Source organism: Dermacentor andersoni, chromosome 6, assembly GCF_023375885.2.
Source record: "Dermacentor andersoni chromosome 6, qqDerAnde1_hic_scaffold, whole genome shotgun sequence".
Classification (NCBI taxonomy): Eukaryota; Metazoa; Arthropoda; class Arachnida; order Ixodida; family Ixodidae; genus Dermacentor; species Dermacentor andersoni.
Window position 1 is genome coordinate 69,908,386 of NC_092819.1, and position 128,317 is coordinate 70,036,702.

The 128,317-nt window shown below is 44.8% G+C and overlaps 2 protein-coding genes, 1 long non-coding RNA gene and 1 pseudogene across 4 annotated transcripts; 3 read left to right on the forward strand and 1 right to left on the reverse strand.

Moving 5' to 3' along the window:
• The first annotated feature begins 225 nt into the window (after nt 1-225).
• Nucleotides 226-29,340, forward strand: LOC126522367 (derlin-1-like). Its single transcript, XM_050171107.3, has 8 exons — nt 226-516; nt 5,100-5,199; nt 9,252-9,316; nt 11,424-11,450; nt 13,009-13,104; nt 15,088-15,140; nt 21,061-21,171; nt 28,226-29,340. Exons 1-8 carry the CDS (start codon nt 364-366, stop codon nt 28,371-28,373), a joined length of 753 nt encoding a protein of 250 aa, XP_050027064.1. The 5' UTR covers nt 226-363; the 3' UTR covers nt 28,374-29,340.
• LOC140218972 (uncharacterized) lies at nt 28,829-36,768 on the reverse strand. Its single transcript, XR_011895196.1, has 2 exons — nt 36,131-36,768; nt 28,829-35,067 (listed from the first exon to the last, which is right to left on the reverse strand). It is a non-coding gene; the product is annotated as an uncharacterized lncRNA (long non-coding RNA).
• Nucleotides 36,769-47,593: 10,825 nt separating this feature from the next.
• On the forward strand, nt 47,594-105,768 carry LOC126522368 (uncharacterized). Of its 2 annotated transcripts, XR_008610502.2 has the most exons (6): nt 47,594-48,019; nt 64,285-64,404; nt 92,587-92,695; nt 98,224-98,311; nt 102,740-102,872; nt 105,521-105,768. XR_008610502.2 is itself a non-coding variant. In XM_050171108.3 (5 exons), exons 1-5 carry the CDS (start codon nt 47,867-47,869, stop codon nt 105,663-105,665), a joined length of 660 nt encoding a protein of 219 aa, XP_050027065.1. In that variant the 5' UTR covers nt 47,616-47,866; the 3' UTR covers nt 105,666-105,768. The 2 variants fall into 2 exon arrangements, 1 of the variants encoding a protein (XP_050027065.1); XM_050171108.3 differs by lacking the exon at nt 98,224-98,311 and having other exon boundaries at nt 47,616-48,019.
• LOC129382441 (tigger transposable element-derived protein 6-like) lies at nt 96,420-97,867 on the forward strand (annotated as a pseudogene).
• Nucleotides 105,769-128,317: the final 22,549 nt, after the last annotated feature.

Below are 128,317 nucleotides of genomic sequence, written 5' to 3' on the forward strand. Positions count from 1 at the left end.
ACACAAACGACTACAAAAGTCAATACGCGTCACGGTCGCCACGTTCTGAGCAACACCACTACTACTACTACTACGTCCGACTACTACGTGTGAGTCGCTTCGCTGGGCTGTAGTAGTTGCCATCACAATTAAGTGGACTTTCTGCGACGTTTTTCTCAATTCATGTTACTCTATGGAATGAGCCGACGCTCCTTCGTAACTCATCGCCAGGGCCACAACGCCAAAGACATCGACATTTTCGATGGCCGCACGCGCGGCGCTCCGGGCGCTCGAAAGTACACGTCGTTCTAGGTTGTAGCACCGAGTTCTGAAAAATTCGAGGTGTGATAAGCGCGGTGTGTGGACTCCGACCCCGCAACAGCAATGACGGAGATTGCCGACTGGTTCCGCAGTTTGCCCGTCTTCACACGCTATTGGTTCGGCTTGTCCGTGCTGTTCCCTATCCTTGGCCGCTTTAGGCTGGTCAACCCGCAGCATTTAGTGCTCAGTTACGACCACTTTATCAAAGGCTTTCAGGTGAGTAGCTGCCCACTCGAATTAACGCGATTCGCTGCGCGCGTTATTGTTTCGCTTTTCAAACAATTTCCGCATAAGTCTCGAGTCGGTAATCTTGAGGCCATCGCGCGACGGTACGTCACCGTGACGCACAGATGTATCGCGTCATGGCCCGCGCGGTCGTTGTGTGGTGAAACAGAGGCAGCAAATTGCAGTAGACAAGTTATTTGCAGTGCGGCTCGAGCTTGTGCTCCGTGTTGTGCAGGCTCACGTGTGGTAAGCGTCGTACGTACCGGAGGTACTAGCGAAATGACAAACGAGAAACGGGTACGGTCACCGTGAAATAACCGGAAACTCGCTGCACACGATCGTACGAGAGAGACCTTACGAGGACGTTGTTTCCGTAAACATAAGCGCGGAATATACGGTTCTCCTTGAGAGGGTCTACTTTTCCGCCGCGCCATCAGCTGCTTTATTTAGTGGTTGCGCATTGCCCTGTGATATAGCTGCATTCAGTAGATTGACGTCGCAAAGTCTTCTCGCCGCCGGCATTTAACATTCGGATGAAGGCAGACGTCACCACGCTCTTTCGATTCGCGTCTTGAGCCATCTCGCGACATCACTAAAAGGAGCGCGAGGCAGTGTCACGTGCGATAGTCACCGCGAAAGGGACTTCGGGTGTCGGCGTCACCTGTACCGCACGCTTTGTCACATTTTTATTTTACTTATCTTCTGTTGACGGTTTTCGAGGTAGAAAGGGCCTTAACCAATAGCCGACTCACAAGCCTTACAGGTGTGGTTACGTTTATCATTTGTTTGTTTTTCATGTTAATGCGCTTGTTGATTAGTAGACAGTTTCAGAAAAAACACTGCTTTATTAGCACTCCCTGAGCTTAATCGGCGCAGAAGTATGAATGGATGAATAATACAAATAGCTCGCGAGTGCTTGGGTAGTAGCTGTATAATGACAAATGGATGCATAGTACAACTACCCCATCAGTCACTTTAAGAATTATTCGTGTTTGTACAGGAAACACAGCAAGGAATTGTAATATGTTTAACAGTGTGGTATTGCGAAAATGCCTTGGCCATTAGATTGCCAACAGCTCCACCAGGGTAAGAACATCAGATCATGCAGGTCAGGCTTTGGCACCCATCCTGTCATATGTGTTCTCTGGCCTCGTATAGTTTTCACTATAAGTTCTCTTGAATATGACTCACGAACTAGCTTGAACAAAGATTCTGTTATGTTACCGTTGTTAGCATTAACTGAGAAGGGATTTTTTTTTCTTTATTTGATTCTCAGACAAGGCCTAAGCGGAGGCAGGGGCTAAAGACAATAATTTGCCTGGCTAGTCCACAGCATTATTTACACAATGCATATGACATCGAAACATATTCTTTTTGTCAGTTCACACTGCTGTAGACACATCCGTACATGTCCAGGACAAGAATTCAAAAGGAAAAATGCAAAGTATCTGATTGGCCTAACGTATAACAAAGCTCATGTACATCAATTTGCAAGTACAAAATATCAGTTATAATAAGACAGTAACAAATCTCTGAGAAATGCAACACAAATTAAAGGTATGCACGGCATAACGAGGTGATAATTCAAATATTTCTCACTATGCAGTGACGATGCAATACAAAGAATAAGTACAGTCAACAATTGGTTGTCTCTTCATCAAAATAGAAAAGTGGATAAGTTCGTGTAGGTTGACCACTCAACTGTAGCACAAAAGTTAGAGCACAAGAGGAGGAGGAAGAGTCCCCATCGGGTATTTTAACGGCACAATTAATTTTTTGCACATTGTAAAGAATGTCTCCTTGATAAGCAAAATGCAGGCATGCAGTAACAACTTCACGCAAACCTTTTCCTTCCGTGGCTGAAGTGTTTAATGCCCCTTCTCTTATCGGTAGTGTTAAATGGTGCGAAGGCAGCAGTAGCCATCAGTGCCAAGGCTATTGAATGATGTTTATTGCCCCTGTCACTCATACAGTATCAATATCCATTGAACGTTCAAGGGCCGTTGAGATGTACGGCTGTCCTATCGTGCACTTCCATGGTGATTGAGAAATGTGCAGGTGTTTTGGAGGATGCCTGTGCATGGTAACTACAGGAAACTACAATTTAGAAAAAAACATGTAAAGCTGAAAAGAAAATCACTGGCATTCATTGCACAGGGGAACACCGCAGAACTGTATGCAGGGGTGGGATTCCTGCGCCAATGGCACCATTTTGATACAAACACAAATTCCTGCACCATACATGGAAAATTGACAAAAATTTCTGCACGCTGTGCCAGAACGGCTTCGTCCTGTGTGCCCCAATAGTGGCTGCAAACAGCAAGCACATTCGTTCTTCTAAAAAGAGTGCAGCTATTCACATTCTGGCACCTCCTGCAGTTTGTTGTAATTTTCGTGCTTATAGCACTGCACTTTTTGGCACTTCCAGCAAGTGGCCGGTGCACCCGGCTGTCGTCGGCTGCTGTCGGAACAGCCAGGGCAGCTGTGTTTAGACTGTACCAGTTAGCCGAGCAGTGCAGCGCTCCCTAGAGGAGGCCTAAAACAACAAAAAGTAGGCTGAGGTTGCAGCGAGCGAATTAGATATAAGGGACGGGCATGCTGTAGTGGGTTCAGCTGGTGGGCATCTTTGTTCCCAAGGCCACTATCATGTAAAACTATTATAATCTGTTCTTGTACCCATGTGGGCAAGGCCTGAGCCATTTTGACCTATCAAGAAGCCGGATTGGTGGATTTGGAATAAAAACAGTGTGCAATAGTTTTACATTATACAAGCCCAGGGTTGATTGTGGCTCTCTGGGTCTGCAGGGACATATGGCGACCCAGAAATTGTGCTACCGCATCAATTGCACCACATAATATGAGAACATTTTCTGCTGTCATCATTAGCGTCGACATGGGAATGTATAGTTCAATCGTAGTTGCACTGATGTTTCCAGCTTTACAGGAAAGCATGCCCCATACCACCGTTTGACCCACTCTTCCATATTCCAGTACGCTATTGCTACAAAGCGCGCTTCTACCACCCTGCATTCTGATTGGATTGCAGCAAGTCCAAACTATTTCTATTAGGTAGAAATGGCTTTCAATAAGCCACAGTAGTTCTGGCTTCTCCATACAGTCTGTTGGTGAAGTGCATTTCAGGGCACTTTGCCCGCACTGTCGAAACATTAAAGAAAAATGTGTTTATAAAAGATATTGTGCACTACATTTTGAAATTTCGTACTCACTACTGCAGGATGCATGTTTTTTTTTTTATTGCTACTACTAATTAAATATCTACATGCACTATTACGAAAATTTGCAAGTGCTAGGTTGTTTGAGTATGAGGGTAATCTGCTTTGAAATTCAGCTTAAGATGTTGCTTAAGACAGTTGCAGTGCAGCGCTCGTGTTGGTTTATTCTGTGTTCCATCGTGGTTTCGTTAGTGCGCTGCCATATTCCATTATTCCACCGAAATTGACATCGGCCTGCTCCAAATTGCTTCAAAATGAAATTTTATCTGCTCGAAATTGCTCCCAAAATTCTATTTAATCTGCTCCAAGCCACTCCAAAATGCAATTTTACTTGCTCCGAAAATTGCTCGACAGTGACTTTGGGCAGTCCCACTGCCGTGTATACCATGCTCCGGTGCACAAACCCAGTCAAGCCTTTCGAGGCTCTTTGTCCATGCTCGAAACATCTGACAGATGTTGAATAAACCTGAACTGAATTGAGCTGAAGCCTGATGGATGAAAAGAGGCAAAAGAAAGGCATACTGAACACTGAAACATGGCTAACCGACAAGCCCAATAGGAAATGCGGTTCATTGTAACAATTATTAAACCTTATGAATCACTTGTGAATGTTACTTCAGTTATACTAATCTTCCGTTCACTGTGCACCACACGTTTAAGGCAGCATCAAACGACCCTATGCTTTTGGCATTTATAGGGAAAGTCAACCACTGCAATTGTACTCTGAATGGGTCGCCTTTCCATTGACCAAGACCACCAGGCTGCTGCTTCTGCAACTTGGAGCTGTGTTCCTATGGTGCCGCATGAGCAAATTGAGTTTTCACAGGAAAAGCTGCATTATCATGATGTGCAAAACGTGCCAAACCAATATGCACCAACATCAAAATGTGAGAAAGCCTCGTTTACATCTGCTAATCTGCGGAAACTGGATCTTCTGACAGAAAACAAATGGTTCCCTCCAAACTTAGTAGTGTCAAAGGTTGGGCTTGTTCCCTTCGAGTGTTCTGCCAAAAAACATCTTTTACGGAATAAAAAGGAAATTTATGTGTTGAAATTTCAAAACTGTATTTATTGAAGTGTTCATAACATGTGAGACTGCTCTTAAGCATTCCTTTAGTTCTTGGTTCTCTTCTGCAAAGTGGCATCAATTTATTGGTCACTGGAAATGACCGTATGTCCATGTTAGAACCCTGTTGACATCCCTTGCTATCATCCACAAATGCTATCATCCACGAAAAAGCACATAAGACAGGAGTGCAAGACGTGAATTGCTGCTGTCATTCAGCATAATTGCAATTGTCCCGAGCACTGTTGAACTACATAGTTGGTTTGCCACTGCAGATATGGCGGCCAATCACGTCTGTGTTCTTCTACCCAATGGGTTTCCACTACCTGGTGAACCTTTACTTCCTCTACACATACTCCATACGCCTGGAAACAGGTGAGTGGGTTTTTTTTTTTTTTTTTATTCTCTCTGTTTTATTTCAGATGGTCTGCTAAACATGTTGGCCGAGAGCATGCTTCTGTTGCTTATTCTGCCGTCGCACCATTTCCTTTGTTACAGCTGCATTTGGCAGATGAGACTATGCCTGTCTGAGGTTCATTACTTGTATGCTCTGCAATTAAATGAGCGCTGGTGCATTTGAAGCAATTCCATAAACACGACAGTTAGGTTGTCTTGTTATATTGGAAGCTGGTACATGCAAATGTTTAGCCCACAAAACTGAATGAACAGCTATGAAGCTATGAATGCTGAGGAAACCTATATCTGCAGTGAGTGGATTGACTTCTGTGGCCTACTCAGTGATGTGTATGCAAGTACAGCAGAGTATTGGCTACAGAAAATGACCAGTTTCTCCGTTTACACTTTTACGTCTTGTGAACATGGTAAAGCTTTAGTGACGAACTGCAAACACACACAAAAAAAAATTGTGCACCCTTTAGGATGCAGATTTGTTGCCCAACAGTGGTCATCATCAGCCTTGTGTGAGTTTTGTTAATGTTGTGTGTCCCCATGGCATTACTTTCAGGATAGTATCAGGCACACAGCGTCAAAGAAAAGTGTGCATGAGATTAGTGGCGATCATTGCGTTACTAAGCTGCATTCCTCAGCCAATTTTGCCGTGAAATTTTGTTGCTTCTGACCAAGGCATGTTGCGCGGGAAAAAAGCATTCTGCCAAGAAAATGATACCACAGCTTGTAAAGCACTATGCAAATTATTATAACGCTGCTGCATTACCTTTGAAATCTCTGGCATAACGCATTGCTTCATAACGGAGATATCGGAGGCCCAGTTCTGCTTGGTTGTGAGGCACGATTAGCTTGCTAGATTTGAGAGCCATGCTTCACATGAGGTGGCCATGTGCAACAGCACTCACTACTACCACTTTTAAAATATCTTGTAATAGTTAACAAATTGACCAACCACATTTGAGAAAATGTGAGAGACAGACGCTGTTCACTTTATGAGGTGTGGATTCTGCTAAATGTTTGCCCAGATCTGGGGAAATGGGTTCTGTAATACTTGCAAATGTTTCTCGCACTTGCTAGCACATAGGACAGTTGTTGCACTTGAACACAAAGAAAGACAAAAACAAGGCCAAAGCTATTGGCAACAATGAAAAGTTTTTGTGACTATTGTTGTCTTTCTTTGGCAGACCAATTCGGGCTTGAGCAATGGCCCTGTTCGCAGAGCTGCTGATAAAACAAAGTTCTGGCCTTCTTTAGTGCAATAGCAAGTAATATATGGACACATGAGGCATGTTCAATCCTTGAGCCATCATGGCTAGCTCCATCGTGGTATCTCAGGCACGGCTGTACATGCACAGCTGCACCCATGTGACTGAGCACATGCGTACTTAGTGTTTGGGGTGAAGTGTTCTGCTGTGAGTGCCAGGGCGAGCTGAGAAGGCTGGTGCCTTGATGCGTGCTCAGTGTTGGAAGTCACTTGATCTGGTGAGTTTCAGAAGCATGACACGGTGAAATGGTGAAAGAAATGGCAGCGCAGAACTTTTTTTTTTTTTTTTGCACTCAGCTGGCACTTTTCATCACGCCAGTGTTGTGAAGATAAGTGCTCGTGGTCATTGAGAGTGAGCTCTGTTCCTGTGCGTATGTATGTGCATGGCACCACATGTGTTTAGTTAGTAAGTGAACAGTTTACTGCAATTTGCAGCACCTATAAAACTACACACGTTACTTCGTGTAACATTTTGACACATTGCTATCGCTGATAAATGCTTTGCTATTTGGGAAGAAGTGCAGCATTTATCTCACTTTCTTTTCTTTTATTGCAGTGGAGAACTGTCATTAAAATAAAGGAAATTTCGTAACTTAAATATGAAATACTATAAATGTTCAGAGAAAAGCAAGCACCACAAGCAGTATTCAAATTGGTATCATTTCCTAAGAAGAATGATACTACAGCTCACTGCACCACGGAAATAGTTGATGAAGCTGGAACACAAATACAGCAGTGACTCATGTAGGCAGTGCCTCCTTATAATGAAGTAGAAGGGGAAGCCAAAATTACTTATTTGTATCAATTCTTAGCATTTACTGTAGCATATGGTCACTGCGCCTGCCTGCACAGCACACCATGCAGAAGTGAGTATGCTAATGTTTTGCACTGCCGCATGTAGCCGTGTTGCGGCTCGTGTGCAGCTATGTGCGGCGGTGAGAAAGACCAGTGTTGCTCGAGGACGTATTTGACGCGGGGTCGCTGGAGTTTTGAATTTCCGCACGAACGAGTGCCAAACCCTGAGGGAAAAAAGATGCTCGGCATGAAATGGTGGGACATTTTTTTTGGTTTTGGAAGCGAATTTAGTTTGTTGTATTTGTTGGCAGAACAATTTCAGTTCATTAAAACGAGGTTTTAAGGAAATTGATTTCCATGGGAATGTCAAGAAGAATTTCGTCTACTTCATTCCATTCATTACTTGTCATATCCCGTTTCGTTGTACAAGGTTCAAGTGTATTATTTCCTGTGTGCATGAGACAGTCTCATGCCAGAAAGGCAATGATGGTTTCACCATCGATGCGGAGATCGTTGATTTCAAACTGCACAGGGCGTGAGTGCCATTTGCCCGCTACTATCATTGTTTTTTAAGTGATACCCAGGCGCACTTAAATTAATCTACTTGGTTCAGTTACATTGTCATTACAAGGACAGTAAGTCAGCAAGAAGTTGGCGAGGCCTGCCCACATTTTATTAAGATATTACATCATCTATAGTAATAAAGTTTACTATATTTTCACCTGGTAACAGTAAAGAACCAGACGGCAGCACAACTGTGAATTGCGAAAACTAAATCTTTATTGGGCGAACTTTGCCTAGAAAAGCAAGTAACACTCAACCAAAATGCTAATGATGCGCACAGTTGTTCGTCATTGAATATAGGTCAGGCGCGTCGGCTGTTTATATGTAACTCATCGTACATTCTAACGTAATCGCTGGTGCTTGCGTACATTCTGGAAGGTATACCATTTTTCGCATTGCATAAGCTATGTGATTAGAGAAATTTCCCACGGCAACAACGTTCACGAAAGTTCTTGCGTCGAGCGATGGCTTGGGAACTGTGGTTACAAAAGACGATCAGCGAAAAAACATAGACAATTTTTTAATGCCCCCCTCTTCCAAAGCTACGACCTGATGCTGCAAACAGAATATGAAAGAGAACTAACAAGGCAAGTAAGAATTTAAGGGCCTTCACAGTTCGTTAGCGCGCATGAAACAGCTTGAGGCTGGGTGCCCTACATGGACCACTTCAAGTCGTGCATGGCTCCACTGTGATTGCATAACACTGTTCAGCATGGCCTCATCGTTCACTGCACCAAGACATCAAAGTATTTTGTAGGGTCCAAGATAGCATCGCTGAAGTCTTTCACCCAAGTCCCTGTCTGCATATCAGCAACCGAACCCAAACATGGTCACTCGGCTGGCATTACAGAGAGCATCGTCAAAGATTCTAGGGTCAGCTGTCTGTCCTTTGTTAGTTTTTGATGCGCAAGCAGGTGTATTGTCATGCTTATTCATAGTGCATTGGAGATAAGCTTCTAGTCCGATCTTGAAATGCAATCTTGAATTGCAATATTGAAATCTGGAGGTAGTAGCGGTGATTGGCCAGTGAAAAACGATCACCGAAAAACAAGCAATTTGTATGCTTGTCAATATTCAGGCTTCGACTTAAGTGTTCTTACAATTCCAAAAGTGCATTTATTAGAGCACCTGCAACAATAATGTGCCACTCTTGGTACTCCTTAAATCGAAATATAAACTGGTCATATACAAAAGCAGCAGGGATTAATTTACTTGTTACTTGCTTATACAAATGAGGTTTGTTAGAACAATTACTGGATAAGTATCCAGTTGTTATGCTAAAGGAAACAGTGGCTCTTTATGATTTTTTGTTGGCAATCTTGCTTATGGGGCCTGGACTCGTCTTAGTATACGCATTTCTACAGCGCATGCCTCCTGTGTTCTTTTTTTTTCCCAGGTCTCTTTGATGGGCACCCGGCCAATTACCTCTTCATGCTGCTTTTCAACTGGATCTGCATAGTTGTATCCTTCTGTGTTGGCAGTCGTTTGAGATCAGGCTCACTGACATGCATACTACATATATTCCATTGCCTGAGACGATCACAATTACTGCAGTAATGTCTGTACTGGATCTTGTTGCTACAGCTTCTTGACAGAAAAACAGTGTGGAAGCAGCACAGGGATTGAACGGATCGCAGTGTTGCATACCAGAAAAAGTGTGTTAAAGCAGCGTGTAACATAAAGCATGGAAACAAGACTATTTTACTGGTTGTGTATGTAAAACCACTAGGCGTAGACAGCTCTTCTAGCTAAGCTGCTTGCTCATGTTAAAATGCAAAGCTTGACTCATTTAAAATAAATAGAGGAATGCATCATCTACGGTGGTACTAGGCATCTGGAAAAGCTGTCATCACGGTGGGGGGGGGGCGTGAAAGAAGTGTGCTGTTATGCAGGATGGTATCAGACGCTAACTTATAATGCATGAATATCTTAGGAAGATCCCCCTTGCTGCTGAAGCTGGTCTCATATTTTTCACAATTATTCACATTCTCATGTCATGCAAATACAGAAAGCAAACTATGAGAACACGCTCTAGATACAGTACTTGTCAGCATATAATTTGTCTTAAAAAAAGTTTACTAGTGCATTAAATTGTATCGCTGCAGTAATTGTGGCGATGATAAAGTTTAAGTTTGCCTTGGTGTTGAGAAAAGACGCGTGGCGCCTGACTGGACGGTCAGCATCTTACCTTTTCCTCCGCTGTCAATTTGTCCTCTCTGCAGTGATTTGCAGCTTTCTAAACTATGTAGGTTATTAAGATAAAAACTGAGCCACCTATAAGCTCGGGAATATTGAAAACAACTGGCAGACTGGAACTGAAAGTAAAATTAATAGCGCTTAATAGATAATGGTAAGAAATTAATAGATAAAGAAGGGCTATTTTTGGCACTGTTTTGCCTGTGTTGCTGTTGTGCCAGTTAACTCCAAACACACACATTAACGACCGTACTAGACAACTAGAAACTCAAGCTCGTTTTACATAGATTTAAGAAAAGCCTGCGTGCAAGATGATTTTGAGTGCCATTTGGGATGTAGATTGTGTACCAACGGACACAGCACTAAGGAAGCCCGTGCCGAGGTTAACGTGATGCTGCTGATTGATGCAGCGCTTGAGAAGACTCATGTTATGACTTCCTTAAGTGTTCAGTATATACATATATTGACACGAGCGCACCATCTTTTATATGGAATGAAAAACAGTGGTAACGAATGTCGAAGCAGTCAATGAAAACATCTAGTGGTGAGTCGCACGCTTGTTAAGGCGAAATGACGAGGAACAAGCTTCAAACAGATTTTCAGCATGGGCACCAGGTGGCGTCCTTGTGGCAGCATCCAAAACGCCACGACACTAGGTCATGCTCTCTCAGAGCTTAAGTCTGCCCATGCCAGATTCCAGTGTGTGGTTCAAGAAGCACGAGGAAAGTGGCGAAAATGGCTACGAGGTGGCGCCAGAGTAGCATGCGCCATCCGTATGGAAACAAAGCGCTACACGAATGGGGGCTCATCTGCGGCGGCAGTTGTCGATCGCGCCCACGCATCACCCACGCGCTGCCTCTTGCAGTCTCCAGTAGCAAGGCGGTTATGCCACACCTCGCCCTCTTTGTAATGCGCCGCACGAGACAGATTGTCCGCATCAGCCTATGTGTCACAAATTGAAAACACGTATAGAGCTGCGCTCGAATTTTGCACTCCGGAGTATTGTGATCGCCGGCGAATTTTTTTCAAGTTTCATTTGTCCGTGACTGCACGCTATGCTTCCAAAGTGAAAACAACAAAAAGACAATGAGTTTCTATTTCTCTTATCAAAAGTGCAGCTCAACTGAAGTGCGCTACAGCTAAAGAAAGCTAAACAGACTTCTTCTCTATGTTTTTGCCAGGAAACGTGGCATAGCAAGCCAGCTATTAAAAGGGAGAGTGCTGTAAGATAGCATTGCTCATTTTGCAAGCTTTACGTGCTTCGCAGCTCGGTTGTTGCAGATTTACTGCCACCTTGCCACTTTAGCGCCCTCTTTCGTAAAAGCGCCCTCTTTGGTAAAATTCCTGATAAACCTTGACTATCTGAATCCAGATTGTCGCCCTCTTGTCAGACCTCATGGTGAGTGTGTGCATTCTCATGGTGTGTGTGTGTGTCTTGGGGCCTTTCATCGATGATGCAAGATTGAGAAATATAAAAGTAGTGGAAAGGAACAACCACGAAAGAAAAAACAAAGATACGTGCAAGCAGACCAACGTGGTCAAGCTCCAATTTTTAATCAGCAGGAGATGAAGTTACTAATATGCACGAGGTATAGGCTATCGCAAACAACTAAAGGCCAGCTGCCCATTCCTGGGTCTTTTCTGTTTCACAAATTTCGACTTATTGCAAAATTGGTGAGAATTAAGGTCTTGGCGCTTAACTCCTTCTTGCGTGAATTTCTATTTTCTTCTAAAAAAATAAAAAAATCTTTGTTTAGACTAGATATGCCTAAACCAACCTCACTTTTCTAAAGTGCTTGGTCGCAAATTTATGAGCAACAGTTTTCGCATATCATTTATGGCACACCATGCAGTGACAGGTATATTTTTTGACCATGTGAAAGAATATTTGAATTTGCAGAAAACTTGCAAAAATATCAGAACCATTGAAAAGAACTTGACACATTGCTTTAAAAGGTGGAACATATTTCTTATAGCTTCAGCTAGTACAAGCTTCATTAAAATTTGACAAAGTCATCCTTGATTGAATGATTCATACCTTTAATATCTAGGCCAGGTCATTTATAGACCTTGACTTTGTTAATTTTCGCATTGCATCACAAGCCGAAAGAAAACCTTCCTCTTCTTGCGGGAGTTATTTGTTGCAGGTATTGTTATTAGCTCCTGCAGCATGGAATACCCCACGCTATCTTCATCATGAACACTGCTGGGATTTTCAGTTTCTCACCTATCCTGCACCAGTAATTGTTCTAAGAAAAAGTACAGCTCATGCAAACAATAAATTACGCTACCAAACTCGTTCTTTCACAGGGAAACATATCTCTACTGTCTTCCACAAAAAAACCCATTACTTCAGCACTAAAGCGCCAAACAGACAGAAGAAGAGACACAGACGAGCGCTGCCGTGTCTCTTCTTATGTCATCTGTTTGGGACATTAGTACTTCAGTAACATGCACCAACTAGCCCACCAAAAAGTTCTGCTTGAATATCATTACTTCATGCTGTGTCATTATGGTACAGCAATTAATGCTTGCCTCACAGAACCACCCGATCGTATTTCTCAGTGGAAACATCACAGTTTGCTAATAGAAGGGCCCTGATATTTCTTGTGCGCTGATTTCAAGTCTATAAATTGTAGAAATAACCTGTTTATTTATAAACTTCTTGTGCATTGTGTGATGTGCTTCAACCATACATCTTTAACGGAAGAATGAATGAAACACTATTTCCACTGTTAAAATCGCCATTTGTTTCATTGCTAGAGAGGACATAGATTCTGGGTAAATATGTAGGATTTTCTTTCTTTTTGATTCTGTTATGCTCAAAGTAGCTCTGTGTGTATCATCCATGATGCACCACACAGTGGAGGTTGAAAAAGTGCTTTGCAGTGTATCACTTAGCTAGCTAATCACTGAGAAACTTTGCTTCAAATTTGTGCATCGTTGCTGTACAACAGCTCCTCATGGACCCCTTGGTGCTGAGTGTCCTCTACGTTTGGTGTCAGCTCAACAAGGACGTCATTGTAACCTTCTGGTTTGGCACACAATTCAAGGTGAGAGTGCATGGAATCGCTTTGTATTTCAAGGTATGTAAGGAGTCAACTTTATAACTTTCCAAAACATATCCTACATGGCAACAGCCAAAGTGCACAAAACTGCAAACATATCACTGACGCCATAATTATGTCGTTGGCACCGCACTTTAGAGTATGACTTAGTATTTAGGACATAACATTTCAAATAGGGGAAAAAGTTAATTGTAGGTTCAACTTTCTGGTGTGCCATGGTTTTCTCATGGTAGCAAAACATGTCAGGAAGCATGCTCTGTATATTAAGTGCTGTCTAACTAACGTTATTGGAACAAATTTCTGCACGTGGAAGTCTAGCATCACTCCCAAGTTTGCAATGTTCCACTGGTATTGTTTAATAAGCTTGTTCGTGATCATTTCACAGTTCCCTTGGTCTGCTCCTGAGGCATTGCTAAAAAAAATATTCACATTTCGTTGGCTGCAGTGTCTTCAGAAATTTGTAAGCCATAGGCCATGTCATGCCAGAATTGCAATCTTCGTCAGATTTCCAAAGCTAAGCATTACTGTGCTTACTCAGTATATTTAGGAGGGAGGCCATTGGAAGTTCGGAGTGGTGACGGCCTCCCTGTGGCCACAGAAGACTATCTCAACCCTTTAGCAAGACAGTTATGACATTCATACTAGATGTCCCAATTGTCCGAGTCTCAAGAAGCACTTTTGTAAATCGTTAGTAAATTTCTGAGCTGGGGAAAGGAAATGAATTATGTTTCCAATGTTCACTGCTGCCATCCTGATATGCATGGAAACTTTTCTTAAAGGGACACCAAAGGCAAATATTAAGTCAACAAGGGCTGTTAAAATACCATTCTAGAAACCTCGCAGTGCTTGTTTTGTGCTAAGACTTAGTTTAAGAGAAAACCCTGTCTGCGGGGTATACCCTAGCACAATTCAAGACGCCCGCCCCCAAGTGGGAAGTGGTGACCTTGCAAACATCATCAGTGCCAGACAGATGGTGCTATGGTTTTTGGCGCAAAACCAAACGTGCGGCCATGGTGAAACCGAGCCAAGACCGAGCGTCGCATTCGCCCCTGCAGCTGCACTTCGTCAAGAGGCATGAACCGTTTGGGTATCCTGCGAACTATCATGGACGTGGAATTCTCTTGTATGTGCAGTTTGCGAGTTTTGCGAGCCAGCAAAACCAGCCCAGCACTGTGCTATAACGAAACTACTGAAACGTGAATGCAGCAGGCGGTGCACAGTTGAGTGAAAACAAAACCTTTCGACCGCTCACATTGTTATAAATCAGTGAGTTTTTTTCTAAAAATCTGATAGAACTGGACAACTAGCTCTTCCTTCTGTCTTATAGTGCAAGGCAATTATCTTGTTATTACGAGTTCTTGAGTACTTGTGACAGAATTAAAATTAGGAGTGCCAACGCCATCAGGCTAGTACTTGAATGTGCCGGTTGAGTTGCAAATCGTGTCCTGCATTTACCCCAATTTCTCTATTACTAAAGCTTTGTTGACTACAATGTTGATGCCTTAGGCATTCTCAAGCAATAATCTATCGCCTTAGCTTGACTTAGTATTTGCCTTTGGAGTCCTTTTAAAGCAGCTTGGTCATTGTGGCATGCAGCGTATTAGTGTGGACTGAAAGTCCACTGAAGTGGCCGCCTGAGCCATGTGATGATTACTGTTGCTGCAGACCAACATCAGCTTTACTGGACCACATACATATAGTACAAGGAATAGTAGTGCCACTGATCATGAGCCTAAAAAGAAAAGCAAGAGGAGAACAATATAAACTACTCATGCATTTGTCAAACCGAACATATGCTCTGATTGACACGTCGCCGTTTCATAGTTTTCGTACTTGCATCCGTTTATTTTTTTTAATTTTTGTCCAAGTTTGTGTGTCGTACTATGAAAACAGAGCACCGCAGACACAGCCAAGCTTTCTTTCTTTACTCATTGCTGTAATCTGTTAAACACATGCCTTCTTGTCCAGGCCATCTACCTTCCCTGGGTCCTGCTTGCATTCAACATGATAATCAGTGGCGGGTGAGTTGACCAGTTCATGCCATTTCTCCATCTGATAAGACCTCCCTTTAGCTCTTGGGCCTTTTGAGCATGTGAAAGTGGGTAGAGAGCACGTTCCGGTGGCTTCCATAAGAGATATATACAAAGGTGTCATAGCGCTGAAACAATCGACGATGACTAAACAACAGACAAAACATGTTGTCAGCATGTGTCCTTCCTGTCTATGTCCATTTAAGGAGATAGACTGGCAAGATGCGGCAGTAGCGGCGGCACCACTGTCACATCTTTTTGTAGGGCTCACACACAGGACAGCACTCATATGAATGGGCTTATATTTAGCCCGATCTCTGCTACTGCTACATGTGTCCTGGCTGCCGGCTTGGTTCCTGATGGAATTGCTTGGTGAAACAACAGACGGTACCTAAATATCCTCAGTTCAACAAATGCACGCCTTCAAGCACACAGTTTCTTTAAAAAAAGCAAACCAGCAAGCAAAAAAAGCTTGCTGAGTAAGGCCCACCTTACTCGGCAAGCTTCTTGCTGAGTAAGGTGGGCCGGTCTTGGAGATAGCGCAATATCCAGGAGCCGGTATGATGAAAAGTTTGCCAATTCTGGAAACAGTGTAATCTGCAGTTACGTGTATAACAAAGGTCACATGGCGTGGGTTTCCATATCTTGCTGATTCGCCAGGCAGGGATGTAATCGCTATGCTCTAAGATTTGTTGCAGAAGATTATTAATAGTCTTGCAGGGTTAATTAAGCGCTTCATGTATATTCTAAAATGTGCATTGTAGCTGCACAATTTTTATGGTAGCGCAGTCGAACCCACTTATAATGATATTCAGGTGCCATGAAAATTCCATTGTTATAAACGATAATTGTTATAACCGGGTAAAATCAAAATCGCAGGATGGCAGAGCTGTTGTGAGAAAACTATAATGGCAGGGAGGCCAGTGGCCCTCCCCACCACCTTCCTCCACCCGGCTGCTGATTGTGTTCACTCGTTTAACTGATTCCTGGGCGCTCCGATCGTGTGTAACAAGCCGCGGCTCTCGGCGTTGAAGAATGGCACTGCTATAACAACAGCAAAGAGGTGTCACGGGTGGCAAGTAATATGCGAGTGCCGCCGAGGCATCGCTTTGGTGGCCATAAAAGGGGCTTTTTAAAAATTGCTAGAATGCTGCCATGGCAACCTGTCAGCTTGAGAAATCCAGAAGAAACGTTAAGGTTGGATCGCCACAAGCATCTCGACATATACTTCTCAATGGCTTGCACGAGAAAACCCTATGTCCCTCAGCCTTGCATGCTTTACGGGAAGCTTGCTGACATCCTTCCCCAAGGCCTCCAGGTGCTCTATGTAGTGCAGTGAAAGGTTCCTCATGAAAACGAAGTCCCGGTGCAACTGAATCATCTGCCGGGCCTCCTCTGAGGACAATGTTGAGGAAGCCTGCCCTACCACGTCGTCGCTGCCGTCGTCGCCGTCGCTATCTGATGTAAGCACGGTCGCGACGATTGCCTCATCGGTTAGAAGCACTTCGTTTCTAAATCTACAGCCGTGTGCTTTCTTTTCACCGGCAACGTCATGCATTGCTGATGATTAGCGGGCGGATCAGCCATCTTCTGTTTCGGCAGTGAGAAACCGTGTGGCCAGGAATGATTTCGACGCAAACAACGAAGACCAACGTGAGTGATAAGCTGTTTGCAGAACTGCACTGAATGAGGAGCCAGCGAGCAACATGCAAGCAACCTGCGAGCAGCGCAGTTGGTTCGGTCTATTCGTGTTTTGGAGGGTGGGGCGGCTTAGAGCTGCGGGTGCAGTCGAGCTGTGCGCACAGCCCATTTGTATTTGGAGGGGGGAAGGGTGACGGGTGCCGAAGGGTGGCGGAGCTGGCTAGAACATGAGCATGCGGTGGCTGTTGCAGTAGCAGCCCATCGTGCAGTGGCTCGAATTCATCGTTTTCTTTTATTTTCAAGGATTTCGTGTTTCACTACCGTTCGGCTCGGACACCCAGCAGCTAAACTTGATCGTTATAACCGATATGCGGCATCTGGGCAATGTAGTAAGCGGGTTATTTCACCATGGAAAACATACAAAAGTTGACTGTGCACCGCATTGTTATAACCGATACAGTCGCCAACCGTTTATTCGGACCTCACGGGGACTGCGGAAATGTCTGAATAAACAGGTGTCCGAAAAAGCAGATTAGGAAAAAGAAGAAGAAATCCTTTATTTACATGCACTTATTCGGGCTCGGCAGTAGGCTTGAAGAAATCGTGAATGCACCGTTGCACAATGCTCCGTTTACGCGCAATCAGATAAGCCTGAATCTCAGAGAGGGTCGTACGGTCACTATAGGCAGCTGAAAACACAGTCACTGCTTGTACACACTCCGCATGCGACGGCAGCGTAGCACATGGTGCGTCATTTTCCGAATCGGCGTCATCGTCCAGCGGTGCAGCAGAAACCTGATGAATAATCTCGCCGTCGTCGAGTTCTGCGCATGTCAGTACAGCAGTGTCAGCACCTGTGAAACTGTCAAATGAGACGGTGTCCGGAATCGCAATGCAACTACTGCGCAGGTCTCGGCAGAACATTTTCACCGTCAGTAGGGAGCACATCGGAAGGCGACAAATCCTAGGCCTCCCAGCACCCACTTGCCGGCATTCCCCAGCGCAGTCTGCACGGGTACTGTCAGTGCCATTAGACACTCGACGCAATGTTTCCGTATGCCGTGTTAAATCACCGCAACCTCAACACAGCACACAATGCAAACTTCACCGCGCCGTCACGCCGACACCAGTCGCACAAACGAAAAACGTGGCCTACTCGCAGCGTCGTGCACAAAGAAACAAATCAGCTGCTGGATTGTCTTGACATGGCTTACTAAGCTGAGACCGGAACTGCTGTAGCCACGAACCAGGCAGAAATGACGATGGTGAGCGGCAATTTTTAGTAGTGACACTTCGTGGTGCAGAAAGGAGGCTTCGTTCAAAACAAAAATGGCGTTCAGCAAGTTGAACCATACACCGGTCAGAGTCGGTGCATGGTGCTGTCGATCGAGTTGGCTCAAGGAGTGTCCGAAAAATCAGACAAGAGGTTGCAACATGTCCGAACTTTCGCCAGTTGTTATACATTATGGTATATGGGGAGAATGGTGGTGCCGTGAAGCAGATTGAATAATAGAGCATGTCCGAATTTTCGGAGTCCGAAAAATCAGTCGGCGACTGTAATTTGCAACTGCAGCTTGTTAAAGAAATCGGTCCGTATGTGTCTATGTGCAACCTATTGCCACCTTTGTGAATCGGGATTACTTTTGCGACGAGCCAGTCTGAAGATAATGCAGCTGCTTGAAGTGACGCCGTAAAAATCCTGTTTAAGAACGGAGCTAGTTGGGCAACAAATCATTTTAGTAACGTAGTGGAAATATTATCGGGGCCAGGCGTTTTTTTTTTTTTTTTTTTTTTTGGTCAATGTTCAAGAGCAGGTTCAGTATGCCTGGCTCAGTTATAACTACGTCAGGCATTGCTGAATCACATGCAAACGAAACATCACTTGCGCGGGGAGAGCGTGTGAACACAGATCGGAAATGGGCATTAAAAGCGTTAGCAATAGTGTGTGCATCATGGGTAAGAGATCCTTCAATTTCAATTTGCACTATTGGGTTTTCAGGTTTTGACAGATAGTGACAGAATTTGTGCAGCTGACTGTGCGTGAAGTTCGTCAGAGTATTAGAGAAAAAGTTATCTCTCGCGTTTTTTAATTCAAACTTCAATGCAGCCGAAAGATGCGCGATTTCCAGTGGGTTTTGTTTTTTCCTGCACATCCTTCGCAATTTTCTTTTCAAGTGGATGATACCGTGGGTAATCCAGGGTGTTCTTCTATTTGTTCGTTTACGTATTGTGGGGATAAAATTTTCTTCACAATGTTTTATGGCACCCTTCAATTTCGACCACAATCTATCAACATCATATAAAGGCAGTGTTGTGAAATCCTCAAACACAGTTTCTAAATAATCTATGATGCTGACGTCATCTGCTCTTCTAGAATCTTTAAAATCAATGTAAGGATGATCTTGGTGACCCGCCTGTGACGTTCATTGATGCACTCGCTCATTACGCGAGTGCGATCATTATGCTAGTAAATACAGTAAACCGTTCATAGCCTGTTCGATTCTACTGATACAAAGCATGCTCATTTCATTTCCACCAACTTGATCTGCGGGTTGTCGATACCTTTAAGCGCTGTGGTACCCACGTCAAATCAAATTGCCCAAAAGTGTGTTCTCTGTAATATAAGCAAGCAACAACAAAAAGAAAATGCTGCAGCACTGCCATCACATTAAAATGGCCACCTCGTACGTGCTTCAAGCCTAGCTGCCCTAGCTTTCTCCATGTGTTATAGCATGTGTGCTTAGACAATGCTTCTTTTGGCTTAGGTTAGTGCACCGTCTGTCTTCCAGTCTGTCTTCCATGCTGATAAAGCCTTTGCTTTATATCAGCATGGAAGTACCGACTGTAAGGACATGCCGAGTTCATCACGATGCTGCCATTAACAGGAAGGCGATCACATGTTTGGAGATGGAAGGAAATCGGGCCGCATCACGGGTGCTCGGAGTTCCCGAAGTGGGATTGGCGCAAACAGGAGAGGCGTTTTACACCGGCAGCTGCTACATACGACGCAGCCGCACGACTCCTAACTTGAAAGCGATCTGTGACGGTGGCAAGAGCCTGCGCATCTAGGTGCACCGCGCTGTGTTCTCGTAGCTTAGGTTGCATCGAAACAAGAGGCCACACAAAGGCTTCGAAGCAAGAGGCCACACAAAGGTCAATTCCTTCGCTCCTGCCACCGTGCTTCCTCACTCCAGCGTTTAAAGAGTTTCCGCGGTCGTTGAGTGAGACGTGTTCACGTTTGCTTACATGTGCATGACACCATGCTTGTTAAAGGGACACTAAAGGCAAATACTATGTCAAGCTAAAGGGATAGATTAATGCTCGATTAGTGCTATCGTAATCTATGCTTCGCCTTTTGGGTGAAACTGCAACTTTCTTTATTTATTGCAACTTTTGTGCATTGGGAGTAAATCTAGTTTTTTTCCAAACAAGCGAAAATTGTATTTCTGTATGAAAGAATGAGGTGAGCGGTACTGTAAAGGACTTTTTTTTTGTCACGAAAAATGGATGCGCATTACAATCAAGGGCGCGTTGGAATTGAGTAAATACAGTAAGCAGAGGAACAGCCATTGAGAAACACAGACATTTGTCTAGATCAAGAGATTATGAGCAACATTGAGCACTCTACTAAAGTCTTAAATATGTAGACAGTAATTTTGTTCCTAGTGATTGCTAAGGCCAGGTCATGTGTAAATTCAACTAATTGCGTTGTGCAAGAAAGCCCCTTCCTAAATCCATGCTGACTAAAATGAAGGAGGTTATTGTGTCCACGATGAGGACATGATGCAACAAAAATCACGTGTTCCGTAACCTTGCACGTAATGCTGGTTAAGGACACCAGTCCGTTCTTCTCATCTCTGTTTCTCTGCCCACTTTTATGCACTCGTATATGCGGGCCAGTTTCCAATCACCAGGCAGAAAACACTCATTTGCCATTGCATGCTTCACATCACAAGCCACTGTAGCCATGGTCATCCTCAATAAACAGCACTCAAGAGTGGCGCTCACACAACCCCTGGATGCTGCCTTTGGACGCCTTTGGCAAGTTTTCTACTTGAACAGTGATGTATATATAGGTAGCAAATGAAATAGCTCCGCCTGAACATAATGCATGGGGAGTAACTGAAGTGGCTAAAATAAGGAAATTTAGCTCCCATGACTTGTGTCCTTGTCAGTATGTGTTGAGTGTTAACAAAGTACCACAGCTTTCGTTAAAATTGTTCATGTATTGTTTGCCCTCCTCCTATCCCTCTGTTTTCATCTTTTTCAGGGGCCTGTATGAGCTTATCGGCATCCTGGTGGGACACCTCTACTTCTTCCTCATGTTCAAGTACCCACAGGAGTTTGGTGGCCGCAACCTTCTCCAAGTGCCCTCCATCTTGTGAGTGGGAACGCCTGTGCCAGTGCGGGCTCACTGTAGAGCCCATTGGGGCGGGTTGCCATTACTGACTCGCATAGGAGTCATCTTGCGAAAGAGGGGGGCCGGCAAAACATTTTTCAAGGCATACTAAAGATAAAAGATATTGATCGGCACTAGTAAATTACCCATCTACGATATTTGCAATATCTGCTGTTACCATGATGGAGACTTTGCAAGGTTGGAAAGGCACAAAAACTGAAGATGAGTGTCACCTTGGTGTTCCCGTACCAGTCTGCCGTGACATTGTGCATCTGGACACCATCTGCTCATGCCTAGACAATTCTGTGTTAGTAAATATGGGCTACGTAATATTATCAGAAGAGGGAACGTAGGAAGTTTCAAGAACCTTTACTGAGCCACTAGGGCCTTAGTACTAAAAATTACTTTGAAATCCATGACGTCGGACTGATATACCTGAGCTGGTGTTCCAGCATGAAATTCAATAACTGGAACTTTGGCCTTCATGTTCTGCTTCGGTAATTAATTATTTTCCTTGAGACGAAAGAAGCACAGTGAAAGAAGCTTCATTAGTCAGAACTGACGTAGTGTTCCTCTTTAGCGGCACTTTAAGACTAAATTAATGTTGTGAAACACCGGCACTAAGGAAGGTGAAGGGTGTGCAAAGGAACAAACACAAGCGTGAGCATCATGCCGTTAGCGCTCCTCCTATCATTTTGTTCACTGCTGACCTTGTCTGTATTGGTGCTGCATTGCAAGATCACAGAACCAGTTTGTCTGTCTTTTGGTTTCATGATATCGTCTTCAGTCACGAATTATGTACTGTTTATAAATGTGTCAAAGTTACATAATTTTATTCCAAAGTGCCACAGACTTCATTGGAAAGAAAGTCAAGGTGGTAGGCTGATGCTTTGTTCGTATGTATTCAGTGTCCTTGTAATTACGGAATAATGAAATATTGATTTATTAAACATATGTCACCTTTTCTTTCGTGCAACAATTCAATCAGTGGCTCGAAGTTCATGCACTATTTGATTATTGGCTGCAAGCAATACAAGAAAGGAGAAGTTATTCATTTATGATTTCTGGCAATATGCAGCATGCCAAATATCCTGTCAAACGTGGTAGTAATGTGTTCAGCAAAGTGGAAGTTACTGCACATAACAACACTCACAATCTTTACAAAGAGTTGACAGTCGCTTTAGCATAGACTAAAGATGCTGAGAGAGAGAGAGCCTGCACACTAATGAGACATTAATTAAATTATTGACATTCTGATTCGAATATGGTGTGACTTCCTATTACTTATTTTCTCCCACCAAAGGTTGTGGGTTCGAGTGTCTTAAAGGGGTGGAGACATCAAAATTTTCGTTCATGCGTTTGTTGATTCAAACGTTGCGTCATGCTTCAGGGAGCACTACACACAGCGGGATTCATATATATCGGATAAATAATTTAATGATAGCATTATTATACCGAGCGATTTCGGTTTCGGTTTCTGGGCTCCGGGGGATGCTATGACGTCACAGAGGAGGAAACGCAACATGGCTTGGTCACGTGGGCCACAAAAAATAGTGATGTAAAACTATGCTGCGTCGTCTGCTCGCGCATACGCGTGTTCTGCCAGCAGAGGTCAACAACTGGCAATTCGAAGTGCATGTCGCGATTATTATAATTATTGCGAAGAGCGACAGCAACGGTAAGAAAATATTGCGGCTTGTGAGAGTCGGTGATTCTGAGAGTCGGTGAAGCGCCGTAAGCTTTAGCTTTGAAGTGAACCGGAAAAGGCCTAGCGACGATATCGGCGGCGCCGAACGATCAGAGGCGGTGAAGCTGCCGTCGGTGCCAGAGTGACCACTCCTCGGTCGCTGATTGGCCGCTTCGCCGTACGGCTGCCGCACAAATGGGTCCTGTGCCCGTCCTCTCTACGGCAAGAAAATCTCGCCGTTCGCGAGCAAAACCGCCGTTGCACGGGGGCCCACGAACGGCAAACGGCGAGTTTCCGTGCCGGTAACGTGGACGGGCCCTCACATTGAGAAAGGCCAAGCGAACGAGAGACCGCTCCGAGCTGGCGAGCTATGCGACTATGCGAGGAGAGAAGCGGACAACATGAACGCCGCATATCCCGGTCCCTTTCGGAGTCGGCCGGCTACTGTTTGAAACGTGTAAAGGCCCGTCTGCACGGCAACTCGCCGCACCCAGTTTGCCGTTCGCGGGCCGCCGTGCGGCGTTCGTGTTGTCCACTTCTCTCCTCTTGTGTCTGTGTCTGTACGCCTTACCCCTTCTTTGCATTAAGAAAGGATTTCTATATGCCTGTAGCTCGGTCATAGTGGAGGCTATGCTCGGTCGCTCGGCTGAGCAGGCTCCGTAATCGGCATTTCATCGCTACTCATCATACGTCATGTTTTTGTGCTAGTGTGCTATGACGTCAATATATTCGTTCCTCCTCTGTGACGTAGTAACTGCCGCGCTAGCGATGGGTCTCGACTACGAGAAGGGGTTTTTAATGACTTTTTGGAACTGAATTAAAATAATTTTGAAATGTTTGCAGTGTCCAATACCTCGTTCTGGGGGTCCTTGCATACGGAAGCAGCCTACAACATGCTTTTTATAGCCTGAAAATTTGGTGTCCCAACCCCTTTAATTAAGTTCGCCTTAACACCAAAGGTTGTGGGTACAAGTCCCACCAATATTCGTGGGTTTGACCGTCAGTGGTGGCATCATCATTTTTGGTGCCATTGAATTTTGGTCCCACCAAGAGTCATGGGTTCAACTACAACCTGTGGTCATGGGTTCAACTCCCACCACAGGTTGTGGGTTGCACCATCAATTTTGGCACCATTGAATTTTCGTGCCGTAACACCAGACGGTCAAATTTTCTGTAATGCCGGACAACGGATTTTTCGACCCATTAGGCACCTGAGGCTTTCGCCTTGGAACATCTCCGTTCAAGGATGCACGGCTCGTCCACATCATAGCTTTGGGCTGCAGCTTTGTTCCCCCCTCTTTTCAGCGCTGCTGATACAGTCAAACCTTGTTAATTTGGATTTCATGCAGCCAAAGAAAATGTCTGAATTAACAGAATGTTGAATTACCAAGAGTGTCAACAAAGCAATAAACATATGCTTACTGCATCAACATGCTTTTATTTTCTAAATGCATCAGCAAATCCTGTTTCTATATTGTACAAAATCAGTGCAGAAGCAGCAATTCTCATCATCTAGAGACTAATTAGCGCTCGCAGCAGTGAAGGCCTCACGACTTCCTTCGCAGTGCAGCCGCGGCACACATCGTCATCTGAGACACACTTTTGACTGCTGTGCGCACATCCCAATTATTTTTTCACCATTATTTTAATTATTTTTTCATCATTAAAGCTGGATGCCAACAGATCGTTGGTCCATCACGATCTAGCTGGTGCTCTTCATATCCTCCAGAGCTTCGCACTGAGTCCCTACAAAAGTACTGTTTACCGTAATCGCTGCGGAAGAAACTGCGATCGCCATCGATGCGATCATTGGTGGCGACTACGCAATTATGAAGGCACATGGCTGACACTGTCTTATGCACAGTGGTAAACACCTGAATAAAGGCTTTAAAGGCATAGATAGGCACGAAGCGTCCTGGCGTTGCTGTCATTGGTGTACAATTTCCGCTGATGACTATGGCGATCTGGACTCCACCGTTTTAGTTGGATGCTAGCACCATTTGCAGCGCTCCGCACAAACTGAGCTGAAAAAGTTATCTGAATGAAGCGATGTACGACCAAATATGTTTGAATTAATGACAGTCTGATTGCATTAAAAAATTCACCAAGGATTGCGATACTCCCTAGTATGAAATTTGAATGCAGCTGTATATGTGTTTTCATTTCGCGATATATTGGTAGGCACGGACAGCCTTATCTCATGCGGCACATTGCAAACGAGGGAAGTGTGGCATGACTGCCTCGCTAATCGAGAAAATGCGAGAGGCAACGTGCCGGTGACGCGTGGGCACAACTCAATGTAGCCGCCACAGACAGGCCTCCATTCATGCAACGCGTTGCTTTGACACACTCGCCGCATGTCTTATTGATGGCATCACTGTGGAGCGAGTGTCGCTGCAGAAAGCCCTGTACACACAAGCGGCAAAATGTGCATGACGTGCCGCTGGCGTAAAAACACGGTTATGGCAGTCGCGTGACAACTTGAAAATCTCGCCTCCTTTCTGTAGGTGCGAGATGTCACATTCCTTTTCTTTCGTCTGCTGACTGTTCGGTGCTGTGTTTGCGTTCTTCATCCTTTGTTCTTAGCGTGAGTCATGTCTTGCGAAGATGACATTGTTGCCACTGATCATAATTATGTTGGTGTGCTCTCTTCTGTTACGGCGTCTCCACGTTCCAAAGTCAAGGAGGATGAGGCACTGTGTTTTGCCTCCGCATCCTTGTTCAGAGTCTGTTTTGTACAGAATGTGATATGGTACACCATCTCCAAAATATTTTCCATCAGTATATCTCTGTTTAGACTCATCGTAAAAAACAATCTCAAACAATAACAATCGAAACAAGTGCAAGCTAGACCATACCAAGCAAACCAAACAAGCGAGAGCTGACAAGAGCAAACGATAGTACGAAATGAGCGGTTCGGCTGAGTCCAGATGCGAGTACGCATCGAGTGGTCAGGTAGGTCGGCATGACACCAGTTTCCCGCACACGCCAAGTTAATTCTTTCCTTGCCCTGCTTTCGACCCTTGACCGCGGTGTCCTTCGCTGCGAACGTTTTTGTGGGCAGCATCTTGTAAAAAAGGGCTGCCTCGTCAAGTTTGTACACATTGTCTGCACCGTACTCGCTAAGCAACGGAGCCAACGTGCGTTTCTTCCAGTCGTCGACGACGCTCTCATTTGCGCTGCCGCTCTCGCCACAGACTGCTACGAAGGTCAAATTATTGCGCTCTTTAAAACTTCTGAACCATCCATTGCTACACTTCAACTATTTGTGCCCAGGTTGTAGAGCTAAGTCGTTGGCCTTCTCTCGTAGTATTGTTCCATTGATGGGAAGGTGGGCTGCATTTGGTTTCTGCAGCCAGTGAAGTGAAGCTGATTCTACATCTTGGTAAGTGGGAGCCCGTACTCGCGACCGCTTCAAAGAATATGTCTTGCTGTAGGCTTCCAGTACCTTCGGCTTGTTATTCAATATTGTGGTCAATGTCGAGAGGGGCACACTGTGCCTTTCAGCCAGCTCGGTTTTGGAACACGTGTTCTTACCCGCTTCTTGGATCAAGCAGAACTTCTGCTGCAGAGTTAAAGTCTTATACTTTGGCATCTTCACTCCCTGGCACCTCTGCACAGTTCAGGAAAAAAAGAAACACTAGCTGCAACACCCCTAACCACAGCACGCAATGAAATGGCGCAGACTGGCATTGCGCATACACACGTCGCTGCAGGCGGAGAGAGAATGGGCGAATGGCAGCCAGTAGCAGCGGCACGGAACACGCGCTGACACTGCGACTGCGAGGAGCACGCGGAGTGGGAGATGAGAGCACATGACAAAAACCAGTATGCCTGCTGCATTGCAGTGAAGCACGTCTTCTCTGCACGCACGCGTTTCGGCACTGCACGGGGCGTACCGTGGACTGATTTTTGTGCTAGCAGTACTACGGGTCAGGCGCTTTGTCTATAAATAATCGCGATTGCTATGTGATGTCCGAATGGCCGTCGTTTCGTCGGGTTTGCAGTGAAATGGGGGTTGGGAATTGCCGCATAGCACCCCAAATCTTCAAGTTAACCGGGTGGCCTAGGCCGCCGCTTCGAATTATCTGGTCAAATTTACATTGGAAAGTACAGGACCGCAAAAAACCTTCTACGTAATTATTCGGGATTTCGAATTAACCAAGTTCTAATTAACGGGGTTTTACTGTATATGTGGTATACATACAAAGTGGAGGTGACATCCCAGAAAAAGTGACGCTGGAAGTGCTGTCTTGCCTTGGGCATCAAAGTAGCTGCAGCTGAGGCTCTCAGGAAGTGTGCAGTCCATACTTCGCTTAGAATTGACACATTGTGGATGAAATCACACGAGTATCTCACTTTCCGGACGTTCACTTGTGCTTTCATGATTCACCAGCACCGCGCTTTCGGGGATAGGCCCTTAGTGGCCCCCTCCTCTCCGTTATTTTGATAGAGGTGTACTGCAAGAATGCTTGTTTACTTTGGATGCATGCTAATGAGCCCTGGATAGTCAAAATTGTTTCGAAGATTCACATTACAAAATATTTCAGAACCCTTGTCTTGCTTTGAAACTTTGTGAATACTGTATGTGGATAAATCCAGCGACTTGCATGAGAAAGCTGCATGTAGTGTGAGAACAGTATGACATTGTACTGTCATTCAGATAAACTGACCACTGGCAAACATGAGCCTGCAGATGTCAAATGCTTTCATTATGGAGTGAGCGGGACCTGGTTATACAGGTGACTTCGTTATAAGGTTTTGTCATTTATAGCTTTAAATAAGGCAGGATGAAACAAATCAGTTTATTCTGACTAGGCTGAGAGCTTGACCTTCAATAAATCACGACAGGTGCCAGCAGCAGAAGCTAGTTACCTGTCTTACGGTTTACACTCACAGAATTTCACAGCTTTGCACTTTAAAGCAAAAGTGCAGAGAATTCTTCAGCCTGTTATTTCGGCAATGACTGTACTTGAATGTAGCCACATGTCTCAGTTTTCTTTGTGTGTCTCTGTTTGCACTTCAGTAGCATAAATTTCAGTTTGCCAGTGCAAGATATTGGTCTGGCTGTGTGCCTTGGCAGAACCTCATTATTAACGACAAAAATGTGACGAGGGACCTATAGATTTTTGTTTAAGATGAAAATTTGTTGTCAAATTCTTCATTATAATCGCGCTCACAGTAGATGCTCAAGATAGGAAGCTGGCTAGACCATATTGTTCCCTTTGTTATGCAAGTCATTTCGTAGTAAAAGCGTTTGTTCAACTGAATTGGTGGTGTTGGCATAGTGAGAATTACGTTGAGATTGTTCTCTTGGCAGCGGGCCCATTGCTTTCCCTTGTTGTGCAGGTATCGCTACTTCCCAGACCGCGTTGGTGGTGTGAGCGGCTTTGGCCAGGCTCCGGCGCCAAGGAGACCAGCAGATGGTGGCAACAATGACCCCAATGCAGGAGGTGGCTGGCACAACTGGGGAAGGGGCCAAGTACTCGGGAACTAGGGTCCAGACGGCATCGCTCCGGACGCGCCCTTCTGGAGCTACCTGCAATGGGGCACAACCACTTTCCTGAGGAGGGGGAGCATGGGCAAGAACCTCGAGTTCGCCACGCGAGTGTGGTGGCAGTCACGTCAAAAGTGCATGGCGCTGAACACCATTCCTTCCTTGTCGTGGTGTAACCCCTCTCCCCCCACTCTTTCCTGACTTATGTGACCCCAGTCTCTTCCCTCATTTCCTTTTTCGTGCTGGGCACGAGTTGGTGATAAACTTCAGCTTTAACCCCATAATGCTAGGGGAAGAGGCAAGATGTTCAAAAACAGAAAAGTAGCACAAGCATTCTTGCGACGAGTCGGGCCAGTATTGTTCGAAACGTGTGTCGCACAAGAGACTGTCATAATCAGAGCCAAGCCTTAGATATAAATTATTCTTTTTCCAGTGTGTTGCTCGATTTTCCTGTCTTTCATGTGAGCGCCATGCTTAACAATTCTCTGGAGCGACGTCAGTTGACGTAACAGTTTCCGGATGCTGTGGATCAGCTGTTTCGATCATGCTCTCAGGCCAGAAAATGTTAAATAAAATTTGCACTTCTTTTTCTTTAAGTGAAGCCCATTGGTTGATCTATGTGTAGGTGTTGCTGCAAAGCAATGTTAGTTAGCACTGATGATTGTGTTTTCTAACCTTGGCAGCTGCTGATGTTAGAGCGCTTGGAGAATTGCTGAAAGCTTGCAGAGTTTTTGTTTGTTGAGCACGGACTGAATCGCACATGCTAGGCTGATAAAATGTGTTGTGGTTGAGCTTGCCGTCACTCCATTTTCTTTCTGTCACAGACGCCCATTTCTGCAGATTACAACAGCTGCATTAGGCTTCTTTGCTTCGCAGCTGAGCTTTACTTGCTTTAATTGATCTGAGAATGGGAGCAGATCTTTGTTGGGATATGTATTGAAATAAAGCAGTTTTTTATTTCATGGAAGAGGAGAGTGTATGTTTGTGTGTATGTGCAAAATGACGTAGTCAATTGCAGCCATATTTTATTGAAGTAATACCTTTGCCTTGCCTAGTTTTTGTGGTTGGTATGTGCCTCATAGCACCACGCCAGCACATCGAGAGTGCGAGAAGCATTACCGTACCAAGTAGAGACAGCACCTACTCTGGACACACCTTGAATGTTATTGTTTAAGCAGAGCGGTTCACCCTGTGCAGAACAAGATGTAGAAATACTGTAAGATGTTTTTTTTACATCAGAATGTGCAACAGATGGCCAGCACCACGCGATACACTGGAAGTGAGCTTCACCCCAAGCCTCGGATATGGGGTGAAGCATGCCTATGGATTTGTATGTTATCGTCTGGTCTGAAACAAAGGTGTGCATTGCATTCGCTCTACATTACATTACCTGTGTGATACCACTACAACCGGATTACTCTCACCCCTTGTCCCTTGACCTTTGCTTTCAAAAGTTGGCTGGCCAGAGCAAGTAGTGTGCAAACTGCTACTTCTTAGTCCTCGGTTCTTGCTCTAACCAACAAATGATGCTTGCTGCCTGCCATTCAGTGGCAGCCGAAGGTGTTGGGCGGAAACTCTACATAGAAGTGAAACTCCGCAACATAAAAATATTTTTCTGGTATGTCGCCTGCAAACAATGCTCGGGCATGAAAAGGGTGAAATTGCAGCCGAGTGCATCTCCGCTGCAGCGCGACTAGGGGAGAAGGGGGGACAACTTTGAAGCTGATTATTTCCTAAACATTGGCTGGCACCCACTGTTGGAAGGTGCTGTTCTCACCCCATGGCCCAATTCCCCGACTGCAAGGCCTGCAGCAAGGGCCTTGGTGGAGTTCTGCATGATACTCTGGCTGGACACATGGCATTAGCAGAGCTGCTATGTAACGTGCATCCACGCCTTCGTCATCGTCACGGTACCTTAGCTCCCCTTTGTTCTTCCACATTGCAGGGTAGCAGGCTAGGGCATACCTACTGAAGTGAAACCTTTTTTTATTTTCTCTAGATAAAAATTAATCTCAGTTACAATGCGCTAATTGACTAGAGTACATGTAGCGTACTAGTGTAACGTGCACTGCTGCACAAAAAGTTGTCCAAGCACACGATGCAAGCTTGCGTGATGTTACCCTTTTTGTGGACAGAAAGGATTGCATTGTGTCGAAAGCATCGCGAGAATTGTTCACAAAAGGTCAAATGTGAAAGCTGAGAAACAGTTTTAATAAGAAGCCCCCTAGGCTATTTTACTCGAGCAGTGCACATGTATCCTTGCCCTGCTTCCACCGCCCGCCTGCAAAATAACATGCACAAGAATCTACGAACGTCCAGCATTACAAAAAGGAAATTGGTCTATTCTTGTCCAGCAGGAAGGAGGAAAAATTCAGTACATTCGGCCATCCTGACTGGGTCAAGTCTGGATGGGCACTGGACATTTGCAAGACTCCCCCAAAATGCTTCACAGTTGGCAAACCTTGTTAGGGCTGTCCAATACGACAGTTGTTGGAATATACACCTTCGAAACATTCCTCAAAGCCTCTAAATCTGTGCATTTGTTATATTAGCAATGGGATGTGTCAGTGAGACAAAAAGTGTAAAATAATATTGGTAGGACTGGGTATCGCTGATTGAAATGGTAGTGTCACCGTAATCAGAAAAGCAGCATAGCTGTTATAAATACACTACTCTGGTCATTTCAGTGAGCATATAGTAGTAAGGCAAATGGGCTACGAAAATTTTTTCAGACAAAGCCTAGAAACAGCCACACAGAAAACCTAAATCGTACTTATGTTTCATTGCTATAGGAAAGTGAAGTTGCCCTGAGAAGTGAGACAGGTATGTTCCACTGTCTACAAAAGGGTTCACCCACTGTGGACCAGTGTGTGTGTGTTGGAGCCCATGTAGTTGCTCATCTCGGTAGTAGATCAAGGCATCGTACCGAAGGCGTACTTACAATTGCTAGCAGGTACAGCGGAGGCGGATTTACAATTGCTGGTAGGTACAGCGGAGTGTAGCACTTGCGGAGGCAAGTGCTACACCGCTGTACCTACTAGCAATTGTAAATACGCGTACCGAAGACATTTTATTTACGGGGAAGGCAGAGAGGTTGACCTGAGCTGATGCACTTAGACTGCTGCTATGCACTGGGAGAGAGCAAAGGGGAGTGAAAGTATTAGGCTGGATGAGGAGGAGAAGCGGTAAGTGCTTGCGTATGTATTTATGTATCTATGCTTATGTATGTATTTGACAACGGCCTTACTAAATGCTTTAAATGTTATGTTCTAATGTGCTTAAAATCTGACGAGAAACATTAGAAAACAGGTGCCATGCAACTAGCGAAGCACACTCGAGCTGCGTGTGTTATGTGCCATACTTGCAAAAATATGTGATCACAAATATAAACCTGGCAACTAAAAATAGTTGCAATTGAGGAAGTTCAAGCTTGCAATGCGCACAGCATCGGTCTCATTAGGTTTAGACTTGGGTCTTTTTAAACCTGGCGTAATGAATATGGAAGCTTGCACGAGAAGTGCATTTATTTGCATAGTTGTCAATCTAACTTCAAGCACATTGACGGTTGCTATATATTCAGTGTCCCTGTGCTTCAATTTGTTGACTAATTTGGTCTCGTTGTGCAAATTGCTAGCCTACTGGTTAGGTCAGGTGCTTCAAGTAATTGCCTAGGAACGGCATTGTACCGGGTTAAATCCCTATGCTAGGCCAAATTTTTCTCCAAATATGAAACCTCCGAGAAAAACCATGCTCTTCTCGTGGACGACAGCTATTCTCTTTCGTGAAATGTCCTCGACCTTGCAGACTTTCACAGAACTGATGTGTTACTTGCATTTGCGACGCAGCCATAACCTCTTCAGATCCTGTGTCCATCCCTGTTTACAACAGCTGCCATCATTTTGAAACTTAAACCACAAATAAGCTAAGCCAGAATAATCGGGTGTAACATAAAGCTAGATGCAGGCGACATCGTACGTCAAGTGCGTAATAATTTTGTTCACACATTGTTTACGAGAAATTTGATACTTTTTGTAAAATGCACCCCTGCATTGTCACCAATGGCAATAAATTAATGTGTACGGACATTTCAAATGCCACCAGATAACGCAGCAGTCCTAGTTGAAAAGTGGACGTGAGGAACCGCCGTGCAATATGTCAAACCTGCATTTACGTTTAGGAAACCAAGGAAAGTTTAGGAAAACTGCGTTTATCTGAACGAACTATCTGCTGCGGTGGCTTAGTGGCTGTGGCATTGTGCTGCTAAGTACGAGGTTGCGAATATGATTCCCAGTATAGGTGGCGATATTTTGGTGGATGCGAAAATTCAAAAAAGCACCTGTACGTGTTCTTAGGTTTAGGTGCATTTTAAGGAGCTCCAGGTGGTCAAAATTAATCTAGAGTCCCCCACTATGGCTGGCCTCATAATCAGACCACGGTTTTGGCAAGTAAAAAGCCCACGATTTATAATTTAATCTTTTTGATGGCCTCTCTACATATATGAAGGTCCTGATGTGAGCATGTGTTCATGCAATCTGATCAAGCAAGTACTTTTTCAGAATCGTAACGGACCAGTTGACAGCAAGAACTGACTGGTCACTAGGATATTTTCAGGCCTGAGGTGGGTATAAAAGACATGAAGCTCCAACCACTGGCTAAGGGGCGTCATTGTGAGGGGTCCCAAGTGTCCCGTGGTTGCGTAAAACATGGACAAGTTTTCTCCCTACTCAACACACATTAGTCTTTTAGCTGTATACATTTCCTGAAAATCAGCAAAACGTCTTGGCAAGCATTTTAAAACGTGTATAAGATGTCTTCTATATGTTCACACGAGATATTTAAAGCATCTTGTAGCTGTTTTAGTGCAACTTTGGCGGATGTCGTAAGGCGTCTTGTAGCTGCCATGAAGACCGTCTAATGCACCGCCAAATAAGAAATATAAGTCGTCTTGTATCCATTATAAAAATGGCTATAGAAATGCTGCGAGCCGTTTTGTAGTTGTGTAAACATTCTAGACCAAAGTATGGCACTTTCTAGTCTGCATTTACATAATGTAGCCCTACATCTCGTTGCGTAAAAGAGCATTTGTTAATTGGGCGTTGGAGTACTTGCAAGGATGAAAAGATTGATCAAACCTCTCTGTTCAGAGAGGGAAGACTATTGTCAGGGGAAGCACTAGCACAAAAATGACGACATTTTAAATAGTCTGTATATGGCAAAAATTCAGTCTCATCATTGCAGTCCAGGTGGTCTGTCGCCTTCCAATATCAACTGTCCAATGAAATGCTGCTTAGCTTCAGTTATCTGGCTAGACCAGCATACACTGCGTATTTGCGATGGTCTATGAAGAACTAAGGTCATTTTACTTGCCTTGTTAACACTGATCAATGTATTTGCAGATGGAATAACATAAAGGACTCACGCACGTGCACTATCACAGACGTTTTTCATTCTTGCATGGATGTTTGACATAAACACAAGAGTTTAGAAACACAAAACACCCTTTCATTATTACATTAATTATAAAGAGATTGGGTGTATCCTGCAACCTGTTAATGGGCAAATGAACGGGAAGGTTCTGTAATCTTGCCAATATTGAAGAAAAGCTTAGCCGTACCGATAGCACCAATGCATATGGCCAATTTCTTACCACCCACCAATCAATGAAATATTGGCAAGGCCAGAAAAGTGATAACAGCTAGGTGTTCCATGCTTAACATAAAGCATGATTAACCATACAAATGAAGGGCTAAAGTGGCCAAAGGCTTTAAAGAATTTTTAATAAAACAAGGCAACACCACGCCACTACATAAGCAAAATGTTTCTAATGCACCTTCTCGCGAGTTTCCCTTCGTAGTGTTACAATCGGCCAGAAGTGACTTTCTGGCCTCTCCTGCCCTATTGACTCGGATCGCTTCGAGAAGCTAGCAATGCGTTCCCTCGGACAGACCAGTGGCGACGCCAAGGTGAGATGCATCTCATGAATAGGGTGTCGATGGATGGAACACTGCCGCTGTCCCCGACGATGGGAGCAAGAAACTCCTGGAAAAGGGTGTTCTACGCCGTTTGCTCACAGCCACTGCTACCCACTAAGGTCGTTTGACAGACGTTCCAGCTGATTGCTGGGTCATCCCAGGAACCAAGACACACCAGTTTAAGTCAAATGTGACAGTCCCTGTCTGCAAAACCCCCCTCCTTTCTGTGTGTTTGGTGAACAGAGGTGCCCGAGTGTTTGTGCGCACCCTCGCGCTCAACGCGGATCCTTCAGCGACTTTGGACGCTCAGATTGGACGAAAGCGTGATGGTAGATTTCCCTGGCCTAGGGATCTAGGGAGGACAGGGGATTTAAGCAGACTTTTTCGTCTCCTCAGCAGTTGCTTCAATTCAGTCATGCTGGACTGTTGCGACATAACGTTCTCTACTCCTCATGCAGATATTGTAAATAAACCCAGTACTCCTTGTTCTCACTGAGAATCTGTTTGAATTCCTTCAACAACATCCTTAGCGTGAATGAGTCGGATGACGGCATGGGCCAGCTGCCCCTTTTTACATGCCTGACCCCAACTCTTAATACAGTGGCTGTCTGTTATCATGGTCACTCCACGACTCAGGAAGCTGGCTTTGACAGTTCCACAGGCTGATGCACCCACAGAAAATTCAGCTTGTTCGTAATGATGCTTGGCTTCAGTTTTGGCACCTGTTAATGGAAGGTAAGACAAAATTATAATAACAAATATGTCTTACTGAATCATCGTTATAGGAAACGGAATATAGCGAAGTGAAATTCCCATTGAAAACCCCATATAATACATCCATGTAGATCCAAAACCTTGTTTTAACAAAGTAAAGTTATCGTGCCAATAGATCTGAACTAGATTTGTCCCTGAAACAAAAACAAAAAACAAACACGTGACCCTTGCAGGGCCAGTATATCGTTTCCCACTGGGTTGGCACACATTCGGTGCCGAAGTTCAACTTGGATCCTTGCGTTGGATGTGCCGTCAAACACTGCCCTTCATGCCACTGCGTGTAGCCAGCGGCTCGTTATTGTCGATCATCACACTTTCACCGCGGCGCCGCGCAGGCTGGTGCACCTAGGTGCTACCTCGGAGATTGCAGCGGTGCAATCACAGAGGCCGCGCCTCCCTGTGTGTGCCACGTACCGAGCTCGTTCCGGTGGTTTCATACACGCGGCCATATCTTGCCCGCTTCGACCCGTTAGCCCTTGAGCCTATATAATCCAAGGGCAGTCCACTTCTCGGTTACTGTGAGGACGCCAGCCGCACGGACATTCTTGGCTAGATACAGATCTGTGTTTGTCGCTCTTTAGGGGATGAGAATGCACACAGCCAATTTGTAGCAATATTTGTAGCACATGAAATATCATTCTAAAGCAGACCGGAGCAAACAAACTCTTATTTGGGAGCAGTCTGCAGCACATATGTCTTACTATTGGAACAGTTTGGAGTATGTAAATTTTTGTTCAGAGCATTGCAATAATCAAGTAGAGTAACATACACGAAGCCTTGCATTCTGAAGCGTTAAATACATTTTCAAGAGAAGTCTAAAAGCATTTTGCATACTATTTTTGTATTAAGTGCAGATGAAGAGACTGGACGTTATTTCCAACAGACGTTGCGAAGAAGCTAGGGTTAATCATCACCACTGTGATTCTATTCGAAGACATTTCTAGGAAGGTGAATGTGAAAATTTGCTCAAACCAAGTCTCCGCACATGACTGACTTCGCTTTACTACTCACTAGAAACACCTGGACATTCGGAGTGCACATTGACTCATTGGGTGTAAAGCTCCCTCGACGAGCTAAAGGAAGCGACATTCCTCCTCTCTTGGCCTCTCCTTTTCCGAGTCCCGTCGCTGCACAAGCCTTCCCTCGCCACTAGCCGTCTTCAGTTGGAGCGATCGCGCTGCGCAGAAGTGCGATCGACGAGACGTCAGGGTTTGCGATCGAGACGAACTTTGATGGTGCCGGCGCGACAAAAGAAAAGAAACGGAAAAAAAGCAAGAAAACGAAAGGCGCTGCCAGGAGCGCGCTGTATAGCTGGCGCCCGTTTACGCGGAAACAGCGCCAGCACAACCACGTAACTCCGATTCGCCGACAGTGAGGCAGGGGTAAGCTGTAGGCCTGCTCACCTGCCCTCGCTAGCCGGCTTGGACGGCAAGCTAAAAAAAAAAAAAATGTCGCTTCTGTTAGATTTATTCATGGAGCTTAATTGGGTGCAAACATCACCTAAAGCGTGTACATAGACAGGAACCAAAAGAACGACGAAGACAAGCGCTGACTTCCAAATGATTTTTATTTTGAGTGACACGCATATAAACCGAGACACCAAGACAAAAGCGCCCCCTCCCCCGAACATAGAACTGCCATGAGGTCGCACGTGCGCTCTCGTACATCTTAAGGCGGCGATCATGGTTTCTTTGATTTTTGAATGCATACTCACGTCGGTTTTATGCTTTGTGGGGGGGGGCAGGGGCGCTTCTGTCTTGGTGTCTCGGTGTATTTGCGTGTTACTCAACATAAAAATCAGTTGGAAGTCAGCGCTTGTCTTCGTCGTTCTTTTGGTCCCCGTCTATATGCACGCGCTACAAGTGATGTTTGCAATAGAATACCAACTAGCCCGTACCCGAACCCTGCTTCATTAATTGCGTCATATAGAGTTAATACGACTTGGGTGCGACTGTTTGCGCCCACTTGTGGCCAGAATACGAAAGTTGCTTACAGACGCGCTCCGACACGGACACGAAGCACTGCACCATGGCGGCGATGGTTCGCCGAGGCCTGCCAAATCTGAAGTTCTTCTGGCGCAGCGGGGCGCAATTTCGGTCATTTTGTTCCCCGCTTTCCGCACAATTCGGCCCAGGGATTCGATTGAATATTAAAACGGTGTAAATGGCGCGCTATCCTCGCCCCTGCTCTTCCCATTGAATTTTTTGCTGATAAATGAGCAGAATAAAGAGGAAGTACACGTTTGTCAGATGGTTGCACGGCCGCCATACGTGGCCGTACTCTTGCGCACACATGCCAGCAATTTCATCTCGCTTTCGAATATCGAAGAAACGTTGCTACGTACACTGTACTCTAGCACGGTACGTATAGGACATTCCCACCAATAGCGCGGACCCAATATCCTGGACTTCTAATTCGAGGATATCGGTGGGAATGTTAACGTAGATACACTGGCCTGCCGATTTTCGGAATTCTGTCACGCACTGCAGCTGTGGGGGACCAGGAAGAGGAGTCCCGCTGGTACACGCCTCACACATGTCACGCTCCGACGTTGGCAATGAGTTGTGTCTCTACATTGCTTCAATGCTAACACACGCCCGCTCAGTCATCATGAGATAGCTCCCGCCGCAATTCCTTTCATGATTATATTGGTGTAATTCGGCATAAAAAAAATTCATCTGGGAGCAGTCTCAAAAGAAAACCTGTGAAATTTTATGCCAAAGCTCGCAATGATCACAACTTACGCGGGAGATTATTGGAGCTGGTCTCATAGCTGGCGCAGCGCGTGTGTTAGCGCGCCATCTTCGTCCCTATCCGCTAAGCCACCGCGCCATGTCAGGTTCGCCCAATAAAAATTTACTTCCGTGATTCACAGTTTTGCCACTGCAACGTGACAGTATTGCCTATTTAGGCTAACGCATCACCGCCGACAGCCACCGTGAGATGGGTTCTGCGGCAGTTTCACTCATACTTAGTTACACCACCTGTTTTCATCTGGGAATCTTATGAGAACCTATAGCAAAACTAGCAACAGAAAATGGACCTGGCAAGACCCTAATGGTGAAACAAGAAATGAAATTGATTTCATACTTTCTGCCGATCCCAGTATAGTGCAGGATGTAGAAGTGATAGGTAGGGTAAAGTGTAGTGATCATATAGGTTAGTGCATACGGGCTAGGATTCACCTCAATTTGGAGAGAGAAAGAGCAAAATTGGTCGAGAAGAAACAGGTCAACCTATAGAGGCAGTTAGGGTAAAAGCAGACAAATTCAGGCTGGTACTTGCAAACAAATATGCAGCCTTAGAACAGAGAGATGATGATGACATAGAGCTAATGAATGAAACCGTAACTAGGTTGGCTTCGGACGCAGCAATTGAAATGGGAGGCAGGGCACCAAGGCAAGCAGCAGGCAAGCTCTCCTAAGTAACAAAGGACCTAATAAAGAAACGACAAAAAATGAAAGTGTCCAACTCAAGAGATAAGATAACATTCGTGGAACTGTCGAACTGATCAGCAAGGCGAAAATAAGTTATATTCGAAACTATAACGTGAGAAAGACTGAAGAAGCCGTAAAAAAGGACGCAGCCTGAAATCAGTGAGAAAGAAACTTGACATATAGGACAAACCAAGATGCATGCACTAGAAGATAAGCAGGGTAATATCATCAGTAATCTCGAAGATATAGAAAAAGTAGCGGAAGAATTCTATACTGACCTGTACCCAGAGGAGTCAGGATACCTCAATTGGAAACAGTAATGAACAGGATACATGAAACTCCTCCTGTAACTAGCGATGAGGTCAGAAGGGCCTTGCAGCAGTGCGGCAGGAGAAGATGGAATAAGAGTCGATTTAATCAAAGATGGGGGAGACCTAATGCTTGGAAAAGTGGCGGCTCTTTATACGAAATGTCTATCGACTGCAATTAAGGGTCCCAGAAAAATGGAAGAATGCAAACATTATACTAATCCACAAAAAGGGAGACGTTAGAGAATTGAAAAATTATAGGCCAATTAGCTTATATAATAATAGGCACGCTTCGGCCTCTGCGGCCCCAACCCACGGGCCGCCCGGCTTCCAGCTTTGATCCCCCCGCTACCGCTTGGGTGCCCCGGAGATCCTGCGCCGCCTGCTTTAATATAACCTCAGGTGCTCTCCTGAGGCCTCCGTTTGCCGGTTACATGTGCCCTCCTGGAGCAGTGCTTGTAAAAAATCCGATCTATCGTCGCGACGAAAAATTCGACCCGCGACTTATAAAACACCGGTCAGAACATTGTCCCTTCAGACACAGCGATCACCAAGCGGCGTCCACTGCCTCACCGCGCGGGCAGCCAGCGGCGGAGCGTATAAACCAACTCGACCGAACTCCGCAATGCCGGCATGTCAGGGGACAAACGAATACAACGCAATCTAAGAAACCTCCTCCGTAGTGCCTAGGCTGAGTCATATATTCAAGGAGCAAAAGCCCCCAGATTTTCTCTCTCGCGCCCGCTCTTACTCGCGCCTGCGCAGAAACGTCGAGCTCCGTCAAAAGTGGCACGCCCCGCTGTATCTACGAGCAATTCTAAATACGCGTCCCGGACTAGGGACCTCCCCCTAGACTTTGTAAGGGCTGGGCCCTTAGGGATCAGCTCACACCTCTCTAAATAGAAGAAATAAAGTTTATCACCACCACCACTGAGGATATTTCGCTTTCTTCAAGCTGGGGCCTTATTACCCGCCGTGGTTGCTCAGTGGCTATGGTACTGTTGGGCTGCTGAGCACGAGGTCGCGGGATCGAATCCCGGCCGCGGCGGCCGCATTTCGATGGGGGCGAAATGCGAAAACACCCGTATACTTAGATTTAGGTGCACGTTAAAGAACCCCAGGTGGTCGAAATTTCCGGAGTCCTCCACTACGGCGTGCCTCGTAATCAGAAAGTGGTTTTGGCACGTTAAACCCCACAATTTAATTTTTTAAGCTGGGGCCTTATTCATGCAACACAAATGACGCCCTCGTGAAGAGGCGCGTCACGGTCGACAGCAGCAGGCTGGCAATCGCAAGGGCGGCCGTCTGCATCGCAAAGGCAAGTCGATTAAGTGGCTGCGCTGTGGTGCAGCCACCGAGCCCACAAGTTCGAGAGTACGCTGCGTGTCCACCGTCGCAGTTGGGATAGCGGAGCCTGCCACTACAGTTGTTGGGTGCGTGTGTGTCTTCGCCATATTTCGCACGGGTCAGTCGGCCTCGGCAGCTTTGCGAACCACGGCCATATCTCTGACACTTGAAGCATCTTTGGAGATTTGGTATGTAAGGTCTGACTGGGAATTTTGGTGTATCCTGTTTCTAGGGTTTCCGGTAGCACACCCGAAGCAAAGGTGAGAATCAGATTTTAGCTGGAATATCCTGGTTATCTCGTTTGATCTTTATTCTTCGCACTTTGATCACACTGTGTTCTTTCCAGCCCTCCAGGAGCTCTTCCTCGCTTAGGCTCAAGAGATCGTCATCTAAGATGACTTCTTTACTTGTGTTGAATGATCGATGTGGGGTCGCAGTTATTGACACAGTACCGATATGCTAAGAGCTTCGCGTGTTTGCTGTGTTGTTAAGTGTTGCGCACCCCAAGGTGGAGGTCGCCGCTGCTCATTTTTGACACTTTGTAGCCAGCACCTAGTTTTTTGGCGAGACATTTAGCCACATTGAAATGGTTCGGACGGTCTCTTCATGATCTCGAGAATGTAGAACATGGAAGCGTGGGAATGTTTCTTTGCACTGGCTGAACAGCTAAACATTGTTTTGGATGCGTCTTCTTTTGGAAAGAGGACAATCTGGAAGTGGGGTGAACGATGTCTTAGCCATACAGAATTTATTTGATTTCAGCAGCTACGCCAGCTGCCCTCCATCTAGCCCAACAAGAGGACGCTACGAGTTACGAAGAAAACGAAGACGCCAGCTGTACGTAGCTAGCATATTTAGTCGAATGTAAGGCGGCCACGATGGTAACGCGAGGGTCGACTTTCCCGTCAAGCGAAATAATAAAATAAACCGCAAATGTAACGCGAGACGAAATGAAGAAGAAATGGTGCCTTTAATCACAATTCGAAAATAAGTTCTCTTGGACGGTCCCTTTCAGAGGTCGTTTAGGTTAAGTGAAATTTCGCGTGATTTGGCACCAAAAGCGTGCCCGACAGGTGTTTCTGGCGCTTGGCCGAGGTCGCTATCAGTACCAAGAGCGCTGTCAGCCGTGTACTTCGAGGGGTTCGTTGGCGGGACGAGCCAAGCCTCGCGAAAGCGAAAATATCTCCGAAGCTTCGAGCTTGTTTGAGATTCTTAAGGGGCCGCAAAACCATCTCATTTGGAGACCAGGGCCCTAAAAGCTTCACAGAGCCCTTCCTACCGGCCTCGGATTGAAAGAGGGCCGCCCATTGGGTTTGCCATCCGCGAATCGTTGACTCGTTGACGGCGAGCCACATCCTCTCGGCCATCAAAATTGCTCGTCTCTCGAATTGGTCGGCATACCGAATGCTCTACGTTGCCAAATTAACGTCCCGAATAAACGGAGTCGAAGCGCGAAAGGCCACAGGGTGCTGCAGCACCGTAACTGTAACACTAGTCCAAGCACAGCGAAAAATGGCGTCGATTACAACAAAAACAAAGTTTTGGCTTCAATCAACTTCTTTATAGATTGGATCAATTGACATGTATGTCGTCAACATGACGATAAAAAAAAACCGCAATATTTAGGATATTTGTATTAAAACGGTCGATTTTGCCGTTATTCGAATGTAACGCGAGGGTCGAGTTCAAGCAACGAAAATCATCAGAAAACCTCGCGTTACAATCGAGTAAATACGGTACTATAACCTAATTATAACATACCCAAGGTTGGATAGATTACACCAGGCTAACCCTTCCCACGAAACACAGAACCTCTTAAAAACTTCTTGAAACGGCTACAAACGGCTATAGACGTCTTGGTCTATGACAAGACTGAAGATAGAATTTCTTCTAAACATAACCTCCGCACTTGGAATATGCTAGTATATATTCTATCTGCGGCAAAACCCACTACTGGTGTCACTAGAGTGTGTTTTGGTAAACACATTCAGAATGTCTAACTCAAGAACTTTTCTAGATCTTTTTGTCTAAAAGTGCATAAAATGCCAAACGACGTGTTAAAAGTGCGGTTACCGTCGGCCGTCGGCGTTAGCGAATAAAACACGCCACAGACAAATCGAACTCGTTGGAAGCAACGTAAGTTAATTGGCTTTGATATTAAATAATTTCACATCAGAACTTCAACAATCAAGGGCGTGTTATTGTTTTCCATACGGGGCGTGCACACGACGCCAGGAAGCCATTCTATGCTCGCGCAGCAGGTATACTGATAGCAGCAGGAGCGAAACGCCGGCGTTGCACAGCTGTGTCACAGAGCCACCGCGCTGCGATCACTTCGGCGACACAATCCAAATTTGTCGGACATCTGATTCTGTGCTGGAAACACTGGGAGGCAGGAAGTTTGAAAAAACGGCCACTGCCGCCCCCAATGTCTCGGTCGTGGGTTCGTTATGCCACTTGTGCGTCATTCAAAGCCGTTCTGTACATTTATACTGGATATTAATTGGAGTCATTTAGCTGTGCTGATTCTGCTTGCCGTGTGTTTTGCATCAGTGCTTCGTGACATCGGCTGTATTGCGCGTTTGCGCCGACGGCTTACTACCACAATGGCGTGATCTGCGTTCGCCGCCTTCGTGTCTCGGTGCGTCTTTGTATACGTCGCACGTTCGGACAACACTTTTTCCGGTAAGTGAAATACATTGCACTTTGTTTTTCGTCAACAATGTGAATATTTTTAGGTGTTACCCGCGACAATTCTTGATATATGGGCTCTTCTGCCCTGCGAGTTTTCGTCATTACTTATTGGTTCTTCTTGTGTTCAGCCGTTCAGCACTACCGCGCTCCACGACTTTCGCAACACCAGTCAGAACTTTGCCCTGCTTGTTAGTCTTTGTGGTTAACGTAGCACGAACCAACCGAAAGGAGTGCATTCGAAGACGACGCGCTGGCTGTAATGCTGAACCAGACTGAACTCGCCCTATTTTGTGTCCTTTTGTTCTTGCGTGTGCGCGCGTGTGTGTCAGTGACTATGCAGTTTGTAGCGTTCCCACTTTATAGCAAAACAAAAATATAACTGCAATGTTTACTTCATCTATAAAATTCCAAATTAAATCGTCTGCTGATGTACAAATTTCACTTGTGTTCTAAATAAGCAGCAAAACCTTTAACCTAGTAGGTGCTTCATCTGGGAGTGAGAACACGACAGCTTGGCATTTATTAATGAATGACTGTGACTGGGTCACTTTATTTGTAATTGCAAATCTGCCTTTCAACTGACTTGATGCTATCTTATTTTGTTCCTTTCACTCTATAGACGGCTGGACATCCTTCTTGTACCTTGGCGCTAGCTGGATGACGGGACCTCATCATGATAAGCCAATGTACTGTACCCTCTCTGGTCCTCCCAGTGCTTTTTATATGGGTTAAGGCCAGGTAGCGCTTCGTGGTAAAATAGCTAGTTGGTGTCTCACAAACGGGCATTTTTTTTTTTGCATTGGTCCATTATAAACTGCCACTATTATAACCAATTTCTCAGTGCCAGTGTACATACGCAGTTCTAGTAATAATTAGTTTCCCTAAGCCTTACAAAATGTACCTGTAGGTAGTCATTGCTATGTAAGAACTCAAAAATTAAGTCTGCTGTGTCATACAAGTATACCATACATAAGTAAAAATTTGCTACAGTAGTGTACATTACACCTTGCTTCCCTAATGCACAAATGTATTCAAGCCAGTATTTGATTAGATTGGTATTCTAAATGTTTTCTGTGTGACTTAGTTTCTTTACGGGAATTTACTGTACAGCATCAGCAAGCAGTCTAATTTAAGATTTGTGTGTGCTGTAAAAGGTGTGCTTTGCCGCTAGAATTGATAAAACATGGGCCGAGGCTTCCATACAAGGACAAACTTCAATTTCGCTCTACCACCATCAGCACTTGGCTGGCGCTTGCAAAATGAATCACATCAGGTAGCTTGTGCCAGACTGTTTTTAACCTTATTGTGAGGAGATCACAAAGTGATGTGTGGAGGCGCCTGCGTCTGAGATGTAGATTGCGCTGCAACATATGTGCATGTAGAACAGGCATGATGCTGAGGGTTCCAGCAGTTTGCTGAGGTGCTTTTAAAATTTTTTCATAACTGCAATTTTACCTGTGCTGTTTTTTATCACCTATTTCAATAATATCATTGGAGGTGTTATCAGAATTTAGCAATCTATTTGCCCTAGCCCATTAGCCTGCCACATTTGCCTTTTCACTAGGTGGGAAATTATTCAGCATGGACCATTACTTGAATACACCTTTTTGTGTGCAGTGGCTTCTCAATTGCGAGTCAACATAGATTCTCAGAATTACCTGAGGCTATAGATGCACTGATGAATTTGCTACCTATATGAATAACTTTACACTTTCTTGCGCAAACAGCATGTTAACACTTCCAAGACAGTGGGCAATGTTATCGTTTGATCACATCATGAGATACTTTCAATTTTGTATGACGCATCATCCAAGGTGTTGCATCATTTGTGTGAGGTATTGCCCTAATCCAATTAGGGTCACATGAAAATATATCAACAAAAGTGATTGATCCAGCTAGGAGTGTTGCTTTGGAACAATACTTTATCACCAGTCCTCCTTTGCATGCTACCTGCTTACTGTGTACTGTGTCATGTTTAAGTTTGAAAGAAAGGCAACAGCTAGGCAGCGCAAAATGCCAAACTTGCTTTTAGTTCAACAATTTAAAACGCTATTTAACTTTTTAATTAAGTTAGTACATCATTTACCTGCAGAGTGAATTACTGTTTTAAACTGATTATATTTTGCAGGAAGCTTCTCAGAATTGTGTGACAGGTTGATGAGTGGCTTTTTAGCCACAAAACACCATAAAATAATTTAAAGGCTCACTCTGCTATGCAACTTAATGACTATATGCCAGGAACAAGGTCTCCGAGTTGTGGCGCTGGCTGACATTCCCAGGGTTCTACTAGAACACATAAATACCCAAGAAAGTGGATGGGAAAACGACGCCGCTGTAGCTCAATTGGTAGAGCATAGCACGCGAAATGCGAAGTTTGTGGGTTCGGTTACCACCTGCGGCAAGGTGTTTTTTCATCCACTTTAGTTTTCATTAATTTATCGTTTCTTTATTTCATTTATTAAGCACAAGTAATTTCCCCTATGTTGTCCTTGGTGTCAGTGTTTGTTGGCTTCTTATGATAGGAAATATACTTGTCATTTTAAACATCATCGCATACATACCTTAAGATACCCGTAATTTAAGAGAAAGGAGTGCTTAAATTTATTTTTATTGTGAGCCAAACTTCTTACTTAGCACATATTACTAATTGAAGTTCCAATTTCAATATTCCCATTTCCTCCCTCACCTTTTTTCCCCTCTTCTGTGCAGGTGTTGCTTGCCTATGTCTACAAGAACCGTCACGCGTGGCCTGTGACAGCAAGCTTTTGTGGGCAGCAAGTGCTCTCCTACGAAGGCTGGCCTACTCTGGCAGCGGCGGCAATCATCTTCAAGATTTATCCATGATCACCTTTGCCACTCTTTTGTCACTCTTGTTGATTACACTTTCTGCATCTTTTCTAATTTATTAGGTAATAAAGTATGAGTATGTGACATGGTGTGAAGTTGATGTCTTGCTGCATTTTCGCGTGCAATCATCATTTATGCATGAAAAGCTCATCATACAGTTTATGAAAAAAAATAACAGCATATTATGATTTATCTTTCAGTTCTGGTAACATGCAATGTACAAGGAATTCACTAATGGATGGTATGCCGAAGAACGGGCCATTATTTCTGCGTGATGCTGTGCAAGCATGTGGCGTTACTTACAAGAGGCACCCACAAAGTAAGTTACAATTTACTTTTAAATGAAGCATGGACATCAGAAAAAATATATTTATATTGCTAGTTAGAGTGGTTCGCAGAGTGTTTTTCCAGATGTGTACTATCCATTATTTTTTAACTCATTGCAGCACAGTGTTCTGTTTCGTATACTGGTGTAAGGCTATTGTGTAGCTGAAACCAGGATGTAATTTTTGCCTGAACTGCAGCATCACTGACAAAATTTTTCTTTGCTAGAACCTATTTCAATTTGGTGGAGACCCAGCAGGGCGAAGTTTTGTCAATAATGACGTGTTTCACGCAGAGATGTTCTTGTTTAGGTCAATGGGTGAACATCGGAATGATATCAGCATACAATACAGATCTTGTTTTATTTGCAAAATAATTCTGACAGGCGGCATTCAATTGATTGGTCTAATTAAAAAGCACTAATTGACCAATGAGACTGTACTACACCATTCCCATGGTTCACATCTGGAAAAACTACCTGTGCATCACTCTATCCGACAACATACTTTTTTTCTGATGTCCATGCCTCGTTTAAAATAAATTGTAACTGTGGGCAAACGTCGTGCTACTGTAACAGCTGCCGCAAAAATTTGAGGGAATGTCTAATAAAAGTCTTCAGTTGTTCTTGCCAAGCTGTCCATTAGCCAACTTTTAGCGTAACGTTAGCAGGGCTTACTGAAGTACTTCTAGACGTCCATGGCTACAAAATGTCTTGATCAAGACAGCTACTAGGCTTTTGAATTAGCCGTTCAAGACATCTTTTAGACATCAAATAGCTGCTTGAGTGTTTCGTGGGTTGCTGCCTGGGAAATCGGAAGTAAACAAATAGAAGACAGGAAAGACTGAACTAAGAGTCCTGTGTCTTGTCTGCACGCCTCATGCTTTTTGCATAATGAATCGTTACCAACTAGCTCAGCATTCTGTCGTTCTAAGAGAGAAAGGTGAAGTTTTGTGAGGAGGACAGGAATATGCAACAACCTATTTTCCCCGGTTACGTAATACTCAATTGTGGTGCCACCGGCCGGACTGCGTAATTCATTTTGCAGGGCAGCAGGGCCCTCGACAGCGGCCACAGAACACCTACATGCTGTGGCGCCGCACCTCTGGGCACTTTTGTCCCTAAGAATGCCATTTGCCTAGGTACTAACCAAGGAGGTACTAACGCAGGAAACGCCCCTAGATCCATTCGTCCCTAGGCAACGCTGTCTGCGCAACTTAAAACACGCACCCTGCTACATCTGCTGCTCTGCCGTACTCAGCGGTAATAAATCGTATTTTCTCTGTCACGATAAGGGAATATAAAAATCGACGTGCCGCCATGGTTCACGTTCTCCTGGGCGGCCGTGCTACCAGTTTGTTCTGTGGTGCTACAGTCGAAGGCCCTGCTGCCCTAGAGAAATAATTAGCGGGTGAGCGCCGTCCTGCTCGCTCAACCTATTTGTAGTACACTATAGTTAAAATTACATAACGGTGCAGTAAAAAAAAAAATGACAGCTCTGGCACATATGATATGCATTTACAGGTATATGTATATTATAGGAGTACTGCAGTTGCCGCCTGACAGCTGCTAAAAGCCGCATCGCCATTGTTATCTTAATGGTATGGCGGTAGTTTTTAAGATCGCAGCTCGTGCTGCGTGAACAGCGTTTACTTTAGTTTTCTTCCTTGTTTTTGACATTCCATGTGTTCGTTTGGTCATAGGGAGGTCTTATCAATCGCATTTTTCGTAGCCTACGAAGAGCGACGCGAAGGTTCGTTAAAAGAATACCTATAACAACCTGACAGCTGGCATGGCGACGAGCGGCGCGAGCGCTGACGGCAGTTTGACGCGAACGACGGCGGAGGAAACGGAGGCATATTTTGCTTGGGTTGAATACGTGCAGTCTGTCGCAGAATCGGCAGATATGGAGGAAAAGGTACGAAGCGCCGTGGACAAAACTAAGGTGAGCATCACCCTTTGGGTCAGCGTGCGTTCGTGTTCAGCGTTGTTTCGAGTGCGTACTTTGCACATTGTGACTGGATTTGTCTGTCGCGGTCTGTGGCCCTATTTGGTGCATACTTCGCGTAGTAAAGAATCACAAAGAGGCACCACAGCAGAAATTGACAGGTGTGCGTGCGCGCACTCTCCTACTACGTCACGTACGCATCAACTAGGCCTGCTGCAAATCCTTTGAAGTCATTCCTAATTTTGGAGACTGTGGAGAGGCCGACCTAATTCTTTGCCCCCGTGGCACTTCGGAGTGGGAACTCGCTAGAAAGCCAAAGGGGCCTGTTTTGGGGACAAATTAAGCGCCTGCCAGAGGCTGTCTGCTAACGCTGTAATCCTCCTACTCACGATTTGTGCCCCCTTTCAGTTATGAATTATGATGGGCTGCCTGTAATTAATAAATGTGTTGATGTTGCGTAATGTTATTCCCTTGTGCTGCGGACTTTATTGAAAGAAAGTCAAGGCACTAGGATGGTTATTTGTGCATTTTCCATGGAGTCTCCAAAAATTACTCTGTAATTACATTGATTCACTGCATAGCCATTCATGTCATGTTTTTCATAAAGAGGGTTGAATGATTCACTCGAAGCACTGGCACCAGTTAATTATTCGCTGCAGCCATTAGGAGGAAGGAGAAACGTTTCCTTTACCACTGGCCGAAGAAATGCGGCCTGTTGAAAAATGCTGTCAGACAAGGCAGTACCTTCATTAAAGGTGTTGTGTTAGCAATACTCCATTTTGGATGTAAGGTAGCGCACATAAAAACCAGGACGCACAGGAAGGAATACCGACACACCACTAGCACAGAATTCCAAGCTGAAGTACTTGTTGATACCATATACATATATGCTGAAACAAGCTGAAATACAAACGTGGCCTGAATTGCCAAGGTCTTCTGATTCAGTTAATGTAAAGAAAATTGCTTCCACAGAAACAGCATTTCCTTGTCATGCAAACTGACTGATGTCCAGCTAACAGTTTTCCTTTTTTTTTGTAAATGTGATATGCTTCAACCACTTCTCGGGAAGTCTGATATTTGTGTTTTAACAACTGCACGATAAGCAGCACAGGGATAGACTGCTGGAAGCTGCATTGCTGACAGACGCACTGTGCTCCTAACTGTACATTAGTGTTCTGCCTGTTCCATGGAAGTTTTACCACACGATGAGGACATTTTATAAACCATGCCACTATAACGGGGTACCAACTTTAGTGTATGTTTGAAACCACATTTGTCTTGAGATGCCTCATGCTGTTTAGTAGTCCAGTTGTTGACAAGAGCGCAATTCAGTCGCAGCCTATTCCTCGCAAAAAAGATGATGTTGATGGCATATCGCTTTCCGACGTTCCTGGACCCATGCACTAACTTGTGCTGACATCCGTGAGTGCTGCTGGTCAGCTGTTTGGTTTTTGTGTCCTGTTTTATATTCAAAATGAAGCATTACCGACTCACCACAGTCTGTTTCATTGTAGCTACACTGTGCACATTCCAGTGAAACGGGGCCTTGTTGGGCAAACAGAAGGTTCAATTTATCCATAGCTTGGTGTCCATGCTCTTTTTCTCACCACTACTATTAGACAAAAGTGGCAGAAACATTTCATGTGCACAGATGTCTACACTGTGACTGAAACAGATTGACTGTCTCAGTGTGGTCATCAAAGAGATTGGATTGAGAAATTTCAATGTCCCACAGGAGTACACAGGTTACTGTAGACACCGTAGTGTGTTGTTCCAGATTTACATTGAACACCTTGGGTTCTTTGACGTTCATCGAAAATACACTACAGCTTACCCGTGAGACCTTTAGATTCTCTATTTCTCTGTCTTTCTTTTGAGACTCGCTGCTAAGCTCAATATCATTGGTCTGATCACAGCAGCAAGGGCTGAATTTTGATGTGAGCGAAATGCAAGTCATCTACTTAGATTTAGGTGCACATTCAAGAACCCCAGGTGGTCAAAACTAACTCGGAGTCCCTCACTGTGGTGTGCCCCATAATGAGAGCATGGTTTTCATACGTAAAACCCCAGAATTTAAATGATTTAATCTGAAATTTGTTGAACCTGCAGTTGTCTTGTCCATTCGTTAAAAAGCACAAAATGTGGCTTGTACCGCACACTTGGCTTCATTAGACTTTCGCTAGCTGTGTAGTTTATTTCCAAAAGATGCTTGTGAAAATTAAAGCGCTGATACTGCTTATACTGTCAAAGCAGCAAGTGCACTGTTGTTCTACAGTGTGTGTAGAATGAAAATTCTACAGAAATGATAGAACCGAAAAATTGTGAAAGTGTTGAAATTGCCTCTTGCAGAGGCTAAAAAAAGAAAAGAAAAGGAAGCACTGTGGTTTGACTGCAGAGTGCTACTTTCATTGAGACAGGTAGGGTTTTGTCCACAGTTGCTATAGTGCTGAAACAAGCGCCAATGTGGAAGAAAGAAAAGATACAGTCCCCGAGGCAGTACCTTCCTGAAGCAGTGGTATATGAAGTATGATATACACTGTTTTGTGCTGCCTTTCCTCACCAACACTTCTTGTCACGTGTGTGTGTAGGGCATTGACGCTGTATTACTAAGCGGCGCCTTCATGGACTGTGTGACAGTGCCCACACAGGCAATATTCCTTCTTTCCCTCTCATCCTTTGTACCCCTTATCCAATACAGGGTGACCGACCGAAGATACCCTGCTTTTCAAAGACCAGCTGCCGTGAAATTTTGCGCCTTCTATTACGGTTGATTTCACATAGCGCAGCTTTATATGTGAAATACGAGTAGATGCGTCATGAAATGCTGGAGAAAATAGCTGTTACTGATACTTAAACTGAAAATAAAAAGAAACGCTACTATTACCGCTTGCCCGTAGTGGCGCATGACTTATAATGTGCAGCTCTTTGGCATGACTTCCAAGATTATGCAGCACCTACAGCTGCCTGTGGCACACTGAAAAATCTTGGAGGCGACTTGCTGGGACTTGTGCCGCGTGTACTCACCACTAGCTGCACGGGTCGTTCACATAGGTGCTATTTAAATGCTTCTAATAACTTGCAAGAAAATGAGACAATTTCTAGCCCTGCAATACTGACAAGATTCAACAGCATATATATATTTACTCAATTCTGAGCACCCCCTTTTTTCACGATCGCGATGCTCAAAGTGAGGGGGGGTGCTTAGATTCGAAAAATCTAGAGTGACCCTCCCGCCCTCTTTTTGCAGCAACATCACGACGAGACGGGTGCGAGAAATACCATTTTATTTTGCAAACATTCAAAAGAAAAATCAGTGCAGACAGTGAACCCACCGCTTGTGTAGGACGCTCAGTCACCATCACTGTCACTCGAGTTCGTCGCACTGCTTGAACTGCTGCCATTGGTATCCCACAGCAGGTCGTCTTCCGTTCCGTCGAAGTTATTTGTGATGAGCACTTCTTAAATGATTTGACCACAAGGTCCACTTGGACCCTCTTCCACGCGTCTGAAATCCACTTTGCGATGGTTGATGGAGACGCTTTCTGCAGCTTTCCCGTCGGCGTCTTCTTCCGGTCAGGGTTTCACACCCACTATTCGTACTCCGGCCGGAGATTGGCTTTGAAGGGCTTGTTGACTGAAATGTCGAGGGGTTGCAGCACTGGCGTCATGCCACCCGGGATCACAACCAAGTCGCTATTGATGTTCCGAAGCTTTGTCTTTACCTCCGGGGTCAGATGGCCGCGAAATGCGTCCAACAGAAGCATTGACTGCGTGCCTGCAGGTCCGTCGAGCAATGATTCCAGAGTGAGCAAGTGCGTTTGGCGGCCTTGGCTACGCGCTTTTCCTAACAAATAGGGGGGTGCTTAGATTCGCATGCAAACTTTTTTCCAAACTTTTTCACGAAAATAGAGGGACGGTGCTTAGAATCGCGAAAATACGGTACTAGTCATTTATTACCAATTTAACAAAAGTGAAATTTTGTTGCAGTTGGCCTTTAGTTTCCTTGTGTTTTCTTTGTTTTTATATGTCTCTCTCTTGTCATGAGCTTGCAACCACTTCAGTTGGTTCCACGCATTTTCAACTGCCGTGGTTGGCCCGCATTAAGTGCACAAAGAACAAAAATGTAGGAGCCATGAAATCCAGGAAAAACATGGGGAAGGCGGGAGATGGAAATTCAAGGCAATGAGGAAAACGAGAACAAGGTAGAAGTGGGAGCGAGTGTTTCGACAAGTGGACTTGTTTTTCAAGGCCTTGAAAAAGAAAAGTCTACTTGTCGAAACGTTGGCTCCTGCTTTTACCTTGTTCTCGTTTTGCTCAGGAATAACGAAAGAGACACGGACAGAGCGCGCTCTCCACACATTCATAGGATGCCAAAATAATAAAGCCAACAGGAACCAAACAAACAATGCATGCAACGGCACATGTACAAAAAGTATGACGCCTAATTTTGCGTAACGTCCCCTTGTGATCGTGGAAGAATTGCCAGCTCCTTGTAGCGGTGCACTGACGCCATGCGTGTCAAGTCATTCAAGTCATGCAGTTGTGCTCTCTACCCTGCCTCAGTAATTTCTCAAAAAGACATTAGGTGACGTTGCATTTTGTTTCTTTGTACTTGTCACGTTACATATTCTTCATGTGTATTTGTTCTGTTTGGTTCTCACTGACTTTTGTTTGTGATGTCCCATGAAGTATATACGATGTTCCAAGTAGCATGGAGCTAAAAAAAAAAATGTAACCCTTTGGTGTGGAAACCAAGTGCATGTTATTAGCGTGCTCCTAGCAAATCCTCTAGTATACCTTGGTCTTATTCATTCATTGGCGCCTGTGAATTGCTCTCTTTAATTAACATGTACAGCCAGAATATCAATACAATGTTTGCGGAGCACATTTGAAAACAATACTTGTAGTTGTTCTCGACATGCAACCATTTAATGTTTTTTTTTTCTGCATTTAAAACAAAGGTGGTGAAATATTTGAAGAGATGCCACAACTCTCCGCTTGCGTGTGTTTGAGAGCAACGCTGCTGTAGCATGCAAACATTGGCATTGGCAAACATTGGCATTGGCTATTTGTAAAGCTTTGTAAAATTTCTTTTTCACTCTCAGGGGGCAAGGTTAGGTATAATCAAATCTGCCGTTCATGACCTAGGCAGTATGTAGTGGTGCTTTCGGTACTAGCACTGTCCAACCGGGGTTACAAGTTTTGCTCCAGCCCAAAAGAATGTATGAGACCATGATGTTTCCTACTTAAGTTCTACTTACCCAGCACATTTACAAACTGCATGCTTTGCCCTGAAATGCAGCAATGGTATTTCAAACCAGCTATACCTTTAAAATGTGCCTGGCTGAAGAAGCAATACCCCTAATCTGCTCAATCATGTGGAATGCATGTTAACAAACACTTCAGATGCGCTTTTTATTTCAACAATGACGAATACTGCAGGCACTTTGTCAATGGCTGATGAGTACATGTCATAACGGTGTGTGCAAAATACCAATGTTATCACAAAGGATGTAGGAAATTATCGCTAGGTTGTACCACAAAATAGTAATGCGGAGGGAGCAGTGTAATGTAGCACGGGACGTTGATGCGTCCGGAGGTTGGACAAAACATATTTGCTTCAAATTTCCTGTAATTTATCATTTGCACAGCACAGCACTACACGCAGATACGACTCACCGTGAGGGCACTTTTGTTCAACCTTGTTCTTCAACACAGGTCATTGACACAGGTGTTGAATTTGTACTTTGCAGATACATAGATATTTTTACTGGTGATGAACACTACACAAATCCACACTGAGACCTGGGCTTGATAAATGAATATTAACCAAGCAACGGAAATGATGGCTATAGTCATGCAGCAACAATCTAGCAAAGTAAGTTCAATGCGACTGACGTCGAGCATGTGGTACTCTCCAGTCAGAAAATGCAAGACAAAAAAAGAAGAAAGGCACGGCAGCGTATATATCCAAAGATTAAATAGTATGTGCAGCCATGAACAGACTCAATCCTTGGACACTGATGCACTATCAAAATAGTGCACGTTTTCTTCATGACAAACAACAAACCCATATGCAGACACTTTGGTAGAACTTTCTGAAATACAGCCAGCAAGGAACACTTGTAGAGACACTGTCTTTACAACAATGAATCATTCCGGGCTCACTTCTCGCAATTCACTGAAGTTCGATAGACTCTTGGGTCAGCACAGTGGTAGGCAGAAATGCAACACGCAAAAAAAAAAGCTGCTCACAATTGATAATCGTTTGCTTTGGTTGTGCCCTTCTCGTTGCCATTATTTTGTCTTATTTGCACAATTAGACCATTTGCATTATTGATAGAAAAGTTCTCTTTCCCGATGCTGACAACTCTGGGACTTCAGTTTGCTCATTCTGCTACCAGCGCTTCAAACAATTCATCAGCCATAGCATGTCTCGTCAGTGGCTGTAGTTTGTCGTCAGGCATTGAGAAAGTGAACGATTGGCTGCTACTCTCGCATGGTTACGATGGTGACAAAAACAGTCCAATGGTGGGCAGGTGTTCTCTGGGCATGCATTTGACGACCTCTCCCCTCGCCATTTGCCTGCTCTTTCAAAAGAAGTGGGAAGGGAAAAGCGGCACAAAGCAATGCTTATCATCAACCATCATGTTTTTGCTTGTTATGAGTAGAGTGGCATAGCCAAGTGCAGCTGTTTCAATGAATGCTGCCCAATGGCTGTGGTAGGAAACTGCTTTTGTTGTGTGGCACCCGTGTATGATGTTAATAAAGAATATGAGCAGGCTTTCTTATTACTAGAAGTGTGCTCCTAATGTTTCTTTCTTAGCTTTAGCTCATATGCCTAACACTGGCTTCTTGTACATTTTGTACAGGCGCCTTCATTTTTTGCCCGTATATCTGCTGTAAAGAAGTTTACAAGTAATTAATTGGCCTGTTTTGAAGTCACTACATTTGATAAAGGTTATAAACAGTGATAAGGTACCTCGGAAAGGATGGCCAACGTTTCAATAGGACCTACCTTCTTCAAAGGCGGTCTCGTCATCCTCGGCAGCTTAGTTTTAACGGGTTAGTGGAGTGACGTCACGTGCGGTCGTCGTCAGTGGCAGCAGACTGGAAGGGAAAATGAACGACGTTGTTTGACGGCTTTAGGCGCGGTTTCTAAGATGAGGGGACAAGGGCGAGAGAGTGGGAAGGCGGCAGAAAAAGAAGAAAAAATAGAGAGAGAAAAGGACATAGGATGGGGGGGTGTTGGGGGAGCGAGATTTTAGGGAGCCTTGAGAGGTGTTATAGGCGGCAATGTGCGAGTAACAAAAAAGATGCGAGTTTGAAGAATGACTTGAGTAGCGTAGCAGCAGTGTGTTGGGCAAGTTTGAAGGTGTTAAAAGGCAACTCCGGCCATTTTTCGATGCCTGCGGATGTCAATGAAATTCGCTGAGTATGTCCCTCTACACAATCTTGTCATGTCCTCAAAAAACAAGTTTCAGAGTTGCACAAGGTTTTTACAAATGAATTTAATAAATTGCCTCGAACAACCCAACTTACCTGCTCCTCAGTTAATGTCAACATTGTGTATGACTAGAACTTGTTGCTGGGGGAGTTGGTTGGGATCTAATGAATACATTGTGCCAAAAAGGACAATAAAGACTTAGGAGGGAGAGTATGAAACGACAGATCGAGCGCTCGATCTGTCGTTTCATACTCTCCCTCCTAAGTCTTTATTGTCCTTTTTGGCACAACAATGTATTCATTAGATATTGTGTATGGCGCAGGCACATACCCAGGGGGGGGGGGGCTCGACCCTTCCCCCTCCGAAATTAAGCGGCATACCCCCCCCCCCCCCTCCGCCACCACTCCTTTAACACATTCCACAATCACCGTGAAATCAATGTTGAGACTTGACAGCTATTCAGTGGTCAACATTTTGCTGCCTTTTTCTCTCCTTTTGGATGGCGGTAGTTATCGGCAGCTCCTGGGGTGTGAAGCCCAGTTTTCTCATTGATTCGGTGCCCGTGCGATTAACTCGGGATGTGTTCAGTTGTCACCACTTAGTCAACGGTCACGTACATCGCTGTTGCTTCGTTAGTTCAACCTTCTTTGTTTAGACTGATCCAGGGACCAGGAAAGGTATTCGGTTCATAGTGAGCTGGTCTGTATGCTAGAGGAACAAGTTGCGGCCAGATAAAACGCCAGTTGCGTTTAACTTTTCCTTTTGCTTCATTATTCCCTCGAGTAATGGCTTGCCACGGTGCTGGCAGATCCTTGGAACCATATTCCCGCGATATGAGTTAGATAAGGTGGAAAATTAAATAATGCATAACAGCATCCATCATCAAACCCTGCAATAACCCTTACACCCATAAGCAATATGACTGTCACGCATTACCTTTTCTTGTATTTCCCTAACTGTACAGCACTTTTCGTGCAAAATTGGCAACTGGAAACAAGAGTTGCAAGGAGTTGAGAAATTAAGTGATATACTAAGGGAGAGAGCCATGGCAACAGCCAAACGGGAAGGAAAAGCGAAAATTAAAAAATTTAACCATTGTTTATGAAAATATTTACGGATCAACATCTTTTTATTTAAAAAGTAGAGAAAACACCACTGGAAGTGAAGAACAATTCCGTGTATTTGGAATAACACTTCTACAGTTATCCGTCGAGTCACCTGACGCAGCCACTTCTCTGCTGTGCTTATCTAGGTGTTTTTCTAACCTTCCGCAGTGGCCGCAGTATGTCTAGAACCACAGCGTCCTGCGCTCTACGCGGTTGTATGGGACAGGCAACCACACAATGGCGCTCTTTGGCCATACCTGGCCCTTGCGCCACTTAACAATACACATTCATCCAGGCAACCACGCATTGTTATGCAACTTCCCAAATAACAATACGAGTCGTAGGTATACTTTGTGGCACAAAATACATTTCTGGAAAAGGGACAGAAGAAAGGGAGACAAAGTATACCTAGGAAATCTAAGCACCAACTTGCCCAAGAAGAAGTCCTTTTGGAATACGAGTCGATTTTGGCACTTGATAGAGCAGTAAACGAGGGATCCAAAAGAATTGTGATTGTTCCACAAATATGTATTTCTCTATAATTCTTCCAGAGCTAATTCAAAGAAACACTACTATAGTCAGATACAACTTAAGTCTGCAGTAAAGCCCCACCCATGCCCTCATAGCCGCCAGCCACTGTTCTTCCGCGAGGCTGCAAATAATTCGTACTTCAAACTCTTCCTGTTACCCATATAAGGTGGTAACCACAAAAATAAAATTATTAGCACGTAATTTTATACATTTTCCCTCACCTAATAAAGGCGAATGGTGGAAGCCTAATTCTTTATAAAAATAAAGTGCTTGCTTCGCTGCACAAATGTATTGTCAAGTTTAAGTTCAGTTAAACTGAACTTAAACTTGACGATAAATAGTTGCAGCGAAGCAAGCATTAAATAGGCTCAGCAGTGAAGTGAATGGTACCGCAGACTTTCGAAGATTTAATCAATTTGGACTATGTGGGGTTCTTTAATGTGTACCTAAATATAAGTACGTGGGTGTTTTCACATTTCGCCCCCGTAGAAAATGTGGCCGCCATGGCCAGGATTCGATCCTGCAATCTCTTGCTTAGCAGCCCAACACCGTAGCCACTAAGTAACCATGACGGGTAGGCTTTTGAAGAGTGAAATGCTCAGACTCCGTACACTTTGTCCATGTGTGTTGCACACCTCATTGCTTCAGTTGATGAAAAGACTCAAGAACAGCAGACGATTTGGAGGTATCGGGTACAAATGCCATTTTGAAAAGGCTGCATGGTGACGATTTTGTTTGCTTCTGTGATTGGCTGGCGGAGTAACACAACTCCGCGCGGTCCGTGTGCCTCGGTTGCCAACTGCTGTTTTTTTTTAAGTTGTATGCTACTATAGAAATCTTTATTTTACACTTTCACTGGTTTACTTGTTCTTGGCAGTGTCCTTTTGTCAGTCCGTTTGATGTGGTTCCTTATTTGCCAAGTAAAGGAGAGGTGTATCTCACAGGTGTACCTATGAGATACACCTTATTTCACTTCTATTTTGTGGGTTTATGTGTCTCTATGGCGAATGGTGGGCGTTATTCACATGTGTACTAGTAAAGGCACCCCTACCCCTTATTTGCATAGAAAAGTTACTTTGGGTTGGCCCCCCCCCAAAAAAAATCCTAGGTACGTGCCTGGTATGACATCAGGGGAGCCCCACTCATAGCATGCCGGGATGTGTATTTGCAATTGCTAGTAGGTGCAGCGGAGTGTAGCACTTGCGGAGACACCGGATGTTTGCGCGTATGCGGGAGTAAGAGCAGGTGCGAGAGAGGAAATGTCGGGACTTTTGCACCTTAAAGATATGGCTCTATTTCCCCTTCAGACACAGCGATCACCAAATGGGGCTTTCGTGTTCACTGCCTCACTGTGCAGGCAGCTAGCAGCGCAGCATAAACAAACTCGACCACACTCCGCAATGCCGGCATGTCTAGGGGACAAATGCATACAACACGCGCTAAGAAACCTCCTCCGTAGTGCCTAGGCAGAGTCACATATTCAAGGAGCAAAGGCCCCCAGATTTTCTCTCTTGCACCCACTCTTACTCACGCCTCCGCAGAAACGTTGAGCACCGCGAGAAACACCACATCCTACTGTACCTACTAGGTATTGTAAAAATGATAGAAAATCTGGGGGCCTTTGCTCCTTGAATACATGCTCCCCGGTGGAGACACCCGTGACATCACTCGAAGAGGTTTGCTCGGCTGCTTAGTCAGGTATCAGTTTCATTTTTGCGCTTTTTTGCTTACTTAAAATTTTTTTTCGAATTTGCAAAACAATTTTACTATCAGACACGTGACAGGAGGGTCTCGGGAACCTAAATATTCTATTACCTTGATATAGTCAAAAAATCACCTGAGTTGCACTTTAAGATGGCGACACGAAGTCTGGGGGAAATGGATAGGATAGTTGCAAGGCAGCGGATTGGTCTTCCGAGGGACGTTAGCCTAATTATTTCGGCGTAGGATTCGTCGCGGTGGCATACAGAAGTGGGGGGACCGTGTGTTGTTGAGGCACCAAGAAAGGTATCCTGGCGTCTGGTGCTTTGGAATGTGTCTATGTTGGCCTTTAAAGGAAAAAACAAGTGAAAAAAAAAGAAAACCAGGAGGAAAAAAAAGGAAGAACAAATATAAGGGTGACAGCAGTAAAAACGGGAAGGGGCAGGTGTACATTGGAAAATTGCTCGTATGGTTGATATATGCGTAAAAGTGTGGAAGAGAATAATAAATTGAGTGTTAGGCGGGAGGCAGGAAAGAACTGGAAATGGAGGAATAGGTGAGATTGAGAATCGAGGTTAGCTGGTGGCATAACATCTTTTGGGCCTTTGTTAATGATATTATAGTTTATGGTTCAAGTTACAGCTTTTAGCAATTTTAAGTTACCACGTGCCAAATTGATCCTTGTCAGGTGTAGGCATATAAATCTGTGTATGAGGTATGATTCTGTATGTTTCCTCTCATGTGGTGAACGGAAACTTGTTTGTAGTAATATAGAGTCTTGATTTATTGAATATATGGCCATGTTCATTGAAGTGGCTGGCTACTGCTTTGGGTAAGTTGTGTTTCGTATCTGCGTGATGGCCGTTGAGTCTTGTATGAATTTGTTGTCCAGTCTCACCTATGTATTGTTTGTTATAAGTAATTCTAGACAGTAGATTACATTGCTTGACGTGCAGGTGAAACTCGAAGTCGCCTTGTGAAGGTAATCTGACGCTGTATGTTTTACTATAGTAGTAGATTGAATATGTTTGCATGTAGAGCACCTAGGGTGGCCACAGGGACCAGATGCTGTCTTTGTCTTTAGCTTGGAATGTACAAGAATGTCCTTGAAGTTAGTGTTGCATCCATAGACTACTCTGGAAACCCGCTTTCCGCGAGCGAACTTGGTCCTATGCGGAGGCTTTAATTATCCGGATATAGACTGGGAACTGTTGTCAGCATCTTCTCGTCAGTCGAAGAAATTTATTGACTTAATTCTCACCTTTAATCTGTTCCAGTCTGTTAGAATCCCAACCCGTGGTACCAACATCCTTGATCTAGTATTTGTCTCAAAGCCTGAGTTAAGTCAGTCTCTCTCGTGTACTAGTAGTTGCCTTAGTGATCACAAACTACTATTTTTTAATTTGGCTATTCCCATTCCCACCCGCAAGCCATCTTTAAAATATATTCGCGACTATAACAAAGCCGACTATGCGCAAATTAACCTTGAACTGAAGGCCTTTCTTTATCACTTTAGTAAAACTGCTCACAACCGAACCGTTAATAGTAACTGGTTACTTTGCAAGCAAAAAATACTTTCGCTCATGGAAACATATGTCCCGCTGATCTGTATTCGCGGAGATGCTGATAAGCACTGGTTTTCTAATGGCCTTCAACGGTTGTTAAGAAAAAAAAAACGACTTTTCCGAGCTGCCAAAAATTCTGCCTCTGCTTCAAAATGGGATAAGTACTTTGAATGCCTCCGGGGTTATACAAATCTTTTGAGGCATTCCAAAAAGAAATTTTTCCATAAAGACTTGCATAACATCATTCGGAATAACCCTAAAACGTTCTGGAATATCCTGTTGCCAAACCGAAACTCGCCTCAAAATATAATCTTGCACGACCAAGATGGCTCGCACGTCGCCGCAGATCACTGCGCAGATGTCATGAACACTTACTTTTCTTCAGTTTTTACTCGGGAACCAGTGCTAAACGTACCCCGCTATCCCAGTCATAATTTCAGCCAGATGCCTCCAATTTCCATTTCAGTCGCAGGCATAGCTAAACTCATTGATAACTTGAAGCCATCAAGCGCTCCCGGGCCGGATGACATAACTACCAAGATACTAAAAGGTACAAGAGATATTTCATGCCAGATATTACAAATAATTTTTAGTCAATCACTTTCAAGTTCAGCAATTCCAAATGACTGGACATTAAGTAAGGTTGTCCCGGTTTTCAAGGCTGGTGACCGCTCTGATCCATCAAACTATCGACCAATTTCATTAACATGTATTGCTTGTAAAATGCTGGAACACATCATATACTTGCAAGTCTGCTCTCACCTGGACAGGAACTCCTTCCTTTTTACCAAACAACATGGATTCCGCTCTGGATTTTCGTGCGATACCCAGCTTTTCGAGTTTACTACCGACCTTCACCTGAACTTAGATTCATCTTTTCAAACTGATATCTACCTGGATTTCTCTAAGGCCTTTGACCGGGTTCCACATCAACGTCTTATGGCTAAACTCTCCTCTCTCTCTAGATCCCTTAATATTGTCATGGATTTCTTGTTTCCTCTCAGACCGCACCCAGTTTACTGTTATCGGCAACCACCGCTCCAAAACCTCCAAAGTCATTTCAGGCGTATCCCAAGGCTCTGTCCTTGGACCCCTCTTATTTTTAGTCTTTATCAACGACCTTCCTGCAAATATCTCCTCCACAATTCGCCTTTTCGCTGACGATTGCGTTCTTTATCGTTGCATAACTACCACCTCTGACCAGAGACTCCTCCAGAAAGACCTTGATATAATAGAAACTTGGTGCACCACCTGGCTGATGAATCTAAACATATCCAAATGCAAGAGCATGCAAGTATCTCGAAAGCTTTCCACCTTTAACTTTTCATACTCGTTAAACTCCACTGCCACATCACGTGTTGAATCGTACCGATACTTAGGTGTTGCTATCACCGACAAACTCAACTGGTCTGAACACATCACGAAATTAGTGGCAGAGACATCCAAAACACTTGGTTTCATTAAGCGTGCCCTTTCTTTATCCCCCAGTTATATAAGAAAACTCGCCTATGAGGCGTACGTTAGGCCGAAACTTGAATATGCCAGCGCAATATGGAGTCCTCACCAGCAATATCTAATTGAATCACTTGAAAGCATTCAGAATCGGGCGGCTCGCTTCGTTTCCGAATATAATAGATGGGTTAGCATTAGTGCCATTAAATCATCCATTAATCTTGAATCGTTAGCTCATCGAAGGAAGATTTCACGGCTATGCCTGTTTCAAAATCTATACTATAATCGCCCTGACCTGAGAACCTCCCTTTTAGTGCCACCTGTACGAGCATCACGTCGTCTTTTCAATTCTGTGAGTGTACAACGCATAACTGGTTCGACAAACACATTTAATAAGTCTTTCTTACCATTGGCGATTGAAGAATAGAACTCGATTCCAGAACCATTAGTCAATGAACGTGACAACTCAAAATTCAGGCAGCTAATATCGGCTCACTTTGCCAAGTAATCTCGTAATCGGTAAAATTTCCTGCTTTTCTCATATATCCAACGCGTATTTCACTTTGTGGCTCTTCCCTAAGATGGGACATAACATATATGTCACATTTTCTGCTTTGACTTGTGTGTATATATATGTGTATTGAATTGTATTTTTGTATTGAATTGAATGTTCTATTGAATTGAATTTTATATTGAATTGTAACCTTTTTATTCAATTGCAAACATATGCGGAGATCAACTCCATGGGTGTTATTTTCTTCTTTTGTTTTTTCCGTCTTTGCCTTCAACCATGGTTCCATAACAATGTATAACGTTACTTTGCCTGTCTGCCTTTTTATTTCGCTTTATAATTATATGACCATGTGAATACTTCTCTTGTTAACCCCCCCCCCCTATGTAATGCCCAATCCAGGGCCCTTAAGGGATAATAAATGATGATGATGATAGGCTACTCTGGGCTACCACGCCTAGAGCTATCAAACGACATCGCTCATTTTCCCTTTACAGTCAGCCACCACCGACAATGATCGCACGTGACGTCACTCCACTAACTCTTAAATTTAACCCTCCGAGGATGACGAGACTGCCTTTGAAGAAGATAGGTCCTCCTATCGAAATGTTGGCCAGCCTTTCTGAGGCACCTTATCCCTATTTATAACCTTTATACCACATGTGCTACTCCGTATGTCTACCCCCTTTTGACTTTACATTTGATGGTAGTGTGGTATGTATTCTGCATTGTGGACTCAAGTGAGTCGTTAGACAAGACTCAATATCTGAATTCAGTGGGAGTAGACGACAGCGACACAAACATTCCGGCTCTCTTCAATCATACAGCAGCACCCTCTTTTTTTGGCAATTTTGAAGTAGGTCTATAGGGAAATAGTACTGGCCAGGAGGTGTTGCAGCAGTACGATTGTCCTACTAAAATGTGTTGACGCCATACAGTAGGAAGTTCACCAAAATGGCACAATATCTTAAACAATCACAAACATGACCCTGTATTAAAAAGCTCGCTAATGCCTGATGCGTCCAGCCAAGCTCTGTCCATAGGAACGCGCTTTCCAAGGAGCATATCTGCTCCCACGTTCTAGCATGTCAGCGAGTCAGGTCAGACCTCAAGGATGCCTCAAGGTACGTGTGCCTCAAAATGAGCGGTGAACTTGCTAACATGAAATTGCAGCATGCCCTACGAAAAGCTGTTTTGTTTGACTTGTAGACTGTGTTACGGCGCTGCTGTCCGCACGCAAAGTTTCAGCTCTGCTTCTCCATAGCCGACTACACATTGTAAAAATACTATACCTATTGTTGCACTAAGTGCAAGCAAATAAACTATGAAAACGAAGTTGTGCAGCTTCACTGTGGTACACTGTACTGCTGTGGCACCTCTGTCGTCATAATGCGTACAGCTGCTATCGCAGTGGCCCAGTGGCTATGGTGTTCTGGTGCACAGCACAACATTGTGGGTTTGATTCCCGGCGTCTGCAGTGGCCACCACGTTTTGATAAAAGCCGGATGCAAAAATGCTGATGTACTTAAATTTATGTGTCTATTAAAGAACACCAGGTGGTGGAAATAATCTATTACAGGATCTCATATAGCCCAGTATTCCTGTGGAATATTAAACCCCATCACTCACCCACTCAATCAATCAATCAATCAATCAATCAATCAATCAATCAATCAATCAATCAATCAATCAATCAATCAATCAATCAATCAATCAATCAATCAATCAATCAATCAATCAGTCATGTGTACAGCATATTGTCTTTACCTGCAGTACGCTGTCTTCGCATCTGTCTTTGTTGTCACCTATGAGAATGGCTACTCCATTCAACCCTAGAAATGTAATTGTGGCAGAATGCTTTTGAACTTTTAAAATTATTTCAACTGTAGCACTTGACGACCCTGCTTCAGGCAATGCATTTATCAGTGATTGTATTCTCTGAATTACAGGCTTGTAGGCGCAAGTACACCTGCGAAATAGCCGAGGCTTTAAAGGAGGAGAAGCGCCTGAAAGCTCAAATCGCCTACTCTAAGGTAGTTGCGACAAACAAAGACAACCTGGCGACACTGGTATGTACCCTCTCTGCCAGAATGGCGTAACTCTGGTTGCCTTGACCCTTAGCTCACTTATGCCTAATGTAACATTAAGCTTTGGGCTGTTTGGTGTTTACCATTTTTAGTTACTTAGCACCGCAACACTGACAAACAACTGTGAACAGAAGCATAAGTGCTACTTTTGACAGTTCTATGGGTGAGAAGAACTAAAATAGTGAACCATTGCTCGTTACACAAACACTTTCACTGTCTGGTGGGTCATGGTAGTTATTCACCCTGTGTGGCTATGTGCGGTTTTCCTGCAGTGTGCAACCGAATTTTTTCGCTCGACATCAGTGGATAAGAAAGATACTTGTTGTTTCTGATTTGACTCATCATGGAGCCACCTCACTGCACATTCAAGAAGTAAGGAGCAAAACTCTCCGTTGACACACGTAAATGCAAACAGAATGAACCGTATAACCGGCCCTTCAGTATTGCTGAGTTGAGAGCTGCCTTGAACACATGCAAGAGCTCTGCACTGGGACCTGACAGTGTCACGCATGACATGATCAGAAACTTACATACTGACACACAAGGTTCACTACTCGCAATTTTCAACACTATTTTGGCTGCGGGATACCTTCCACCCATATGGAAAGAAGCGCTTGTGGTCCGTGTTCTGAAGCAGGGTAAAGACCCTTCCTTCGTGGCAAGTTACCGCCCGATAGCTCTTACAAATTGTCTGTGTAAGCTTTATGAAAAAAATGATTAATCGTAGACTCATACATTTCCTTGAACTGAACAATATGCTAGATCCCTATCAGAGTGGCTTCAGAGAAGGGCGGTCGACAACCAATCATCTTGTACGCATTGAAGGACATATCCGCGATGCATTTTTACACAGACAGTTTTTCCTATTGATATTCCTCGATATGAAGAAGGCGTATGACGCAACATGGCGTTACGGGATCTTGCGAGACTTGTCGGCAATGGGCATCTGTGGAAATATGCTGAAAATAATTGAAAGCTATTTTTCGAATCGTATCTTCCATGGGAAAATTGGCAACATATTATCCCAACCTTTTATACAAGAAACTGGTGTACCCCAGAAAGGCGTACTCAGTTGCACACTCTTTATCGCTAAGCTGAACACACTTCGTGCTTCTCTACCACCGGCCATCTTTTATTCTGTCTACGTAGACGATATACAAATAGGTTTCAAATCGTGCAACCTTACAGTGTGTGAGAGACAGGTACAGCAAGGCTTAAATAAGGTGTCCAAGTGAGCAGACCAAAATGAATTTAAAATCAACCCCCCAAAAAGCTCTTGTGTTCTCTTTACAAGAAAGAGAAGCTTGGTTCCTGATCCTTGTGTAGAACTTTGTGGACAACAAATCCCTTTCAACAAAGAGCACAAATTTCTAGGTGTTATACTTGACTCTAGGCTTACTTTCATTTCACACATAAAATGTCTTAAAAAAATGTCTAAAAACAATGAATTTACTTAAAATCCTATCCCACACAATGTGGGGTAGCGACAGGAAGTGTTTACTGAATCTTTATAGGAGCCTAGTTCGATCACGACTGGATTATGGTGCCGTGGTTTATCACTCTGCCGCTCTGAGCGCGCGAAAGATGTTAGATCCCATCCACCACCTGGGTATCCGCCTGGCCACTGGCGCCTTTAGAACAAGTTTTGTCGAAAGTCTGTATGTAGAGTCAGATGAGCGGTCACTCCATTTTCAGAGCACATAAATCAGCTTCAGCTGTTTTCTCAAAGTGCACTCTAATAAAGAACATCTATGTTTCACAGCCGTTAACGACGTGACGTGTGAAACACTTTTTTGTAATAGACCCTCTATGAGACTTCCTTTGTCACTGCGTGTAAGAGAGCATAGCGGAGAAATGGATGTCCCAGTTCTCGAACACTGCCTAATGCCTCCAGCTAAGCTATTACTGCCCTGGGAGTGGCAGGTAATAGACTGTGATGTATCCTTTATAGAGGTCACAAAGCACGCTCCTGACCTCGAAATCGCTATGCATTACCGTGAACTTCAATCGAAGTACTCCTGCTCCGAATTCTACACAGACGCGTCAAAATCACATGCTGGGGCATCTTATGCTGCTATTGGTCCCTCTTTTTTTAAATCTGACATATTGAACCCACTAACAAGCATCTTCACTGCCGAAGCCTATGCAGTACTAGCTGCAGTAAAACATATAATTAAACTAAAACTTGACAGAGCAATTATATTCACCGACTCGTTAGGCCTTGTAAAAGCACTCATCTCTTTACAAAAGCATACAAATTCTGTTGTCATTGAACTTTACTCGCTCTTATGCAATATTTATCTATCACATAAACATGTAGTGATATGCTGGGTACCTGGCCATAGAGGCATCGAAGGTAATGTACTAACTGATAAAACGGCCTCATCACTCTCATCACTAACCATTATTCCTATGGCTGTGGTCCCTGTCACAGATCTTGAGCCTTTTTTACGAAAGGAACTGCGAAAACACTGGCAATGCATGTGGAATGCAGAAATAAATAATAAACTGCACATTATAAAGCCACAGTTAGGTTTATGGCCCTCCCCAACAAAATCACGGCGAACAGGTGTCTTATTCTGTCGTCTCAGAATAGGGCACACATTTGGTACCCATAATTTTCTGCTCACTGGAAATGAACCTCTAACCTGTAGTCCATGTGGAGAGAGGCTGACCGTCCTCCACGTCCTCTTGGAATGTCGGAAAGCTGAATGTGAGAGAAAGAAACATTTTCCTCTTGCATATCATTATTGCGTCCCTCTTCACCCAGCTATGTTTCTTGGTAAAGAACCGGTTTTTAACACCAAAGCAGTCCTCAATTATTTAATAGATGTTGTCCAACATGTTATTAGCGCATTAAATTCGTAGCGCATCCTCTTTCCAGAGGATGCGCTGTGATAGTTGATTTGTATAGCACATGCCTCCAGGCCCTTGTGTCTCAAGGGCTGTAATGAGGCAATGGTGCCCTAGTGAATTTCAGCATCTTACATATTACGATATTATCGGTAGATACCCAAGAGACGAGCCGCCGCAAGAACGACGACGAAGTGGGTCGGTGCCCTTGGCTCGAGTGAATGTTGGCCTGGTGCTCTGGCTCCAGTCCAGTGTAAATAGCCTGTAAATAGCCTCTTTCGTCTGTGTCTTCCTACACGTAACATTCTGGTGGAGGTCAGCGATCCTCGAGCTTGTCACCATGCCTCCCGGTGACGAGCCCGCCTCTGCAACGGCTTCGACTGGTTCGACTTCTCCAATTGTCACGGTTGCCCAACATTGCGACCCTGGTGTGTTCTCTGGCCTGGAGGGACGGGACGTTGACGAATGGATCAAGCTATATGAACATGCCAGCGCTAATAACAGGTGGGACCCAACAATTATGCTCGCCAATGTCATCTTTTATCTTGGCGGCATCCCATGCGTGTGGTACCAGACGCATTAAGACGAGATAAGCAGTTGGGACACTTCAAAAGAAAAGCTACGGGAACTGTTCGGCGACCCCATTGGCCGCAAGGTTGCCGCGAGAAAGGCTCTTGCGTCTCGTGTTCAGACATCTACAGAGCCGTACGTTTCATACATGTTCGACGTCTTGGCTCTATGTCGCAAAGCTGACAATGCTATGTCTGAATCAGATAAACTGTTCTATGTTCTAAAAGGCATCGCCGACGACGCTTTCAATTTGCTTGTTTTCGGCAACGTCTCGACAATCGACGCCATCATTAAAGAATGCCGTCGCCTTGAACAAGCCAAGAGCCGCCGTATCACGCACCACATCACGCGGCTACCCAACACCGCTGCTACGTCGACATGTGAGGGTCCACCACGTCAGGCCACCACCTGTGACGACGTCACCCGTATTGTTCGCCGCGAGCTCGAGGCCACCTGTTCGCCAACTTTCTCCACGACGCCTCCCGATCTGCCAGCAACTACAGTTGCCATGATTCAGGCCATAGTCAGGCAGGAATTTGAGAACATGGGTTTGAACTCCGTGTGTTCAACATCTACACCCAGCGTTCCCCAGTTCTCTACCGGCCCTCCTCGTCCCCGACCGTCCTTTTCTGCCACATCTCGCCGCAGCCTGTCCGAATGGCGTACCCCTGATGGCAGGCCGATCTGCTTCCACTGCTGTCGCATCGGCCACGTCGCTCGTCACTGCTGCAACCGATGGCCACCGCCTCCTTGGACATATGCCGCCACTTATTCCCGCACCTTTGGACCTTCTGTTCCCTATGCCACCCGCCATGAACCCACTGCTGCTGATGCCCCTGCTCCGAACCTCCGCTACAGCCGCTCGCCCTCACCTCGACGGCGTCAGTCTCGTTCGCCCCAACCCCGCCGCTTCTCTTCGCCGCCTATCGCCTCCCGGGCCCAGCTGGAAAACTAGGCACTGCAGCTTCTGGGGGTGAAGCTGCGTTGTCGGCACTGCCCTCAAATCCTCTGCTCACATTAAACACGAACCAAAACCTTCTTGACTTTGACGTTGATGGCAATCCTGTCACGGCACTCATCGATACAGGGGCACATCTTTCTATTATGAGTGCTGCCTTCCGACGACGACTGAACAAGCCCCTCACACCAGCGTCGGCACGCGTCGTCCGCGTTGCGGATGGCGGTACTGTGCCTATCATCGGCATGTGTATGGCACGTGTTAGCATCGCCGGCCGCCACACTCCTGTCCTCTTCACCGTGATTGCTCATTGTCCTCACGACCTCATTCTCAGCCTCGATTTTCTCTCCGTGCATTCTGCTCTTATTGACTGCTCTGCCAGTACCCTTCGCTTTGAGTTGCCCATTCTCACAGAACCTTCTGACGCACCCCAATTCCTGCCACCAAAATCAATAGCCTATATTGAACTCTTGTCTTCCCCACCAGTCCCTGATGGCGAGTACCTCGTCACTCCTCTGCCCGACATTCCACTACAGTATGACGTTACCGTGCCTCACAGTATACTTACTATTACTGCGAACCGCACTCGCATACCTATCTTTAACTTTGGATTGGCAAAGCAAATTCTACCGCAAGGTATTTGCCTTGCCAACGTTGATTGTCTCGGCGACCATCACGTGGCAGCGTTATCAACCGATGCTTTTTGAGAGCTTAGCAGGCCCATCGTGCCAGCCTCGGCCGCTGATCCCAAAGTACAGAAAATGGTTGCGACGGACCTGTCTTCTGCGCAGGCTGAAGACCTTTACCAAGTATTATCATCCTACAGAGATATTTTCGACTTCGACGATGGCCCTTTAGGCCAGACGCTCGCGGTCAAGCATCAGATTCTTACTGGCGATGCTACTCCTATTCACCGATGACCGTATCGAGTTTCTGCGTCGGAACGCCGAGTAATTCAAAGCGAAGTCAACAAAATGCTAGACAAAAACGTCATTGAGCCTTCTTCGAGTCCCTGGGCGTCACCTGTAGTGTTGGTTAAGAAGAAGGATGGCACGTGGCGCTTCTGTGTAGACTACCGCCATCTGAACAATATTACTAAGAAGGACATCTACCCGCTCCCACGTATAGACGACGCCCTTGACTGCCTCCACGGTTCCAGCTATTTCTCTTCTATCGATCTTCGTTCTGGATACTGGCAGATTGCTGTTGACGATATGGACAGAGAAAAAACCGCGTTCATCACACCTGATGGCCTATACCAATTTAAAGTAATGCCATTTGGATTATGCAACGCCCCTGCCACCTTTGAGCGTATGATGGACTCCTTGCTCCGTGGTTTCAAATGGTCCACTTGTCTCTGCTACCTCGACGACGTCATCGTCTTCTTGCCCACGTTCGACACTCGCCTTGAGCGTCTAACAGCTATACTTGATGTATTTCGAAAGGCAAAGCTGCAACTTAACTCGTCGAAATGTCGTTTCGGCCACCGCCAAATTACTGTTCTGGGCCACCTCGTTGATGCTTCCAGAGTGCAGCCTGATCCCGACAAAACTCGCGCTGTCCGAGACTTTCCGGTCCGAAGACAGCTGCAGACGTTCGAAGTTTTGTCGGGCTGTGCTCGTACTTTCGTCGTTTTGTTCAAGATTTTGCGGCAATTGCTAGACCCCTCACTAATCTTTTGAAGAAAGGCGTACAATTCTCGTGGGGTACTGCAGAAGCCGCCGCCTTCTCTCGTCTCGTCACTCTTCTCTCCTCACCACCCATTCTCGCCCACTTCGACCCTGATGGATGGATGGATGAAAAAGTTTATTAGGGTCCTTTATTAGTCCCTGATGGCCCTACAGAATTGCGTACAGATGCCAGCAGTCATGGCGTAGGTGCTGTCTTAGCCCAGCGTCAGCGTGGCCAGGATCGCATTATTGCTTATGCAAGCCGCCTCCTCACACCATCGGAGCGCAACTATGTATTCCATTACGGAACAAGAATGCCTTGCTGTAGTGTGGGCGGTTGCGAAGTTCCGTCCTTACCTCTACGGTCGCCCTTTTTCCGTAGTCACTGACCATCATGCTCTCTGCTGGCTCTCATCCCTAACAGATCCTACAGGCTGGCTTGGTCGATGGGCTTTGAGACTACAAGAATTTTCGTATTCTGTGGTCTACAAGTCTGGCCGCCTGCACCAAGACGCTGACAGCGTGTTGCGTTACCCTGTTGACGACCCTGACTCCTCCAATATTTCCAGTGCTGCTTGTGTATTCTCTGTGTCGCAGCTGCTTCATTTCGCGGACGAGCAACGTTGTGACGCCAACATCAGAGGACTCATCGACCGTTTTGAACACTCTCCGGCCGACGCCACTCTGCGCCTCTTCGTCCTCCACGACGCAATTCTGTACCGTCGTAACCTTCATCCGGACGGCTCTGAGTTCCTACTTGTCATACCTAAACACCTCCGCTCAACCGTTCTAGAAGAGCTCCACGACGCACCTACGGCAGGACACCTTGGCGTATCTCGAACCTATGACCAAGTATGTCGCCGTTTTTTCTGACTGGGCCTTGCCCGTTCCGTACGACATTACGTCGCCGCTTGTGAACTTTGCCAACAATGCAAGAAGCCTTCCCAGCCCCCCGCTGGTTACCTGCAGCCGCTCGACATCCCTGCCGAGCCCTTCCATCGTGTTGGCTTAGACTTTCTCGGCCCATTTCCGGAATCTACATTCAGGAAACAAGTGGGTTGCAGTCGCGGCTGACTACACGACCCGCCACGCCGTAACCCGCACTCTTCCGACCAGTTGCGCAACTGACGTTGTGGACTTCCTTCTACATGATATCATTTTGATGCATGGTGCTCCGTGTCAATTGCTAACAGACCGTGGCCGTACGTTTTTGGCGAAAGTCATTGACGACATCATGCAGGCCTGCTCCATTCAGCATAAATTTACTTCCTCCTACCACCCTCAAACGAAACGCCTCACTGAGCATTTGAACCGCACCCTTACAGACATGCTATCCAAATACGTTTCAGACGACCACCGTGACTGGTACCGGGCTCTTCCCTACATTACCTTTGCATACAACTCTTCCTGTCTCAAAACTGCCGGCTTTTCCCCCTTTTACCTCTTGTATGGCCACGAACCGACGCTACTACTAGACACTGTGCTTCCGTCCACCACAGCTTCAACTAGCGCTTATGCCCGTGATGCAATCGCCCGTGCTGACCATGCTCGTCAACTTGCGCACGTTCGTCTACAAGTCTCTCAAGACAAACAGAAGCGACGCTACGACCTCCGTCACCGTGATGTCCATTTTGCACCCGGCACCCTCGTGTTGCTTTGGTCACCATCGCGTAAAGTTGGCCTTTGTGAGAAACTGCTTTCCTGTTAAACTGGCCCATATCGCGTGCTCCGCCAAGTGACCTATGTCACCTATGAAATTGTTCTAGCCACGCCCACTACGTCCTCCGGTGTGACAACCAGTGACATTGTCCACGTCACCCGACTCAAGCTGTATCGTATCACTTGCAATACACCTTTATGCTCATAGTACACATCATTTGTCATCGCCATAATCTTATTACATGTACATTTTACGCACTATTTTTAGGACCCTTTACAGCCACATCACATCAACTTTATAGAATCCATCACTCCACTGCAAAATCACTAACACTTGCGTGGCGCTCTTTGGCCATACCTGGCCCTTATGCCAATAAAAACCACACATTCATTCATTCTTGTTTCCTTTTCTGTAGCCCTTATATTATGTTGGATGGACCAATCAGTTAACTCCAGATAAAGCAAAGGATGCAGCAAAAAGAGTGCTTGAGCATTCTGAGAGTGCTACAGTAACCCACTGCAGGACATTCGAACCACTTAAGCTTAGGTGCCACAGCAGCCATCTTGCGAGTACAGATTCCACCACCAGGTGACGTCACTCACTCAGGACCGAAGAAAAAAATGCTGTGCCAATTCATATAGATGTGACGGTGGATCTGCTTTGGTTGAGAAAAGTGTTTTCCCCCTACCCCTATGCTTCGTGGGCGATGAGTGCTGCCTTGGTGCATCATCATCGATTTGTTGCTGCGTGCAGTGTCGACAGGAATACAACGTATTGAACAATGGCATGAATAGTTCTTTCTCACAGTGAAGCACACTACTGGTTGCCTTTGTCGATTAGTGTCTATGTTGTAGTAAGAGTAACCTGAAGGAACAAAATAAAAAAAAAGAACTTTCATCCATCCACCCAGAGTGCATCCATGACAATCGAAGATGCTGATAGTAGACCAACGTGTTTGTCTCCTCCTGCCCACATCTTTAGGCTCGCATTCCTGACCATCAGACGCACCTGCCACAAGTAAAACATGAGCAAATGATTTTGTTTGTGATTGTGACAACTGTCAAGGTTACACTGATTTATTTTTAAAAGCTGTTCATGCTAACACTGTCACTGTTAAGTGCAAGAAGAAATTTAAATTTCCACATAATCCTTGGGTGACTAATTGTGAGCGTGAGGAAAAAAGAAAACATGTATAGGAAGACTAAAAGACAGCCTTTCAATGTTAGTTTAGTGTTACGCTATAAGAAATATTGCAGCATGTTGAGTAATTTATTGAAAAAATCAAAAAGGCAATATTTGATTGGCAAAAATGATTTCATGCAAAATAAGTTTCATCCAAAAAAACAAAGGCAACTTATCAACAAGCTTTTGAATGTACCGCATTCTGGCAGTTCGATTGAAAAAGTAATTTACAATAATGTAACTATCACTGACCCGCCTAGCATTGCTCGTGCATTCAGTAATCACTGTTATAAAATTTATAATACTACCCATGCTCCTTCTGTTTGTCATACGACCGATGCAACCAATCTTTCTTTTTGTTCCCTGTAACATCTGAAGAAATCCTTATTGAGATTTACAATTTAAAAAACACAAGTCCTGGTCTTGATGGAATTTCCACATTTCATTTAAAGCTTGTTGCTCCGAATATTTTTGATGTTCCTTGTAACTTAATTAACCTTCTAACGGCAATTATACCGGTTCAAAACTGGTATATTTCCTAGAAGTATAAAAAAAGCTAAAGTAATTCCTGTTCATAAAAAGGATGACAAAGCTCAAGTCGGTAGCTATCGTCCTATGTGTATTTTACCTTCAATTAGTAAAGTTGTTGAAAAGGTAATACTTCGTCATATTAACAGCTACCTTAACAAATTTAGCTTGCTGAAACCTTGTCAGTTCGGTTTTTGTTCAGGAAGCTCGACCAACTTGTCTTTGTGAACATTAACTGATTATATTCGACATTCACTTGATCTCGGATACTTTGTTGGCTCGGTCTTTTTAGAATTTACTAAAATCTTTGATACAATAAACCACCAAGTTTTGTTTACTAAACTGGAGTCTATTGGGATTTCTGGTTCAGCTCTTAATATATTAAAAGATTATCTATTTAATTGTGAATTAACAGTGTACGCAGGCGGGGCTTTCTCTGAAAGCAAAATTATTAACCAAGGAGTGCCTCAGGGCTTGATATTAGGTCCACTATTATTTTGCATTTATATGAATTATTTACGTGACTGCCTTAATTATACACTCCCAATATTATCCCCTTCAGTCACGAATTACGATCGACTGTCGATAAATTTGTGAAACTTACCTAATTTTATGCCAAGGCGCTGGAGAATGCATAGAAAGCAAGTCAAGGTGGGATGAGAATGACTCTGTGCATATTATAGAGACCCATGATAATTGCATAGTACTTAAATATTCATTTATTATGCAGTCAGTCATGCTACATTTCTTCATTAGAAATATTGAATCATCTGCTCGAATTACATGGGCAGGTTAATTATTGGGTGCAAGTTTTACAACAATGGAAAAAAAAAATTATTTCGCAGTTACTACCGAAACGCCGAACTTGAAACGTCCCGTCAAACAGGTAGTGCCTTCACCGAAGTGGTCGTCTGAACCAATATATTTCACTCAGAAGTGAAATGGGTGTACTTCAGCAAAGTAGAATGTTCAACTTACTCAAAGCTTAATGTTCGTTGTCTATTCCTTGCAACCACTGCACAGTAATGGCAAAAATAAGTCGCATCCATAAATGTGAATGCCGTGACTGAAGGGGCTATACGCAGATGATACGACTGTTGCCCTCTCAGATAAATCAGTTTTTAATCTAAACAGTGATCTGTCTAAAATTACCGATTGGTGTAACGCCAATTTTCTGATGATAAACCCTACGAAAATGCAATTCATGATATTTAAGTCATTGCAGAGACATTTATTTATTCATTCATTCATTCATTTTTATTTCCTTAAAGACCCCCGAGGGGTATTACATAAGGGGTGGGGTCTTTTACTAGACAGAATATTGTTGATAACCATCAGTTCGATGTTATATTTGATATGCTATGCATGAAGCTTGATGGGCAGGTGATAATGGCGATGCTGCGAGAAAGGCCGTTCCAGTCTTTTGCTGCCCTGGGAAAAAATGAAGCAGAAAATGTTTTAGTGCGGGCACGTGGGTGAGAAACTTGCAACGAATGACCATTGCGGTGAGATATGTGAGCTGCAGGGATAATGTAAGGATCGCAATTAAGTGGCGAGTGAAAGAACTTGTGAAATAGAGAGAGGGTTGCAATGCGTCGGCGACAGGACAAAGGTGATAAGTTACACTCGGCTTTGAGGGATGAAGCACTGATTTCATATGAATACGAAGCATGAATGAATCTAGCAGCATAATTTTGAACGGATTCTAGGGTATTAGTGAGACCTACTTCGGGTGGGTTCCAGATGGGAGATGCGTACTCCAACTTAGCCCTCACTAATGATCTATAAGCAAGTAGTTTTACGTGTCTCGGAGCGTTACGTAAATGACGTTTTAAGAAACCCAAAGTTCTGTTAGCTGATGACGTGACTAGCAATGTGCGTGTTCCAAGACATATTGTTAGATAAGGTAACTCCAAGGTATTTATAAGTGGTTACTTATTCAACAGGGATGTTAGCTATGTTATAAGTGAAGTGAAGGGGAATTTTACGACGAGTGAAGGGAATGAGCTTGCATTTAGTAGGGTTTAGGGACATTAGCCAGTCATTACACCATTGTAGTATGTGGTCGAGATCTTGTTGTAGAATCATATGGTCAGATGGGCTAGTAATGGTTCGGTAGATAACGCAGTCATCAGCAAACATGCGGATATTAGAAGAGACATGCAAAGGCAGGTCGTTAATGTATATTAGGAACAGAAGAGGGCCGAGGACAGAGCCTTGAGGCACCCCCGATGACACTGGAAGTGGGCTGGATAATTTGTTATTTGTAAGCACTACTTGTGAACCGTTAGTCAAGAATTCTTTAATCCGATTCAGTACATTCGGGTGCAAGTTTAAGAAGGATAACTTTAAAATTAGGCGTTTATGGGGTACTTTATCAAAAGCTTTCGCGAAGTCAAGAAATAAAGAGTCAGTTTGTACGTTAACATCAAGGTTAGCATGAAGGTCATGAACAAAGATGGCAAGCTGGGTTTCGCAAGAGAAACCCTTACGAAACCCATGTTGAGAATGGTGAAAGAAGTTATGAGAGTCAAGGAAATTCATGATGTCAGAGTAAATGACGTGTTCCATGAGTTTGCAAGGTACGCTGGTCTAGGAAATTGGTCGGTAGTTCAGAGGTGAGTTTTTGTTACCGGATTTGAAGATGGGAACGACCTTTCCCACTTTCCAGTCATCTGGAATGATACCTGTTGAAAGAGATTGCAAAAATAATAAGACAAGATAAGCGGAAGCAATGTGACCTATATTTTTTAACACTTTAGCGTTAATGTCGTCCAGTCCAGATGCCAATGATAACTTGGTCTTTTCGATGAGGGATGAGATACCATCAACAGAAAAGCTGATTTCAGGCATGGAAGACGTGATACGACATGAAAACATGGGTAAGGAAATGTCAATTTCTTTAGTAAAGACAGATGAAAAGGCCTTGTTAAAAGCATCGGCACATTCAGCTTCTGAAATAACCTCTCCAGAGTCGTTAGTAAGAGTGGTAGAAGCTACTGCTTGGGGGTTAATAATCTGCCAAAACTTGTGGGGGTTATTAGTTAACATATTAGGCAAATCGTTGTTAAAGAAAGTGAATTTGGCGTTACGGATTCCTGTGAGATAAGCTTTTTCTGCTACATAATACTTCTCCCAGTTTTGGGCGCCCTCTTTAAGTTTGGCATTCCGGAATAAACGTTTTTTCTTGTTATCTAGGCGGTGCAAAATTTTGTTAAACCATGGCTTTTGGCTGTTTACACGGATAGTAGTGTTAGGGATGAACAGGTGTATTAGCTCGGTTAGTTTCTGCTTAAAAGTAAGCCAGTTTTCCTGAACGGTACAATGGTAAAAATTGGCCTCATATGTCGGAAAAAAGGTGCTAAGTTCGTTATTTATGGCCTCATAATTTCCCCTATTGTATAATGTTATAGTTTTCTTGTGCGAGGGATTGGCAGTAGGGCAAAAACTGAAATCTACGTGAATAACTTTATGGTCACTAACTTCATGCAGATAGTTAATCGAAGACAGGCTATTTGGATGGGTCGTCAGTATTAAATCCAAAATGTTAGAGGAATCGCAAGTGACACGCGTTGGCTGAGTTATTAACTGCGTTAGGTTATAATCAAGGCAAACATCAAGAAAATCTCTAGCTTCAGCTGTGTTAGCCGTTGCAGTTTCTTCGCTCCAATTAATACCAGGAAAATTAAAATCACCAAAAAGAATGAGATCGGCTTTAGGATATGTCAAGGTAAGCTGGTTTAGATTATTATTAAGTGTGCAGGAAAAGTTAGGATTGTTATATGGGGGCCTATAGCAAACACCCAATAATACAGATTGTGGTAAAGCTTGGAATAATACCCATAAAATTTCCAAGTCTGAGTCAATGTTAACTTCAGAACTTGCTCTCTGACCATAACTCTCAATGAGCATGACATTCCTGCTTCTGCCGCGCTTGTGTTTCTTTCCTCGACATCAAATTAGATCCTCACCTTAATAAAAGCTTACTAACCACACCACACACATCAGACAAAAAACAGCATTTGGCATTAGAGCACTACTCAAATCATGTGAATTTTTTTTCCAAAGACGCATTATTATAGTTATACTTCGCTTTCATTCATAGTCATATCATTTATGGTATCGCTTCTTGGGGTAATATTTATCATTGTCATCTTTCCTCTATTCAGCACATTCAAAATCAGGCTATCCGCATTATAATGCGAAGCTATTTTTTTTCTAACGTCTCTTCACAACTACGTACATACTGCATTCTTCAAGCTACTGATTTGTTTAACTATCATTCAGCAATATAATTTTTCAAATTAGTAACTCAACAAGTTTCTTACAACTACGTCAGTTCTGATCTCCTTTTTAATCCTAATAACACAAGGTTTGCAGCACAAGGAAATCTCCTGTGGCCTTTGTCATACTAATTACAGAAAGATGGCTTCCTCTTTTTGCACGCCTAAACTTTGGAACAATCTACCATATTCCATTAGGTTGTCATCTACCTTGTACTCTTTTGAATACGAACTCAATAATTTTTTGCTGTCTGATTAATTTTCTATAAAGTTATTTCGCTAATTAGTAACTGTGTAATTAGATATGATTGTGCATCTTTCTTCTTACTTTTGTTCTTTATGTGTGTCATCACTCAGTTTCGTGCATATATTTTGCTTATGCCATATTTTGTTTCTATGCTCTGTATTCCGCTTTAATTTTATATATAACTTCTAATCCAAGGATCCCGGTGCAGTCCCTGACTTTGGGACCCTTGTCTGTATACCATTTCTTGTAACCAATTGTTATGAACGAATAATAAACAAACTGAAGGTGTTTATTGAAAGCGTATGCAAGGAGGGAGAGGTCGAACTCTGTATGCAGGTTTCACCTTGCGAGCAGCCAGAACCGGTCCCGTGCGTAGACGCTGGTGATGCGCCTGACTGACTGACACTCTTTCTTTGTTGTATTTAATGCGCTGGAGATGCACCTGGCTGACCGGTGGTTCTCCTTCGTTGCACAACAAAAAAATTGCGGCAGAACCCATCTCACGATGACTGTGGACAGTAATGGCTTAGCATTGAATCAGTATAATGACACAACGTATTGCCACCATTGAAACGATTTATGTATGAGGCATGTACTGCAGCGGGATTACTCTCTTGTGCTTCCCTAAGAACACTCAGTGTCATCTAGAGCTGCCACCGGGAAGCCTGTGCATGGACTCTGAAATGCATCGTGCGCCGGTGCATCAGAACGCTGAGAAACGCGTCATATGGCAACCAGACTCCTCTCTCGCACTTCTTTCTGGACATGCTGCACCAGCTAGTGGCAATGCCGAGAGGTCTGTGCCTGGCTTGGCTGTCAAGATGAGAAGCGGGGTGTGCCGGTGACTGCGAATGCTGAGAAGTGTTCCTTTGTTTGGCTGCGCACTCAGCGGTACGTTAACGGAGCCGCTTGCTAAATAAAGCATTGACGTGAAAGGCGTTCATTGAAAAGCAGCATATACCGCGTGCATTTGTGACAGTCTGCTAATGTGGCAGGTTGCTGTCCTTGAGGAACGCTTGTAATGTGGGTTCGATTCTGCTCAGCATCATAGAAATTTAAGGGATCTTTTATTTCATCATTGTAGAGCGGCACAATCCCAGTGGTGCATACCTAGTTACCCAAGCTGGTGTCTAGGATGGTCATTGGAGAGTCGCACACACCTATTGGCACATACCCAGTTACCCAAGTTGGCATCAAATCAAATCAAGTAGACCGAATAGCACATATTCACTACTCCAAGTTGGCGTCAAAGAGTTTCTTCGAACTTTGGTGCCTACCATTCTCGAATCTACCGTGAGCAATATCGGCATAAGAGAGGTTCGTTGAAGAGCAGCATGTATGTTCACACTGCCGCATACTCAGTGACCTAAGTTGGTCTGATGCGTGGTTTTGAACCCTGTTACCTCAGCACAGCAGCCCAATGATACCTATTTGATCACTGACTACCCAGTGACACAGGTAGGTGGGAAAACGGTTAGAGACAAACATACAAATATACAAACAAGCATAGATATATAGCTCCCGAAACGTGTGCGAAGTACCCAAAAAAACTAACGCATTAACAACAGACGGTTCTACTCATCAGATCATAACTGCCTTGCGGACAGCTAACAGCCGAGCATCAGCCAGCAGGGAGATAGGGTAAACAGCTGTGGACAGGCTAGGAGGAAGCATAGAGATGCAGAATGAGGGAGAAGAACAAAGAGAGGAGTAAAGGGGCTATTTACAGTTTCTTTTACTATTCATAAATGATGGGGAAAGCTCCACGCTGCAGTGCTGCCTGGCCCGAGCTACATACGTAGGTGCAGCTGGGTATTTTCATTTTATTTCCTTAAAAACGCCTTGCGAGGTATTACATAAGGCATGGGAATACAAGAAACCAAGAAGGTTGTGCACAATATTATTTACAAAGGATTTGTTATTGTCTATGAAGGCAGATGACGTGGTAATGGCAGTAATGTGGTGGGGAAGGCCATTCCAATATGCTGCTGCTTGAGGGAAGAATGATGACAAGGAGGCATCAGTATGTGCACATGGGTGAGCAACATTTAATGGATAGTCTGTGCGCAGCGATATGCACAAATGCGGTAGAATGTAAGGCACGCAGGGAAGTGTACTGGTGTAGAACTTGTGAAATAATCATAAGCTCGCGATACGCAACGATGGAATATGGTGTCCAAACCCAATTCTGCTTTTAATGATGCCATGGTGATGTCATACGAGTTTGTCGAATGAATGAACCTTGTGGCTTGATCGTGTGTGGATTCTAGTGCATTGGTGAGGTAAATCTGGTGAGGATTCCATATGGGTGGTGCATATTCGAGTTTTGGCCTTAACAGTGCTTTATATGCTAGTAATTGAACATGTCGAGGAGCATTGTGAAGGTTACAATTTAGAAATCTGAAGGTTTTATTGGCATATGATGTGGTGTTAGCTACATGCGAGCACCAGTTTAGGTTGCGCGTGATAGTGACGCCTAGATACTTAAACATGTTCACAATGTTCGTCAGGGTGTTAGTAATTGTGTATGAAAAGCAGGAGCCATTTTGACTATGGGAAAGTGACTTTGATTTAGATTTAGCAGGGTTAAGGACCATTAATCAGTGATCACACCAGTCACTAATGCTGTTTAGGTCTTCTTGCAGCAAAATGTGGTCATTAACGTTAGTGACAGATTGTTAGATAACGCAGTCGTAAGTGAACATTCGAATGTGAGACATGCCAAGGAATGGTAGATTGTTAGTGTATATTAAGAACAGGAGGGGACCTAACGCCGAACGTTGAAAAGTGCCAGATGTAACGGGAAGAAAGTCTGAAGTATTGCTGTCAATACTGACGATATGTGAGCAGTTACTAAGAAATTCCTCTATCCAGGTTAAGGCATCAGGGTACAAGTTCAACCAAGAAAGCTTAAATATTAAGCATTGATGAGATACTTAATCAAGAAATCAAGAAAATTGATATCCATTCGAATGTTAATATCAAGGTTTGAATTATGGTATTAAATGTAGGTAAGTGTTGCATGACAGAAACCGTGTTGTGCTGGATGGAAAAAGTTATTGCTTTCTAGAAAATTCATTGTTTGGGTATATGACATGTCCCATGATATTGCAGGAGACACTAGTTATGGAAATGGGACAATAGTGTAAGGTTGATCCACGATTACCTGGTTTGTAGACTGTAATGACTTTGTCAATTTTTCACATCTCTGGTAGGGTGCCTGATAGTGGTAGTAATCGTGAAAACAGTATGGTGAGATACATCACGGAGATAGATTTTGTTTTTAAAAAGCTTTGAGGTAATTTTGCTGACACCCGCTGATTAGGATAGCTTGAGGTTATCAATCGGCGCAGATATTCCAGCTGGTGATTCCAGCATTGAATACAGGGTATGAACACAAAGTGTGAAGAGGCATGTGTGGTTCACTGGTGAATACAGACAAAAATGCACCGTTGAACATAGCGGCACAGTGAAGGTCGGACAAAGTTCTACTGTCATTGGAAATTCTGTAGCAGGGAATGACTTAGTGCTGACTACTTGGGAGAATTTTTTTGTTATCGGTTATGCGTGGCAAGTCGAAATGAAAAAAAAAAAAAAAAACGAGTGCTTCTGTTGCTGGATAGCAGCCAAGCAGGTGCATTCTGCTTCATAGTATTTTTCCCACTAGCTAGAGCTTGGCTTTAGTTTAGCAGAGTGGAACAGGTGTTTCCGTTCGTTATCTAATTTTTTAAGTGCATTCGTGAACCATGGTCTATTGTGATTAGCACAAAGTGAGATTGTTGGAATAAACTGTGCAATGAAGTCATTCATTTTATTTTGGAAAAGCAACTAGTTTTCTTGTATCGAGCGATTTTCAAAGCCCGATTCAAATGTGTGATAGAATGCGACTAATTCGTCGTTGATCGTTGCATAATTTCCTTTCTTGTTTTCCCTTTTTTTCCTTTTTTCTGATCTCAGGGGTGTACTGTATGTGAAAGAGAGAAAACAGCATGAATTATTTTATGGTCGCCTATTTCACACATGTAGCTAAGAGAGGACATGCTTTCAGGATGGCTGGTCAGTATGAGGTTGAGAGTACTAACAGTTTCCTAGGTTACATGCATTGGTTCGGTTATCATCTGTGAAAGGCTATAACTAAGGCAAACATCTAATAATTCTGTAGTTCCTGTATGACTTGTACCAACTCAAGTATGATGTGACCAGTCAAAAGGTGTACCGTAAAAGCCCGTGTATAATATGAAATTTTTGGGACAGGAAATGGAAAAAAGTTTTATCCGCATATAATACAAGTTAGGAAAACTCGAGGAAAACATTTATTTAAAGGGAAGCTGAAAGGTTTTCCAGAAAAAATGAGTGAACATCTGTACATGATGGTTTTCAACCCTCGGAATTCGAATATCGTATCGAAATTGAGCGAAAGAAAGCGCAAATATATTTTATTTCGACGAAAAGTGCAGCAGCGGACACGCCCAGCTCGCGCGTCTCGTTTCCGCCTGTGATTGGTCGGGCGCCTCGTGACGTCAACTCTAGTAACCGACCGCTGCCGCTACACATGAAGCGCGGTGCCAGGTAGTTTGGTGCTGTTTTTCTGAGACGGTAATGGAAAATTTAGAGAGACTGTGTTTTTCTGAGGAGTTCGGCGTTACTCCCTACATGTACGAGCCGATTGCGAAGAGCCGGCCTCTCAAAGAAGCAAACGATGCTGGTGCGAGCAGTGCTTTCGACGCGAACGAAAGCAAAGTCTTGGGATCTCCTCGTGTTGGAAATGCTCTTTGTGAGTATGTTTTTTGCAAAGCGATCTGATCTCGCCGATTTTTTGCCGATCTAGTGAGCTCGTTTCCGGTCAAACAACTGTAGTGTTGTGTTCCTGCATGCCTCCTCGTGGAACGTAAGCGGGGATGCGATCGTCGGCATTTGTGCGCTGTCCAAAGCTGTCGGCAATCTACAAAGACGGTTTAAACGCGTGAAAAGCTTCCTGGTTCATGCAGTACGTGTAGTGACCTTCATCTGTTGACTACCACGTTGACTACCACTCACGTTGATTACCACTCACGTTGACTACCACGCACGTTGACTACCACTCTACATACATACACGCAGACGCACCAACAAAGGAATGCAGGGTCGATCGAAGCAGATTACGATGGCACGCACGCAGAAACAAGCGCGGTCAGGCACGGTCGCGGACGCTGCGAAGGAACGAAACACTAGAGTTGACGTCGCAACACTGCGGTTTCTAGTCTTCGCTCGCATCGTCAGCGTCAGCAGCAGCGCGCGGCATTCGACGGGGGGCGGAGCTACAGCACAATTTCAACCGACGATTATGTCGCTCCTAATTGAAAAAAAACCCCAAAATTTTACCTACATGGTTTATAAGGTTCCCGCATCCGTATATGAGCGTCTTATTGAATTCGACAGACTCTTCAGCATCCCTTTAAATTGCACTCCGCACTTCAATCGCTGTCTTCCTCAGCTGCGCTCTCTTGGGATAGTTCCTTGTCGGACATATCTTCCCAGAGATACTCATCCTCTGTGCCATCGAGCTCGTTCGAGATGCCGCACTTCTTGAATGTGCAATGCACAAGGTCCTATGGTATGCTGGCCCATGCGTCCACAATCTGCTTGCATAGCGTGGCTGGCGAAGCCCGCTTCAGCTGCCCGGTCGCATCTGTACAATTGCTAGTAGGCACAGTGGGGCGGGGCGCTTTTCACGGCGCTCCACATTTCTGCGCAGGCGCGAGTATGAGCAGGCACGAGAGAGAAAATGTGGGGGCCTTTGCTCCTTGAATATGTTATTCTGCCTAAGCACTACGGAGGAGGTTTCTTAGCAAAATCTGGGGGCCTTTGCTCCTTGAATATGTTACTCTGCCTAGGTACTACAGAGGAGATTTCTTCGCGCGTGTTGCATGCGTTTGTCCCCTAGACATGCCAGCATTGCGGAGTGGTGTCGAGCTTGTTTACGCTCTGCCACTGGCTGCCCGTGCGGTGAGGCAGTGGGCACGGACGCCCCATTTGGTGATCGCTGTGTCTGAAGGGGCAAGGTTCTGACTAGTGTTGTCTAAGTTACGGGTCGCTTTTTTGCCCCGACAATAGATTGGATTTTTTACAAGCACTGCTCCAGGAAGGCACATGTAACTGGCAAACGGAGGCCTCAGGAGAGGACCTGATGTTATAATAAAGCAGGTGGCGCAGGATCTCCGGGGCACCCAAAGGGTAGCGGGGGGGATCAAAGCTGGAAGCAGGGTGGCCCGTGAGTAGGGGCTGCGGAGGCCGAAGTGGGCCAGGTAGGGAATGATCCCACATCTTCGCATTACACGTGCGATGCTCTACCAATTGAGCTACCGCATGGGCACTTCAAGTCGCCATAAAGGAAAATGCATGCATTCCGAAACATTTTTGTTAATTGGTTCAATGTGTTGTTAAGATCGGGAGGAAAATCAGTATTACTGTTTGGAGGACAATAGTAGATGGTGAGTATAAGTAGCTGCGGTTCAGCACGGCAGTTAATCCATAGAATTTTGAGGTTGGTAGCCACCGGAATCATGGAACACCTCAGCTGCTTTTTCACTGCAGTAAGCCCCTAGCCCCTAGTACCCTGCCTCTCTTTACGAAAAACATCAAAGTTTGGCAGATTGCTCTTCACTGTCAGCGATGTCACTCGTAAGCCATGTCTAGTTTAGTACAAGCAAGTCATTGCCAGATGAAGATACGTCCAAGGTTTGATACCTGCTCACACTTCGGAAGAAAGCTTCTTATGTTAGTAAAAACAACAGAGATTGAAAAAGTGGGTTCAGTGGCTCATGCAGCATTGCGGCACGAGCCGCAATGCCAAGGGCATCGTGGTAGTTATTGATAAGGCGTTCACGAATTGCCATGATTCATCAATAACATAGCGTGTAGGTACATGATGAACAGTGCTTCAAGACAAACAGAAAAAGGAACAGATTTACTTCTTGCGAAAGGAATGAGATGCTTACATGCATTCTGCACTTGTTTAGAAAAAATGCTCGCTTATGCTGTAGGTAGAACCTCTAAGCTTGCGGCTATGTGACACGGTCGCTTCTTTTGTTTTGAAGAAGGAAAGCTTAACGATGATGGGCCAGTTGCGATCAGAACTGTATCGTCTGAGGCAATGCGCTTGCTCGGTTTCTTTTACATTGAGAATGAAATTCAAGTGGTCAGAACAGTGTCAAATGGCCAGTTCCCCTGAGCGAGCAAAAGGTTTAGTAGGGTAACTATCATTAATGCCATAAAAGATCAAGTTATTGCGCAACGAGCAGTTTTCGGAGTCATCAAGGCGAGTTTAAAGATTACAAACCTGACGGACCATTTGAGCGGCGTGGGTTCGCATGGTTCCGAGCTGCTGCCTCAAGGGTTAGATTTGCTGACAGTTTGTTTCAACTAGTTATGTGTTTACCAGACAGGGCGTTATTAGTTGTGAGAAGCTGATTTTTCTCTTGGATTTATGAGAGAAGTTTGGTCTGCCCTACGGATAGTTTCTTTCAGTTCTGCCAGCAAGATCGCCATATCAGGTCCAGGGTTGATCTCGATATCGCCCGACAGCAGCAGTAGGGAATGTACCACAGCAATGCACTCACAAGCAACTGAATATAAATGCTGCAGGCTTGACAGCTGCACCAACAAGTAAACACTCGATCTTTTAGCAAGTAAACTACACGATGAACGAATCTGCATGGTGAAGTGGTTAGTGGGCATTTATGCACTGACTGCTTCAGCAAGTTGCACAGTAATGACCTTCACAGATGAGTTGATGCCGTATAGTGACTGCATTAAGGCCAGTAAAAACATGCAGTTACTAGAGACGTCTTTTGTTAGTGTAACAAATACAGTGGCTTGCGCTGTCACACACATGGGGCATTGACATGCAGAGGCCATAGATGGAGGACATAGCAGGGACCCAAAGCACAGAGCTGCCATGACAGCTGCACTAACGCACTTTACTGCACTATTAAAACCTGGTTGTAGTAATGTATCTTCATTGGCTACTATAGGGCAGCTATGTGGCATAAACCAAATTTTCTGCACTAAAGTAAACCTCTGCTACACCTCTGAAAAGGGTCTTTGAAAGCAATCGATGCTAAGAATGCGATTAAACAGAAATGCACAAAATGCAGCACTACCTACCGAAGGTTTACTTTGTGCAGGCGACTTCTAAACCGAAGAAAATGAGGGAAAATAAAAGTGATACTAATACCGAGCAGGCAAAGTTCGATGTAAAGCGCATGCCTTAATAGCACAGGTAAGCTATTTCTCTATCGCTTCCCCCAACCAGTGGGACACTGACACATGATGCCGCTCTATGATGAATGGAAAAGGCTTTGAAGATTTTCCTGGCTCGTTGCTGGCAATAAGTCCTCAGGATGAGCGCAGTTTGAAAAGTTGGTTCACACATGCACTTAGCGCGGTGGATGGCCAACGCACAGCATGCCAATGCTCTTTGAGCAAAAACAGGCATCAATATGGCCGTCCACCATGCTGAGTGACGGTGTGAACCAACTTATGAAAGTGAGCGCATCCTCAGGACATATTGTCGGCAACGAGCAAGGGAAATATTCAACGCCTTTGCCATTCATCGCAGCATGACGTCGTGCGTCAGTGTCCCACCTGTTGGGTTACAGGGCAACTCCGGCATTTTTTTAGTCGTATTAGGATATTGTCCTTTTCAAATGGCATTGACAGTCCTGTCACCAGTAGGGTGGCTCAATTTGCTTAGAAATTCATCAATAATATTAAAGAACCAATGAACGAGCTGCTGAAACCGAAACGGGTGACGTCACGATGAGTAGATGACGTCAGATCCTACGTTGCCATAATGTGGATATGCATAATGTGGGCTAAACATGCAGTACACGTGGCGCTAACGCTAAATAAGCGAAGCTGATGATGTCTCCTGATGACACAGGGAGCTTTTACAGATCTTCCAAACTAGACAGCGGCGATTGCAGCAACATTGGCGGTGTAGTCTCTGATGTAACAAACAGGGTGGCGAGTAAAAAGTTATGAGTTGGGAATGCAACCAATTTTGAAATTCATTTTTGGGAAAACTAAATGACTTGCAGCCATATTGTTTGGCACAGATAATAAAGAGTGCAAAAGAGAACCTATATTCAAAATTTATTAAGCCCAGTGGATATAGAAAAATTGCTGAAGTTGCCCTTTAAGCGATAGAAAAACCTGTGCTATTAAGGCACGCATTCTACATTGAAATTGGCTTGCTTAGTATTAGTTCCTAGCCTGATTTCGTGATTTTTAGTTTTGTTTCATGATTATATGTTTTTTATATTATATATTATTATATTATATGTTTCTTTTTTCTCTTTTCCACCTTTGCGAAGGTTGAAAGGCCGCCTTGTGTGAAATGAGCCTTCAATTGGTAGTCAGCGCTCTGACTTGTCTTTCTGTTTAGACCCATTTTTAGCCCTGTTTGCTTTCGAAGTCCTGTACCAACTAGTTCACCAACGTGCATTATTTAGAAAGGTCCACTCTCTCGAAGAAACTCCATTGTATAGCATAAACTTCTACTCCGAGTGCACCGCACTTAGTTGAAAAATGCAGCAGGCAGGGCTGTGAAAGCCACATGTCCAGCACTCCTGCAATGCATTCGTATATTTATTTATTTATTTATTTATACAATACTGCGGACAAGAAGTCCAAGCAGGGTGAGCAAAATACAAAGACGATATACACAGAAGAACAAGATGAAACAAGTGTGTAACACGTTTTTCACACAAATTGTTTGGTCGTAAGGTATACGATTAAGAAAGATTTTAACTTGATTACAATACTACAACTATAATCAATACACGAAATAACAAGATTATTTACACAATTATATACAGCTCATGGGCGTGGGGGATATGCTTCAGTTAGTTTATTCCAGTTATCTATTGTTTGTGGGAAAAAAGAGTGCCGAAAGGTGTCAGTCCTTGCGAAAATAGGTGTTAGAGAATGAGGGCAGTGGTGTCAAGTGGGTCTGCTTATCAAGGGGGATACATATTTTGCGGTGTCTAAGGCCATCCTATGATTAAGTTTGAAAGAAACTCTAGTCGACTTTTCTTTCTTCAAATTTGTAATAGTTCAATACCGTTATCTGTTAGTAATGCAGTGGGGGAGTCAGTAGCCTTAAATTTACTGTAAATAAATCGTACTGCTTTTCTTTGAATTCTTTCTAGGTTCTTAATGTTAATTTTTGTGTGAGGGTCCCAAACTATGGACAGTATAGGAAAAGACACTGTCAGTACATCAATGGGTCTCCAGGCTAAGACTTGCATTGATGTGAAGCTGCACTGTGGATCAGTTACAGTGGTGGATCGAGCAGTAACCCATCTTTGAAAAATTTTTTCTTTGCCTGAGAAAATAATTTCAATGAACTCTCTTGAAGTTATTATGGGTCCTGCTGTCTAATGAACTATCATTGATATTTTTAGATGGCCTGCAACAATGTGACATTTGTAGCAGAACACATGGCAAAAGTGCCATTTTCTCAAGTTCTGCACCATTTCCACCTTCGTATTGTTTGTTGCATGACAAAGCACATTTGTTCAATTGTTTATGTCCAAGACTGCCATGCCAGAACCAGTTAATAATAATATGATGGGGAACTACACTAAAGGTTCATAATATTCAGACCTTCCCTAAGTTGCACTTCTTGATTCAGCATTAAATGTGGCAAAAATAAATGATGGCCAATAATAGGGGGCATATATCATAGCACAATTTTTCTAAATTACCCACGAAATGTTTCTATACTCGTGAAATTAGGCGTAATATTTAAAAATGTTTCTTGTGCACCATATGTCGTCTTGCATTGTGAAATTTTAGCAGCAAGCAAGTAAACATTTTTTTTCTGCCAGAGATACTTTGGGAAGGCACCTGATTGAGTGTAGTAGTTACCCGCAAGTTTTTAAATGATTAAAATATGAATCAGAAGAGGTCAACTTCATGGCTGGTGCATTTGGCTTGAAATAACAATTTTTCACTGGTTGCTAACATTTTTTGGAGAAGCCCTCTTGCATAAATTTAATTGATATTTTTTCTTGATGACTGCTCTTTGTTTACAGGCGCAGTATTATTTGGATTTATCATGGCATGATCACACGCCCATACAGCCTGTGCATAACAGTGGCTGAAATTTCGGATGCCCTCGAAGGTTTTACTTGATGTAAAACATAGCGTGGGGCTAGTTGGTGCATAGCTTTCAATAGATGAAGCATCAATAGTGACAGCACACAGGAAGGAATACAGACTCGACAAGGCGCTTTCTGTCTGCATTCCTTCCTGTGTGCCGTCACTATTGCCGCTTCATCTATTGAAAAAATTTCACTTGATCTCGTTGGATGCCATCTGGTCGTATGGTCTTCGAAGTGGTGTTCATATGGTTTTCGAAGGCATGTGTGTGCTGGCCAGGCAAGCTGGAATTATCTGGGGAAGGCCAATTTTAGGGTCAAAATATGGAAAGTTTGCTCCCACAGAAATGTATTTGCGCCGACCAGAATCTTTGGCCAGGATTGAATTAACTAGTCCCGAATTTACTGAAGTCTACTGTACTTTGAGTTTTCCTGCTGCCAGTGTGAGCTGAAAATTTCCACCAAAGCTTTATTTCTTCTGGCTTGTGCAATTTTTTGGACATTAGAAAAATTCTGTTGAAAGAAATGGTTGCCGTCTTCTGATTTTTTTGGGGTCCTAAAATTTTTACTGTGAAAGTCATGGAAAACCTGAAAGGAATCTATGAATTCTGAACAATGAATTTGCTAGACATTCTGTAGTATGTACTGACACAGGGACATGTTTATCTTTTTCGGGTTAGCACTATTCACTGTCTAACAAATGTTATCACTCAGCGCAGGACCCGCCTGCATGTTATCGATGGTTCTATCCGCTGTCTGTTGTCACCGAACCTTGTGTAATCTGATTGAATGTATGCACGATGCGAATGGTGTAGAACTTTCTGTAAGACACGCGGGCACCGGCGATTACTCTGGAATGTTTGATGGCTCATGTATAAAAGCCGACGCGCTTGACTGTCAGATCAGATTTCGATGATCGCCAACCACGTATGGTAACTTTTCTATGCAAATGAGGGGGGGCGGTACCTTTACCAGTACAAATGTGAATAACGCCCATCATTCGCTATAAAAAAGTGTAAACCCAGAAAAGAGAATTGAAATAAGGTGTTTTACAGCTACGCCTATGCGATACCCCTCTCCTTTACTTGGCAAAAAAGGAACCATGTCAAATGGAATCGCTCATTAAAGAAGTGCAGGAAGAACAGTGCCAAGAACAAGTAAAGAACCGAAAGCGTAAAATAAAGATTACTTTAGTAGAATACAACTTAAAAAAACAGCAGTTGGCAACCAAGGTACACGGACCGCGCGGAGTTGTGTTACTCCGCCAGCCAATCACAGAAGCAAACAAAATCGTCGTCATGCGGCCTTTTCAAAATGGCGTCGTACTTGATACCATCGGAGCGTCTGCTGTTCTTGAAGAGCCTTTTCATCGGCGGAAGCAATGAGGCGTGCAACAGACATGTACAAAGTGTATGGAGTTTGAGCATCTCACTCTTCAAAAGTCTGCGGTGCAGTTCATTTCACTGTTGAACCTCTTTTACTCATGAAAATTCACTGCGAACTGAAGTGAAACTTGACAATAAATAGTTGCAGCGAAGCAACCATGTTATTTCAGTTCAATAAAGAATTAGGCTTTCGCCATTCCCCTATAATAGGCGAGGGAAAAGGTATAAAATTACGCATTAATAATGTTATTTTTGTGGTTACCGCCTATTTGGGTAATAGGAAAAGCTTGAAGTACGAATTATTTGCAGCCTCATGGAGGAACAGTGGCTGGCTTAAGTTGTAGCCGACTATAGTAGCGTTTGTTGAATTCGCTCTGGAAGAATTGTAGAAAAATATATATTTGCGGAACAACCACAGTTCTTTTGGATCGCTCGGTTACTGCTCTACCAAGTGCCACAAACGACTCGTATATTTATTTGGGAAGTTACGTAACGATGCGTGGCCGCAAGTCCCGTACAACCGCGTAGGGCGCAGGACGCTGGGATTCTAAACGTACTGCGCCCACCGCGGAAGGTTAGAAAGACACCTATATATATAAGCACAGCAGAGAAGAGGCTACGTCAGGCGGCTCGAATGATAACTGTATAAGTGTCATTCAGTGCACATGAAATTGTTCTCCACTTCAGGCGGCGTTTTCTCTACTTCATAGTTTAATAAAAAAATGTTGATTCATAAATATTTTCATAAACAATGGGTAAATTTGTTAATTTTCGCTTTTCCTTCCTGTTTGGCTGTTGATTTGGCTCTCTCCCTTAGTAGATCGCTTAATTTCTCAAGTCCTTGCGACTCTTGTTTCCAGTTGGCAATCTTGCGCGAAAAGAGTTGTACAATTAGGGAAAAACCAAGCGAGTTATGGGTGAAAGTCGTATTGTCTATGAGTTTAAGAGTTACTGCAGAGTTTGATGATGGACGCTGTCTCGTATTATTTTATTTTCCACCTTATCTAACCCTTATCACGGGCGTATGGTTTCGAGGATCTGTCAGCATTTCGGCGAGCCATCACTCGAGGAAATAATGAAGTAAAGGGAAAAGTTGAACGCAACTGGCGTTTTCTCCGGCCGCAGCTCGTTCCACGTGCATAAAGACCAGCTGACCACGAACTGAATCCCTTTCCTGGACCCTAGATCAGTCTAAACAAAGAAGGTTGAACTAACAAACCAACAGCGATGCGTGTGACCGTTGAATAGACGGTGACAACTGAATGCATCTCGAGTTAATCGCACGGGCACCGAATCGATGAGGAAACTGGCTTTCACATCCCAGTAGGTCCCGATAACTACCTACTAATGTTGACCGCCGAATAGCTGTCAAGCCTCGACATTGATTTCGCGGCGCTTTAGGAATGTGTTTGAGAAGTGGTGGCGTGGACGGTGAGTGTGTGTGGGGAGGGGTGGGGGGGTATGCGTCCTAATTTTGGGGGGGGGCCCGGGCCCCCCCGGGCCCCCCTGGGCCCCCCCTTGGGTACATGCCTGGTTTACAGTCATTTGAAAGCTGCCTAGTTGAAAGGTTAGAGTCGTTAAACTCTGCAAATGCGGAAACTAGCACCTTGGCGAACAGGATGAGTGTATCTCACCAGTGGCATCACTGTTCATGCACATTACTGTTTTGTTGACATTGCAGGATACACACGGTGACATTGGTGATCTGAGGGATGATTTTGCTGAACAGAGCAGGAAGCACTTGGATGCTGGTGTCGTGGTCATCAGAGATGCCAAGCCTGCCAATAGAGGTAGTTCCTCCTTTTGCCTACTTTGTTTTCGCTTTGCATCCCGTCCATCTGTTTCCATGCAGCCACCATTGTAAGCAAATCTTATTCCAGCGTATGTTGGAGGCATTATGTTTGAGGGTTTAGCCTGATTGGGAACTGCGTGAACTGTGCAGATATATTTCTCTTTTTTTTAAAGCATCCTTTGTTTTGCTGTTGGCACGGAACTTAAGTTAAGAAATGTGTCCAAGTGTTTGCATGAGCTTTGCATCTGCACGAGAGCCTCGTGGTAGCAGAAATGCACCAATCAAGCTTTTCAGAGGTTTAAAGTAAGAGTATAGCTTAATATATTGTCACATTGTAGTGGCGGTGAAAAGGTAAACACTGTCAAACTGTTAGTTAGGAATCTAGCTTATTATCGGGTGAAATTGTGCCAGATAAAAATCATCACCGTCAGCCTATTTTTTGTCCACTGCAGGACAAAGGTCCCTCCCAGTGGATTAACCTTGCCTTCCGCTAGCTGATGCGAAGTTATGCCTGTAAATTTCCTAATTTTGACACCCCACCTAATTGTCCGCTGTCCTCAACTGGACTTCCCTCCCCTTGGCACCCATTATGTAGTTCTAATTGTCCACCGGTTATCTACCCTATGCATTACATAGCTTCCCCAGCTCCATTTTTCCCTCTTAATGTCAACTGAATATTAGCTACCCCTAGGGCTGGGCAAAGATACACTATGCCCAGCCCTAGGGCAAATTATCATTTGGTATCATGATGCAAAAGATACTCGGACAACAAGTATTTCAGATACAGATACAATATACTACTGCAATAATTGTGTCTGATGCGATGCTTTCCATTTGAATCTTAAGATACTTTGATACATTTGCAAAGTTCTTATTATCGAGCTATATAATGTAACAGCAAATGCGTACGCACAAAAATGTTTGCTTGAAAATTTCTTAACTCCGACCAACCTTGTTTCATTTGAATGAAATGTCTGTTAGCATCTCAGAATATTTGCCTTTCTTGCTCAAAGTGTAATATTTTTGTTCTGAAACATTTTATTGGAGTTGCTTTAGCTGCTTAACATGAAAGCTCTTCATATGCTATGCGGTCGGCGGTTTTTGCTTGTCACTTTTGTAATTGATGGGAGTCACTGCTCTGCTTGCCGACCAGCTAGTGGGTCGCCATCTGATTACATGAATGTCAATAAGAAGCCTCTGCACAGTGGTGAAAATGTCGGCATGAAGTTTTACGTTGTCCGTAAGCCGTATCACAGTTTATGCAATACCGGATCACTGGACAGGTGTACAGCAGCAACAGTGCTGGTAGCGACACTTTTCCTTTATGCATTGTGTATACAGAGAGCACATAAAGTTGCAATGACCTTACATATTCTGCTTGTCTGCTGGCGCAGAGCATTTGTTAGTGGCATATTCATTAAAATGCAATCCTTTTACGATTTTTTTTTCTGTGAGGAAACTTCTCCAGCCCAAAAATGTTTCATACGTACTGTAGTGGCACAAAACGTCGCAGGATACTGCCACTATTCATACTACTGCCACTTATAGCTCCGATTACCTGGTGATTTGTAACAGTAAAAAATTTAAAGGGCTCCTCACCAGGCCACATAGCAAATTATGGTTTATGGGAACTCCGCCATCATCATCATAGAAGTCACCGGCATTATCGGAACTCCGGCATCGGAGTCAGCAGTCGAAGAAGTAGAGGACAAGGTGTCTTGTGAGCGCAGGCAGTGGTTCGAGGCACGGTTGGGCGCTCTTGGGCACGGTTGGCCAGGACTGGGGCCTTCTGGCGTGGACTGAGGGACTGCACCCTTCCCGCAACTTATATGCTGGAAGTTGTTATGTGCCATCTAGGGAGCATTCTGCAGCAATAATTTTTCAAATTAGTTTATTAATTGTGGAGATAGAAATATTTCAGTGCCCTGAACCCATGATTTTAGGAGGCGAGGGCCACTGCAAGAGAGACACTCTCTCCACTTGCGCCGTCTAGCCTCTGCAAGCGAAATTCCTTCCCTGCGTTCTCCTATACCGGAGCTCGAGGATTGCGTGATGAATACGTCATGGGCCCCGCCTTCGTTTTTTTTTTCCTCGATTTTTTTGCTGCGCAGCACACTATTTTACACATTGTGCACGAGAACACCTGACTAGCGTTATAAGTCAGTGCAACACGAATACTGAGGCAGACACAAGCGGTTCATAGAGCATGAACGAGTGATGTCACAGCAGTGTGATGTATGTAGGCGAACTTGTGTGATATAAGTCGACTATCCGGTTGGGAGTGCGGCGGCCACGAGGAGAAGGGCAAACGGTGTTCGGTTTGAAATTTAAGCTCTTTCTGTGGTGCGTAGCGATGTAATACTTCGCAGACACGAACATTAGCATGCATTGTATGCATTGTGCTTGTCAGCTCAACATGGCCAGACCTGGTGAGGGGCCCTTGAAGGTTGAGCTGAAAAAAATAAAAATATGCCTAAGTAAAATAGAAAGGCTGTTTCGCATCACATGACAACAGTGAACACAATACAGATGGCGCCACTAATAGTTATGAAATTTCACTTTCATGACATATAAACAAGCACTAGACCATCCGTAATATGCAGGATCGTAGCTTAATCATATTTCACAGAATTCTTATCATGTGACATAGTCTAAAAAATTGCTTTTGGTGCTTGCGAGCGACAGTCACGTTCACAAAATACCTTGAATACCTTGTCTCTTGGAATCAGCATCATCAACTCTTTGGTTCAAAACAGTCAAACTTACATCCACAATATCCTCCAAATTACTAATGTGTGAAAGCCACTAGATGCCAGGCAACCCTATTCTTGTATTCTTCAGACTTCATAACAAAGCACCATGCAAGAGGAACTTTGGTAACGACATTATAGCGGCATCAGAATTTGCGGGAAATACTCCACATGCATTGGTGTATGCATTGCAGTACGGTGGCTACGAGCAAGTGTCATGGCACCGACGCAACTAAAGAAAGAAAAATTAAATGTAGGCTGCACGCAGATGTTTGTCCACCTGTGTTTGTCGAGGTGGCGCAGGCGCCACCACGCTAATCTGCTCCACCAATAGGGATGCATAGACCTCACCGCCTGCCATTGCTTGAGGACTCTGGCAGAAAGATAAAAGAATGTCGCTGCCTTTAGTTTTATTCAGGCGGCTTAGTGGCAGCAGTATCAGCTTCAGAAGTGGGGTTCAGCCAAGGTTTATAGTTTCTCATGGTGATGTTACGGCAGCAGCATCTTGTATCTTAAGATAAACGATGCATTCTTTCGTGTATTGGAAATACAGATACTGATACACACCTTGCCCGATGTATCATGATAGATACAAGGTGCCCAAAGAGTATCTAAGATAGTATCTAAGTTACATGTAGCTTCCATACTGCCCAACACTGGCTACCCCTATTTGCTCTCTTATGCACACCGCCACCTTCCTGCTCTTAACGTCGTGCCTGGCACTTTTCGCTCCATCGCTCATTTCACGTTCCTTACCTTCTTCTCAAGTTTCCTTGCCCAGTAAAAAAGCAACACTTGAGCTACAATAGCGGCCAGCATAGTTGTCGGTCGCACACATCCGAGCGTGTGCACTACTATTCACATTGTGCTTGGAATCTTATAAAGATAATTTCCCTATATAATCAGAAAATTTCCAATAGTACATGTTGGCCCTAGTATGGTAGTATGTACAGTGCAGTCCACTTATAACGATATATCGGTTATAACGATGGGTCGACATGAGAGTGTCATTTTATGCATTAGGTCTATGGAAAAAAACAAACATTTATAACGATAGGTTATTCACCGCACATCGAATATAACTATCAAAATTTTGCCATCCGGATGGCTTTTTCCGTGCAAAATAATCGTAACATTTGCGTTGCTTAGTTCCTTGAAACGAACGATGTCGAGACGAGGCGATGTTTACCTCCGTAAGTTTGTGTCTGCCGCCATTACCACGTTGCGTGTCGCAACGTTACTAGGTGCGTCCCGCCTCGCCTGCGCACCGGAGAGTACCTGAGTAGGCGCAGTGCGCCACAAGATGGCGCTAGCTGCTTCATACGCGTCGGCCACAGTCGCTCCGAAAGAGAGAGAAAGAAAAAAAAAAAGCGACAAGCAACGCGGCGCGGTGGCGCCCGTCCTGCAGTCAGTCTCTCTTGTGATAGCAGGCTGCCGCCATCGAAGCAGCGTGCAACCAACGGTACAACTCAGTTCGAAGATGGCGCCGACAAAGCGCGAAGCTGTGTCGCTTGACACGAAGATGGATATTTTGCAGGACTCTCGACGCGGCTTCAAGGTGAGCGCCCTCGTGAAGAAGTATGAGCACGCCCAGTCGACGATATCAACCATCTAGAAAACCGGGAGCACTGCGATTGTGAAGGCAGGAGCTGTCAGCGGCCATGCCGATCAGCGGAAAAGGGTTAGAGACCCTTTGTACGCCGATGTTGAAGAGGCGCTTTACCAGTGGTTCATCACAACCCGCGCGCATAATGTGCCTATTAGTGGGCCAATACTTGCCACCAAAGCGAAAAACTTCGCTTTTCTTCTGGGACGCCCAAATTTTGAGCTTAGGGGAGGCTGGATTCAGCGCTTTAAAGAGCGGCACAGAATCGTTTACAAAAACGTGGTAGGCGAAGCGGCGTCTTTGGACACAGAGGCAAAGCAGCAGTGGCTGCAGACAAAGCTGCCTGGCGTGCTGGAGCGCTACGCGGAGGACATATATAATTGCGACGAAACTGCTCTGTTTTTTTCAAATGTTGCCGCCGAACACTCACGCTCTTAAAGGAGATCGATGCCCCGGCGGGAAGCACTCGAAACTTAGGGTGACCGTGTTGCTGTGCGTTAGCATGGATGGGAGCCATCGTCTCAAGCCTTTCATGATAGGGCGATCAAAGAAGCCAGCGTGCTTAAAGAATCAGCACATCTTGGTCCGCTATACGCTCCTGACAGTGGAGTTTCGCGGCGACGGCCGCGCCACCTGTAGCGTCGAAAGCGCAACTCTGGTACTGATACAACTTCAGTCGACGGCGTAGAATCCAGCTGGCGCACATATTGTTGTTATGACCGCGTGTGATTCGAAACTTCTGAACCACGTGCGCCACCGTCCTGCGGGCAAACATTCTCATACCGCTGTTTTATGATGGCAAATGTGCAAAACATCAAAAACAGCCCAGGAAAAAATAGCGTGGGGACGGCGGTACTGCTGCGTCAAAGGCTGTAACGGCCATGCAGGGCTGCCTGCTCTCCGACTCTACAGATTTCCTGGCCAGTCGTGGTTTTGTGTACGCGCTTTTTTCCTGGAGGATCGCACTAGAAATTATTGTAGTCAGTAGACTGAAGTTTTTGGTCGAGAAAGAGTCTTGCCGGGCAGCCGACTAGCATATTTTTGCAAATTCTCCATATCTTTTAGAGCTATTTATTTTGCTGTACGAAGCGTACTGCATGGGGGCTGCAGGTGTTCTGGCTTGCGTGAGTCGCTGAGCACTTCACGCTGTGTGGCTCTGCTTGGGTCCAGGTTGCCGTATACGGTCACCCGAGTCTTGGCGGCCAGAGCGTCTCAAGGTCGTGCCGGTGCCTCGGCAGTTGTATACTCTTAGACAAAGGTACGCTCCTCCCCTTGGGTTGTATTCTGCCACACAACAATAATCGTCATCTGCCTTGATTGGGTTTCCTTTCTTGAAAACGCCGCACCCGCTACTTTCCTATCGGGAATGATGTCATGCTGATAACACGCATGCCGTTCGTTACTGGGAAGTACCGGGCTCGCAGCGTTAAAGAAAGGAAATGTGGACAAGACAGATGACGTTTATTGTTGTGTGGCAAGATACAATCCAAAGGGTGTAATTTTGTTTTAGAGTGTAAACAAAATACTGTGGTTGTTTGGCAGAACGTAGCAGTCTAATAACATTTTTGTGCAAGTTGTTTAAAAGAGCCTTTTAATAATTCTAAAAGATATGCCACCCATCATCCCTGGCAAATGAGGCTTTGCAAGCTTGTCAAAACAGTACCATGGAAGGACACATTTTGTCTACGGTAACTCAAATGGTTGGATAAGAACACCTACGCCTATACGCTTAATAAGCTCAGCCATGCCTGCACACTCAATTGAGCTGCTTGATCAAAGCATAATATGATAGTTGAGTGTGCTCAGGCCAGAGATACGCTGCAGTTGTGTTTGCCTTGCTGGGAGTGACACTTCGCCAGCACAATCACACCGGTGACTTCTCTCACGCTGTGAACGTGCCCGGCAGCTTAGAGCTTTTCCCCTTTACGACGAATGGCAGGGCGTATCCGACCGTGCAATTTTGAGATTGGTCTGAAACCACATAGCAAAACTTGCGCCATTTGTTCATTTCAAAACACGCATGAACATCCAATCACGTTGGCAAATCCGCGCAGGCAGCGTGAGTAGCGTGGTCCGTCAGTGTCAGTTTTGACGGAAGGTGCCGCAAGAGGCGCTGACGATCGCTGCTTGGACGCGACGCCTGCGCAGTGTCAGGAGCGTATCGCAGCCATAAGAAGGCGTGGATGACCCACGGCCTGTTCGAAGAATGGCTGCTCGAGTTCGACAGTATAATTGAAGGCCAAGGAAGAAAAGTAGTGTTGCTACTTGACAACTGTAGCGCACACAGCGTTAACCCGAAGCTAACATATGTCGAATTGATGTTTCTGCCTCCGAATACTACGGCAGGCCTGCAGCCGTTGGACGCCGGCGTGATTGCCAACTTTAAAGTCCTGTATCTGTGGCGCATGCTGGAGTGGCTAATTTTAGCCATTCACCGCTCAGCTCCTGGCACGTCGGGTCATGCAGACGGGCCCCCTGACCTGAAGATCAGCTTTTTGAAAGCTGTGTGCTTCGTTTATGGTGCATGATATGAAGTAAAGCAGTCAACCATATACAACTGCTTCAAAAAGGCGGGCTTTGTGCATCAGGACGAACTTCCCCAACCCACTGAGACCAACATGGTGGAAGCCGCTGACATAACCGAGCTCTGGGAGCTCGTTCCTACTGGTGACACAGGTGGTGCGTCGATGGAGGAGTTTTTGACTGCAGACAGTGCTGCCTCATTCTGCGATGAGGTCACCGACGAGGCGATCGCCAAAGATGTGCTGTCTCAACAGACGGCAAAGTTGTGCGACGGTGGCGACGGCAGCAGCGACAGTGACAACGAGATTGACAGTGGTTCCTTGACCCTGACCACAATGTCTACGCAAAGTGCACTGTCATCGATAGACTCCTTAATTGATTTTATGCATGCCAAAGGATTGCCGCCAGTGTTCGCGCAGCAGCTGGAATCCATGCACACCGCGGTTGTGAAGCTGAAGCTGCCGCAAAAGCAAGTGCAGATTTTGGACTATTTCGGCGTGCCTAACCCTTGACACAGTCATTTGCGCTAGAAATAAAGTTTGTTTTTCACAGCCTACTTTCTACATCATCTATTCTTTAGAGCAAGTAGCGAATCCGAGTTCGGAGCTGCAAAGGTATGTTCCACATTTTCTTTTTTCATAACTGCAGCCCAGATATAGCGATCATCGGTTATAACGATCATATTTTTCGTCTTTCTCGATATTGTTATAAGCGGACTGCACTGTAGTACTTGTTGTTATGCAAGATGATGCACACGAATGACTGTGGTAATTGTCCATCATCAAATGGAGACGAGCACCTGCGTGCGTGGGCTCTTGCTTGTGCCTGGAAGAGCCAGTTTCCATCGGCACGAAAGAAATATGTGTGCGAGTGTGGCTTATGTTTTTAGCACCAGGTTGTTGTGTTTAGGCGCCAAGGTTCGATCCCACCATTAGATGCTGAATTTTTCTTCTATTGAAGAGGCCCGAAACAATGCGACACAGGAACCTACTTGCATACATACTGCAATGTGCCTTGTATGAGTCTTCTCGTTGAAAGACAGGTGGCGACACCTGATTTGAAGTTCCCACACCAGCTCTCCATGACTTGATGGATTCTGACAGTGTTGAGATTATGAGACCATTCTCAGTAATACGAAATTGCCAACTCTGAGTTACATAAATGAAACATATGTATGTCTGCGAACTGAGAAAGACAGAAAAATAATTTCATTATTGCACTGCTGGTCTACACATGAAAATTGTGCATTACTGCGTCTGCCGAGGCGTGCTGCATAGCGGAGTCTACTGCAGCCGCCACGGGTTACAGTGACGAGTCCTTTCACAGCCACGACAATTGGGGGGGGGGGGGGGGGGGGGTTTGCCCTCTTGACCTCACTGTAGTGTAGCTTCCTGCATGCAAGTGAAGACAAAAGAGAGAGCAAGGTATTGGTGCGATAACTTCACTTATAGTTGAAGGATCTGAAAAATTTTTCTGGCATGGGGTTTGCAAAGTGACATTCTTTAGGGAAGCCATTTTATCGCATTGTGAGCGTTGCTGTGATGATCCGTATAATGCCCAAGGGCGATAACACCATCACTGCACAGCGTATGTAGTGAAAACGTTTGAGCATGAGCCGACAATCACGGCTTAATCTCACATCCGCAAGGGAGGAAAGTGGAGAGGAAACAAGTCTTCTATCGTGTGCAAGGAACCGGGGGGAAGTGAGGTAAGGTAAGAATTGAACGGGCTTTCAGGAACGGAGGAAGCCTAAAGGCAGTGAAGAAGAAACTAGGAATTGGCAAGAATCACATGTATGCGTTAAGAGACAAAGCCGGCAATATCATTACTAACATGCATGAGATAGTTCAAGTGGCTGACGAGTTCTATAGAGATTTATACAGTACCAGTGGCAGCCACGATGATAATGGAAGAGATAATAGTCTAGAGGAATTTGAAATGGCACAAGTAACGCTGGAAGAAGAAAGCCTTGCGAGCTATGCAAAGGGGGAAGGCAGCTGGGGAGGTACTTAACCTGGTCGGCGGAAACGTGTGTGGAGGGGCTTTAGGCGTAACCAGGCTGATGATGAGGTAAGGGTGGCGATGTGCTTTGGCAGCTATTTCGTATGGTGAGGGCGTGCACGGTTGCATGGGCTTTATCTTGAAAACGATCTGCTTTAGAGGTGGTGTTTAGATGGGCCAACGGCTCGCAGCTTTGCATCTGCTGTGTTTTCGCCACTCAGTTTTGCATTGAAGCAATAGACTGCACGAAGGTCACTTTGCTCGCTGCTGCTGCCACGCTTCCTCATGTCAGTGTCTTGACCGCAACTGTCTGCGGTCATTGAGTGTGATGTGTGCATGTTTGCTTGTGCTAACTTAGACCTTGCTTGTTAATTTAGTTGATAAGTATGTGTTTACAATGTTATATCACAGGTGAAACTACTATCCTTACTTATTATAGCTGTCTCCTAATTTGCTATCGCAGTCGATGCTTTGCCTTTCGGAAGAAACTGCGACTTTTTTTATGATTAGATAGAAAAGTGTTTCAGGGCCCCTTTGAATGATGCCAATAATTTGGTGCAAAATTCAAAAAGGCAAGCTTGGTCTCTATTTTCTATGGCTATCAGCCAAGCCTTTTAAAACAAATATTGAAAATTGTGTTTTTAAGATTACCATTTTAAACTTATCTCGTGTTGTTTAGCCTCATATTAAGTGTTCTTTTATGACACAGAATTATGCAAAAAACTGCAGTGGTTTTAAACCTCAAGAATTAAATTAGCATAAATAAATGCTTCGGTACAAACATGCAATGAACGTGAATGTTTAAGAGAAAGCACAAGCACATACTCCTCACAGCTTCCGGCCAAGTTAGCGACCGCATGTTGGTACTGTACACATTATCTGCTGTACTAGTCATGCAAATGAAGCGCCACTTGTGCTTCTGGTAGTGTTGGTTATGAAACTCTAGTCATGTCAGAGTGACACGGGAATAAGCCTAACTTGGGAGATGCAAGGAAACTCGAGAAAGAGCGAAAGACCGTGGATGTTGGAACAAAAGAAACTATTAAAGGTGATTGTCGGAGTAAGCAAAGCTTCTCGTTGTTCGACTGTATTGGCTGCCTGTCGGTACCATCAGTCTTGCTTCGTTTCATGTTCTTTCCTGTTTCTTGTTTCGTCATTGCAGAGAAGCTGGGCTCAAGTCTGTCGGCGATGGCTGCGAAGGGTGGAGCGTTAAAGCACCTGGCTCTTGCTGATGCGTCAGAGGCACGCTGGAAATTTGCTAAAGGGGTCCTGGTCGGTGGACAGGAGCTTTCCAGGTAGGGAAATGCTCGCTCCTGTTGCACTCCGTGCTTTTAAATTGATCAGTTCTGCCCAGAGAGGCATTTCAAACAGCCACCGGAGGAGAGGCAGTTATTTGAAAAGCTCCCTGAAATGCAGGCATTGCAGGCTCCTGTGTTCTCATGAGCACCGCTTCCTTATTATCAGAACCTGACTTCTGACAATGCGGGAGTGCTTTGTATGAGGCCATTGCAGAAAGGTCACCCATTTATTTAATTTAACTTGTTGTTATCACAACAAAAAGTCAGTGTACTGGAAAACGGTTGGGCCGGTAGCTCGTGAAAGCCCATGATCACATGCAATTTGCAGTGCGCTGCTTATAGTGTTAGCATACCTGCAAACTTTTATGATTGTATCATAGAAGGGCCGATCTTTAGCGCACATTTATGGTTGTCGTATTGAGGCAAATATTTAATGACTTTTCGTTTGCGTACATATTTTAGGGCAAATTAACTTAAAAAAGAAGACAAATGCATTTACTGCGTAACTTTAATGGTGCAATTTTTCGGACCCCTTGATTATTCAGACCTACCTGTGCATCAGCAACATGAACTTAAAAGAACGAGTGGATACTGGCAAACAAATGTTCGACCGCCATTACATGAATATTTTATTAATACACTTGCTAAATCTTTCTGCTTGCCGTCGGTGCAGGCCATTGTTGCTGTTAATTTATGAAACAGAGTGGCTGTTCACAGCATCCCGCCATAAGAAAGTCTTCGGATATTTTTAAACAGTCAACATTATGAATTATCAATTAATATTACTCTCTTGCACCAAATTTTAACATTTCTTTGCTTTCACTGTCGTATTTTTGAAATGATAAAGTTGGCAGGACTGTGTGAGTATCACAGAAGATTTAGTGTATTTAAGCAGTGTTTAAGGGGGCCAAAGAAACACAAGCATGCAGTCATAATGTGCACAACTATAGCCCCACTAAAAATTCAGAAATGATTTTAAAAAGTCGTGCAGAGAGAAAAACATGACGCTGTATGTAATGTCAAGTACTATTATACATATACACCTATCACAGGTTACATAAAAATTCTTGGTCCTGAGGCAAAGAGTATATAGAATGAGAAAATGAAAAAATTTTTATACTTTACGAGCCTATAAGTTCTCTATGCACAGTCAGAACATCAAAATTTACCTTATCTTGAAAGTCTGGCTATCTATAAAATTCCCCATGGTTTTTAGACTTCCAGGAGGTTTGCTGTGCAGACGTGTAGAGGGGAAAATACATGAAATCTGAGCGTTGCAAAGCGTTGCATATTTGGGGTCTATTGTCAGACGAGTGCTATTTACACATATTCTCACTTACTATTTCCAAGACCTTAGTAATATATAATTATTTATCTTGAAAATAGCACTTTGTTGAAAGAAGTGAGTACTTTGAGAGGACTTAGAAGAGCAGAGTTTTGGGTCCCATTAGTGATGCATATTTGACTGTGGTGAAGCACAATAGACGGGACTTTCTCACCTTTCTTTGGTCTCATCTATATGAGAGGACATTTTTCATATTTCTTTAGCTAAGAAAGGTGCCTCTCTTTTTTGCAAAACGAGCATTGCCTTTTTCTCCTCCGAGAATCAGCACCCACTGACCCCAGTACTGTTCTTAAATGAGAATTTAAAGAAAAATTTGGAAGAAGCTTAAGCTTCACTTTTAAGAGTGGAACGTGATAGCATTCAAAGATCCCTGACTGCTTCTCATGCTTCCTGTCAACTGGAGCGTATCTAACTGTAATGTCTGCCAGGAAACGCTACCAGGAAAAACTGTAATGTTTACCAGAAACGCGGCTGCTTGCGTGCATCGCGATGCGGCGGAGGCGAGCACCATCTGAAGGTATTGCAAGGAACCGGGCGTGCTGCTTCGTGGCCTCCAAGATATTCGCGTGCCAGCGGGTGCAAATGGCAGATGCCGTGGCTGGTCTATGAATAGTAGAAATGCTGCAAAAGGGATTTGTTTGAGTTTTCAAATAACAGAATTACGTTTTCTCCTATATTAAAATTACAATCTGACACTAATATGTCTGTAGGTTCTGTGTAAGTCATACGTTATTTTTCTACGTAACTTAGCTTGAGAAATTCAATTAGTTCAATAACTTTCTTGCACCGCACGGAGGGCCTGGGTATGCATGGCTTGAGATTCTTTTTGCCCAAACAATGTCTGATGCTGGATGTCAGATGCCAACGCCAGATTTTCTGCCACACGGGACCCTTAATGCTATTGCATTAAAGTCCCAGGCATCCTTGCCTAACTCCTATGAACACACCCTAGAACATTTGACATCTCTGAGGGTAGTGCCTAATGCCATTCAAAAAGCACAAGTTGTGGCTAAGGTAGCACTTTTGATTGAAATGGACTCGGCTTAGTGCTTTGAATAAAAAAAAGAATGCAAAGGTGGAGACTACATTGACAAAATCTTTGCGACATGGCAGGACATGAATAAAGAAGAAAACAAACGAACACTAGTTTGTCCCTGTTATATTTGTGTTGTGTCTATTCTGGAGGCTAGACAACCCAGAATAGTAAAGTAGCTGACCTATCACTAACTGAAGTTTACGTTGCTCTTGGAAGCCTCCCTGGAAATTTTTTTATCTTGTTGTCTTCATCTGTTATATTTAGGATGTCATCATTGAAGAAGGAGATCACAGAGACCTGCAAGGCACTGGAATTCTTAAAAGCAGTACAAGACGTGTGTCAAGACGAGACTTCAGATTCTCAGTACAACACTGTTCTGGATCTTGAAAGTTTGAACCTGTCGTCATGATCCTGGAACTGAGAACATAAGAATGAGTATGTTATTTGCAGCCTTTACTTTGTAAGTTAAATAATAAATATGGTTTGGTGCTGGCGCAGCACTGTGTTTGAAATCTGTTGCAGTGTCTGTGGAATTCACCTCTGGGTAGTTTTGGTTAGAGTTTGGTGTGACAACCTTGAAGTATGAGTAATAGTATTCGAAACCTTTAATTTGAAACTGAGGCTAACTTGAAACAATCATTGTGATCTACCTATAATACATGCATGTATAAAAAGCAACCAATTCAAGTGCACAGTTTTTCTTCCGACATGTACATTATTGACCCAAAGCATTACGGTTGGTTTTCGATAGTGTGCCTACATTAGTAATGCATATAACAGGTCGCTGATGGTTGTGTTGGCCCCCAGTGTGTGTACTTTGTACGTGAGCCGCCAGACCTGCCAGTGGCAACCCCACCTCTTAACATTGTGTGGGGTCCCTGGACTCCGGGAAACAGAGGTCATATTTGCTACAGCTACATTTAATGGAAATTCAGTGACTTGCTCTGTGTCAGAACAGCAGGAAGACGGTGCCGTATGAAAGAGCCATAACGTCAACAACCTTTTCTATCGACATGGAAGGGGTCGGCCAGACACTGCTGCTCCATGGGAATAGCATTTCCCAGGTGCATATTTTCACTAGATGCATGAGTAACACGAGCCTGCGGCCTGCCCTGGTAACTATTGGCCGATAGGATCCATCTACGGGAATCTTGCATGTGACGACATATACCAGTTGCTTGCAGCTTTGAATTGGGTGAGAAGGCCTTTGTTTAAAAGGAGGGTGTTTGAGAGAAAGGTAACTTTGCACTCTACTTGTGAACTTCGTACGCCACACACGACTGCAAAATTTGGCTGAAATGTTCGCAGCAGCGTGCGCTGTCCGCAGAATGCGTTTCTTATCAAGCCCGAGGAGTAGTTCAGGGCCCCTTTTACATGCACTGAAAGCTCTAGACGAGAGCAGTTTTGCATTTGGCCCCCAATGTAATGTGGCTGTGGATCTAACCCACAGCTTTGTGCTCTGCAGCAGATGACCAGAACCACTGATCCACCTTGGTAAGTAATATGTGAACCAAACGGTCATTCCAAGTCAATTGGTGCACTATTTTATTGCTATCAATACAAATGCTCCAGAAGCGCTCACGTCGTCACCGCAGTGTGGCCATGGAGTGTGATGGCACATGTGCAGCCTGCACCTTGGTTGGTGTTGCCTGCATGCTGTGCCTGTGCATTGGAGGTCACGGATTGTGCTGGGATGCGAGCATGGAGAAAGGCTTTCCTTCCTAAATTAATGCGAGGGCAAGCCTTGGTGCACGCTGTCTACCTGCGTGCCCCGTCTTGGAGGTCATGTGATTTGCTTAATTTCGGTGGCATGTCACAGTCAAATTGTAAGTGAGCAGTAGCATGGAAACATTAACTTTGGGACAAGTACGCGCACACACCCTTCACCCTTCGCCACACCAGCGTTGTGACTGCAAGCGCTCGTCATCATCGAGGGAACTCTTATTACGAGTGGTTACCATCAATGCTTCACCCTTTGACGCAGCTGCGGCTGTTTTTTTCCACCGTCATGGACTTCAGAATGTGCAAGGAATAACACTTATCGTAGTCTCAAGTGAGAATGATGGAAGCGAGTGTTGTTCCAAGTGATTCTGCTGTAGGTGAGCTGCTGCTATTCTGCAAGGGCAGTACTGTCACTTTAGCTCACTTTCAGGTAGTGCAATGTGAATTTATTGTCTCGATTTAAGCAAATCAACTTGTTTTTATTTGACCATTCGTATCATGTTTCATTGGCGTCTGGGGACGTGTGCCATTCTCTGTCTCTTCCATTATGGCGTGTAAGATACCCGAAAGCAGTTTTCTCACTTACGCTCCTCAGATTACATGCATCTAAATATACAGTCGAACCAACCTATAAGAATACTCGTGCCAAGAAAATTTCATTGTTATAACCACTTTGTACGAAAAATGCAAAGGGGACGAACGCTGAAACATTTTAATTAGACAGAAAGACATATAATAGTTTCCAGCAAGTACGGACGCGAGAACAAGTAAATAGAAACAGACAGGACAGCGCTGGTCACCAGCGCTGTCCTGTCCGTTTCTACTTGTGCTCGTGTCTGTACTTGCTGGAAACCATTATTTATTTATTTATTTATTTATTTATTTATTTATTTATTTATTTGAGTACCCTAAGGGCCCGTTAGGGCATTACATAGGGGGGGACGAACAAGTTCAAGCATGAGTGAAATCTGTACAATGTAAATATATGAAGGCATTAGGAACCATAAAAAACATCTAGCAGAAGCAAAAAAGAAAAAAAAGAAAAAGAAAGAAGGAAAGAAAGATAAGGGTAACGAAGTTTATACAATGTTTAGTAGCATGAAACACGCATAAGGACCTAAAATGCGATGCAAACAATCAGTACCCATCAGAACACGAGTTTAAGGATACAATCGAATAATGATTTAGGTAAACACCCGACACAGATACATATCAGATGAAACGGAATGAATTTTATACAATGCTGAGCACTTGAAAACACTGTTTAAGTAAATATTCAAGGAAATGTTGGTTCGGACAGGTTGATGCACTCTAAAAAGGTTAGCAGTGCTGCATGAAATGATGATAATTCCGTAAGCGAGACCATGTTTGCAGGTAGCGAGTTCCATTCGGCAATAGATAAAACTATAGGCGAATTTTGATAAGCGTTAGTCCTGGCAAATATAGGTTTTACTTTATGAACATGGTCTGTGCGGGTAGAGATGTGGGGAGCGGGAAGAATATGGGCTCGAGCGAATGCAATGTTGCTGTGGTAAAGGCTATGGAAGAAGGTCAACAGTGATAATTTCCTGCGCATGTCAAGTGAAGGGAGATTAAGTAATTTCTTTAAGGCGGACACACTTTGATATCGAGAGTATGAAGTTAAGATGAACCGCGCAGCTTTATTTTGAACTGATTCGAGTAGGTTCGTGAGAGTAGAGTGATGGGGGTGTCAAATTATTTACGCATATTCTAAAGAAGGCCTGATAAGAGAACTGTATGCGCGAAGTCTGGTATCTGTGTTAGCAAGGTGTAAGTGACGTTTCAGGTAACCAAGTTTATTGCATGCTTTTGTGGTGATGTGTTCAATGTGAGCATTCCAGCTTAAATTGGAGGTAAACAGGACACCCAAGTACTTGATTGGAGATACTGAGTCAACAGTAATACCGCGTATTGTATATTGGTCAGAGGTAGGTAGTTATCGAAGCGAATTTTACATGTTTAGTTTTGGCTATGTTAATTTCCATCTGCCATGTGTCACACCAGTCAGTTAGTTTGTTAAATCAGACTGCAGCACAAAGATGTCGGCAGGGCAGCTTATTTCATTATACAAGACGCAGTCATCTGCGAAGAGACGTATTTGTGAGGTAATATTAGTTGCGATGTCATTTATGTATATTAAAGATAGCAGTGGCCCAAGGACGGATCCTTGAACTCCCGAAGTGACGTGAGTGCGGTTAGCAAAGCAGTTGTTGAGACTGATTACTTGAAATCAGTTCGTTAGGAACTCCTCAATCCATCGTGTCGTGTTGTAGTCAAGCTGTAGGTTCCTAACTTTCAGTTTTAGTTGATTATGAGGTACTCGGTCGAAAGCTTTAGAAAAGTCAATAAAAATGGCGTCTGTACTAATCAATCTGTGCAAAGAAATGTGAATATCTGTTACAAGTTCATAAAGTTGCATCTGACATGAGCGATTTCGGCGAAAGCCATGTTGGTTATTGAGGGGCAGGTTATTATTGTTAAGATAGGCTATAATGTGAGAGTATAGGATGTGTTCCAGTAATTTGCAGCAGATAGATGTCAGTGATATAGGTCTGTAATTATTAGGGTCTGCTGTATCGCCAGATTTAAATACCGGTATCACTAAAGCTGATTTACAATCTTCCGGTAGGCACCCTGTATCAAGTGATTGCTGAAATATTAGAGATAACAAAACTGAAGAGTAGTGCGAGGTTAATTTTAGAAGTTTAGCACTTATATCATCAGGACCTGGGCTGGTTTTATGAGGAAGCCTGTCAATGGCACGAGAGACACCATGTTCCGTTATTATGATGGATGAAAAAGGGAATCGAATAGATGTTTGTTCAAGTATGTGAGTGTTATCAAGTGGCAGTTCGTTAGTAAAAAACTGCAGAGAAGCATTTGTTAAATAGCTCAGTGCTATCTTTTGTGTTAAGCACTGCTCCGTTTTCGGAAAGTAGTAAGGGAGCAGTGTGATTTGATTTTGGGTTAACTACTTGCCAAAACTTTTTCGGATCAGTTTTTATCATATTGGGAAGGGTGCAATTAAAAAGTTGTGTTTAGCTTCGACAATTGTAGTTTCTGTACAATTGTACAATTGTAGTTTTAAAAATTCAAATTTGTAGTGGGGTGTCCTTAGCAAAGCTTAACACTGATAGAGGAGATAATAAAGTGTGGACAAAGACACAGAGGCACAGGTTCGCGGGAACCAGTCAGATGTGTGTCAGTCAGTTTTCTTTTTTTTTGTCTTTGTTTCTTTTTTTTTCGTATATAGACCTCTTTCATGGTGATCGCGTGGGCACCGCCATGTTTGAACTCGTGATGACGCGTCCATTGCTTGCCTCAGCTGCCTTCCTTGCCTCTGTATTTACAAATTGCAGTGGATGTGCATGAGGCCCGGTGCAGCTCAGCAAACCGCTGTTTCGGCAGAAATATGTATATTTATTTATATATTACCAAAGCAATTATATAGACACTCCACGTGCATTTCTTGCCGTCGCCATGATGTTCTGTAGAAAGTCCAAGGATGATAACACTGTTGCCGCGCACTCTATGCTGTGTGTGTGAGGGGAGCTGATAATCGCGGCTCAGTCTGGCGCATACGAGGGAGAAAGGAGGAGAGCAAACGCGCCGTCTTCCGTCGCGCGAAAGGCCGTAGGGGGATGTAAGGGAAAGGGTGGCTTATACTCCGCTAGCAACTGCGTACATTAAGCGGCGGCGTGCGGACACACGCGTCATATCTTGAAAGCGATCTGCAGATGGCTCATACCTTTGTGTGTGCTGTTTTCTCGCCGCTGTTCGTGTTGAAGTGACATGCAGCACGAAGGACACTTCGTTCGCTGCTGCAGCCGCACTTGCTCACGCCAGTGTTTGGACAGCGTATGTCCGCGGTCATGGAGTGTGATGTGTTCATGTTTGCCTGTGTGCGCTGACACCATGGTTGCTAATTCAATTAGTGAGCGAATGTTTCCAAGCTTATACGTGCCGATAAAGCTACTCTCCTTACTTCGTATAACTGTCTACTAGTTTGCTGTCGCAATTGATGCTTCGACTTTTGGGCGAAACTGCGACTTTCTTATTTATTCAGAGTACCACAAAAGCTCTTATTTTGAGGGTATTACATGGGGGGCATGGGCCCACAGGCCTTGGTTGCAGACTACATCGTACTAACAAAACAAAGAAAGCGCAAAATAATATAAAGTGAAAACACAGGTAATGTAGAAAATGTGTCACAAGCAAAGATTGCTGAGAATACGTTAGGACATATTGTGAGAAACATAAGGGCACCGCAGTAACAAGCAAAACAGCAACAGACATCGCCGGAAAAAAATTGTAGAGTAAGAAAAATAATATTAGGTGGCAAGTCGGGAGTGAATTATATTTTGAAACTTGATTAAGTTGGGTCCTACGGCAATGTCTGATGGTAAATAGTACCATTCAGTTACTCTGTGCAGTAAGAACAAATATGCAGAATGGGATGACTGGCAGTTAATGCGTTTGACTTGATATGGATGGTCATGAAGTGGAAAGATAACTGGTGGTGACTGAGAGAATTCATCAGGAAGTGAAGGATGGTGGTAAAGGTTATGGAAAAGTGATGAGCGATAAATTTTATGGCGAAGTGCTAAGTTGTCACTCAGCTTTATTCTTTAACGAGAATAATGTGAATAATCTGAAAAAAAAAAATCGTACAGCACGGTTTTGCGAGGCTTCGATGTTACTGATGATATGTTTGTTCGGGATCCCAAATGGGAGATGCATATTATAGTTTAGGGCAGATTAATTTGGTGTGCGCTAGTTTTTTAATATGCGTTGAGACTTCTTTTAAATCATGTTTAAGAAATCTGAGAGTATTGTTAGCAGAGGTGGTGGTAGTGAGTTGCAACAGGCGGGTTTAGCCTGGCGATCAAGGGCGGCATTTACTGTGCCCGAGCGTCTCATAGAATCACTGTGGTGTTTCACCACATGTCCATCAGGCCAGTCTCTCTTAAGGATGTGATAAGGAGATGTGAAGTTTCTTCGCAAGCTATAACACAGATTTTCCAGAAGAGCAGCCCTTTGATCTTGGAATTTTGGGCATGACCGCTGAAAGTTTTGAGTGTCTCCTGGGTATTCGCATGTCACACAGTTCAGAGAATTGATACGCCCCATCTTAAATAACCATGCTCGTGTATCAGCAGATCCTGTCTTTATTCGATGTAGAACTGAGGCTTCCTCTTGACGAAATCTCTTGGTTGCGCATGACATATGTGGTGGAATCCAAAGTGACCCAAAGTGATTTCGAATGTCAGATTTCTTAACTTGATTACTCTTTGGGCCCTTCCTTGAATGTGGGAGCATGGAGTGCTGAGCATGCAAAAGCATCAGCTTTTTCTTAGCCAGCAATGCCGCTGTGGGAGGGAATCCACCGGAACTTTGCTGTGAAGCTTTTGTTGCCGGGTTCTTTCATGAGGGCTAGTGATTTGCAGAGGCAAGGGTAACATTAATAAGTTTATTCCATAAGTTTGACTGATTTTTGATGCCAAGGTATTTGTGATTAGTGGTGAGTTCTACAGTACTGTTATCAAGGGAGTAGGTGGTTGGAATTCGTGGCCTATTAGTGAAAGACATGAGTTTAGTTTGAAAATATTTAATGGCATTAACCGATTTGAACACAATGCACACATCACTTCTAGAGCAGTCTGTAGTAATTGAGTATCAATGTTCATGTTACACATCAATAAAGTACACATTCTCCAAATACTGTAGTCTGATTTTGGACATTACGCAACTGGATAAATCATTAATATAAATAAGAAAAAGTAAGGCTCCAAGCACGCTGCCTTGTGGAACTCCAGATGTAACATCAGCATAACATGAGTTAGAATTGTTAACTGATGCAAACTGAATTCTAGATCAGAGAAAACCGGTGATCCATGCAATTATATCAGGGTGAATGCTAAGTTGCGAAAGCTTAATTGACAACCCATCGCAGCCACCATGGTTGCTTATCGGCTTTGGTGTCGCGCTGCTAAGCGCGAGGTCGCGGGATCAAATTCTGGCCATGGCAGTCGCATTTCAACGCGGGCGAAAGGCAAAAACACCCATGTATTTAGTGTTGCGTGCCCCACCCTAGGTGGTCAAATTTAATTCGGAGTCGCCCTACTAGGGCGTACCTCATTATCAGATCGTGGTTTTGGCACGTAAAACCACATGAATTAATCTTAATTAACAACGTAATGGGCGCAAAGCGATAAAATGCCTTAGAAAGATCTAAAGACATTACATGAACTTGGAACCCAGCATCTATCAGTGCATGTATGTTGTTAATAAATTTGGCAAGTTGGTTGTCGCATGAGTAGCCTTCGTGAAAACCGTGTTGATGCTTGAAAATAATGTTATGGCCATCAAGATAGTCGATAACTTGAGTGTGAGCATATTGGTGTACATTTTTTCAGGCAAATGTCATGAATCTGGTGCCCTTCCTGTGCAAGATTTTCTTACAAATGAACGCGGCCTTGACACTGAATGACTGTTTCCTGGAAAACAACATTGCCACGAAGTAATTAGTCATGGGTGGTGGTAGCGTCTGTTTAATAAAACAACTAAACGCACATTTGGGTTTAGTCGTTATTTTATCAATAGCCAAGCATTAAATTGCTTTGTAGCTGGGTTAAAGAAGAAATTCTCGACAAGAAATTGTCATCAAAACAGAAGAAAAAGCTAAACATTGATCGTTTTAAGATATCCGACAGAAAAATTGCGCAGACGCGCTATGATATTTTGAAAATGGTAACCTCACACGTACGTACGTACCGGTGAAAATATTTGGGTGTGAAGGTGAAGAATGGGAAAGGTATACCTCTTTTTTAAATCATGAATTTAACGGAAATGCAGTGGCATCGGCTACTCCTCGTCGCAGGGGAACTAAAAATTAATGCACAGAAAATTCTAAAAACTATGAAGGCAGTCTACGAGCAAGAACAGAAGTGTCGCATATAAGTAAAGCAAGGCGTACAAGAGCATACACGACTATGCGCAGACATACACAGTTCCGTAACCACGCTAATGTAGAGTGAAAAAGAAGCCTAGAGGACGCACAGAGGTGAACAGTCTCGCTGATAAGTGGAGCAATGCAACTTTATATTACTGCCTGATGCGTGACAACACAAATGCACGTAACAATTCTAAACTCGTATGACATACCTTATCGCCAATATATTTAGGTTGAATCGTAACTCGCTGTTACCGCTGTAGAAATACAAGTTTGCTCTATACATATCTGATAGAAAGCGACTTTAATCCGCCAAATAAATGGAACCAGAATATTGAAGTAATTTTTCAGCAATATTAACGGGCCAAGTGTAGCTGCTTACCACACTTTCGAAGCTGAAACTCCACCACACAATCTTCGCATGTAAAATGAGGAAGGTTAGGAAGTATGGCGTTTGGGAAAGAATTATTGGGTACATTAGCCGTTCCGCACTGTGAAGGTAGATGACCAACGCAGTAGCGCATCGCACAGGGTTAGACAAGGGTAGATTTATTTATTTTCATCATTTGGTAATGGTAATGATGATAGCTTTGTGACTGCTGTGATATGCACTGATTGGTTTGGTTACAACCTTAGATTGAATCTTGGCCAAAGTTAAAGCTATAAACGACCGTTCTTGAGTCGAGTGACTTGGATTGGTGTGGCACTTCAAACTCTTCTAGCACAAACTGAGTGAACCATTTCTTGTCTGGTTTTCGAAATGTTCACATTAACGTCTCCAACGATGGTCACAGGGGTAATGTCACCAGGGCGTGTTGGCGTGCTCGCGATTTTTGGCACTCGTCGCGGCCGTGGCTGCGCATAGATGTAAGCGCGGCTGAGCGCATACGCAGCCGCGCACTCTGCTTCAGAGGTAATCTGCCGCGTGTGGAAGGAGTGGGCGCGAAGAGACGGCGTGACATCATGTAAGCTGTCTTCCCGCGCGTTTAGTATTGGAGGTTGCGTAATCTCGAGATACGGTGACCCGTTGGAGCGAGAAGCAGACTGAGCATTCGCTCCCCGCTGCCGGCGCTTTTCATGATAGCGTCGTCTCAGTCCGGGCAACGCTATCAGGTACGGGGGCGGAGTGCACGCGAAAGCGTGACTGGCTTCGCTCAATTCGTACCGCCGATGTGAAGATATAATCGACGTGGCATGAAACCGTATCATTCGTCGCTGACTCCCAACTACATCAAAATGGATTGTTTTCTCATTCAAACTTGTTTTTTTTTCAATTGGCCGATAAATGCGAAAATTGTGCGACCCCTTCACGTGAAAAAAGAAAAGAAAAAACGATCGGCTACTTAGTTGCATAAAGATCAAATTTCAATACAACGAAATTTCGACATAACGAAGCAAATTGATGATTTTACCTATTTGGTTATGTCGTGGTTTAACTGTACATACATTTTGTCCTTTGCGTATATGGCAATGCCTCCTCCTCGTGAGCCCATGTCATCACCATGTGCTGTTCACAAACTATTCCGGTTACCGGCGACTTAATTGAAACAATGCGCATATTGATTGATTTATTTAATTTATTAGCAGTTGTTATTATAGTTCGAGACGAAGTGCGTGAAGCGTGCTTCACCTCTACCTCTGGTTGGCCCGGTACTGCACTAGCTCCGGGATCGGTCCACATTTTCGCCTACGGACACAAGAAATTCATTGGGCGGTTGAGGTATAGAGCTACGCTGTAAAAATTCACGCAGAAACTCCTTTGGGAGTGGTCTAAGTATGCATAAGCATTGTGCCAATTTTTAATCTCCACGCAGCCCAGTGTTATCCATGTTATGAAACTTGATCCGACCAGCATAAACTCTTATCAACCCTTATCGGTCGTTATCAACCTTATCGGACTAGATCTCACCTTTACAAACCCTTATCGGTTGTTATCAACGTTATAGGACTCAATCCGAGCCTTATCAACAGTTAACTTGTCGGTATCGCCCTTATCATAATAGATCCAATCCTTATTAATCTTGTCTGGCATGATCCGCCCGTTGTCGACTTTGTCGGACCTTATCAACCTTATCGGACTTGGTCCGACCCTTCCCTTATCGGTGCTTATTGACCTTACAGAATTGTTCCGACCATTACAAGCCGTTGTCGTTCTTTTGCACCTTATCCATCCGCGTCGAACGATTAGCAACTGTGACAAGACCCACCTAACTCCTCATTGCTCCTCATCATCGTTGTGAACTTATTGTGTGCTCATGGACCACCGCCAATGTTTTTTGCTATCGTATTTATTCTGTTTTATACATTAATTTCTTTATAGCGATTCGTCTGACGTGACAAACGGACAGAACAACGGCTTTCTCGTAGGGTATAGAGAAATGGTCACCCATTTAAAAGAAATCCGTCTCCATTCCACCCTGTCACAATGGATGCACAGCAAAGCTGTTGCCGACGTACTTATGACAAGCACAACCGGCGTTAGGCAAGTGCCGCACCCCAACTGACGTTAGACGACGTTACACAAGCACCTTCCAGTACTCACATACGGGCAAGAAACCTGGAGGCTTACGAAAAGGGTTCTACTTAAATTGAGGACGACGCAACGAGCTATGGAAAGAATTATGGGTGTAACGTTAAGGGATAAGAAAAGAGCAGATTGGGTGAGGGAACAAACGCGAGTTAATGACATCTTAGTTGAAATCAAGAAAAAGAAATGGGCATGGGCAGGTCATGTAATGGAAGGAAGATAACCGATGGACATTAAGGGCTACGGAGTGGATTCCAAGGGAAGGAAAGCGTAGCAGGGGGCGGTAAAAAGTTAGGTGGGCGGATGAGATTAAGACGTTTGCAGGGACGACATAGCCACAAGTAGTACATCACCGGGGTAGTTGGAGAAGTATGGGAGAGGCCTTTGCCCTGCAGTGGGCGTAACCAGGCTGATGATGATGATGGCACATAAGCGACCTACGTCATGCGTGCACGCACGTACGTGGAAGTGCAGCATACATCCTTATTCTTCTAGGCCCTCCGCCAAGCACTGATGCCTTATTGAACGAAATGAATGCTTCAAAAAATTGCTTGCTCTCCCGTAGTCGAGAGTATTGGGAGCTCGATCGCGCCCACATGAAAATGGGCTCCGAATTTCCAGCTGGAAATGGTCTTCCCAGCCAGGTTTCCAACTGGAATTAGCCCTTCCAGCTGGAAATGGCACTTTCCAGCTGGAAGTGGAATCCACCTCAGCTGGTATTCCAGCTGGAAGTTTTCCAGCTTCAGATGGAAACAACTGGATACAGCATTTCTTAGCTGGAAACAGCGCTTCCAGCAGGAAGTTTTCCAGCTCCAGCTGGAAACAACTGGATAGAGCATTTTCCAGCCGGAAGTAGAATCTACCAAGTGGAAAGTGGCAGGCGTATTATAGCGGGAGCTTCCCACTTGCATTAAGGCATTTTTTATATCTGCAACATGCCCATATTTAGCTTTAGGTGGTGTTTGTATCAGAACGAAGAGCTTTTACTCTTGCAGCAGCATAAAAAAAAAAGAAATATTTTTCTTCGTTTGTCTTGTGACAGCAATCGTAATTAATTGCATGAACTGCATGGAAATGATCGTCACTCAGGGTACCTTTGATCGCGCTCGGGATCGATTGCAATCGAAAGTGCCCTGTGTGATAGAGCTGCCAAAAAAAAAATATCGCCAGGAAAAGCCGTTACTTTTATTGAACCGTACTTGTAGTAGGAATACCAAACCTGTTGTACTACCTATTGTTCATTCTACTCCTGTCAGAGCCTGAGAAAGGCTCATAGTATTATGAAATAGATAAATAAATAAAACTTTCACGGCCTGACAGGCTTGGCAGCTTCTTGCTAAGCATTGAACATATTTATTGATCCCTGACCAGACGAAGCGGTCTGCCTCTGTGTCGCTCGGATGCCGCGATGGCTTAGCCCGTGCAGTGAAGCGAATATTGGTCGCCGAAAATGATGGGGCACGCACGGGCGAGGAGCTGCCTGCGATGTGTCGCACATGACCAATGTTGTGTACGGAAGCGGCACCTCCGCAAGTTGAAGCGACGAGGCTTGGAAATCCACTGGGCCAGGAGGCACAGCACCTATCCGCGACAGTGCGTCATAAATACCCAAGAAAGGGGATGGGAAATGGCCCCGCGGTAGCTCAATTGGTAGAGCATCGCACGCGAAATGACACTTGTCCATGACACTTATCGTCCATGTTAACTACAATAAGGTTATGTTCATCGCACAGATTCAACACTAGAGAACCGTTGCAATCAGTATGTGGGCCTATATCACCCATGTGTGCGTTCATATCTCCCACTAATATCACCTGGCCCGATTTCCTGAGCTCATTAATATTGGTTCTTATGCAATCAATCAATTGTTTTTGTCCCTGCTATCAGTACCTGTCCATACGTAAGCTACTCCAAGCCACGTCTTTCTGCGTTTCCATGTGCCGCTGGTCCATAAATGATCCTTACATGTCTCTTTTACCCTTTGCCCCTTCAGACCTCGCCTAATTAGAATACCTACGGTTTTGCCTTTCCTTGACCCAGCCAATCTGTTGCATCCTTACCATACAAAATTGTCCATAAGAGGCGGTTACTGCGAATCTCGTAGATGTGTTTCGGTCAAGTCGTACATGCTAATCGCTTAGTCATTCAGCTGCGTTTGAATTTCCAGCCATTTTCCCTGCTTGCGACTACCTTGCATGTTTATGTAACAAATTTTACCTTCTAAATTCTTATCTTTTGTGCGGCCTCTCCTAACTCATTGTGGTGTAACACTATCCTTTGCTGGTGTGTCGCTGCATTCAATGCTTGGTCTTCCTTCCAGATTGCCTGGGGCCCGCCTAATGAAGCTACAGCCCGCGCCTAATCGACATCCAACCGTGGTTGCTACACTGTTGCTAAAATGCATCCCATGGCGCACAAAAGCACCTTCGCGGCCTATTCGGTGCACTTATCACTTGATGTCAATGACTGTAAAATTCATTGCTTTAGCTAGTGTCCAAATTTCCCTGTTTACTGCAAGCACGGCCCTTTCAATTGAATACCTCTGCCTGACAACTTTTGGCACCGTGCATACTGCGATTTGTGCTTACTTTGAAACATTCCGTAGGTCGGTGACCCCTTTGGCTATTTGCTTCGCGATACCCGCCCCTCGTCCTTGCAGTATGTCAATCGCTCCGCCCATTATCACCACTAGGTGCCTCTCCTACACTGTGTCCCACATGTGCTCCTTGGCTCTCGCTATCACCTCCCTAATTGGTTTTCCCGGAAGCGTGCTAATCTGCACTCGCTCGACTGCTCCTTCCTTCTCTATTATCACCAGTTCTACTTTTCGCATTTTTGAATCGAGAACAAAAACAACTAGACGCTTTTCCTCCTCGGCGCCGACAGCTGAACCTGGGATCGCGATGCTCTCCCCCTTGTCTCACCCTCACAGTTCCGTTTTTGGTCCTTATTGTTTGTTTGTTGTTTGTTGCCGTGGTTGGCACGTCAGTGGTAGCCCCTCCGTGACCATCACTGACGTTTCCGCTATTTCCGCCACTGCTTTCCGGAGTGGCAGTATCGGCCCTCGCTTCGTTGCCAGCCCCGTTCGCCATACTCACATCGAAGCGTTCATCATTGCTTTGCGGAATGTCGCCCCTCAGCTTCACTTCTACGTTGGCTAGCTCTGCTTCTACTTCCTTCCTCTGCTTCTTTTCGCTCTTGAGTTCCTTTTCTAGCTGTCAAACTGACTTACCTAGCTTATCCTTCTCCTGCTGTAGACGGTCTAGCCGCGACTCTAGCATACACATCCTGCAGATAAAAGCTGCACCGTCCGCTTCGCGTACTCATTCAAACCGCGTTTCTTCCAACGCCTAAGAGTGCTTGCACTCAGAACAACGTACGCGTGGCTTTCTCCTAGTACCAAGCATCATCTTGTACTAACAAGGCGCAGTACAAAGTAACCCTACTTGTAGAAAAAAATACGATTACTCGCTACCTACTTATATATAAACAAAAAGACCTATAAACTGAGAAGCATGAAAAACAATAAAGAATAGTCGGCTAAGCTAACGCTGCTAAAAAGAAACGAGCGAAATATAAACTAAAAAACTTATCGCTTTGGCGCCTTGTTCCTGTTGCGCTGAGAAAGCTCCACCACTCGGCCCGTCTGTTCCCTTCGGCGTCACTCGAGAAAGTCCGATGACGCGTGCTACTCTGGCGCCATCTCGTAGCCATCGTCGCCGCAGATCGCATCTTGCGCGGCACTACGCTTTTCTTTTCACGGTTTTGCCATACCCTCCTCCTCCGCTTCCCGCCTCATGGTTCAGCTGTACCAGCCTCCTCCGCTTTCCTCCACGCGTTCTCTTCGCTTCCGCCGTTTTTCATCACTCGCTGCACTCCTCGTTCGCTCTTTCATTCTTCGGTTTGCTCGTTCGCTCGGTTACGAGGGAAGGTGAGGGACGCCGACTCTCAACGCAGGAACGGGCACCTAAGAACTGCGCTATAAAACGCCTAATATGTGGTTACTATCAGAAGAGTTCAGCGGGTTTCTTTTAATCACGCACCTTTCATATATGCTGTGGTCTGTTCAGTTACCCCTATCGCAGATTTTCTTTGTTAGCACGTGTTCAGAATGTCCGATGTGCTCTTTTTCTTCTTTTGTTTTCGGAGCACACTGAAGAGTTTTTGTTGTACGAGCTAACCTGAATTGCGAGAGGTGCTTTGCGTCGTCTGTGCGTTTAATGTTTCCGTCTTCTTTACCGCCCGTTGTGAAATACGAGCACGTTGCTGCTTGCCCAGCTGGCAGTAGCAGCGGAGAGACCGGAGCGTACCGTGCGTGTAGGACGAGCTGATTGAATGACGTAACAGCGCGTCAGAAAGACGAAGAGAACGCGTGGAAAGGCCGCTTCTCGCCCGCCCTCTCTTTCTCTTCCTTTCCCTCCTGTCGTCCCATCGGAGGGAGTTTTAATTCAAGGCTGCGTCCTTCTTGTTTCATTGCGAAGAGTGAGCCGGGAGCCCGCGTGCTTCTCATGAGACACGGTACATGCAATGTCGCGTGAGTTTTCCTGCGTGTGTCTTGTAATTAACGCTTTTGCGTGAGGTTCGCTGTAACTTAAGTGCCACTCCAGTTGCCTTACATCAAAATCTCCAGTCGCTTTCAATTTCATTCGCAACACTTTGCGTAGCCGAACCGCTCTGTCAACGCACGTTAAGACTTCGACAGACGTTAAAAGCGTATCCTCGTAATACGATGTAGCGCGCGGTTTTGCAAGGCCGAGGGCGCCTTTTCTAAAGCGAGTCTGGGTGGAGAGCTTTCCTGTTATTAACGGTTATGACGTCCTTACCGACGCAACACGTTACACAGGTGTGAATTGGCCGGTATATGTTTTAAGAACTGCCAACGTCGGCGCGGATTTCTCGATCTGGAATATTGCATGACGCGTATCGCAATGACTGTGTAAAGCCAAGCGGCAGTAAGCCGAGGAAAGCGCGGAGAAGGTGAAATATTTTTGGAAAAATATTTCAGCTGCAATTTTTGAAGACAATCAGAATCAGAATTTATTGTTAGAAGTTGGGTCAAATTACAAGTATTTAGTATGCAGGAGGAGGTCCCATAGTCAAAGACTGTATCGGGACACCTCCTGTACAAGAATAGTTATAATTGGCATTTCAAAGCAACAGTAGCATGTAATAAGGTATTATACAAGCAACAGGAAATGAATCAAATTAAACAGAAAGATTAAATTAGCTATTATATTTAATAAAGAGAAAGGGAAGTTAAAATGGACGAAAAGACAACTTATCGCAAGCGGGAGCCGAACCCACCTCTGGCGCGTGCGACGCCCGACCAACTGCCATACTGTAAAGGATCTCTGTACAATCTCTTGCTTGTGTATTCGTGTACATGTATTTATTAAAGGGACACTAAAGCGAAACAATAAATTAGTTTAGACTGATGAAGCGTTGTTTGAGAACCCTGCAGGCAGTCATTAAAAAAAAAATAGTTTGAATATTAGATCAGAAAATGAAGGTCCAAGTATCAGTATTTGAATTTCGCGCCGAAACCCCGGCGCCGGTACGTCATCGTGACGTCAGGGATTCCAAAGTATGTTTTCGCATTTGGGCCGCGTTGGCTAAATAAAGGTTTTCGAAACTTGCCATGTTTGATATTTGGTTCCTTTAGAACACAATGTAGTCAATCTGTACCGCTATATATAATTAGTAGGCCCTAGAAGATGCCATCAAAATCCAAGACGTTACAGCCCCCAGGTGCGGGAACTAAAGTAGGCGTCGCCACCCGTATTTCGCTCTTGCGCTTTTTCTGGCTTACCAAACGTCTTATCGTTGTAAGAGTGGTGGTGTTGGTGTTGCAGAACGGTAATTTACTGATGCAGAAGAAATCATTCTTTATTTAGTGTCCCTTTAAACATACTTTTAGGGCTTAAATGCACTACAAAAAGAGTCGAACATACGCGAAATATGCAGCAATACACTATAGAATATCACAACGCATCCTGCAAGGTGACCCTTAAGTTTGCGTGTCATTGATGGTGACGATGGAGATAGCAAGTTGGTTAGTGCAACTAACCAACTAGCGGGATACTACGAAGAAAGCTTAGTGAGTCTCCAAAGCCAAACTTGGCGTATGGCAATTCTTGGCCCTCGCTATCCTTAAATGCAAACAGGAAGCTCCTCACCGTCACCGATCGCTTATCGGCAATAAGCAGAGCGCGGATGATGGCCTTCATTGTGTCCAGTTCATCTCCTAGTTCAGACATGCTGGCCGCTCTACAGCTGCGCCAAGACGGCGCATCTAACATCCAGATCAGTGGTGCGTGACAATAAAGATCACTACTAGCCAGAAAATGAAGAAGTCCAGAAGGAACAGGCAAAATAACGTGCTTCCTCCCACACGTCCCACTTTCGAATGTCATGGGATGGTCCGTGCCAACACGGTGGCACCACCTGGATCATCATCGACAATGCCGTTCCATTATTCGCGATTTTCTTCTTTTATCCAAGCGCTCCGCTTCCAATGCCGGTGTTTTGCACGAATCAGCACGAACTATTTTATGGGCGCAATAAATTAAACAGCGCTACAAAAAACTGAAAAACCAGAAGGTCCCAGTCGAAAAACGCGCGAGCACTTCGCGCTTTAAAAAGCCGTGACAACTTGACAGCGACACAGCAACTTACGGGGCACTGTAAACCAGAAGGTCCGAAACCATTCCCGGAGGCACACCTGGTCCGATCTTCCTCCTCGACTTCGTTCTGACAAATGCACGCAGCATGTCGCCGGAAGTATCAGACGCACGCTCGCTGTCATTCCACCGCGCACAGAGACCGCACGGCACTAGACCACGCAGTCAACAGGAGGGGAAGATCGCAGATGATGATCGTCGCTCGAACGGTGCCGCTTCCACTACCGTTGGCAACTGACCTCAAGCGCCCATGAGGTTCTCGCCGTAGCTGTCAAACTTTTTCGGGATCGTCGTCATCGTCTTCTGCGATGCCGCTGCCGCCAGCCGGCGCCGAGGAACCGCCGCCAGAGTCCGAGACTTCGGCCTTCTCGGGCTTAGACGAGGACGACGCGCCGCTCTTGTTCTCGGCTTCGCTACCCGACGAGCGGTTCTTCTGAACCGTTTTCTTCGACAGGTTACCTTCGCGTGCCTTGGCGGGTTCCTTACCGTCAACGGTCTAGACGTCGTCGCTCTCCGACGTCTCTGAGTCGTTGGACGCGGCCGCGCCGCCGAGTTTGCAGCCACGCGTGGTCTCCGTGCTTCGACGACTTGCCGCACTGATGCTGTACTGCATCGCGTTGATGCAGTAACCGCAACCGCGCCTGCAGGTTCCTTCTCCAACGGTGGCGCCAGGAGCTTCAGCAGCGCGTAGGAGACTGCTCCGCCCCCGTGTCCCATGCCAGGCGCGATGACGGTGACAGAGGAGGAGCCGGCGGAAACGCTCCTCAGCGAACGCCAGAGCTGCAGCTGGCGTTGTGGAGATGTTCACGCACCATGCCAGGCAGGCGTCGCTACTGGCCGTTGAACGGGCGCCGCGCACCTTTCCAACGATCATAGTCCGTCCCGGAACGTTGCCGGGGCCCCACGTTACTAGCGCCAATGTGGGAGCGGCGCGGTCCCTCAGTCCACGTCAGCAGGCTTCAGTCCTGGCCGGCCGCGTCCAAGAGCCCCCAGCCGAGCCTCGAGCCACCGCTCGCGCCCACATGTCACTTTGTCCTCCACTTCTTCGACTGCTGGCTCGGATATCGGAGTTCCCATAATACTTAAAGGGACCCTTAAACGATTTTGACGATTGTTAGAAACGTACTGAGTCGTTAGAGTAGGTCCTTTTGATCATTAATTGACGCATCTAAGTGTTCCGCGTAAAACGTGTAATTTATTATAAGGTTTTAAAATGCACATCGCTGCCGATCGCAGCACACAGCGCGGCGGAATTTTAAGCCGCCCCTACTCATATGACGCAAATCATCCATATGACGTCAGTGGGGCGAGCTATCCGATTGGCTGACCAGGGCGCGTGATCGACAATTTATCCAAATATATGGTAAACAAATGATGTTCGTAATAGTTGGAATGTTAGCTAATTTGTATTTATAAAAAGAAAGTAGCATAAAGGGAATGCACAAGAACAATTTTTCAGTACACTTATCCGGTACACAGCAAGTGTCGTCTGCTTGTGTTACAACGTGCTCCGTCTTTGACGAGAGCTCCGCCGTCAGTGTTGGCCTGTCTTTTCGCGAGCGCTATGATTCGACTTTGCTGCGTTGTGGACTGCAAACGTAGCGACTGGCAATATGTCAAGCTGCGACATTGTGTTCCTCTGCAAGCGAGTAGACGAGCGGACTGGCTGCAGCGCAACGGACTGCCGCTATCCGATCGGCGCCAGGATTTGCGCGATTGCGGCCGTCACTTTACAGCGGAAGATTACTAACGCAATAGCGTTTCGCGAGTCCGGTATTAGGGTAAGCGCAAGCGCAAGGGGACATGGCCTGGCCGTGTCCCCTTGCGTGTCGTTTCACGGATGAACAGAAGCACAAATGTGGATGGTCTGCACGGTGCAGCCACCTGGTGACATAGAGCTCAACCAGACACAGTAGCATTAACAAAATGTATTCTTATTTGCTGTTAGTGTAAATTTTTCGCAGGAGTGTAATCGTTAACACGTTGTTTTTGTAAATCTTTAATATGTTTTACACTTGATTAGAGCAATATTAGCTCTTTCTTTGGCTGGTTAAGCTCTGCCCCAACGGTTGGCTGGACCGTGGAGACCGATCAGGCCGCTCACGTACGTCTACGCTAAAGTTCCTTCATTAGCTTGAGTTTATGCCGCAATTGTTCCGTCGAAACGTTCAGTACCGTGTGTGGTTACCGGAATACAAGACACGTTCGGCGCTGCGACAGAATGCTCGCAACGCACGCTGCTTCGAAAGCTCTCGCTTGCGGTCGACGGCCAAGCGGCTAGTGGAGAGGTTTCGCGCGGGCGGGGGCGGGCTCCAAAACAGGAAGTGGACGATGTGACGTCGCATCGTGACGCAGACCCAGTGAAGGCGGAGCTTAGCCCCGATCGCTCGGTGAACGAGTTGAGGAGGAAAAGCATGGCTAGGGAGGAGGGTAACTTGTAATCACTTGTAGCTCCATTAATACGTAACGCTTCACTTAAATTGTGGGGCGAACGTTCTACTTAAGCTGTACCTTACGCGCCTACAAAATTTGTCTGAACCGTTTCAGGGGCCTTTTTTGGTCACCTAGTGGTGAAATTTGATATCATCGGATCCGTGAAGAAGAGAAGATTCAGCGGATACCTGATTTTGAGGTGGGCCACCCCTTTTTTTGGACTTCATTGGAACTTTTGTGCTCACGCCACGCTGGCCGAGAGCTAGCGTCTGGTAGACCTAGCGCGGCATGGCAGCAATGCACGTTGAAGGGGAAGTGCTCCCGGCGGAGGACTTTACTGAAGACCTGGGATGGCGGACAGTGTCCAGCCGAAAATCTAGAACTACGACGCGGCATGGATTGGGTGATGGCGGTTCGCCAAGTGAGATGCCTGAACGACGGGGCGCAGGTGAACGGCGCGGAGGCTCGGCAATCAAGAATCGCATTGTGAAGGCGTCGCGCATGCCACCGATGCCACAAGAACACATCAAAATAGTCATTCGCCCACGGGGTGGACTGAATTTGGAGAAAGTTAGCTCTACAGCGGTGGGCAAGGCAATCGTAGAGGCGGCAGGCCTCGGTATTGAGCAGATTAGGGAAGATGTTATTTGCCCGAACTTTATGCAAAATATCTTGGTGGCTAGTACGCCAGAAAGGAGCAACGCTGAACGATATGTGAGACTCAGGTCAATCAGAGTGGCAGACAAGGATTTTGAAGTCAGTGCGTACGAGACGGCCCCACACACTACGTGTAAGGGCGTCATTCGCAATGTAGACATTATGGATGGCCCCGGGACACTTGAGCGGAACATTGTTAACGATCGCAATCCGCTGGCTATGGCGGCCAAACGAATCAAAAACACAGGATCAGTCATCATTGTTTTCGACGGGTTAAAAGTGCCCAATTTCGTCAGATATGGGCCAACTCTGGTACGGTGCTTCCTGTATCGAAAGCAGTTGGATGTATGTTATGTGTGTGGCAAGCTTGGACATCGGGCGGATGTCTGCCCAGCGCCCGATTGTTTTGAATGCCGAGGATGCGGGGCTCGGAGCCCTGAAGAGGATCACAACTGTGTGCCTTGTTGCAAGCTTTGTGGCGGACAACACCTGACCGCGGATAAACAATGCAGACAACGATACCAGCTTCCCTACGTCGTGCGTGTTCGACGACAGGAGAGAGCCAGGGCGGAGCTAACGGCGGAACAGGAGGCAGCCGAGATGGTGCAGCTGGTGAGCGCCCGCCAACGCTCTAAGGGACGCTCGCGCTCTAGGAGCCGCTCCAGGTCGAGGCAGCGGCCATCGACTGGGACTCCTACGACCAGGAGCCGATCCGTTTCTATGGAGGCGCGGGTGCGCTTTCCTGCAGCTGGTGGCGGCGGCGGCGCAGCTGGGAGCCAGACCACCTGGGCTGACAAGGTGAAGGGTGGCATCAGCGCCGGCCGAGCACGCGAGCAGCGCCAGGAGCATGTGGATGGTAATAAGGATAGGGATAGGATTGCGCAATTGGAGAGAGAGAATCGTAGCTTAAAAGCAGCCATTGACGGGTTTATCAAAGAGATAGCTGAACTTAGGAACGGCTTACCTTCCGGTAACAGCGATAGCTTAAGACAGGCTAGGAAACATGATGACTCGGTTGAGGTACCAAGGTCTGTGGAGGTCGCAGAACAGAACATGGCGGACGAGGAGACGCCTGCTCCGAAAAAGAGGACCCTATCCTCGACCGTACGGATTCAGGGCAAAGTCGGTTCCGAGCTTAAAGCGATGATGGCCACATTGCAAGAAAGTGTAAATCAGATCATTAGTAGACTGGAGCGGATAGAAGAACGGGAAAATATCACGGATCAGAGATTAGGCAAAATTGAAATATATCTAAACGAGACAGTGGTCCCTGTTATGGAGCGGGAGTGCACTCGGCCGCTAGCCCAGCAGGGTAAGCCGCCGAGTGGACTTGAGCTCGAAACTAGTTCACCAAATTTCCGTGGTCAAGATGGCTCTATTAAATAGTTCATTTAGTATTTGGCAGTGGAATTGTAGGGGGTTCAATCATAAGAAGGCGTCTCTGCAGCAGTTTGTTAGAACGCATGGTGTCAAGCCTCAAGTTATCATGTTACAGGAAACACTGACGTCTAACGTGACCTTAACGAATTTCAAAGCGGAAGTTAAGGATAATGAACAGGGCAGAGGACTCGCTACTCTCATTAATAGGAGGTTGCCGTATATTAGACATGATCTTCACATGGCAGATTGCAAGATTGAATATATTATGGTGGAAGTAATCTTAGGTCGGCAAAGGTCATGTCAGAGGAGCGTTTACCTGCTTAACCTGTACAGTAGCCCCCGAGACACGAAGCAGAGTTTCAAATCTCTCTTGGCCAAGGCAACCAATCTGGCTAAGGATGCACCGTTGCTTATTGGAGGGGACTTCAATGCACCATATCATGTGTGGAAGTATGTTTATAGCACTACTAAGGGGGAGAGACTATGGCAGCAGGCACTAGACTTGAATTTAACTCTGATTACAGACCCCTCGTATCCCACCATATGTGGCACGTCGACATGTAGAGATTCGACACCTGATCTTACTTTTGTTCGGGGGGTGGTGGATTCGTCCTGGTCCAATTCTAATATAGATTTTGGTAGCGATCATTACATACTTATGATTACTTTGGTAGTGGCTAATAAAAAGG

What these genes read in the sequence shown, in the direction of transcription:
- LOC126522368 (XM_050171108.3), top strand. Translation starts at nt 47,867, where the DNA reads ATGGCGACGAGCGGCGCGAGCGCTGACGGCAGTTTGACGCGAACGACG. An exon ending in AAGACAACCTGGCGACACTG is followed by an intron (nt 64,405 to 92,586) that starts GTATGTACCCTC and finishes TTGACATTGCAG; the next exon opens with GATACACACGGTGACATTGG. An exon ending in TGCCAAGCCTGCCAATAGAG is followed by an intron (nt 92,696 to 102,739) that starts GTAGTTCCTCCT and finishes TCGTCATTGCAG; the next exon opens with AGAAGCTGGGCTCAAGTCTG.
- LOC126522367 (XM_050171107.3), top strand. Translation starts at nt 364, where the DNA reads ATGACGGAGATTGCCGACTGGTTCCGCAGTTTGCCCGTCTTCACACGC. An exon ending in CCCTCTTGTCAGACCTCATG is followed by an intron (nt 11,451 to 13,008) that starts GTGAGTGTGTGC and finishes GCTGTACAACAG; the next exon opens with CTCCTCATGGACCCCTTGGT. An exon ending in GGTTTGGCACACAATTCAAG is followed by an intron (nt 13,105 to 15,087) that starts GTGAGAGTGCAT and finishes CTTCTTGTCCAG; the next exon opens with GCCATCTACCTTCCCTGGGT.